This window comes from Gigantopelta aegis, chromosome 4 (genome assembly GCF_016097555.1).
Source record: "Gigantopelta aegis isolate Gae_Host chromosome 4, Gae_host_genome, whole genome shotgun sequence".
Classification (NCBI taxonomy): domain Eukaryota; kingdom Metazoa; phylum Mollusca; class Gastropoda; order Neomphalida; family Peltospiridae; genus Gigantopelta; species Gigantopelta aegis.
In genome coordinates, this window is record NC_054702.1 from 71,874,055 (window position 1) to 71,983,494 (window position 109,440).

The 109,440-nt window shown below is 37.1% G+C and overlaps 7 protein-coding genes and 1 long non-coding RNA gene across 9 annotated transcripts in view; 4 read left to right on the forward strand and 4 right to left on the reverse strand.

Annotated features, from left to right (window-relative positions):
* LOC121372245 (DUF21 domain-containing protein At4g14240-like) overlaps window positions 1–3,597 on the forward strand; it is a 15,919-nt gene extending 12,322 nt beyond the window's left edge. For both annotated transcript variants that reach the window (XM_041498535.1, XM_041498537.1), the window contains exons 8-9: window positions 797–934; window positions 1,678–3,597. In XM_041498535.1, coding sequence (XP_041354469.1) covers window positions 797–934; window positions 1,678–1,824 — 285 coding nt within the window. In that variant the 3' untranslated portion in view covers window positions 1,825–3,597. The remainder of the gene's footprint in view (window positions 1–796; window positions 935–1,677) is intronic.
* A 10,592-nt stretch (window positions 3,598–14,189) lies between these two features.
* On the reverse strand, window positions 14,190–14,753 carry LOC121369980 (globin-1-like). The gene has a single exon (XM_041495063.1). It carries the CDS (start codon window positions 14,751–14,753, stop codon window positions 14,190–14,192), a length of 564 nt encoding a protein of 187 aa, XP_041350997.1.
* Window positions 14,754–20,843: 6,090 nt separating this feature from the next.
* On the reverse strand, window positions 20,844–31,734 carry LOC121371044 (zinc finger C4H2 domain-containing protein-like). Its single transcript, XM_041496664.1, has 5 exons — window positions 31,675–31,734; window positions 29,056–29,227; window positions 27,976–28,148; window positions 25,338–25,494; window positions 20,844–23,411 (listed from the first exon to the last, which is right to left on the reverse strand). The coding sequence occupies exons 1-5, from the start codon at window positions 31,731–31,733 to the stop codon at window positions 23,298–23,300; spliced, it is 675 nt and encodes a 224-aa protein (XP_041352598.1). The 5' UTR covers window position 31,734; the 3' UTR covers window positions 20,844–23,297.
* A 261-nt stretch (window positions 31,735–31,995) lies between these two features.
* Window positions 31,996–65,824, forward strand: LOC121371045 (DNA mismatch repair protein Msh2-like). The gene is made up of 26 exons (XM_041496665.1): window positions 31,996–32,069; window positions 35,035–35,084; window positions 37,509–37,544; window positions 38,875–38,962; window positions 40,662–40,807; window positions 41,655–41,765; window positions 42,287–42,373; window positions 44,224–44,347; window positions 44,927–45,013; window positions 51,042–51,100; window positions 51,915–52,035; window positions 52,458–52,571; window positions 53,157–53,293; window positions 53,777–53,893; window positions 55,371–55,485; window positions 57,245–57,300; window positions 57,542–57,631; window positions 58,015–58,186; window positions 59,052–59,177; window positions 59,610–59,770; window positions 60,341–60,508; window positions 62,680–62,771; window positions 63,226–63,380; window positions 63,709–63,776; window positions 64,354–64,467; window positions 65,033–65,824. The coding sequence occupies exons 1-26, from the start codon at window positions 32,036–32,038 to the stop codon at window positions 65,198–65,200; spliced, it is 2,796 nt and encodes a 931-aa protein (XP_041352599.1). The 5' UTR covers window positions 31,996–32,035; the 3' UTR covers window positions 65,201–65,824.
* Window positions 65,825–68,465: 2,641 nt separating this feature from the next.
* LOC121371046 (protein jagunal-like) lies at window positions 68,466–74,754 on the reverse strand. The gene is made up of 2 exons (XM_041496666.1): window positions 74,573–74,754; window positions 68,466–71,786 (listed from the first exon to the last, which is right to left on the reverse strand). The coding sequence occupies exons 1-2, from the start codon at window positions 74,659–74,661 to the stop codon at window positions 71,306–71,308; spliced, it is 570 nt and encodes a 189-aa protein (XP_041352600.1). The 5' UTR covers window positions 74,662–74,754; the 3' UTR covers window positions 68,466–71,305.
* Window positions 74,755–80,161: 5,407 nt separating this feature from the next.
* On the forward strand, window positions 80,162–85,106 carry LOC121371048 (interleukin-1 receptor-associated kinase 1-binding protein 1-like). The gene is made up of 3 exons (XM_041496668.1): window positions 80,162–80,497; window positions 81,509–81,705; window positions 83,077–85,106. The coding sequence occupies exons 1-3, from the start codon at window positions 80,210–80,212 to the stop codon at window positions 83,333–83,335; spliced, it is 744 nt and encodes a 247-aa protein (XP_041352602.1). The 5' UTR covers window positions 80,162–80,209; the 3' UTR covers window positions 83,336–85,106.
* A 526-nt stretch (window positions 85,107–85,632) lies between these two features.
* Window positions 85,633–102,400, reverse strand: LOC121371047. The gene is made up of 5 exons (XM_041496667.1): window positions 101,964–102,400; window positions 92,439–92,720; window positions 89,720–89,854; window positions 87,520–87,613; window positions 85,633–86,874 (listed from the first exon to the last, which is right to left on the reverse strand). Exons 1-5 carry the CDS (start codon window positions 102,034–102,036, stop codon window positions 86,358–86,360), a joined length of 1,101 nt encoding a protein of 366 aa, XP_041352601.1. The 5' UTR covers window positions 102,037–102,400; the 3' UTR covers window positions 85,633–86,357.
* A 2,675-nt stretch (window positions 102,401–105,075) lies between these two features.
* Window positions 105,076–107,129, forward strand: LOC121372439. The gene is made up of 2 exons (XR_005957929.1): window positions 105,076–105,337; window positions 106,839–107,129. It is a non-coding gene; the product is annotated as an uncharacterized LOC121372439 (long non-coding RNA).
* Window positions 107,130–109,440: the final 2,311 nt, after the last annotated feature.

Consider the following 109,440-nt stretch of genomic DNA (forward strand, 5'->3'; position numbering starts at 1 on the left):
AAGAGCCAGTAGAGGTAAAATTTCGTCCAATCAGTGATAACGTTATTAATCTCCGTCTAAACATGTGCTAGCTCAGGTGGTCAAACGCTTCAACAGTGCGATCTTTTATTAATTTTCAGGACACAGTACTGAATACTCTTACTTTTTATACATATATGGGATTTAAATTCATAACTTTTATTCCTTTTTTATATTATTTATTCCATTATGTAAAATATATACAATTTGGGGGGGGGGGGGGGGGGGGTTTCACTGAAGTGATAAAAAAAAGTTATTTTTTTATTCCTTTCTTTTCTCCCCTCTCACCCCCCCCCCCCTCCCCATTAATGATGACATCAAGCGGGACCGATTGACAATTTAATTTTTCCCCACCCCTGTTGTATACCCTTTTTGATGTATATTAGTCCAAAATGTAGAGTCAATGTTAAAAATTGTTAATGTCATATAAATACTATTTATTGCTTAACACGGTAAATATACTGTGTATCCACTCAATGTTGTTTGTTTTTTTAATTCATGTATCTGTCCTTGTGCACTAGTTTATTCTAAAACATCTCGGTCTTCATTAAAAAAAACAAAGCATTATGAAACTGTTTATTAAAAATCCAATATTTAGATAGAATCCTGGTACGCTTATTATTTTAGCTACAAAAATAGTAAAAATATATGACATAATGTCAGATATGTTATTTTATTCAGTGAATGGATTCAGAAAGTAATTAGAAATACATCCTCTAATACGTTTGACCTTTCGAGTTAATGAGGTGTAAGAGCAGTGATATTACTTTGTGTTGAGGTTCTCGGAATCATAACACTTGAAGATGTGATCGAAGAACTCTTGCAGGAAGAAATCGTAGATGAGACTGATGTCTTTAGGGATATACAGAAGAGGATTCAGGTGGCACGGGCTAAGGTGGCTAGAACCGGAAATAAGGTATACAAAATATATGATGCCAATAAAATGCATACTATAGTTTCTGCTTAAACGTAATGACTATATTATGAAAAGACCAAAATGGCTTCTGCCTTTTAACTTGAATATGACACAAAACCATTGGGCCAAATATAAGAAAGATATTGACCTCTTTGTCGTATAACTTTACTCAACAGCCGTGTGTATTTAATCATCTACAATAAACACAGATGTTTGCCCATGTGCATACAACATATTTTGTTTGTGTCTAAGACTTGTATACATTTAAAACAAACATGCAATCATTACCTTTTGTAAACTTGGTTTATTATATATATTTAGACCTTAAAATTTTATTTTTACTATAACAAATACACACATCATAACTCAAATTTCAGTGTAAATTTATGAATAGTTCTGTTGCTGAAATTTCTTTAAACGTTCTAACTATTGCAAAACTCATTTAGTTAAATCATTCAAGCTAGAAGAACTAACTTTCTTCCCCCATCTTATTCAGGCCACTGAGATCATTTGCAACCGTGGCATATTCTTGGACAGCAAGTCTAAGTAATTAATTAATCAGTTAATTAATGTATTAATGTACAATCCATAGTTTTTTTTTCCTTTTTGCTTGGTCTTCACTTGCTATTAAATCATTGATTAAAGCAATTAACAAAAAAATTAAAAAAATATTTGTCTTTGTTCATTTTGTTGTTGTCATTATATTCATAATGGTGTGGATTGTTTTGTGTTTTTCCAATAAGAGTGCCTACCAGAGAAGTCAGTCGGACCCATCTTCCTCAAGACAACAGCGTTTATCATCTGATGATCCTCTTATCACAGATGTCGCCATTGCCAGTCCACATTCACAGTCAACTGACAAGCTTCTCAACCAGGAAGTCTTCACATAATGATTATGCATGAAATAAACAAAGGAACAGAGAATTACACATTTAATGTTCAACTACTGCAAATAAAAAAATATCTACAACAAAAAACATGCTGTGGAAAACAAAATTAAATATGGTCCATAGTTAAAAAAAAAAAAAAAGTCATGGAGAATTTTAAAACACTACAGCAATCTTCACAGCATTGCTGGTTACTGTGCCAGTGTGGGAAGTTGTGGGGATTGATATTTTAACAAAAACAAGTGAACAGATTTCATTTTATATAATACAACGAACAAAGAATTATATATTTTATGGTTTAAAAAAATAAGCGAACAAAAAATTATACATTTTTAAGTATTACTGGAATGGATGAAGAAGGAGTTATATATTAACTGCTCATTGAAATTCTTAATTTAAAGAGTTCATGAGAAATGGATTCATCAACAAATAAGTGGATGGAACAAATATTCAGTATTTATTAAGCATATGACTGAATATATAAAACGGTGACTAACTTGAAATGTATTGAATCACAAAAGACAAAAATGTGTGTATAGATACCGGTAATGTAAAATATTATTTACTGGTTGTAGTCTGTTTGCAATAGCTGCTGGTGGTTATATCAGTTATTACCCGAAAGTAAATCATGTACCTGATTCCACATTTTTGTAGAAATGAAGATTATTTTTTTATAAATTTGGTATATACAAATTCTGTTTTGATAGAGGTTTAGAAAAGCATAATAGAAATTGAAAAGACAGAAATTTTGGTTTAACAACAGACCTTCCTTTACTTTCAGTTATGGTTGCTTTTATAACTTTTTTCAAAATGGATCTCGTACAATATATAAATTGTATGTCCAATGTTTTGGTTTTTATGCATGCCTCTAGAATGTTCTATGTTAAATTCATTCTTATATCATGCTTCACCAATGAACATTAGAAATACAATTTGTATTTCAGTTATTAGGAAATTTATCATTTTTGCAGTTACTTTGTACATATTGATTTGTAAGATTAAAACAAATATTTAGGTTATCACAATAATCACACATACATGTATGCAACTATATATCTTATGGATCTTAAATGGTGGCAGTTCATTACAGTATATGAAGATCCATTTACCAAGTATGTTGTTAAAATGGTTATAAATATTGTTATAGTGTATAACCTGATATTAGATATTAGTGGTGCTTCTGTGATAGTTGATGTTTTTACATTTATAATATACTTTTCTTTTTTTTTTGTGTTACCTGTTTCTTTATTTTCTTGCCAAAATGTATCATTATATTGTATTCAATTGAGTTTGACTTGGACCAGTTGAAACTGGTGCTGTGGTTTTGTAAATTCTGTATACTACAATTACCTATGAATGCACAAACAGCTTTTAACATAGTTTAAACATGATTTTTTTTTAGCAAACATTTATTTTTGATTTACTTTACATTCCAGATATCTTTACAAATTTGATTAAAGTGATATACATTTTATCAATAATCATGTATTTACCCTAATAGACAGCTATTATAGGTTACTACAATTTCACTTCAGGTATTAAGAACAATTTTATTTAATAATCATTACTTTTTTCATGATGTGCTTCAAGATTCCTAAGATGACCTTATTACTTCGGTTATTTAGGTTGACACAATTTCATTTAGCACTTGGATACAGACCGGCCTCGGTGGCGTTGTGGTAGGCCATCGGTCTACAGGCTGGTAGGTACTGGATTCGGATCCCAGTCGAGGCATGGGATTTTTAATCCAGATACCGACTCCAAACCCTGAGTGAGTGCTCCGCAAGGCTCAATGGGTAGGTGTAAACCACTTGCACCGACCAGTGATCCATAACTGGTTCAACAAAGGCCATGGTTTGTGCTATCCTGCCTGTGAAAACACAAATAAAAGATCCCTTGCTGCTAATCGGAAGAGTAGCCCATATAATGGCGACAGCGGGTTTCCTCTCAAAATCTGTGTGGTCCTTAACCATATGTCTGACGCCATATAACCGTAAATACAAATGTGTTGAGTGTGTCGTTAAATAAAACATTTCTTTCTTTCTTTCTTGATGGATACAGCTAATGGAGCATAACAAAATTAATTTGCAGCCAACAAGACAAGTTTATTTTGCTGGGGTGGAGAGAGGATAAACATTTTCTCAATTCCAATTTTATATTGCCAAAATACTTGGGGGTTTTCCAGTGATAATTTGCCACATCCATCAGAATAACCATTAAAAAGATTACATGAGCATTGGTCATATTTACTAGAGGTTTAACAATACAAAGATTATATCATGATACGAGGTCCATAAAGCAGCTGTATATGTCTCAAAGTCACTAACATTCTTGAGGTACATATCTTTTCTGTCATGCATAAAATAATTTTTGAGCTATTACAAACACTAGAATGATTGGAAGTAATGGATTTGCTAAAATTGATAACTTAATAATCCGTCCCATCCTTCTATAAAAGTGTTTTTTGTAATAATTTCAGTTTGGTATGACGTAAGAAAAAAAGTAAAAGTGTTTTGGAAATAACAAGCAAATACTATTTGTGTGTGCAAGTTGTAAAACAATCAGCTCGGAAATAAATAACTTTAGCAAATTCCATAGTATCAAAAAAGGCATTCCCTGTGGGACAGACTATAAGCTCAAACTTTATAATTAATATTTAATTTAATGGTAAAAAAAAAAGCTGTAATTATCAGAATATTTTACAATGTCTAATAGTCATTGTCTTTTAAGTATCGTGATATGTATCGTATCGCAGCCCACATATTGGGATATGTATTTTATCACAACCTGTCACTACACTTCTAATATTTACACTTTGACAATGATTTATTGCCTGTTCTAAAGCAGTTCTGTATACATTTCAGCCCTATCAAGATTATCATCATCACATTTGTCGTTTTGGTCCTGTTTACCTCCTGATTAAATACCTTTAATCACTGTATGTTTTATTATTTATCATTTTTATTATATAATGCATATTTTTGTTATTTCTTTTTGTAAATGTTTTTTGTTATTTTTAAAGATAATTTTTTAATTTTTTGCAGTGTCTCTCAGATGTTGAACTGTTAATAATTGTGTTTTGATGCAAAAGTGGATTAAATGAATAACACAGTACCATGATTGTTTTATACATAGGCCAAGTTGTCCTTTTCATTGATTTACATACCATATCATGTCATGTATATTTATCCCAAAGATTGCACCAGTTTTGTGTTTTAATGAAATGGAGGGGTTCTGATATGAGATGAAATCATTGTCTTGTTGGCTTCCTGTTCATTTTGTTACGCTCCATAACTCATTCCAAAGAGTATTGTTAGTGTGTTTCTCAGTTGGACTTTTAAAACATTTATAGGAAAGTGGAGCCTGCTTTCAAGATGCCCACCTCTGAACTGACCTATTGACCTATGTATTATATAAATTATTTCACTGGAATTATAATTAATGCCCAATATAAACATGTTGAGCAGCGTTGTCATTGTTCATTACAAAAATTAATTTGTTTGTTTCTTTAAATTGTAAAACATTGATAAGGACCAACAATATTTTTATATGTATATATATGCTCATATCTTTAAGACAAATTTATTAAGAGACTAATTTCTACCTTAAATACATTATTCATGTCATTATCAACATTAAATTTTGTGTTGATATTTATTTGTATATTGTTGATGATTTCAGATATTGATCAGATTTTTACAAATATTAGCTAAGAAAGGTGTATCATCAATTTTTCAGCAATAACAGGGCAAGCTTAGGGTGAGCAGAAAAGTTTGTCAGATTATTTATTAAACTTCAAAAACAGCAGAAACACAGTTATTTTGGAACAAAATATCAATTATTAAATTATTTTGCCAAATTAAAATAAAATTTGCCAGTTATTTTTTAAATTCACAATTGGTGAATTTGGCAAGTACCAAAGCTATCCCTGAATAAACCGACAATGAATGCTTACAAAACCAACTATAGAAGGAGATAAATTCTGTGTTAGTTATCCTCAATCATGTTATGAACCTGGAGGGCATGAGCGTTTCTCTAGTGTTATGGAATGATAAAGTGAAGCCCCTCTAATTTTGGACTATGAAAACTGGATTTGAGGGAATTCCAGTTTACCAAAGATCTTTTTTTGAACGCTTTCACTGTATTAGATATTAATTGTTATAATCCAATAGCCGATGATTAATTAATCAATGTGCTCTTGTGGTGTCGTTAAAGAAAACAAACTTCAATTGTAAAGTATTCGGATTCCCTGATGGCCAAACAAGGTCTCACCTCAGTGCTTGACTGTACACGCAGAGGTTACAATTTAAAGTCTGGACATTGTAATTTGGAAAGTAAAGAAAATAGTCTCTTTTTTTTACAGCACATTTTAAACTATCTGCTGTCTAACATTTGGTTTTGACAGTTGGTGTAAACAGTGAGGGAAGAAACCAGCAGCTGGCACATAAGCTACTCCTACAACATACCATGGTTTATTAATGTCAAACATTTAATCATTTTCTCATTCAGTCTTGGAATTCTGTCCCGGGTCAGAACACTGGTTATCCAGAGACCGGACTCGGGATGGACATGTCTGAAACCTTAGTGGTATAGGGGCATGTAAAAATACTTGATCAAAAGTCAGTCTTGGAGGAAACCTAAATATTTCATTAACGGCAAGGGATGTTTTATGTGTACTTCCCTCATACAGGACAGCACATACCACAGCCTATTATGTATCAGTCGTGGATCACTGGTTGGAATGGGAAAACTCAAATTACAGAATGGGTTCACCAAGAGTGTTGGATCCTACAAACGAAATACCTCGAGCAAGCGCTCCACCGACAGCTCAATCATGCATCTTTGATGGACCTTTCTAGGCATTGTTGTCATGGACTACAGGCTGGTAGGTACTGGGTTCGGATCCCAGTCGAGGCATGGGATTTTTAATCCAGATACCGACTCCAAACCCTGAGTGAGTGCTCCGCAAGGCTCAATGGGTAGGTGTAAACCACTTGCACCGACCAGTGATCCATAACTGGTTCAACAAAGGCCATGGTTTGTGCTATCCTGCCTGTGGGAAGTGCAAATAAAAGATCCCTTGTTGCTAATCGGAAAGAGTAGCCCATGTAGTGGCGACAGCGGGTTTCCTCTCCAAATCTGTGTGGTCCTTTACTATATGTCTGACGCAATATAACCGTAAATAAAATGTGTTGAGTGCGTCGTTAAATAAAACATTTCTTTCTTTGTTGTGATGGACTTGTCTATAGTCCGTCCCATCATCTACAAAAATGTTGGGGGTTTTCGTAAATAATTTCAGTTTGGTTTGACGTAACAAGAAACGTAACATTGTTTTGAAAAGAACAAAAAAAAATACTGTTTTTGTGACCAATTTAAATAACAATCGTCTCAGACTTAAACAGCTTGTAGTAAATTCCATAGCATGAAAAAATGCGTTCCCTATGGGACGGAGTATAGGCATTGTTGTGATGGACTGTCTTTGGCTATTCTTCATGGTCAAAATGAGATTTGTAACTAATCTAACGAATGGTGTGGTATTTGAATACCAGAACAGATTGAATCAAGTATGTAATCATTACCGGACGTGCATGTAATTATAAATCAATGGACACATAGATCTGTGTTTTGATTCCTTTTGTACTGTATTTTATTAACAGATAAAAGTACTAATATTGTTCAGTATATTGTTGAAAGGTCTTTCCCTTCATTTTGTTTTCCTTTTTCTTTTTTCTTTTTTCTTTCCTTTTTTTTTTTTCTTTTTTTCTTTTTTCGTGTTAAGTCTGTGGACGTGACATTCATCATAGCACACCCTATCTGGTTTGCTTTCGTATTGATTCACATCAGACGCTTGGTGTCAACTACGTAAATAACCATTATAGTCCTATTTTATATTAATTACACTTCTAATTACTACTTGAGTGTACCATTACCATCGTACAAATAGTACTGTGGTCGTACCGTGTACAATAACAGTAGTAAATAGTATATAGTTATACGGTACTGATTAACATTGTTTTTGAAGATTAAAATCGCATAAGCTATATCATAATGAATTCATATGTTCTAGTTAATATAGTAATTTAAAATCATATCTGTGTAAGAATGAGCCCAGGAGATAATCAAGAAACCAGTGGCATGGCACCCGTATCGGTGGACATCGTATGCTGCAATATTTATGGTATAGGAAAATAATTGGGAGCATGTCAATTCGTCCCAGTGTTTGGTCAACTCGCCCTCGAAAGGTTACCATGATCTCGCCCCATTGTTTCGTCAACCCGGACCAATCCCACTACTGTATTAAAAGTTTAATATATTAGATTAACTGATAGACGCAAAACTGATTGTGGCGTACGTTGTACAGCGAAACTGCGCTGTCAGACCATCAGCGTCATGACTTATTTAAATTGATTATAGTAGTGGGGTGGTCTTATTGAATTACCAATATTAACAGTGGTGTTTCTTTAGTACTTATTGATCGCGTATATTACCATATATTATATGGTCGAGTTGACCAATCACTGAAGCGATTTGGTTTTGGGGCGAGTTAACCAGCATTCATATAACTAAATCGTGCTTGTCAAATTGAAAAATCTGTTTAGGTGTAAGATATGCAAGGTCTCTGGGGGATTCATCATTTTTGTTTTTGTTCTGGAATTTAGAGGGCGGGGTGCTTTTTTGCTTCTGCTTTTTTTTTTTTGGTGGGGTGGGGGTGTTGTTTTGGGGTTTTTTTTCAACATAGCCTATCGTTTCTGGGCTCATTCTCCTCCTACAATGCTTATGGAAAGAAAGAAGGCAGCACACACAAATAGTAATAGTAAATATGGACTGTAACCAAAACCCTCATCCACAGTTACAGTATCAGGAAGCTATCCACGTTAACCTTTTAGGACACCTAATAGCCGATGGTATTTGTGATGGGGTGTCGTTAAAGGGACATACCCTAGTTTTTAAACACTAAGGTATATTTTTTACTATTATAGCTATTTTTGATAACTTAAATCATACTTTACTCAGATTTTATTGTTTAGATTATCCATTTCCCTACAATGGAAGTGTTTTTAGTCATCCTGGTGTTTTTAATATCACAAAATGCATTTCTCATATTTTTAAAACCGCACATGCGTCTGAGAAGTAACACTTATGAAGTCGAGGTTTAGTATATTTTTAGAGGGTTTTTCACCATTTCAAAGTCACAGATTCGTGTTTCACTCAATTGTAACTTTATCCAAATGTGTTACAGGTTTATAGATTAACTAAACTTAGTGTTAATGTTCACGGGTAGAAATTAGGGTTAGTCCCTTTAAACATTCATTTAGTCATTTATTCATTCTATCCACGTTACTGACATTCAACCCCATATTAGTAACATTCAGTCTGACATTAGATCGATATCCGTCGGTGGGCCTATTGGGCTATTTCTCATTCCAGCCAGTGCACCACGACTGGTATATCAAAGGCCGTGGTATGTGTTACCCAGTCTGTAGGATGGTGCATATAAAAGATCCCTTGCTGCTTATCGAAAAGAGTAGCCTATGAAGTGGCGACAGCGGGTTTCCTCTCTCAATATCTGTGTAGTCCATAACCATATGTCTGACGCCATATAACCGTAAATAAAATGTGTTGAGTGCGTCGTTAAATAAAACATTTCCTTCCTTATATCTTTGTTTTATACAGACCTAACTATTATACGCTAGTAATAAATCAAATTTGGCCTAAAATTACATATATTCCCTTACTTCTTTCCATCAGTACCGTATATAAAAGATCGCCTTTAATTTTGATACATGTTCGACTCCTACATAAAGGAGGGGGGGGGGGGGGGGGGGATTTAGCTCAGTATGGTTGAGTGCTCGTCTGAGGTGTTTCCGTCGCGTGATCGAACCACCTCAGTGGATCCATTCAACTGCTTGGGGTTTTCTCGTTCCAACCAGTGCATCACAATTGGTCAAAGGCCGTGGTATGTGCTTTCCTGTATGTGGGGAAAGTGCATATAAAAGACCCCTTGCTGTATTAGGGGAAAATGTAGCGGGATTCCTGTTATAACTACGAGTGAGCATTACCAAATGTTTGACATCCAATAGTCGATAATTATTTAATCAATGTGCTCCAGTGGTGTCGTTAAACAACACAAACAAACTTAGGGCGACGCCACATGCACGATACGAGCGTCTCGTACAAGAATAGTTGATTGCATAGCAACCTGTAGATGAAATCGTAACGTTGTCTTGTAACAATCGACCATTCTCGTACGAGACACTGAGACTCATCGTCGTGTTTATAGTACAGTAAAACCTCTCAAAAACGGACCCTCTGTAAATCGGAATTCCCTCAAAACCGAACTTAAATCATACTTTACTCAGATTTTATTGTTTAAATTATCCATTTCCCTACATTGGAAGTGTTTTTGGTCATCCTGGTGTTTTTAATATCACAAAATACATTTCTCATATTTTTAAAACCGCACGTGCGTCTGAGAAGTATTGTATATTTTTTTCTAGTTTTAGTATATTTTTTGAGGGTTTTTCACCATTTCAAAGTCACAGACTCATGTTTCACTCAATTGTAATTTTATCCAAATGTGTTACAGTTTTGTAGATTAACTAAACTTAGTGTTAATGTTCACGGGTGGAAATTAGGGTTAGTCCCTTTAAACATTCATTTAGTCATTTATTCATTCTATCCACGTTACTGACATTCAACCCCATATTAGTGACATTCAGTCTGACATTAGATCGATATCCGTCGGTGGGCTTATTGGGCTATTTCTCATTCCAGCCAACTGGTGCACCACGACTGGTATATCAAAGGTCGTGGTATGTGCTACCTTGTCTGTAGGATGGTGCATATACAAGATTCCTTGCTGCTTATCGAAAAGAGTAGGCCATGAAGTGGCGACAGCGGGTTTCTTCTCTCAATATCTGTGTGGTTCTTAACCATATGTCTGACGCCATATAACCGTAAATAAAATGTGTTGAGTGCGTCGTTAAATAAAACATTTCCTTCCTTATATCTTTGTGTTTTATACAGACCTAACTATTATACGCTAGTAATAAATTAAATTTGACCTAAAATTACATATATTCCCTTACTACTTTCCATCAGTACCGTATATAAAAGATGGCCTTTAATTTTGATACATGTTCGACTCCAGCATAAGGGGAGGGGGGGGGGGGGGGGGGCGGGATTTAGCTCAGTATGGTCGAGTGCTCGCCTGAGGTGTTTCCGTCGCATGATCGAACCACCTCAGTGGATCCATTCAACTGCTTGGGTTTTTCTTGTTCCAACCAGTGCACCACAATTGGTCAAAGGCTGTGGTATGTGCTTTCCTGTTTGTGGGGAAAGTGCATATAAAAGACCCCTTGCTGTATTAGGAAAAATGTAGCGGGATTCCTGTTATAACTACGAGTCAGCATTACCAAATGTTTGACATCCAATAGTCGATAATTATTTAATCAATGTGCTCCAGTGGTGTCGTTAAACAACACAAACAAACTTAGGGCGACGCCACATGCACGATACGAGCGTCTCGTACAAGAATAGCTGATTGCATAGCAACCTGTAGATGAAATCGTAATGTTGTCTTGTAGCAATCGACTATTCTCGTACGAGACACTGAGACTCATATCGTCGTGTTTATAGTACAGTGAAACCTCTCAAAACCGGACCCTCTATAAATCGGAATTCCCTCAAAACCGGACGTTTTTCGTGGTCCCTTTTTAAACTTGAAAACTCGCGTTCACGTGAGTACCGTAACCCTACCCCGCCGCTGGCGATGTTAGAGTTTGGGTCCTGGACAGACTATCTGGAATTCGAGTGAAAATTGGAATTGGAATGAAAACTCGCTCAATTTGCCTCATAAAAGTGATTATTTGTTTTTGTTTTTTTGTCTTTTGGGTTGTTTTTTTTTACTATTAAATAGAAAACATGCTCACAATATGTGGCATGGATATGCAATGCCTTTCAGCAGGACTCGTGTTTCTGTCGTGGTTAACACTTCATCGCGACATACATCTCATATGATTCGACAATAAATACTGTGAAACCCCTCAAAACCAAACCCTTTGTTAACCAGACTTTTCTTAAAAGTGGACAATACATATTTAAATATCAGTATAGCAAGAACCTCTCTAAACTGGATACCTCTTAAAACCAGACTTTTACTTGGTCCCAAATAGTGGGGGTCGTAGCCCAGAGATAAAGCGCTCGCCTGATGAGCTTTCGGTCTGGGATCGATCCGTTCCGGTGGCCCATTGTGCTATTTTTCGTTCCAGCTCGTGCACTACGACTGGTATATCAAAGGCCGTGGATTGTGCTTTCCTGTCTGTGGGATGGTGTATATAAAAGATCCCTTGCTACTAATGGAAAAATGTAGCGGGTTTCCTCTCTAAGATCATATGTAAAAATTACCAAATGTTTTGACATCCAATAGCCGTTGATTAATACTCGTATATCAGTGTGCTCCAGTGGTGTCGTTAAACAAAACAAACGTTGGTCTCAGGCTTGGGTGTCCGGTTTAGAAGGGTTTTACTGTATAAACAAAGACACATGTAAAACACCACACCACACCCACACCCACACCCACACCCACACCCACACCCACACCCACACCACCACCACACCACACCACACTACACCACACCACACCACACATATTACGAGTTAATTTCTTCTTCATGTAAACTAATAGTCTGTTCTCAAATGACACTACAATTAACCAAAATTATTAATTATTAATTAAACAGTTTGTCGAAATTGATACAAAAACCTGTAGCCAAATTCTAGTTTAAATTAGCCAAACAACCAAACTAGAGATATATATCTACGAAGGGCACGCAATTTTATTTAGCTTTTTAGCGAATTAATAGGCGCATTTTGGTGATTTGGAGAACAATAGGTTAATGCCTGAATTAACTATAGGTATGTCAAACCTTTGATTCGTCTATCATATGCATTATACTGTACCTGTCTTATTAACACACAACAACATAGTACACTTTTATATGATTATATTCTCTTGTGTAATGGTCATCTGTCAAATTGAGGTATAAGTAGGTGCAAAATCAAACAAATAATAACATGTAAAGTCACAAAACCTTGAGTATATCTACAGACCGGGTTAGCAGCTCGAACGTCCATCTAAAGATGATGCCAAAAGCAGAGGAATGGGGAGGACCAGTGGACTCATCTTCTCCTGAACATATTCAACCATTTTGCTTTTTTAATTTGTCTTTTCACTGGTATGCCATTTTGACGACTTGGTTCATGTGACTTTTTCCCGCAAAATATTTCCTGGATCCGCCCCTGCAAATTATTACTGTTAATCATTTGAATCAAGCCTGCAGATGTTGTTAGAACTCTAAACATCAAGCTTTCTGTCCAGCGCTGTGGCAAACACTGCTATTAATATTTCTGGCGTAATACAATATTTAATCCTTGTAAACGTTATACAAAAGTACTCGTATCCCTGGATTTGCTTCTTACGACCTGATCTGACATATTTCAGTGGGTTGAGGTCGTGGCTAATCTCAACCAAATGAATGAGTCGCTTCATAATTACCTGAAGGCCGCAAGTGTTTTCGAGAGTGTATGATTTTAACCATATTTTTTTAATTTTTTTTTTTTTTTTGCATGTTGCTGCCTATTTCAAACATCCATAAGATTAACTAATAAGCCTTGGGCCTTTCACGTTATACATATTATTATTGTCACTGGATTTCGTTCCTGATTTCATCACAAATATATATATTTCTTTCTTGTTAACGAGGTATTTTTTCCTTTTTATTCAAATCCAGTTCATTAGTGAATTAGGATTTATCCCCGTGGACACAATCCATCCCACACGAAAGTCGCTCAGTGATGTTTGTTTTCGTTTCCTGAACGTATAATTTTCTGTTGTTTACCATTATTTCCAGTTGATTAGTTGCTTAGCCAGTGTTTGTTTTGGCTTTCTAATATAATAACATGTATGACATTTAAAACTATTTGTGTAATCACATTTTTTGTTCTCTGCATTAGTAAGAACATTATCAAAGTTAGTGTTGAGAGTGCCAACCAAGAAAAGTAACACATATACTGTTCTTTAAACCACCATGGAACGGCTCCTATTCAAGTTTGCGTTTTGGTTTCAAACGTACCGGAATCGGATATTTATGCATATGTACTGAAATCATCATAACAATGTAAGTTTATCGTTTCTGAAACCGGCTTCCATTCGGTACTGACAATTTAAAGTTATATCCTATTAGTTTATTCATTATGAAAGTGGCTTCCCTTCAAAAATGACAGCCATACACCTCGTCCAGTGTGAACATTTTGAAACCGGCTTTTGTACGGTAATAACAGGGTTATAGCCATTTGCATTTTATCATTTATGAAATCAGTTTCTGTTCTGCTACGGCTAGGTTATATCCTTCCTTCAGTTTGTCCATTATAAAGTCGAACACAATGTCCCAAGCCTCTTCTGTATTGCCATTGTACTTTTCCCCCAGATCGTCCTTCCAAGTGTATGCCATACCGTCCTTAAAGGCATCAAAGTAAGATGGTTTAAAGTCACTGAAATGAATGTGTTGGCGCCCAAGACCGATAAGAATGGGACATACAGCATCATCTAGGTTGTCTATGTTGTCTACGACAGCACCAACTATCTGCATGAATCGGGTGGCGTGACCTTGAAAACTGGTATCGTTGCTCAGGTGTTCTCCCTCCTTATCTACCAGGTTAGGAAACAACGCTTTTACGTGTGGACTTACCTCGAAAATACGCAGGAATGTCTTCGTCCCTCGTCCTAGTATATTCTGAGATAGGTATCTCCATGTTTTTTTCACCAGATGTTTTTGTTCCAAGCTGAGGCAAGAATCGGCAGGCTTTTTTTCATTGCAAGTGTTTTTGATGGTAGACTCCGGGCGAGATGAATTCGACGTGGTGCACCCCATAATACTCAAATAATTAGGATTGTTCAGATTCCTCGTAACTATGTCTATGACAATGTTATACAATATCACTACTCATTGTCATGGATACAAGTGCTTGTTGTCGACTGAAATCCAACTTTGGAACTCTTCTGAGACAATTACCCACGACTGCAAACAAAATATAATAATAATAATAATAATAATAAACGTTAAGCAATGTAAATACATATATTATAAGATACCTTATTTAAAAGTACCGTTATTGGAATTTTGTTTTGTTTTGCATTTACCAATAAGGAAAGATCAGTGCAAACACTTACGAATTACTGTCCCGATATGTGAAAATATATGTTATCGATAGGTTACAATACCTGCTATTGACTGATACATTCATTGCTTTCAAAAGCTGAAACTGTAATTCTTGAAACAGAACATTAATATAGACGTAAACTCACCGTAAACAAATCGAAAGTTCATCAAACTCCAATGTCTCCGGAAGCTTGACGGAGAAGAAAAAAACTACCTAGACGATAAGACTTGATTTACAAATATTAGCTAAACGTACTTCTCGATGAATATGTGGCGTGTGAGCTTCAATAAAACTTTGAATAGTTAATGTCAGGGATTACACTTATGGTCCACGTTGTCATTGAATTAAGTGATGGCCATTAGCAGAGATCAATGCTTCCTAATACGGCAGTTGATTTTAGCAACGCAGAGTAAATGAAGATGAAACCGACTCGATGGCGCCCAGTTGTCGCATCATCGGACTTCGGGTTTATCGCGGTACCGACTCCACCCCCAAAGTCAGTTATATCTCTGTGTGTGTCTCTCTGTCGGTCTGTCTCTCTGTCTCTGTGTATTCTCTCTCTCTCTCTCTCTCTCTCTCTCTCTCTCTGTGTGTACTCTCTCTCTCTCTCTCTCTCTCTCTCTCTTCTCACACACACACAAATCAACGTTAAAACACGATGATGCAACATATTACACAAACATGTAGATTTTGTAAATGGTTGTTCTTAAATCTTATTTCCAAAAAATGTACGTTATGTGTTTTTTCTTTTTCTTTTGTTGCTTATGTTTTTTGTTTTGTTTTATTTTTTGGTGGGTTTTTTTTGGTTTTGTTTTATTTTGGGGGGGGGGGGGGTGAAGGGGGATTTTTTTCCCTTCTTCTTCTTCTTTTCTTTACAAGTACAAATGTCAACCATATTCCATCCGACACAAAATGTGCAAAGAGAATCTGCAATGATTGCATTCATGAATACCAATCAATCTAGTTCTTTTGCAGTTTTTGGGAAATCAGAATAACAGATATATATATATATATATATATATATATATATATATATATGTATGTACGTACTTTTATTGGAGTTCACCATGTCATTAATAGGTGGAAGACACCCGGGTGTTTACATTTGCGTCTGTGACGTATTGCCATTCAAAACATAATTCTTGATTTGACAATAAATGACTTGGGCCTAATTGTCTTTGAAACTGATTCGTGCTGTTAATACGCGTACAGAGCTTTTAATACTTACAAATTGTCCAACAGTACATGACATTACACTGAAGCAGACATACAATGGAAAAGCTTAATTGCTTAAAAACCTTTATCAAATGGAATTTCGTTCTCCAGATAGACGCGAATGTTGTTTTCTTCTGGAATATAATAACATCCTGCTGCTCAACAATGTGAAGGACACGGGTGTTTTACAATATCTGTTTTCCTTCTCTAACGAACTACAAATATGATAACAATTTTCCATTGATTATCTTCGTGATAGTTTCCTAAGTGTTTAGAAAAGCTATTAGTTAATGAAAAGAAGTAATGGTTCGGGCGGGGCAAATCCACATTTCCGGAACACTATCGAGTTAAAGAAAATTCGATTCCGGCTATGGCAAGTGAATTGCACTAAATATGCATTAAAGTTTATCGCAGTAACAGATCTAGGGCAGTTTCAAAGGGATGCAAACTCGATTCCAGGGAGGATCTTCTTCATACTTTGCTAGGAAAGGCGAGTGATCACTCCCGCTCACTTCACACTCTCCTATAAAATATGTAATATATTTTATGCCAAACTCCATGTGATTACTCGCCTAACACCATTTCAGGAGTGTGATCTTAAGCTCGCCTTGATTTTAAACATGGCGAAGACTGCGTGAAAAAGAAACCTTCGAAAGGTCATTTTTCTTACACACTCGTTGGTGAGAACACCATGCGTTATTGTTTACACACGTGTGTTAACAATTTCAAGACATACGACTGGCTGCTCCTGGGTGATGACCAGGAGTCTAATTCACAAAGTTCTCTTAGGCTCTGCTAGACAACAAAGTATCCTCTTTGCAAGTGGTTTAGCACTGCACAGCGAGATCGCAAAGCTGCGAAAGTTTAGTGAATTAGACCCCTGGTCACCAATGCCATACGTCAAATAAAAAAATAGCACGGCAGAAATCGATTACACTGTGACGTATAGTTAACTTGGCAATCAAGTGTCTGTGACGCGTAAGACAGCTACACGTGCAAAGGGTTCTAAATATCTTTTAGTCGATAAAGATATTAAAATTTGCTTAACACCTGGTTTTTGAGAATATGTAAGAAATAGAATAATACATTCGTGTCCGTTAGATACCAATTATCTTACAACTCGTTGTTTAAAAACGTATCAAACTCGCTTTCACTCGTTAGATAGATTTTCAAACAACTCGTTGTGAGATAAATGGTATCTAACGGCTACTCATGTATTATTCTCTATTTATTATATACCTGTGAGAGATAACGGAGTTTAATAACAAAATCGTACGTCACATTGTGAGATACCGGTACAGTTTTCCTTAACAAAGCTGAGATATAAACGCTAACGCGATTGGCCCACAGCACAATAAGGGAGAATGAGATCAACACAATGTGACGTACGATTTTATACACCATGTACGATTTTGTACATTTCTTATTGAAAACAGGGCCCGAGTTGGGCGCGCATACACAGAATAATGTGTAAGTTTAAAGCCACTGACCCTAATTTCAGATGTATATTACATCTAGTCAAAAACTAGGGTCAGCGGCTTTAACGGAATGAAATGGGGGCGAGAGTATGGCGGCCTACCTGAATCTACCACTGAACAGAAAAACCTTGCTTGGCTTCTATTCGTCGATAATATTTGTTTTACTATACTGTATAATTATTTTGGATTTCTTTTCATCTGCTAACTATATTGCGTGGGTAGGCAAAACAAAATAATGGGTGGGCATTAAGATATATTAAGTGGATATAAGGAAGAAAATGAATTGAAAATGAAAGAACCGTCTTCTGGCCTTGAAATGCATCAATTGTACAACACTGTTGAGTGGAATAAAGGGTCTATTAAAAAGGATCGATTTAATCATTACAGACACCGTACATTTGTGTAGGCCTATCTACATTTAGTCGCTCACTATAGTTATTGACCAAAATTATAAACAGGCCTACATAGTAATTGCTTTATATAGTATAAAGATTTGTGTCAGTTCGTAAAAAAAAAAAAAAAAGAAGTGTTTTATTTAACGACGCACTCAACACATTTTATTTACGGTTATATGGCATCAGACATATGGTTAAGGACCACACAGATTTTTTTAGAGGAAACCCGCTGTCGCCACATAGGCTACTCTTTTACGACAGGCAGCGAGGGATCTTTTATTTGCGCTTCCCACAGGCAGGATAGCACAAACCATGGCCTTTGTTGAACCAGTTATAGATCACTGGTTGGTGCAAGTGGTTTACACCTACCCATTGAGCCTTGCGGAGCACTCACTCAGGGTTTGGAGTCGGTATCTGGATTTAAAAATCCATGCCTCGACTGGGATCCGAACCCAGTACCTACCAGCCCAGTTCGTAAAGAGACAACCTGAATAGTCTTCAAAATCATCCCGTGTAAGCAAACATTTATCTGTAGTAAAAACAGTTGTATGAAGTTAAGGCGTGTTTATCACGTGTCAAGTTAAAGTACCGTAGAGGTGCTTAAAACTGTCCATTGTCAGAACCCTCTACTTGGCTGCGTTTCACGATCAGCAACTTAAAAGAACAAACTGGGGGATCGTTTATAAAGGCACTTAGCCCTCTTATAACAATAAGATGTGGTATGGCATTCCCTGCAGTTTCTTGCTCGAGTGATTAAATTTTTACATTCAGGCATGCGCCTTTTAAGCGTAAGAGACGGAGGGCGGGAGATCGGAGGGGATCAACTCCCCCACCCCACCCCAGAAACAATCGAGACATCTGTGCTATATAAGTTGGCCTGAAACCTTTTTATGGCCATTTATCAGAATATTGAATGGCAATTAGATATCATTTATCGTAAGTCAACGTGGGTTTGGTTTGTTTTGTTTGGGGTTTTTTTTTATAAAGTCTAATGAACAAAAGCGAATTGAATATGTTTTAAATGAGCTATATGATAAATGGTATCCAACTGACACGAATGTAGAATTCTATTTGTTACACATCATCTTTAAAATCCGAATATCTAGTAAAAATAATAATTTTAAATTGCAACTAAAACTTGGCTTATTCGTCACAATGCAATCAGTTTTAGGTTAATTTATACCAACAGAACAATAATTTTCATCCTGCTCATTTCACTGGATGGCATCATGGTGCGTGGTGAACGGGTAATCACCTAGGAACAGTCAATCGCATATCTGTAAATCGCTAACACACGTTACTGTCGCGTTAGATCATAATTAATGTAGTGTTCTCACCAGTGGGTGCATACTAAAGTCAGTTACAATAATATATATGAAGTTATGAACTGAAACTATTTAAACTAGGACTCTGCACTTACTGGTAAACAAGGATAGACTACGCATTTTTCAGTTTTACCCCAAATCTTTATCAATATGTTCCCATACACATTAAAATAAAATAAAACCTGCAGCTTTTGTATAGAATTCATCATTAAAAATGTCTGAAATAAAAAAAAATAATAATCACACATCAACCACATTTCTTTTGGACTGTAATTCCACATGCAACCATCCACCTCCAATAAATACAAAAAAGTGCCCCTGATATGATTTAGGTGGAGTATATCTTATTCAAATGGCAAATATTGTTGTTTTTCTTTTTTTACTTGGCAAAGATTAGAGATTTGGAGAAAGGCAAAATAGAAAATTAAACTGATTAAAAAAAAAAAAAAAATGTTTTATTTAACGACGCACTCAACACATTTCATTTACGGTTATATGGCGTCAGACATATGGTTAAGGACCACACAGATTTTGAGAGGAAACCCACTGTCGCCACTACATGGGCTACTCTTCCGATTAGCAGCAAGGGATCTTTTATTTGCGCTTCCCACAGGCAGGATAGCACAAACCATGGCCTTTGTTGAACCAGTTATGGATCACTGGTCGGTGCAAGTGGTTTACACCTACCCATTGAGCCTTGCGGAGCACTCACTCAGGGTTTGGAGTCAGTATCTGGATTAAAAATCCCATGCCTTAACTGGGATCCGAACCCAGTACCTACCAGCCTGTAGACCGATAGCCTACCATGACGCCACCGAAGCCAGTTTAAACTGATAAAAAGTTTTAATTTTTAATAAATTTTAAAATTCACTGCAGGTTTAATCAAACCTATTTACATTAACCGGCCTCGGTGGCGTCGTGGTTAGCTATCGGTCTACAGGCTGGTAGGTACTGGGTTCGGATCCCAGTCGAGGCATGGGATTTTTAATCCAGATACCGACTCCAAACCCTGAGTGAGTGCTCCGCAAGGCTCAATGGGTAGGTGTAAACCACTTACACCGACCAGTGATCCATAACTGGTTCAACAAAGGCCATGGTTTGTGCTATCCTGCCTATGGGAAGTGCAAATAAAAGATTCCTTGCTGCCTGTCGTAAAAAGAGTAGCATATGTGGCGACAGCGGGTTTCCTCTAAAAAACAGTGTCAGAATGACCATATGTTTGACGTCCAATAGCCGATGATAAGATAAAAAATCAATGTGCTCTAGTGGCGTCGTTAAATAAAAGAAACTTTACTTTTTTTATTTACATTAATAGTAGTGTAATCGACAAATAAACATCCTTTTTAATGTGTTTAAATAGACATATATCTACAACAAACACATTGTAGTTCCTAATAAATTAGTAAACTTTTATTTAAAAAGAATGATATGACATAAATCAAAATGATATTTCACAAATACATTTCTTCATGAACACAGATATGAAAATAGTCCCGTAAAACTATTTAAATTGTAAATTATTTCAAAACTAAAGAGTTAATACTGACAAAAATACACACCTATATAAATGCAATTATATATACACCATGAGATCAGTTTATTATATGAATTATACATCCTGGAAGACATGACAAAAAAAAAAAAGCTCACTAAATATCGAAACTAATAATATAGCGCCAAATTTACAAAGCCTGTTTTTATTAAACGCAGGTGTTTAAACATTGTAAATGTATGTAATTACACTCGTGTAAGACATAAACAGGCTTTGTAAATTCGGCTCTAAATGTTTAATTCCAAAGCAAACCAGAGAAACCAGCTATTTAATGTCTTGCACCAGAGTATGTGCAATTGCATGATTTGAACATTTTACAATGCATCACAAATGCATTGTGTAACTGATGCAGACAAACATGTAAAAAAAAAACCCATCTGTTTTACAAAATATGGTAACAAACATGGAAGTTCAAAAGCAAAAACATTTACAAAACAAATTCATTGTTGTTTGTTTGTTTGTGTCTACAAAATGTCCATTATTCAATGTACTAGTTATCTTCTCTGTATGTGTTTAATGGTACATTTTCAACTCTTTCAATATTCTTTTCGCCAACTTAGAATTATCAAATGCCTGTAATTTAAAATTCTAAAGCATTGACAATAGCAGCAGTTTCTCACAGGAACTTGTCACAAACACACCATAATGTTAATACTTGGTTGGATATGTTTCCATGTTGAACCATGAGATTGCAGACTGTGAAACGTTCAAATCAGTGTAATAGGTTTGAATCCAAACAATATACCCTTTGTTTTTATTAATCCCAAAAGATGTTTAGTGAAGCGATGAATGGATAATATATCACAAAAACCTGATGTCAAAATTATTTTTTAATTATCAAAGGATTTTAAAACAAAACCTGACATTCTGAGATTCAGACATGAGATAGCAGCCAAACCCCAGAAACATCCATTTTAAAAACATTTGTGGAATTGGTACCATTTGTGACACCCAATAGCCGATGTGTATTTTTGTGCTGGGGTGTCGTTAAACATTTATTCATTCATTCATTCATTCATTCATTCGTTCATTCATTCATGGTACCCAAATAATAGGTAAAAAAAAATGCCATCAAGGTCAAAATGCATTTTGTAAGTAGTAACTTTAATTAAATTAAATGAACCACATAGCAGTGGTTGGTGTGCTTTTTTTAAAAGCCACTAGCCCATTGGGCTACTGGTTTTGCATTTGTCGCTAGCCCTGTGTTAAAAAGAACTAGCCCCGGGCATAGGGCTATCGGATTTGTCGAACTCTGCCATACCTTAATAAAGAGAATTTTTCAGCATTTCAGATCAAATGCAATCTACTTTGTCAAAAATTAATTTTACACAAAAACAAATTGCTGAAAAAGCACAACCTTGCAATGTAATGTAAAAAAAACCTATTGCTATGCTGTAGTTATGTGTAGACATCCGTAACACTGGTGGTTAACAATGTTACTGAAGCAACATGATCAAAGATATGTCACAAGCAACAATCACTGAAAGGTACATGTATTTACAGCAATGGACATCCTTACATTTTAACATCAGGGTTCGTAAACATATACCGGTAGAACTAGCCTTGAAGAAATTAACACTGATGGGTTACCACTGTTTTTTTGCATGTAAGTTTTACATTTTGTGGAGAGAAGTCAATTGTGACTAACATAAAGATTTACAAATTAGTTTTTGTTACAATGCCTTTATAACACTCGGATTCAAGGGACTGACCAATATACTGAAATATTAATCTTTTTTAAACAATACACTTTTGTTGCTTGTTAGTCATGTGGCCGTACACTATATACAGACATATTAAAATGATTTTTTAAACATACTTGCATATACTTTTGTTATATTATAATTAAATGAAGAGTCAAAAATGTTACAACAAACCTTTATATTCCTGAATGTGGTAACTTCCATTCGTACAAACAAAGCTCACATATAAAATAATAGATCAATACAGATTTATCATACAACCATACTAACACATATAACTAAAATCTGTCCATCATTTTACTGTTATCGATTATTTAATTGTCCTAAAATGTAAAAAAATAATTTAAATGATCCAATAATTTATCACAGGTCAGGTGTGCTCTCTACTACTAAGCTTCAAACCCATTTTCAAATGCTTCAATGTTGCAAAATCTGCACATTAATTTTTGGAGGAGGGGGGCCTGTTTTTCAAAACTCAAAATCTGTTACACCAATCTATATAGAACATGCAGGAAAATTTTAACATAGTAAACTGATGGACAGAAAATAAGATTTGCGTGAATCAGGTACAAAATACTGCAGTTGAATTATTCATCCAGCTTTCGTTTGGGTTTCTTGGGATTCCGTGACCTACTTTTGGCCTTACAGAGTGGACATATTGGAGCATTGCGGTGAATCTGCTGATGGCAGGAGAGGCAAGCCTGAAAACAACAACAGCAGTTACAGAAAAATCAATTGATGTCACAAGTAAAGACTAATAGAGATCAGACACTACTATAGATGTGACTGAAAGAAAGAAAGAAATGTTTTATTTAACGACGCACTCAACACATTTTATTTACGGTTATATGGCGTCAGACATATGGTTAAGGACCACACAGAGTTTGAGAGGAAACCCGCTGTTGCCACTACATGGGCTACTCTTTCCGATTAGCAGCAAGGGATCTTTTATTTGTGCTTCCCACAGGCAGGATAGCACAAACCATGGCCTTTGTTGAACCAGTTATGGATCACTGGTCGGTGCAAGTGGTTTACCCCTACCCATTGAGCCTTGCGGAGATGTGACGGATGTCACAAGCATAGACTAATAGAGATCAGACAATACCATAGATGTGACTGATGTCACAAGCATAGACTAATAGAGATCAGACAATACCACAGATGTGACTGATGTCACAAGCATAGACTAATAGAGATCAGACAATACCATAGATGTGACTGATGTCACAAGCATAGACTAGTAGAGATCAGACAATACCATAGATGTGACTGACGTAACAACTATAGACTAATAGAGATCAGACATTACCATAGATGTGACTGATGTCACAAGCATAGACTAATAGAGATCAGACAATACCACAGATGTGACTGACATAACAACTATAGACTAATAGAGATCAGACATTACCATAGATGTGACTGATGTCACAAGCATAGACCAATAGAGATCAGACAATTCCATAGATGTGACTGATGTCACAAGCAGACTAGTAGAGATCAGACAATACCACAGATGTGACTGACGTAACAACTATAGACTAATAGAGATCAGACAATACCATAGATGTGACTGACGTAACAACTATAGACTAATAGAGATCAGACAATACCATAGATGTGACTGATGTCACAAGCATAGACCAATAGAGATCAGACAATACCATAGATGTGACTGATGTCACAAGTATAGACTAATAGATCAGACAATACCATAGATGTGACTGATGTCACAAGCATAGACTAATAGAGATCAGACAATACCATAGATGTGACTGATGTCACAAGCATAGACTAGTAGAGATCAGACAATACCACAGATGTGACTGACGTAACAATTATAGACTAATAGAGATCAGACAATACCATAGATGTGACTGATGTCACAAGCATAGACTAGTAGAGATCAGACAATACCACAGATGTGACTGACGTAACAACTATAGACTAATAGAGATCAGACAATACCATAGATGTGACTGATGTCACAAGCATAGACCAATAGAGATCAGACAATACCATAGATGTGACTGATGTCACAAGTATAGACTAATAGATCAGACAATACCATAGATGTGACTGATGTCACAAGCATAGACTAATAGAGATCAGACAATACCATAGATGTGACTGATGTCACAAGTTTAGACCAATAGAGATCAGACAATACCACAGATGTGACTGACGTTTTTAGCATGGTGCAGCACCATGCCTCAATAGTCTAGCACCATTTTGCCTTAATCAGCACTATGCTGCCCTGAGATTAAACAAACCTTTTTCAGAATTAGTTTTAAATGACTTTTCTCAGTTACCACTAACTCCAACCCAACCAATTCTAGATAGACAGTCCAGTTAAATGAGATGAGATGAGGGAATCTTATTATAAGTATGAAAATAAATTAAAAATGAAACACAATTTTTGCATTTGTTGCACCCGTCAGCTATATTAAAAAAATACATTATTCATCTTTTTATACGGCCACATCATTTGTTATAATAGAATAGAATGCAATTAAAAAAACTAATCTTTAATTAATGCCTGTAGAATATATAATATATGAGAAAAATTAAATATATAGATCTATCTGTTTAATAACAAGCCCCCAAAATACGAATATTATTAATACCTTCATTGGTGGAGGTTGCTGTCGGAATGCTTGACGCTCATTCTTTGGCCGCGAGACTTGAATCTGCTGAGCAGCTGCTGCAGCCACAGCAAGGGTTTGTGGGATAGGTGCTTCTGGGGGATCTGTCTGCCATTCTGTGTTTGGCTTTTCAAAAAATCTAAAAATAAAAATAATTAAAATTACCACACCGTAAGGAATTAATCTAATTCACATAAAGGTTAAAACTGTAATGGATGTTCTTTTTATATTTATTATCAACACATCTTTTTTCTTTTTATTTCACATTTTAATTTCTACAATTTGTCAACTATACTGTATTTACCTTTTATATGTGACCAACTGCTTATTTTCTACATTTCAACCTTATGTACATTCATGCTTGAGCTGTTACATGTAAATTACAAACTTATCCCTTAATCTAATTGTTTAGCCACAGTTTTTCAAATATATTCAAATCACAAAATAAATTACATATTAAAGTGATTTAAAAGAGAGAATAATAGATATATACTCTTCAAAAAAAGTAGGGGAACCTGAAATATTAATGTTAATATCAACTATTAGACCGAAGATACGTTTTGACCACAGACATCCTAGTAAAGAACGTTCAGGTCTGTTTATCAACACACCGAAACACATTCTATAGTTTGCACGTGCATCAAGCAATTACCCCATACACGTGTGTGAGGTGTCATTCTCGATTTTGACAATTTTCAGGAAGGTCAATTAATCACTGTGGAACATTATTTTTTTCAATCTTTTTCATTCTGTTGATCATACAGTTGTTATTGTTTTGTTTTTAGTCATTTTTATTGTTTGAATTTGTGATGCGGCGTATGCAACGCGATGAGCATCTACGGTCTATTGGCATGCTGCAAACGGGCAGAAGTCGGCGAGAAGTGGCCAACACCTTTAATGTTTCAAAGTCAGTGATTAGCAGACTATGGAACAGGTACCAACAAACCCAAAATGTTGACGATCGACCCCATTCAGGTCGTCCCAGGGCAACAACAGGAGTACAGCATTGATTCATCCGTAACCAGGCTCCAAGAAATCGAGCTCAAACAGTAAATCAAATTGTTGTTTATCAGCCTACTGGTGTCCGAGTTAGGGGTCAGATGATTAGAAATCGTCTTCATGCTCGACGGCCCCGGATTGTGCCTACCTGACAAAAGTGTCACATTGCCCACAGATGTGAATGGTGAAGGGAGCATCAGAACTGGGGTATTCATCGCTGGTCACGTGTCATGTTTTCAGATGAGTCCCTATTCACTTTGGACTTCCTTGACAGGTGTGGTCAGGTGTGGTCAGGTCTGGCAACGACGAAATTAACAGCACACCAACGTCACAATGCGATTTCATGACAGATTTGGTGACGGATCAGTTATGGTGTGGTATCACTATGACTGACAGAACCCCCCTCCATATTGTGCATGCAAGGGTCACTGGGCAGTACTACCGGGACAACATACTGACACCCTTTGTCGGCCCATTTGCTAGGCGTGTGGCTCAACGTTTTGTTTTTCAGGACGACAATGCCCGTGCTCAATGTGCACGAATCGTCAATGCTCACCTCCAGCAGAATAACATTTATCGAATGTCATGGCCAGCAATGAGCCCAGACCTTTCCCCCATTGAACACGTCTGGGACATGATAGGGAAATGTGTGCATCAACGTCAAAGACCGCTGACCATGTTAGCGGAACTTGGCCAAGAGGAGTGGAACAGACTCCCTCAAATGGCCATTGGGAGACTCATACACAGTATGCTTCATCGACTGAACGAATGTCTGACACATCTTGGCGGTATCACCCACTACCGATAAAAAAAAAAATCAACTTTCAAATTTCACTTCTGACCCCAATCGTCCTTCAAGATTTTGGTGGTCATAAAACCTACTGTAATATTGAACTACCGGTTGTCACATTTGCCCAATTAATTCACTAATATCATATAACCATTCCCCACAGGTAATATACCTTACAATTTTGGCAATTGTAAATTCTTATGAGAGTTCCCCTACTTTTTTTGAAGAGTATATAATGTCTCCCTTACTTCACATATTATACAAAATCACCTCTTAACAAGGGCCACTTACATCCAGTGTATTCTACACTGGTTTAGCCTGGCACTAAATGTTGTCAAGACACAACCTTGGGAATAATTCCTATGTGTATGTCATGCAGACAATACAGCACTCGAAATAGAAAATAAAATATGGCCTGTTGTTATTTTTCAATAGTAGCAGACCAAAAGAAATATGTTCTGCTACAAATAATACAATACCGGGTGAGGGGAGGGTTTGGGACAGTGAGTGGTAAGTTAAGACATCTGAGATATATTTTAGTGCATTATTGAATTAACATATAACAGATTTACGAGATAAATAGCAGATGAGATAATCATACATACATCTCTGTCTTCAAACATTTGATATTTTACAATTTTTGGCAGCTTTAGCCGGTGAATTCCTATTTCAAATGCTAGGTCTAAAAAAAATGGACTGCTGCTTTTCGCAGATCGCTATTTTGAGCTCTACAATACAGTTAACAATGAAATGCATAAAACAGTAGTGTGGTCATATCCATGTAACTGTTGTGTGTGATTTAATCCGTATCAGTAGTAATGAAATACAGACTCTGGTTTCAGTTTGTCTTCCTCATCCTGCAATTCCGGCAGCTTGTCCAGCCCAATCACTGACCGCAGCGAGTCGATGTCATTCTTCATTGGGAGATACTCATCATACAACTTCTTGGCAAACTCTAGAGCGTGATTACGGTCCTCCTCAGCCTGCTTAATAGTCGCCTCCATCTGAAACATCAACAACAAATGAAGATCAGTGTTTATCGAAAAAGATAACATTTTATTCTTCCAATTTTATATATATTTACATAAACATCTGCTTGGATCGAATACAGGTTAATATAAATATATATACTAGGTGCTAGGTCAACAGAGATGAAAATAATGATGGATCCAGCAAACTTCACATGGTTTTGCAAAATCAGGAATTACTACGAGCTTTTTAGCAAATAAAATTAACAAGAATTAAAGAACAGTTCCCAGCCTTTGGTAAACCAATTGAGAACTAGTTGGTGCATGTGGCTAACACCATCCCAGAACAATGAACAAGGCTAGGTTATAAGTGAATGACAAACCAGATTGATGTCAGCATGTATCATCAAGGCCAGTTTATAAGTGAATGACAAACCAGATTGATGTCAGCATGTATCATCAAGGCCAGTTTATAAGTGAATGACAAACCAGATTGATGTCAGCACGTAATGACAAACCAGATTGATGTCAGCACGTATCGTCAAGGCTAGTTTATAAGTGAATGACAAACCAGATTGATGTCAGCGTGTATCATCGAGGCCAGTTTATAAGTGAATGACAAACCAGATTGATGTCAGCGTGTATCATCAAGGCCAGTTTATAAGTGAATGACAAACCAGATTGATGTCAGCGTGTATCATCAAGGCCAGGTTATAAGTGAATGACAAACCAGATTGATGTCAGCGTGTATCATCAAGGCCAGGTTATAAGTGAATGACAAACCAGATTGATGTCAGCGTGTATCATCAAGGCCAGGTTTATAAGTGAATGACAAACCAGATTGATGTCAGCGTGTATCATCAAGGCCAGTTTATAAGTGAATGACAAACCAGATTGATGTCAACGTGTATCATCAAGGCTAGGTTATAAGTGAATGACAAACCAGATTGATGTCAGCATGTATGAGGCGCAGTTCCTCTACGTGAGCCATCTTCTCCTGTAGAAGGAGTTCCATTTCCTGTCTGTATTCCTCTAAACATCGCTCTTCATTCTCTGTTACATCCACTTCCTGTTTTAACCGGGATTTCATCTTTTCTAGCTGAAGTGTCCGTGACCTGTAAGAGAGATGCTAGAAATTAATTTAAGCACAATAACAGACTGGTCAACATGTTAAAAAACAACCTATACATCATACCTGTATTTTACCTATCTTTTTTTTTAAGGCTCTCTTTTTGGTCAACTGAGACCAAAAATTTCATAAAGATTTTGTTCACCAAGTGTGGCTTTGAAGCAACTCTCGAGACAGAGAAACTATTGTGTCACATATTCAAGTTATGTCAGTCACAGCATTTGTATTCTGGAGTAATAAATAAATAATAAGGACAAACAGTAAAGTTTGTTTTGTTTAATGACACTGGCTAGGGCACAATGATTTATTAATCATTGGCTTGTAGATATAAAACATTTGGTAATTTTGACATATACATATGTAGTCTTAAAGGAACCCAGTTACATCTTTCCATTAGTAGCAAGGTATTTTATATATATGCACCATCCCATAGACAGGATAGCACATACCACGGCCTTTGATATATCAGTTGTAGTGCACTGGCTGGAACAAGAAATAGCCCAATGGGGATCGATTCCAGACCGAACGTGCATCAAGCAAACACTTTACCACTGGGTGAGTCTGACAAATAGTAAAGTAGTAAAATAAATACTATTTACTAGTTGGACACAATATTTCAAAATCTCAGGTAACAGGAAGTCAGTTCATGTGAGTTTTACTTAGGTAACTGATTGTTTGGTTACGTGAATATAGTTCTCGTAACCGATGAGTTAGGTCTACCTAATCCTAAAACACTTGAACTATGGTTCTGTGCTACACTGGTGGTTCAAATTTAATGTAAACATAAACTGATTTTCACTTTCATTACTGATATATGGTACTTTTAATTTTAGAATGTAATTGTTCACCACATAACCGATTGGCGGTTCTCGTGATTTTAAAGTTGCGTAACCGACACAGGAACAGAACAACGGTTCTCGTGAAATATTGTACCCTGTGTGTATAGCATATTATTTGTTATTAATTATTATTTGAATTAATTTGCCATAGCAAGGTTTTAAATAGAACCTACTGTTGACATACTACGTAAAACGTAATGAATAGTCGCGCACTCTATTCTACTTATAAAGTTATATGTTCGGCAATTTCCATTTCGGGATCCTTGTATTTGGTATTAGAGAAAATAGACTTTTCATTGATTAAAAAACAAATGATGTAAATCTGATAATCTGATAACGGAACAGGAAGGGTTAGTTTTTCATTTGTTGGTAAATGTGACGTCATTGGTTCGAATTTAGATAAATTATTACGTGCATGACTATTGATTACTCCACGATACTGGTTACCATGTAATTTTAATGTCACGATTTACCGTACTAAGGTCGATGACAGTGATTTTTCGCACCTTTGTTTTGGCTTCGTCCACTTGAAATCCTTATTTCAGAATCATATATGGTACATTTTTTAATTACAAGTTTTGTTATATTTTTGGTATATTTTTATTTTTCATAATTCTGGACAAAATATTACATTCAATAAAGTTTGTTTTGTTTTATGACACCATTAGAGCACATTGATCGGCTATTGGATATCAAACATTTGGTAATTTCGACAGAGTCTTAGAGAGGAAACCCGCTACCGGTACATTTTTCTATTTGTACCAAGGGATCTTTTATATGCACCATCCCACTGACAGGACTGCACATACCACGGCCTTTGGTATGTCAGTCGTGGTGCACTGGCTTGGATGAGCAATAGCCCAATGGGCCCACAACTTTTAAAAGATGAAACAGGGCTTCTAGATTATGGTAGTCCCACTCCGATGGTTAGTGATATTCAAATGTTGGACTAGTAACTGCCATGCCCGATAGCTAGTGAATTTTTGTTGGTCAAATGTTGCAGTTAAATCAATTTTGTAAATATGAATATCCTGCCCCAACCCCCCAATTTTAGTGTTTTTAAGCTATATCTCCCTCTTTATATCTGATTATTACTAATATTTGGTAAACTTTTATTAACTTAAACGTTAAAGAAAAGTAGGGCTAGTGAATTTTTAATCATGGCTAGTAAAAAATAAAAAAATCACTGACAAAATGGCTAGTGGATTTTATAAATATAAAAAGTACCTTTTGTCAAATATATCATAATCATATTAAAAAATTACGGTACCATTGGCATTGAATATGTTATATTGGAAGGACTTTTCATTGGTACTGTCACTAACCCTAACTCTATTTATGATAAGTATTTATAATGTTCTTTATACGTGACACGGTCAAAGGAAAGTCCTACCAAACAAACAAATGGGAGTATAAAATAAATCATTTAATCATTATGACATTAAATGTCAATAAATCTGCCGAGATTGTGAATTAGTGCATCTATTTTCAGGCACTGGTGTGTACCTATGCTACTTTGTTTAATTAAGAAGTAACTTGCCATCGCATATTTTAGCAAATAACTTAATTTTCATATTAAGCGTAGTGACGTTACCTGATATCTTTTAGTTTTTCTAGCTTATTCAGCAACTCAATTTCTTTTTCGTCCGCCATATTTTTGGTCATGTGACTAGCTCAGATTTTATAAAATAATATCGTAAATATATTACGATTTCGAATTTGATAAAATATCACTAAAAGAAAATAATTGAATAAATAAAATAAAATCGTACTACTAATAATAATATCTAAAATGCAAATTTACTGGAAAATAATTTGTTTATCATTTCTTTTCAATGGACTGTTTGGAGTAATTGATTAGTTTCCATTTTTATTTTTCGTCTATTATATTTTCTAGATTACTGACGTCACTACGCGCGAAGTACTCGCGGTTTTCCTCGTTTTGTGTATTCATTATGGCTGTTCAACCAAAACAAGAATTGCAACTTGGTACGATTAGTTTGTCAGTGAAATGTAAAATGGTGGCATGAAAGGTGTAAGGTTTATTCCATAGTATCAAATTAGCAAGGGCGGATCTGTAAGTTTTTTTTTAAGACTAAGGAGATGACATCTCTGATCACTGACCAGGCAAATTCGTGCACTTGCCAACTTCGATGACTTGCTGTGCAGTCACTGTCAGTGTTACATTAAATATGACGAATGCTGGTCAATTCGCCTCAAAACCAACTCGCCCCAACGTTTGGACAACTTGCCCCAAAGTTTACTGTCCTAAATAATTGTGAGAAAAGTGAAACTCCGCAATTACGACCACTTATTAAATGGTGTTATGTTGTGGAGAGCCTAATATCGGATAAATAATCTATTATAATGAACTGTCAAGCCTATACAGGCAAGGCTTTTGGACTTTGGTGTGCATATTCAACAACATTTAATGCACACTATTGCTTAAAATATTGGTATATTAATTCATAAAACGGTAATAATACGAGTTGACTAAACTGGCCGTTACTGGGGTGAGTTGTCCTGGTCCTAATATGACACTGACAGTGACGGCATATTTCACTTTAGTAAATTGGCAGGTGCAGGGTTGGGATTGGGGTTGGAGTTCAAAACCCACCCTAATTCAAGCGATTATAATTTTTTTGAATGTATTATTTGAACATTTGATCCAGCTCATGTGTTCTCTAGCTCTGCGCTATTTAAATATGTTGTCAGGGCTGGAGATGAGTGTAATAGGACAACCAAATGGTTGCCAGCTTCTTGGTAAAAATTTTTTTTTTTTATCCTAAATCTGATGGGCACCACAGACCTTTAGTTTGATTATTCTTCAGTCAAATCATGACATTAAATCAGACCGCTGAATATTGTGAGAGCGATAGTTTAGTTTGCGCATCACTCGCACAAGTATACTTTTGCGTAACCCATCTTTCATTCGTTCGTTGAATTTTTGACATTTACATGGTCATGACGGGTTTAAGTAAATCTTCAATTCTCAGAGGCCTGTAAATGTACATGTTGTTAACCAGTGCTACACGAAGAAACCTGATGCCCCTATTTAAAACAAAGACAAACTATATGTTCTTGTGGTGACGTAGAGGAAATTGTGGACATGATTAACACTGATCAGCTTCTTGTTGCACCAGTTGAGATCGCCATGTGGCAATATGTGATATATTCAACATTTTCAATCAGTCTGGTCTTGCAAAATCGTAAAAAAAAACCCCACAAAAAACATTTATTCCGCATACACTAAACTAGATAACGCCATTCGAGACAGTCGCATAGTTATTTTATACCTACCGTATTGTTCCTATTTGTAGCGCCCCCTCTAATATAAGTGCCCCCCTATGATCACGAGAAATGTATCATGAAACGGTACCCGTAAAATAGTAAAACTGGCTTACCTGACTGCCGACTTGCAATGATTATAATCGGTAAACAAATAAAATCCAAACAGGTGAAGCGCTACGACACTAGTATGGGCGAACAGTATGTCACACATGTCGTTTATCAAATGTATGTCGCTGTTATCTCCACGCAGAATGAACGCACGACACCCCGTTAACGCTGTTCAAAACCGGAAGTACAAACATACCGGTAGGTATTTACACCGATGCCGTAACACCGTTTAAAAAACGGGTAAATGATAACTTTAACTAAACTGGAGTCAAATGTTAACAATTTAACTTTAACTAAACTTAAAACTGGTGGAGTGACTCTGCGGCAAAGCTTTTGATGTCTCAGCGAGCCAGACGCATTGACAGTTTGATACGAGAATTTTTCACTCGTATTACGAAACGTGTTCTAGTACTCTAATTAGCACGCCCCCTTTGTGTTTTGCATCGCGCCCGGGCGCTACAAATAGGAACAATACGGTAGTTTGGTACCATTATAAAAAGTAATTTTGTACCATGATGTAAAAATTAATATGTCAGATGTGATACTTTTGGACAGACACTGCCAGTATTAAATTTGAGAGTCTAATTAGTTTAAGTTTAACTAAAACCACCCCACCCCATTTTTATTTTAAAAACTTGATTACAAACTTGTGAAAACTTGTGGCAAATGATGTAACAGTGTTTTATATAGTATGGGACAAAGTATGTCTACGATTAAAAATTGAACCCCAGACATGTATGTCTTGCTGTACATTGTACAATTTACATATATACCAGATTTATAAACAGGTGGATCTTGTTTTTGTTTTAATACTTTTATGTGTATCAGCCTACATTTAAGTTATTAAACCCGCGACCAGGGTCCAGGTGTTAAGAGCATAGTTAAATTAACTCTGGGTTAGTCTAATATTTTCCTTTTAATTATTTTTTACAAATACAAAATAAACTTTAGATTTTATTATGTAAGGATACCTTTGATTGTTCTAAATCATGTCTCAACGTTATGTCTTCAGTTATTATTTGTATTGATTCAGTCCTTGGTTTTGAAACTGTCTGTTAACCACTGGTTAAATCAACCAACGTTTGAACAACTGGCTCTAGATCTTTAACTGTCGTCATTTGAACTTGTTATCAGGCGGGACGTAGCTCAGTGGTACAGCACTAGCCCGATACATAATCGATCTAGGATCGATTCCCATTGGTGGGCCCATTGGGCTATTTCTTGTTCCATCCAGTGCTCCACAACTGGTATAACAAAGGCTGTGGTATGTACTATCCTGTCTGGGATGGTGCATATAAAAGATCCCTTGCTGCTGATAGAAAATAATAGCCTATGAAGTGGTGACAGCGGGTTTCCTCTCTCCATATCTGTGTGGTCCTTAACCATATGTCAGACGCCATATATAACCATAAAATAAAAATATGTTGAGTATGTCATTAAATAAAATATTTTCTTCATTCCTTTAACTTGTTATCTACCATGGAAGTAGCTGTTTGTTATTTTATGTGACTAATCATTAAAACTAATTATCACCTTTTAAAATTTTATTCAACAGACAATGTACAAGAACAGGGCTTTTTGGCATTTTACAAGTCACTTCCTGAGGTTTGTATAGCAAGCTGTTGTGTCTAAGTTTTGGTTTGTACATGTATTTAAATTTACTTTTTGCTGCATGGCATAGATTATGGAAAAAAAGTCTGATACACAGTATAAATTTTAATAATTAAAAATATTTGATTTACAAAATGTTCAAGCAGACACTATTCAAGCTACATGTAAAACTTTTCTCTGGCAAGTAGAAATTGCTAGACATTAGTACTGTTTATTTAAATTACTCTAGTCATAAATCTAGTTTCTTAATTAAAACTCACTAATAGCCAACTAACTGATTGATAATAGTTTCTTAATTAAAATGAAAATTGCCAGAACTTTGTAACCTGAAAATCTGGATGCAATGGATATTTGAATAAACCAGGTATTAACATATACTTTTCTATGCGTCGGGGACCAATTTCACCAAATATGATATTATCATAAACCTCATTTTGTGTGTGTGCATAAATCTATAACTAAATCACAATGTGTAGGCCTATTACTACTAACAGTTTAACAGTACAAGTTATATATTTATTTCATTTTCTTATGTTCTTACAATTTTTTCATAATATGTTTTCTGGATGAAATGGGTGTCAAACACATGACAGGTATCTCTGTTTGCAAATGTAAACTTATGTTTTGTGAAATAAGCTCCAAACCTATGTAGATACACAGGGTATCTAGAATTTTTATAAAATCCACTAGTCATGGGATCAGTGATTTAAAAAATATACTAGCCACAATTAAAATTTCACAAGCCCTACTTTAAGTTAATACAGTTTTACTAACAGTAAATATAATAAGATATGTCACCTAAAGAGGGATATAAAAACACTAAGTTTGGGGGTGAGAGTAAGGACAGGATATTAATATTTACAACATAGACTTAAATGCAACATTTGACCAAAAAAAATTCACTAACGGTTGGGCATGGCAATAGTGGATATTTCCTAGCCCAACATTGAATATCACTAGCCATGGGAGTGGGGCTACCATAATCTAGAAGCCCTGAGATACAGATTTAAATCAGTGAACTGTTATGAAGTTTTAGGCAGTGCTTCTATAGTTAGTAATTTTATAAACATTTAATTCTAATGTGCCTATATCTGTGAAGTGTCAAACAAAATGGCAAAATAGGCACTTTCAGGGCTAGCTCAGGGTAAACACAAAGTTTTGCCAAATTATCTATTAAACTTCAAAAATGGCTGAAAACCAGTTATTTTACAATAAAGTGTACCAAATTTTTTTTCGCCAACTCAAAATAAAATTCGCCAGTTTTCAAAATTCACAATTGGCGAATTCAGCGACTGTCAGAGCTAGCCCTGACTTCATAAAGGCAAGGTATATTTTTTCACATGATATATATATATTGTCATTTGATGATGGTCGTGTGTGCGTGTTACACTGCACTTATTTTTGGTTGTGACCCCTAGTATCACTGCTTACTGTTCAAATAAGACCTAATTATTTTTGAATAATCAGCTACATTGTGGTCTTCACATATTTGTAATACATAGATTTTATATTTGAAGAGGTGAGCTGTTGTTTATTATTGATGATGATCAATATTTTATCGCCATGTTGCTTAATCAATTTAGTATATATGGATTTTGATGAAGCCATCTGTTTGCATTGTGTCAAAACAAACTTACCTTGAAACGGCATGTTGTCATAGTAAATAATACAGTATTGGCTAATTACAAGGAGCTGTCCATCTGCTATTTACAGGTAATTGCTAAATCAATACTTATCTATATTTTTGTGTATATGTTCTGTGTTGCTGACATCTTTGAAAAAAACAAAAACATATTAGGTGGTGGAAATTATAATTAATGGTGCAGTTTGGTAATTATTGTTTGATGATTCATGTATGTAGACAAATTCAAAATGAAGCAGAATAAAATTTGCTAAATTGTAAACTAGTTTGTTGATTCTCAAAATAGGTTTTAGAGATATTTAACTTTGAGTTTGTGAACAATAGTTTACACCCTGGATGTTTAGAAAGTCTTTGTTGTCTAGTTAAAATAACAACAAGTGAATGTCTAGTTTTACATAACTTAGTTTTTGTTTGCATGTTAATTTTTGGACATTATCTAGGGTAATCTGAATCAAATCAGCTCACTAGACCATTGTGCAAATTAAATGAAATGGGTTACCTGAATTGTGATTGCATATTTTCAATTATCTAAGCTCTGCATGTTACCTAAGTGTACGTCTTAGGTTAAACTTTGTGGTAACTGTTTATCAGCTTATAACTGTTACATACAAAATATTAACAAGTTTAAATCTTGAAGCAGAAAGGTTAATTATAAAAAGGTAGTATAGCTTAAAATCTTTGTAATCACATGTATTTGTATGGGACAACCTTAAATTGATCATATATTTTTTAATTGCATGTATATTAACTATATCAATTTGTTTTTACATTTTCAGAAGCCGAACACAACATGTAGATTTTTTGACAGAAATGTAAGTCCTGGTTTTATATACATATTCAGTTGTTTTAAATTCCTATATTATGTGGCTTTAATACAATTTTCTTTCCATTTGTATATTTCATTGCATTCCAATCAGCTGAACAGTGATTTTTTTCTTCTTCTTTTTCCCCCAGTCATATCTACATTTCTGCAAATTCAAGGAAATTCGCATTTATGAGTAGAGTTTAAAAAAATTTTTTAAAAAAAATACCAGAAATGATAAATAACGAAATTATCAATGATATGTACCCAAATAATTCAAACATTCAAAACTAAAGAAAATATTAAAAATGTATTTGTGTTAAATTATGCAACCAGCTGTTATTTGGAGTTTTTATTATTATTATTATTGTTGTTGTTTGGGTTCTTTCTGTTTCAGTCCCCTAATGGTCCAACTAGGGTGGATTATAAGTTCCGTCTCTGTCCTTCTGTCACACATAGTTTTCCTGACATATTTTTTCACAATGCCTCAATATACTGAGCTGAAATTGGAAGCAGGGGGCAAGTGGTGCATGTGCTGCCCCCCCCCCCCCCCACACACACACACCTTTCAGATATTTGCTTTATAATAGTGTAAAAGTGTGTAAATATAAAAGTGTACCCCCCACTTTTGGCAATTTCCTACGCCACTGGTTATGGCCCTTGAACCAAGGAGATATAAAAAGTTATTTTCCTGACTTTTTCCAATGACTGAAGATGGAATTTTGTAAAGAAAATGTATCTTTATCATGTGTTGTTAAAATTTTAACTTTTATGGTGATTTACCCATATTTCACAGAGTTATAGCCCTTGAACCTAGGAGATACAAACATTTGTTGGGCCCAGTACAGGAAATGTATTGCTTTAGCGGTACTCTCAGAATATTCGGGTTTTTATTCGTTTATTTTAAATTATGATATTTGTTGCATGTTGGCTAAATCATTATTACATAATATTTAGGACAAACAAAGTCATTGGTTAATAATTGCAAAATTGCCTAATAACATGGTGTATTAAATCAGTGAGTGATACTTCCTCGGTGAAAAAAAGAAGAGACAAATATATTCTCCATTATGAGTGATTGCTGGAATAATAAGCATAAGAATATTACATGCCTGGGCTCATACTGGAACACATTTTGGTTTAGCCAACTTTGAGATGTGTAGAGTATTTCCGTAAACAGTTTTAACAAAATATATGGTTAATTTAAAGAAAATTTTATTAGCCAAAGCCACTTGGTGTAAAACTAATTACTAGTTGGCTAATTTGGCAATGGACAGGGTAAGCCCTGACATGCAGATGCTGTATGGTACATGTAATTGTACCAATAATTTGTGTTTCAGGAATACTACACGGCTCATGGGCAAGATGCTGTGTTTGTGGCTAAAGAAGTCTTTAAAACGTCGGGAGTCATTAAGTACTTGGGTTCAGGTAACAACTTTTGATTCTGCTCATATAAGTTAAACACTTGCCTCTAGTTGTGACTGTGGATTGATTGTAGACACTGACTAAAACAAGGCGCTGAAATGCACGACTCAAACATAAACAGGTCTTCTAGAATTGTTAATAAAATCCACTAGCCATGGGATCAGTGATTTAAACAAATTACTAGCCATGATTAAAAATTCACTTGCCTTACTTTAAGTAAATATAATTTTATTGATAAGAATAAATCAGATATGTCATCCAAAGAAGGAGCTCTAAAACCTTTAGATTTGAGGGGATAGGGCAGGATATTCATATTTACAAAATAAGACTTAAATGATATATTTGACAGCTTTATATTCACTAGCCGTTGGGCAAGGTAATAGTAGTTATTTACTAGCCCAACATTGAATATCAATAGCCATGGGAGTGGGGCTACCATAATCTAGAAGTCCTGTTAAGAATTTGTTAGCAACAGCAGGGAACATTTAGAGATCGCTACACAATTTTAAAACATCAAACAGTAATTATTAATCAATTTTTAATTGACTAGAAATGTCACCAATCAAGATTTTGAAAACAAAATGTTCCCTGAACAGTAATTTTGAAAGGCTTTGCCATGGGCATATTGCTCACCTACATAATTTTTAACCAGTAATGACATAACCAAATGGTAAAGCGCTCTCTTGGTGCACAGTTGGTTTAGGATCAATCCCCATCGGTGGCCCCATTGGGCTATTTCTCATTCCAGCCAGTGCTCCACGACTGGTGTAACAAAGGCCATGGTATGTACTATCCTGTCGGTGGGATGGTGCATATAAAAGATCCCTTGCTGTTGATCGAAAAGAGTAGCCCATGAAGTTGCGACAGCGGGTTTCCTCTCTATATATATCTGTGTGGTCCTTAACCATATGTCTGACACCATATAACAGTAAATAAAATGTGTTGAGTTAAATAAAACATTTCCTTCCTTCGGTGCCACCATTAAGTTCAGCCCAGGGAATTTTGTACCTTTCTTAAGGTTGGTAGGTACTGGGTTCGCAGCCTGGTACTGGCTTCCAGCCAGAGCAAGTTTTAATGACTCGATGGGTAGGTGTAAGACCATTACGCCCAGGGAAGTTTGTACCTTCCTTTCAATTAGTTCATATTTCTGTTCTTGAATCAGAGTAGAGTGCCTCAGGTGTTTGTGTCGTAGCGTTCATTCAGTGGACCCATTCTCCTGTCCTAACCAGTGCGCCACAACTGGTATGCGTTGTCCTGTCTGTGGGAAAGTGCATCTAAAATATCTGTTGTTGCTAATGGGGAAAAACAGCCTCAGTGGTATCATGGTTAAGTCATCGGACATACGGTTGGTAGGTACTGGGTTCACAGCCTGGTACTGGCTTCCACCCAGAGCAAATTTTAACGACTCGGTAGGTAGGTGTAGGACAACCACACCCTCTTTTCTCTCATTGACCACTAACAACTAACCCACTATCCTGGACAAACAGCCCTGATAGCTGAAGTGTGTGTCCAGGATACTCTGCTTGAATCTTAATTGGATATAAGCACGGAAAGAAACTGAAATGAATTAATGAATGAATGGGAAAATGTATCAGGGTTTCCTCAAAGGCTTTGTCAAAAACTACCAAGTTAATAAATTAATGTACTCTAGTGGTGTGATTGAACAAAACAAACTGTTTGAATTTGATTTGACATTTTTCAGGCAGTCACAAACTGGAATCTGTTGTCCTCAGTAAGATGAACTTCGAGTCACTTGTTCGTGATCTGCTGTTGGTGAAACAGTACCGAGTGGAGGTCTATAAAAACAAGGGCGGTGTCAAAAACAATGACTGGACTGTGGCATACAGGGTACTACATTCTTACTGAAACCATTCTGTTTTAAACATTTTATAGGTGCTAGGTCTGGCCAGTCATACATGTAGACCTGATTTCTGATTGGTGGTTCAATTACAACTTCAGGGCTCCTAGAATTTTTACAAAATCCACTAGCCATGGGATCAGTGATTTAAAACATTTACTAGCCACGATTAAAAATTCACTAGCCCTACTTTACTTTAAATTAATACAATTTTACTAAATTATAGTAATAATAAGATGTCACCTAAATAGGGAGATAGAGCTTAAAAACACTAATACTGGGAGTTTGGGGTGAGGGGCAGGATATTCATATTTACAAAATACACTTGACTGCAACATTTGACCAAAAAAATTCACTAGCCATTGGGCATGGCAATAGTAGTTATTTACTAGCCCAACATTGAATATCACTAGCCATGGGAGTGAGGCAACCATAATCTAGAAGCCCTGGACTTACATTTTCAAATTTGTTTGAGAAAGATGTAACTGAACTTGACATTTTGTGTTAATGATTCACATACATGCAATTGTTAATGACGGATCATTATAAACCAAGTTTATCTAAGATAGTTTAAGGTTTAAATGTCTCTTGTATAAACCCGATATAAGAAAACGGGCTGTAATGTTTTAACCTGTATTTTATTTTAGAACTTTGGTTTAAATGTTGTATATTACCACAATATATGGTAAAGAATCAGTTGACATATATATATAAACCTCTCCATATACAACATGTAGTAATAAAAGTAAAACATCTAAATATTGCTAAAACATGTAAAATAATAAAAACAAGTTATGTGGTTCAAATTGTTTGAGGTGGGGGTTTTTTCTTTTTCAGGCATCGCCAGGAAATTTGACCCAGTTTGAAGAAATTCTCTTTGGTAACAATGACATGGCTGCGTCTGTGGGTGTTATTGCCGTCAAACTGGGATCTGATGGTGGACAGAGGGTAAGAGTGCAGAATTTGAGAGTTTACAAGGAGTAATCTCCCCTTCAGTGTTCCACATTAAAATTTTAACTCACCTGCTCAGAATTGGAATATTTTTATCCTTGTGAAAGCAGCACTCTTCTTAAATATGTCATGACTTACATTGTAAAACATGACATGACTTACATTGTCAAACATGACATGACTTACATTGTAGGTAGGTGTAAAATGTGGGGATTTTTCATTCAGGTTTTTGACATGCAAATAAATTTAACATTTTGAATGTTATGTGTATTTGATCGAGATTAATGTCTGACCAACTTATTTGTATTTCTACAACTTAAAAACAGTACATCAAAAAGGTATAATCTACTGTGCCTTTTATTTTTTATATCATATTTGTTAGGCATGTACAGGTATTATTAGATAGTATTCTTAACTTCTTTTATGTTTAAAATTTATAAACTTTTTGAATTGCTTGTTTAAAATTATTTTTCTCCTCAAAATAATGATTATGATCTACATACATGTTTTGCTTTCAGTTAGTTGGAGTCGCTTATGCAGATGCCACATTGAGAAAGTTCATGATCAGTGAATTTACAGATAATGACCAATTTTCAAACCTGGAGGTAAATATTTTTGTAATTTGTTATAAAATTATATATACACTACAGTCTAGTGTTGGGGAATCAGTTGGAATTTCATAATCAGTTTACACCAATTGTCACGGGGATCCTATAATACCTGTAACTGAATAAAACACGATTATCCAAATCTCTCTCCAAACTGTATATCTATTAGATCTCTCTGTAACAGGCAGTTATACCCGCTGGCTCGTCTAGGTATGATCAGAGATAAGATCTTATATAAAGTATATATTATTATAGCACGTTTAGTTCACTAGAAAACACAACAAATACACAATACACTTTGGAATCTGTATTAACCTACGCTAACAAATGTACTGCCGCAGTAGTTAATTAACAACAACAATATAATAACAACCCAGAACTGATCACTTAATTAGTTAATCTCTAGGTGTCTAGTTTACACAATATTCTAATCACTTCACGGTAATACAACCCACACACGTGTGATANAACTCTATTGAGAAACGCTGCCAGGGGAACTTAATTAATAAAGGAATTACAACTCTATTCCTAACTGGTTAATTTTTAATTAACCCTAACTACTCCTTCAATAACCTTGTAAAACAGACTTAATACTGGTACCTATCACAATAAAGACAATAACCTACAGTTTACCTAGGTCCTCTAGGATGACTGGATAATCTTTTTATAATTATTTAGGACAGTGAGCCTACAGATTACTGCGTCAGATGACCGGCAGCACCGTCTAAATAATATTGGTATAATACAGTATTAAAATATTTAAAGTCACATCAATCACATCAAGGTTATACAACAGAGCAGAAATAATATATAATTACCACGTCCGGGCTGAACTCATATATTTCGTTCAGTGGACGACGTCCGTTTCCCCTGCAGCCTTCCTATGTTTCTCCCCGATATCTCTAAAACCCTAGCTATTTATCATAAACCCGAATATTGCCTGGGGGTACAACGCGGTCCTCCCCCTATCAAGTGGTATTTCCACAGCGACCACGCCGGCATTTTTTTCTTAGATCGTCAGACTTACTGGCGCCTAGTCGCCAAAATCACGGTCGTCGAAACCGCACTCGCAGAGGTATTACGTAACTACTGGCCACATGACCTCCACAACTGGACTAAGTGCATATTGGGATGCACGGTCGCGCGAAGGTATTATATAACAAGGTGCCCACCTGGACTAAGTGCATATTGGAACTGCACACGGCCCTCTAAAACAATTAATATCGCCACAGGCGAAAACAAAATTAAGAGCATGTTCCGTCACACCAATCGATCGACTTTCGATTACACAATCGGTTAGAATTTCATAATCAGTTTACACCAGTCGATCGACTTTCTATTACACAATCGGTTAGAATTAAATGAAAATAAGAAGGGTTTGAATTATAAAAAAAATAAACATTACAAATTATTTTACCTTTAATAATAATTTCATATTTTTTTTGTTTATGTGCACACATAAAAACAAACACTAACCTCTACATATTTACATCAATTTCATTATTTTAACTGGAGGGACAATTACAGTAGACATTTTCTCAAACATTTTTATAATTGATCATCATATTTGATAGGCTAAAAAGTTGATTGACTTTTTGTGGGAGATGGAAATTTTCAGGATTTTGTTTTTTAATTCCATATTTCGGCACTATTTTTGCCCTTATACTGTGATATAGAAAGCTCCCAGGAACACTAGACTAAAGTTTTTGTATGGTTTTGTTTTGTCCCATGTTATTTTCATCCTCCTTATAACAATAACTTGTCTTTAAAAGCCACATGTTCTGGTTTGACTACTCAGTAAATATAAATGAGAGTGACTGTACAGCTAAGATCTGCAATCTTTACAGGCATTAATTGTCCAGCTTGGTCCCAAAGAATGTGTTTTGATGGCTGGTGATCTGACAGGTGACGCTGGAAAACTAAAACAAGTTATAGAACGAAGTGGTCTCTTGGTCTCGGAAAAGAAACGAAGTAAGTATTGTTTTCGCTGTTTGTGTGTGTCTACTTAGGTTTTTCTTTTGACTAAACCATTGTTTTTATAACTCTTAATGTTACAAGAATGTGACAGCAGAAAGAAAAGTTAATTTTGTGCACACCAGTTTCAGAACAAATGTGTTTTCTTAAAAGAATTGATGAATATATAATTTATTCACATACCATTTTGAAATGTTTGATGTAAATCATGAAATATCAGCTACCTAATTTGATTTATTTCTGATCAAAGATCTATTAGCAAACTATACATTTGATGAAGCCGGCTAAGTTATTATGTTAGATACTGTTTCTTGTGTATGGATTGTTATGAAATATCAACATTTGGTGTAGTCTTGCTATTCCTGATTTACAGTATGTATTTAACAGATGTATGAGTTTTGGGAAGTGTCATTTACATGTCATATTAAGTGATACTAAACATCTAAAAATGGTCATGTAACAAACCTCTAACCAGACAATGAAATATGTTTATTCTGATTTAGTATATACCTCTTATTTTCTCTTTGTTTAGCTGTACATTTTTGCCATTGATCATGTCTTGTTTAATTTATGCAGATGACTTCTCCAATAAGGATAATGTTCAGGATTTGAACCGATTACTCAAGTTTAAGAAAGGAGACCAGCCAAACTGTGCAACAATGCGTAAGACTTTTAGGGTTTCTGTTTATACACAGTTTTTTACATCTGCTCCATGTATACTAAAAACAAATTGTATTGGGGCTACTAGTCATATGGGAAAATTGTCCTCAAATCATTTGTTTTCTATAGCCATTACCTGTCCTCAAACAAGTGCACCTCCCCCCACGCAAGTGGTCTGGTCCAAACATCCCAACAGCCAATGGGATGGCCTAAATTCTTCTACTGCATACTTCTCTCTAGTTCCGGTCACATGACTATAACTTCCATCTTTTTCTCTTCGCTAAAGGGTCTGGACGTCCTTTTGCTTGGCTCTGTTTGGAGTCGACTTTTATAAGACCTTTGGTTTTGTATTCGTGTTTGGGTGAAATGTTTTTCACCTTCGTTTTCATTAGCTTTCGTATGTTCTTTTCGCGTATTTCGCTTGACTTTCCAAGCGCTTAATTACATGAAATGTTGTTTATATTGCCGGTTGTCGTGTCGGACGCCATTTGAAAAATGGTGTCTGTGTTGACTGGCTTTGTGTTTGGGTGAAATGTTTTTCACCTTAATTTTCGTTAGCTTTCGTATGTATTTCGCGTATTTCGCTTGACTTGCCAAGTGTTAATTACATGAAATGTTGTTATATCGCCGGTTGTCGTGTCGGACGCCATTTGCAAAATGGCGTCTTTATTACCGGCTTTGTATTTGTGTTATGGTTGGTTTTTCTTTCTTTTCACAGATTGAAAAATTACTATTATCATATCTGATAATGTTCAGGCGACTAGTTCGAGCGTGTTACGCTGCAAGAAGTTAGTGCCGGCGGCGACCCACACGACTTATGTCCAGGTTGTCGTGTTCGTGTGGCCTCACTTCTAGATGCGACCTTTGTGCGGGCTTGTCTGATGTCGAGTTCGCGGCTTACCTGAAGGTGGTGTCAGCGAGGACCAAGAAGGTGGAATCTTCGAGGACCAAGAAGGTGGAATCTTCGCCTTCGATTGCTGACTCCGTGGCAGAAGTGTTACGTTCAATTCTACCGACCATGCTGGAAGAAACAATGGCGTCAATGGCGACCTTACCCAAACCGGCGGGTTCGGGATCAGGTCCGGTTCCAGTCCCCTCTTCAGGGGGTGCGGCTTCTTCAGCTCCACCGATACCTAAGACTTCGGATGACAGGCCTGCGGTCTCTACGCAGCCCTCTAAGAAGCCGGCTCATTCAGATAGACGCTCCACGGATTCCAAGGCTCACCGATCTTCGGCGGGGAAGTCCTCTTCGGCGTATCGGAGCCAGGACCGTAGCCGTTCCACATGACCTGTATGGCTCCCTACGGGTTCCACAGATCGTCAGCGCCAACCTTCAGTTGATGTGGCTTCCAAGGCCTCCGAGGGCTAGACGGGACCATCCACGGTCCGGTTAACCGGCGGCTTCCAGTATGGTACATCGATTGACCTGTGCTCGAGTTCTACGAGACTTGGTGATGAAGCGCCTGCGGCATCTGTCATTGAAGAGCCCGACTCTACGGACCATATGACTATGAGGGATTGCTTGGCGGCCGTCTACGACATGTTGCCGTCCTTGCCACATCCAACGACGATGTGGTCATCCGTTCCTTGGTATCCACACGGAACCGCCCACGGTCCGGTTCTCCGGTATCTCCATCGGGCCATGACCAGAGCGACTGGCTTGTTCACGGGTGCTACGTGACTTTCTGATGATGTATCGGTTCTTGCGGTGCTGGAAGATCTGGATGCGGCGGACCACCTGTCACTGAGGGATTGTCTGGCTGTCATATCTGATATGCTACCGCCGCTGGCTCATCCACCTGTTTCAGCCAAGAAGGGTCCGGTTTCGATGATCGCCACGTAGGTTCCACCGGCAGATGTCACAATTCGATCGTTGGCTGCCACAGGCCCCTGTCGGTTTACACGGCTACCAGTAACCGGCCCGTGCGGATCGTTGTTCCAGCAAGCAGACGGAGCCCTGTAACGAACTGGAAGATTGCTGCGTCATCGGCTCACCGTTCGGTACCGTCGTCCTGTGATCGATCGAAGTGGTCCCGTGATCGATCGAAGTGGTGCAGCGTCCAGGGTTACACCGGCTCCTGACGGGACCGTCCACGGTCCGTGTTTCCGATTGCAGCCAGTACATTGGATTGAAGTGCTTGTGCCAGGTTACTGACTGATTTTCCAAATGATGCGTCAGCACCTTCCGTTACAGAAAATCCGGACGCAGTGACCCACATGGCTGTGACTGATTGTCTCCCGTCTTCAACCTATCCTTCAACGGTGTGGCGCCGGCTTTGGATGACACTGTTTCCGGCGGGACCAGACGTCTTCCTAGAACTTACAGATTGGCACGTCCTGTCGATGGCTTCAGTTCAGCGTACATGTACATGGAGACCATAACTCCTCATGTGCAGGATGCCAGAGGATATGCCTTGTTCCAGCCGTCGACTTTGATGTTGGTCTACCTTATATCTTCCGTGACGTAGATGTGCACTACGATTGCACACTATCGTCAACCGACTTGCCTGAAGCGATCCATTCTCGACTTTCAGCACAAGCCGGTAATCTTGGCAGACCTATGGTCTACATACGGCTCTTTGCCGTGAAGGGGTTCGACATTACAAGCGTTCCGGGTTAGTGACGAAGACAGTCTACTGGTCCGGTCACTTGTGTTGAGATCCCGTGCACCGATGTTCGAGGAAGGTTCAGCGACATTCGGCAGATCTTTCTCTATATCCGGTGGCGATGCAAGACAGTCGCTACTTCCGCTGGTTCCGGAAGATATCCAGTTGCCATCGCATGGTACGGGGATCATTGCGGCTTATCAACTCACTGACGTTCACTGTTGTTACCGCCAGAGTTCGTGACCGATGCTGTCTAGATGGTCTCTGCTGCTGTTTCGCACCGGGTGGTGTGACGACCGTGGATTTTAGCCAGTTGCTGTTTTGCGTTGCTTCACTTCCAGGTATATCGGGCATGTAGCGTAGCGAGTTGCTACGCTGTCTTGGCTCTTGCCTGTATCACGGGGTGGCTGTTTCCGATGTCTTGATTCCTGAATCACTCTATTACTGTTTCATGAAGTATCATTGCAAGAGTAATTTTGACGTCGGCGCAACATTTGACTCTTAGAGGTCGCAGTATCCAGTTTGTTTCTGAATCCATGCATTCAGTACAATAACGCAGATTTGCTGATCCGGTTACCAGTCGCCTTGCCGTCCAGTCCCTGTTGGTGGCTGTGGTTTCCAGATGAAGCCGATCTACCCATCAGCCTGTTGGAGATGTTGGCAGTTACGTCATCCTTCATTGGCGAGAGATGCCGTTAGGCGCCTCTCTCATGGTAGCCACAGACTACCACCGCAGTGGCTTATATCAACTGTCGGGGCGGAACCCACTCCAGCAGTCTGCTGCAGTTGACTTATCGTCCCTACAAGCTGGTTGACGAGATTCCGTTGCAACTTCGGGCTCGCCATATTCCAGGGGTTTCCAATGTACTAGTCAACACACTGTCTCGGCCGTTGTCTCCACATCCGACGGAATGGATGCTCCATCCCGAAGCATTTCGATGGGTGTGCGACAGACTTTGCACACCAAACATCGATCCTTTCGCCACACGATTCAACCATCAGCTGAGGGTTTACGTGTCTCCGGTGCCGGATCCCGAAGCTCTGGATCTCGACGCATTGGCCATCAGCTGGGAACAGATGGACGCATACGCTTTTCCTCCAGCAATCCTCCTTCCATGGGTGCTTCAGAGGTTTCAGCTGTACCATTGTCGCCTGTTACTCATTGCTCCGATGTGGCCATCCAGGATGTGGTATTCAGATCTAATACGTCTTGCCGATCCACATCCTTTATCGCTGCCAGACTGGGATCATCTGTTGCTGCATCCCACGTCAAGACTATACCATCCACATCCGCAGTTGTTCCAACTGCACGCGTGGACTGTATCTCCAAGAGTTTGAGGAAGAAAGGTTTTTCTTCACAGTCTACGGCGGCCATTTTGAAAGCGCACAGATCATCTACTACTGCGGCTTACAACGTCAGATGGCTTTGTCTTCACCGATGGTGTGTCCGGCAAAAACTCAACCCTCAGACGATTCAAATACCTCTTCTTGCTGATTTTTTGCTGTATCTGCGGACCACTTTACGATTGAAGGGGTCTACCAACGCTGGGTACGTTTCGGTCATCGCTACTGTTCGTGATGTCACTACTGGAACGAAGTTATCAGGTATTCCTGAGATCCATAAGATGATCAAAGGGTTTCGCCTTGAAGATCAAGTACACCGGTTTCGGCCACCAAGATGTTACGTGTTACGAGCGTTATTGACCGCACCTTATGAGCCGATCGAATCCTCTTCCCTGCAAGACTTGACGCGGAAGACGGTGTTTTTACTCGGTTTCGCCACAGATGCCCGTGTCTCAGAACTCCATGCTCTTGATGTAGACTTGGTACGTTTTCACCGAGATCGGCGTGCAGTCAACTTGGGGTTACTCATGAACTTTGTTGCAAAGAATCAGTTACCAGACCAAGCGCCTCGTTCGTATGTTGTGCAGGCCCTCTCCTCTATCGTTGGTCCAGCGGACGTTGAGGACTTGGCGTTGTGCCCTGTTAGAGCCCTGCACCAGTACATCGAGAGGACCAGATCTTTTCGACAACATCGCAAAAGACTTTTCCTCTCCTGTAACCAGAGTCGGTTGAGGGATCTTACCAAGAACACGGTGGCCACCTGGATCCGGTCTTCTATCCTGACCGCCTAACAGAAGGAGGGTTTACCTGCTCCGTCTGCTTCTAATCCGCATGAACTCCGTGCCTTGGCTGCCACGATGTCCCTGCACTGCAACACACCCATTCAGCACATTATCACTGGTTGGTTCTGGGCTACGGACTCCATCTTTGCCAACTATTATCTGAGGGATGTCTCCACAGAAGACGTTGAGGGGTTCCATCATCTGGGTCCGGTTGTTGCTGCACAGACTCTGTTGAATACAAGCCGTCCTCGTCGCCGTTGATGTCTGTCTGATTCTGGGCTGCATACCGAGATGTCCATCGAATCGACAGATGAGGATTGCTTAGACTTTTGTTCTTTTGCACAGTTCACGTACTGGTGCCGGAACTTTTGTCTCGATAACCTTTACCCTGCACTGCATGTGGTTATTGGTTGTCATTATTGAACTAACAGATCTTTGGTGTACTAGACAGAAAACACTCGGGGGTCTTGTTTTGTTCAATGTTCTGACGGATGCACCTCATTAGGTTGTCGCTTGTTATTGAAAAACTATAACACTTCAATACGTGAGGGTTACCTAACACCTGCATCCCTGGTGGCTACGTTTTCCCACCCTGTCAGAACCAGCATGAGATGTGGCTTCCGCCTCCTGGTCCATGTGTTCTAGGAGCCGTACCTGCCACTGCTGACGGATGCCACCATTCTGGTTGTTGTTACTAACATCACCTGCATTGGTCTGTGACGGGCATCCCTAGGAGGAGAGCTTACCAAGGTTGGCCTTATTCTTCCACTAGTCAGCCTCTTTCCGGTTGGGGAGTTATCACAAGCATCTACGGATTTCAGCACCCACCACCATCTGTTGAATGCTGCACTTGTTTGAGGACAGGTAATGGCTATAGAAATGGAGAAAACTTGGAGTGTTTTCTCTTTTATAGATACATTACCTGTCCTCAAGATTTCATCCCGCCCGGGCCTCCCAGCTTCCTGTTCTCCGTGCGATGCGCTCAGGGAAAAAGAAGGAAGTTAGTCATGTGACCGGAACTAGAGAGCAGTATGCAGTAGAAGAATTTAGGCCATCCCATTGGCTGTTGGGATGTTCGGACCAGACCACTTGCGTGGGGGGAGGTGCACTTGTTTGAGGACAGGTAATGTATCTATAAAAGAGAAAACACTCCAAGTTTTCTCCAGTTTATAACCAGTGAAATGTTTTGAATCAAATTGGTGCCAAGTTCTATTTGAAATTTGTTATGAAAAAGAGTTACATGTATGTCTTTAAAACCGTAGATTTCTTAATCATGTGACATTTGTTTTTAATTTTCAGCTGAGCTGGATAAAACACAGGCAACGTGTGCACTGACGGCTGTCATCAAATATTTAGAGGTGATCTATATTATTATTGCCTCATTCAACAGATTCAATGTTAAACGAACATTATAAATTATTTTATTTGTTGTTGAGTTTATTCATATTGAAATCTGTTGGGAGGGGAGGGGGGGTGTCTCTGTCTTTTTCTTTTATTTTGTGTTAGCATGAAGATTCTTTTTTTAATTTCTGTGTTAGGTGCAACAGTCACAAAGTGTATTAAAATCCCCCCCATGTTATGTCTTTCAATTGCTGTAATTAGCATGCTGATTTTTTTATCAATCTGTGGTGTGTTCAGTCAGAGAAGTTGGCTAAGTACAAAACTAGTGCATTGTAAACATGACTTTGATTACTTCATTATGTAATGATGACATTCATTATTTATTTTAATCAACTGTCTCTCAAAGAAATTGAGGGCGAGTTGTTGCCCAGTGGTAAAGCGTTCGCTTGATGCTCGGTTGGTCTCGAATCGATCCCCAATGGTGGATCCATTGGGTTATTTCTCATTACAGCCAGTGCTCAATAACCTGTGTAACAAAGGCCATGGTATGTACTAGCCTGTCTGTGGGATAGTGCATATAAAATATCCCTGGCTGCTAATCAAAAAAAGTAGCCCATGAAGTGGTGACAGCGGGTTTCCACTCAATATCTGTGTGGTCCTTAACCATAAATCCGATGCCAAATAACCACAAATAAAAAGTGTTCAGTGCATCATTAAATAAAAACATTTCCTTCCTTCCTCAAAGAACTTGAATACACCAAAAAAATTTAATTTTAAAATATTGTTTCTGATTTTTAAAAATTATTATTATCATTATTATTATTATTACAGCTTCTGTCAGATGAAGGGAACTTTGGCCAGTTTTCACTGACTACGTTCGATCTGAGTCAGTACATGAAGCTGGATGCTGCTGCCGTGAGAGCTCTCAATTTACTGCCGAGTCCAAATGAAGGTGTGGATTATCTCCCCTGCATTTAACAGCAGATTGACTTACAAATTATTTTTTATATTCTTATTTGCCCTTTTAAAGTTGAATTTTGTTCATAAGCAAATAGTTGTTGCCTATATTAATTCAGAATGTAAATTTCCACCGTCTTTTTTCGAAATGAGTTGTAATTACTTCAGCAGATAAAAACTTACTTGAGGTGCTGTAACTTATGCTTGAGTTTTATTGAGTGGAGGCACTAGGTTGTCTCTCCGGCACTAACCTTAGTACTGGGAAGACTGATGTCTTGTATTCCAAAGCCAGCATTTTTTTTTTTTTTTTTTTTTTTTTTTACTTTTTTTTGTGGGGGGTGGGGTGTAAGCACTCTTTTAATTATTATTATTTGTTGAATGTTTTGCAAATTAATGTTGATTGTTACTTTTGTTCAGGTGGAAACAAAAACCAGAGTGTTCTGGGTTTACTTAATAAGTGCAGAACTGCTCAGGGCCAGAGACTTATGGGACAGTGGGTGAAACAACCCTTAATAGACAAGAACAAAATAGGTAAGAATACAAGATATATTTAGAACATAAACAAAGATACAGTCAAAATCTAAAGGAATAGGGGCGGGACATAGTCCTGTGGTAAAGTGCTCGTGTGATGCTTTTTGGTCTAGGATCGATCCAGTTTGTAGCATCCATTTGAGCTATTTCTCGTTCTAGCCAGTGCATCACAACTGGCATATAAAAGATCCTTTGCTACTAATAGAAAAATATAGTAAATTTCCTCTCCAAGACTGTTAAAATTACCAAATGTTTGACATCCAATATCCGATGATTAATAAATCAATATGCTCTAGTGGTTTCACTAAACAAAATAAACTTTAAAAATGAAACATGTTTCTTTTTGTTTATAGTAGCATGAAATATATTTTATGGGGAACAAAAAAGGTACATACCTTTGAAACTAGGGATAGCGGCTTTGAACAAAATATCTTTCGGGCTTTTTTGGTGCTAAAATCAAACTGAATTTTTTTTTAATGTATGTATGTGTATATATATATATATATACATGTTTATGCTGGAATATATTGTTACATTTTTTAATTAAAAGCAATTTAGTATTTAAAGATGAGTTGTGTGTTACAGAGGAGCGGCTGAACATCGTGGAAGCCATGATGGAGGATGCAGAACTTCGTCAGACTCTTCAGGACGAACAGCTCCGCAAGATTCCCGATTTCCAAAGACTTGCCAAAAAATTCCAGAGGAAAAAAGCCACATTACAAGTAAGTTATTAGTCCCCTACCAGTCTAACCAGAGGGAACTGTTGGTTTAGTCTTCTGTCTGGCCATCCATCTCTCCCACATAGTTTTCAAGATGTTTTTTTCACAGTGCCTTGACATTCTGAGCTGAAATTTTATGTATAGCTTTATCATGTTCTGTTAAAGATTATGCTTGACTTTCATGGCAATTTAATCATTTTTCACAGCGTTATGGCCCTTAAACTTAGGAGATGGGAAACAAAATGTGTTGGACCTGGTATGGGACATGTAAGGATAGCTACAGATATATAAATGCATTGATGCATGACAACAGTTAATACAGCAACTGATAGGCTGTCATATTTATTTTTGAATATTAAAAGCATACATTGTGATGTGTTAAACAAATTTTAACTGGTTAGGCATTGAGTTAGACATAGATGAAAATTGTTACTTTTATTTCTAAAGTTTGTTTAATTATTCAAGTTTGTTTTATTGTATGTTCAGGATTGTTACCGTGTGTACCAGGCTATAGACAAAATGCCGTATCTACTGGAAACCCTGGAAAAACATGGTGGAACTCATTTGTCTTTAATCATGGAGATTTTTACAAATCCTTTGAAGGTACCTTACATACAAATTTGATAGCATTTGATCTTGGTAATGGTAGTGAAAATTAATCTTAAGTAGAATTGTGTAGTAACCATGTTGGATAGAAGTCGAGAGTATGGTTTAAATATTTCAAGAAAGCAAATTTTGCTGATTTTGCATTTCATTTCATTGTAAACAAACAAGACAATTCTCTAATGTAAATGGCTCATTGACCACGTATTGTTGTAAGAAAATATTATCTACACGGTTGAATGTTTTGTTTTAAGAGTTCTTGTTGGGCTTTAAAAATGAATTATTTTTCGTTATTGTAAATGTCACTTCTCTCTCATATTTAGAGAGGGCGGAGTTTTTAAAAGCAGGGAGACTTGATTGTTTTTTCATTAAAAACAATAATAAAATACAAATAATTTCGCCATTTTTATTTGAATGTTGCCTTTATTTATTATGAGAAAATATATGTAACAACAAATAACGTATAATCAATGAAAGCGTAATACGCATTAAAAATTTAAATAATTAATACCCAAATGAATAGGCACTATAGAAAATGTTTTTGTCTACCGTTCGAATGATCGAGCCAAAGGCTTATAGTTTGATGAACAGGTCAGTCTACAAATATCTTGGTCACAGAATATAAGTATATTTTAATAACAATTTCAACATTCTTATATTTCTGATAGGGATGCCTTAATGTGAGATAGTATTACTCTGTTCTTTTTGTTTGTCATCCTTGTGTGAAACAGACAAATCACCCCTTCTGATGGTCGATAATGATTTCCATTGTCCAACAGAGTTAAAGTTGTTTTGGTTTAATGTTGAGAAAAACGGTTCTCTAAGAAAGGTGACAATCATAACAAAATGAACCACTGGTATTTACCCGGTATAATACTTATTAATAACAAAACAAAAAACTAGCATTAATAAAATAACACTAATAAATAAAACTTTAACTGAAACAAAAAAATCAAAGCTTGTAACCAGTTATTTATAATGTAGCTATTGGTCACGAAGACTGTACTCATGATCAAAGTACAGTATTAAAATTATTAGTGCGAAATAGGCGGTTTATGATTAAGTTTTCACTGAGCAAATTAAATTTTAATTAAAAAAAGATGGATAAACCATTATACAAAATTAAACAATAGTTACTAGACGTTATATACGCTTCAAGTCAGTAGCGCATTTTACCGTTAGATACATAACACTTAAACAGTATCTATAATATATATTCCTCAAGTCCTTCACCATTCATACGCAACTGTGTACAACGTCAATGGTAACTGTTTTTACACAGTGACACTGATGTCGCTTTAAAGGTAATGTCAGGGTGAAGTCGATCAAGGCGAAATTATGGCTCACTTTTGCCCACTGGAGTGAGACCTGAAGTAAGCCTTATTTGCTTAAGCTCTGTATGTTTAGCCGGCTTGCTTTAGCTGTTTAATTATTTAAATGTATTTTGATAAAATATTTTTTTTTTTAAACACATTAGGAGTTGCTGATGGATTTTGCAAAGTTTCAAGAAATGGTGGAATCCACAATGGACTTGAATCAAGTGGAGAACCACGAGTTTGTCATAAAACCGGACTTTGATGAGGCTCTGGCAGGTGAGAACTGAACCACGAGTTTGTCATCAAACCAGACTTTGATGAGGCTCTGGCAGGTGAGAACTGAACCACGAGTTTGTCATAAAACCGGACTTTGATGAGGCTCTGGCAGGTGAGAACTGAATCACGAGTTTGTCATCAAACCAGACTTTGATGAGGCTCTGGCAGGTGAGAACTGAACCAGGAGTTTGTCATAAAATCAGACTTTGATGAGGCTCTTGCAGGTGAGAACTGAACCACGAATTTGTCATAAAACCGGACTTTGATGAGGCTCTGGCAGGTGAGAACTGAATCACGAGTTTGTCATCAAACCAGACTTTGATGAGGCGCTGGCAGGTGAGAACTGAATCACGAGTTTGTCATAAAACCGGACTTTGATGAGGCTCTGGCAGGTGAGAACTGAACCACGAGTTTGTCATAAAACCGGACTTTGATGAGGCTCTGGCAGGTGAGAACTGAATCACGAGTTTGTCATAAAACCGGACTTTGATGAGGCTCTGGCAGGTGAGAACTGAACCACGAGTTTGTCATAAAACCGGACTTTGATGAGGCTCTTGCAGGTGAGAACTGAACCATGAATTTGTCATAAAACCGGACTTTGATGAGGCTCTGGCAGGTGAGAACTGAACCACGAGTTTGTCATAAAACCGGACTTTGATGAGGCTCTTGCAGGTGAGAACTGAATCACGAGTTTGTCATAAAACCGGACTTTGATGAGGCTCTGGCAGGTGAGAACTGAACCAGGAGTTTGTCATAAAATCAGACTTTGATGAGGCTCTTGCAGGTGAGAACTGAACCACGAATTTGTCATAAAACCGGACTTTGATGAGGCTCTGGCAGGTGAGAACTGAACCACGAGTTTGTCATAAAACCGGACTTTGATGAGGCTCTTGCAGGTGAGAACTGAATCACGAGTTTGTCATAAAACCGGACTTTGATGAGGCTCTGGCAGGTGAGAACTGAACCACGAGTTTGTCATAAAACCGGACTTTGATGAGGCTCTTGCAGGTGAGAACTGAATCACGAGTTTGTCATAAAACCGGACTTTGATGAGGCTCTTGCAGGTGAGAACTGAACCACGAGTTTGTCATAAAACTGGACTTTGATGAGGCTCTTGCAGGTGAGAACTGAATCACGAGTTTGTCATAAAACCGGACTTTGATGAGGCTCTTGCAGGTGAGAACTGAATCACGAGTTTGTCATAAAACCGGACTTTGATGAGGCTCTGGCAGGTGAGAACTGAACCACGAGTTTGTCATAAAACCGGACTTTGATGAGGCTCTTGCAGGTGAGAACTGAACCACGAATTTGTCATAAAACCTGACTGATGAGGCTCTGGCAGGTGAGAACAGACTTACTACGGAGATGATTTCATCAGCATCAACTACCTCAAAATGTCTATAATTTGGTAATTGAGTAAAATTAGAGCAAGTTGGTTATCATTTTGGAATAATTTCTTTAAATCTCTAATTAATAAATCATGCATCCATGATATCATACCTAATTTTATAATTATGTTACAATTATTATTGTGGACTCATTATTTTGACTTTGTCAACTCAGTTCTCATAGGTGTTAAAGAGTATTAAACAAAGTAACAAAGTGCCTAAACATATCTACATATATACTCCCTGTAAATCTTGCAGGTTGATTGATGGTCATCCAGGATGATATTTAATTCTAATTTGATTACGTACATATAAAAATCAGCTATGTAATCTTTTTGCATTTTATCAATTTCATTATATTTTGATTATAGCATTGAGGGAAAAGATGGATGATGTTGAAGCTGGAATCAAAGGCCAATTAAACAGGGTATGCAAGTATTCATATGGATAGAAAAAAATAATGAATTTTGGAGAGTTCTTTTCTTTTCTTTTAAATTTACAATAAAGAAATTCCAACATGGTTAACAGACTGTATATTAAATTATTAAAGTTTACTGTTCATAATTCGTCAGTTGTTCCATGTAGAGAGGTCTTTCTGTATCTACCATTAAAGCTTGGTGGGTTATTGTCATTATTTGTTCTTGATATGTTTACTTATTTTGTTATAGGTTGCTAGAGACCTTGGTCTGGAAGCCAACAAGACACTCAAACTAGAAAACAATAACCAGCTAGGCTATTTCTTTCGGGTAACGAGAAAGGTATGTTGATTCATTACATTTAGATGCTGTCTGGGGTAAAATGGTTTGTTCTAATTCAGTACAAAGATATTCTGAATATTTCTTCTTGCATAACTTTCATCCACAATAAATCCAAAACAATAATTCTTATATGGCTGTACTTGTCTTGTAATCTTATGTGATCTTTTTGTGCAGGGAGGCTTTGAATAGCAGAAATATTATTTGTGTGGAAAAAAGTCATTAAAAGTACATGTTAAGATATGACAGTAGAACGTGTTCAGCTATACTTTGTCAGTGTGGTTAGATGTAAAAGTTCTACATCCTGGTAAAACTGTCACTGACTTCAGTCAAATGCATTGTGGGTTTTTGATAAAAAATTATTGTGAAGTTTGAATTTCTTACAGGATGAGAAGTGTTTGAGGAACAACAAGAACTACATAACAATAGACACGAAGAACAATGGCGTTCGGTTCCACAACAATGCTCTGAGAAAGATGAATGAGGAATACATGCAAGCCAAGGAGGATTACAATGAACAGCAGAAAAGTGTTGTAGCAGAGATCATCTCTATTGCAGGTTATTATCGGATACCTAGTAAACATAATACAAATAACTTAATTTGTTTATATAGTTAGTGTTTGAGAGTATGAAGTTATGAATTATGTTTCCAGCTTCAAAATGTTCAACAGAGCTTATTGTTGTTCCAGATAGAGTGTTCATTCCAGTTATTTACTCTGATGTTCAGTTGTTTTGTTTAAACATTGGAAACGGTTCATTCAGACCTTGACATGTCTTTGAATTAATTTTAGATGATGCTCGAAACGTGTTTGCATTTTGTAAATGTGGATGCTTTAAATGTGCTAGAATTTTCTGGAAACTTTGAGAAAAGAATATAAAAGTTTATTACATTTGGCATATTTCTATATTTTTTTAAAAACTTCAAAAGAAAATTCCCTTTTTTATCATTTTTAATAACGTGTTTAAAAAAATCGCAGAACTCAAGGTTTGCTACTCATTAATATGTAACATAATCTGCCATTACCATGATTATCCAAAATGTATTTCCCATAAAAAATATAATCTTGGGGCCTTTATAGCCCATGGCACATAATGTAATAGTTTAAAAATGTCCTTGAATACATCAGAAATGTGCTTAAAATGTTTGGGTTGGGGGGGGTGGTCAAATAAAGATTTATTGTCCCCAGTCCATAGGCAGTGAATAGGTTGGGGAGCCATATTCACTGCCCTACAACATATACACCTCCCAGCAAAGAAACCTATAATGTATACAGTTAAATAATGACATTAATACGGTATAATGTTGTGTATAATATATGATGATAACGAGCACATAAAACAAAGTATATATGTGTCTGAGAGAAAATAGAAGAAAAACGAGATAGGAGCATAAAACATTCTTATGAATTTGTTTTATTTGCAGCTGGCTATGTGGAGCCCATGCTTCTCATCAATGATATAATCGCCCAGCTCGATGTGCTCGTCAGCTTCGCCCACGTGTCATCAAGTGCACCGGAGCCATATGTCCGACCAAAACTCCTGGAAATGGGTTTGTCTACATTTCACATTCATTTTATATTGCAGATACTGTAGACCTGCTGTCAGGTTTACTCAGGCTAAGAACTCTTCCCCCCCCACACACACACACACACACACACATACCCAGTGTTTCTGTAGTATAAGAACAAATAGCATCAACCCCTTACTAGTTACATTGTGTGGTGATGTTATCAGTTTGATCAAACACAGGCAATAGAGTTTCAAAGCAATCTTTGCACTACAATATCGTAAAACCATCTTAGGCTGTGACGTCACTACAACATAAACCATAGCCTATGATGGTTTTACAATATTGTAGCACTGAGAGGGCTTCATAAATATGGGCCTGATTGTTAGAATGCCAAAATTTGTTGGCATGAAAAGTAATTGGAATGTAATATTGTTTAGTTTCTGTATTAAAGCCAGCATTTGTTTGATGTAGGTAGTGGGAGTTTGATGTTAAAGGAGGCACGGCATCCGTGCTTGGAGATGCAAGATGATGTTTCGTTCATTCCAAATTCGGTTTCTTTCGACAAGAATGGTAAACTCTTTCACATTATAACAGGACCAAATATGGGAGGCAAGTCAACATTCATTCGTTCGGTGAGTATTTTGCTTTTGCATTTTTCTGATCTATTTGTTTTTAAAAATTGTAACGCTATTGAAAATCATTTTCATATAATAAAAATATTAGAGAATGGCAGTTTTATTTTTTGGGGTGTTAATGAAATAACGCATGTTGCAAGATTCCCAATTGACAACAAAAAGCTGAAAGGCATTTCCTTCTTATTGAAACAAAAATTATTAAAATTGCATTTTCAAAAGGTAAGTTGTGATTTAAATGAGTATACAATTAAATATTTACTAGTTTTCACTGATCCTAAATTTCTGCTTTTTTTTTTTTTTAAAAGCCATTAGTTAATAAAAAATAAACATCCAATCAACACAGAATTCAAGTCATCTGAGCAATTTTTACACCAACAAGTACTTGCATGTGATGTCATTAAATACGTTTTTAAGGCCGAATCTGGCATATTTTTAGTGGACAATGTGGGTCAAATTGATACAGTTTGTTTATGTCCTACAGTGTTTAGCTACATACATTTACATCTGTGTTTAAGAAAAACAGACTTTAGCCCTATACTTTTAATAATTATGTCCTATGTATTTCAGATTGGGGTGGTTGTCTTGATGACCCAGCTTGGGTGTTTTGTTCCCTGCTCGGAAGCAGAAGTAACCATTGTCGACTGTATCCTGGCTAGGGTTGGAGCTGGGGACAGCCAACTCAAGGGGGTGTCTACCTTTATGGCGGAAATGTTGGAAACCGCATCCATTTTGAGGGTAGGAGTTAAATAAACACTTATAAACATATAGGGCACACTCATTTGGCCATTCTAAAAATTGGAATAATCAGAATCCTAAATTCAGTTCCAATTAGATAGTTCCAATGTAGAATTCAGTTCCAACTAGATTTTAACATTTCTCAGCCTTGAGGCGGTGTGAGAAAAATTGGAATTCAGTTCCAACTAGATTTTGACATTTCTCAGCCTGGAGGCGGTGTGAGAAAAATCAACGATGGCAGACATGTGTATAAGCACATGTAATCATTGCCATTGCAGGGGCGTTGGAAGCAAATTAATATTGGGGAGGCGGATGTTGACCAAGTGAAGCAAGGGATTGCTGGGGGGGGGGGGGGGGTCTGCGGGCATGCTCCCCCGAAACAAATTTGAATTCTAGATGCCATTTCCTGCATTCTACTGCATTTAAGATACAACTTTAGTAGGTATCTCATACATATTTTTGTAGCAAAAGTACTGGTAAAAAAGCATATTTCACCGATAATTTTATGACAATGAAAAAGTTTGTCTGATTTGTATGAGGTCTCACCATCTGTACCCTTTTCTTTGACATATTTGGAAGTGTGCAAAATGCAAATACCATTTTACATGTGTGTAAACTGTTTTAGAATGTATTACAAAATAATAAACAAACAACACAGTACAGTCAGTTGTTGCTATTATATGAAGCCAGGGTATTGAATCACCTTATAAAGTGATGAAAACATGGGCCAAGTGACATAACTCAATTTAGCTTTTAAATTATAACTGTCCTCCTACACATCAATACACATTACTAAATGATAGCCTATATCATTTAGTAGCTTGGCCTGGGCTTTGACTCGTAAAAAGATAGAGTTATGACCCTTGATCCATGTGATTGATTGCAGAACCTGGAATCTATCCCTTTGTATTTTCAGCCTGGATTTTGATCCACACTATGTCATTTGGTTAGGATCTACATTCTTCACACTACAATTGACAGGGAAACAAATAAGACTTGTATCCAAGGTTATAAAACATCCTAATCTCAGAATCATTGATATCAATTGGCTGATATACTTATCAACCCATTAAGTAATAAATATCAGTGAGTCTGACATTGAAATTTTACGTACACAGATAGCCACTGTATCGCCTCCTGCCTATTACATGTACACCTAGAATTTGCCGAAATTTGCCAGTCGAGATACTTTACAACTTGTAGACGTGTTTGCAACCTGACATAAATCCATATTGTCAGTGGCGTCTCTGTGTACATGAAGCAACATCACATGGTTTAATCGTTCTTGCGTCATGCTGGAACGGAGGTAGGTTTTGACCCTGCGCAAAGCAGAAAATGATCTTTCGCTTGTGGCGTTTGTTGCTGGCATTACTAAAAGTAACTTCAGCACAGTCACAATATCACAGAACATGGTACGGGATGCTGGCTTCATCTCACGGATGACGTCCACAATCTGCGATATTGTCAGTGTTAACATTGTCTACCGATTGCTTTATGAGGACCTTAAAAGAGTCCAGTTGAGTGAGAAGAGTTGTCTTGTCAATGTCATCTTTGTAGAAGTCAACTACACAACCTTTTTTTTCCTCCAAATTATGGGGCGGCGGCCACCACCCCTGCCACCCCAGTTCCGACGCCACTGCATTGGTACGCAATTTATGCAGTGCACTAAAAACAATGCTGGAAATATTATCACCAACCATCATAAGGCTTCTGTTCCAATTTTGATCGATAGATAAAATTTTAAGAATAGTTGTCATTAAATTCCAACCAATCTTATAAAAACCAAGTAAAATGCAATTTATTATATGTAATTTCTGCTTTGTCCATGTATGTCTTAAAATTAAAAATAATTAAGTTAATGTCTGAAACATTAAATGATTTTGCATTAAACTAGGTCATATTTTATCCTGCATTTGTACAGACCCTTAGGATGTTTAATCCAGTCTGTGACTTTAAAAAGTCAGTTTAAAGCCACAGGTCTAAGAGATTTCTATTGTTTACAACAATATGTCACTGTACTTTTAGAGTTTTTTCATGTCCTTTCAGTTGTTAGTAGTTTTAGAATGAATGAATGAATGTTTATTGACACCCCAGCAGAAAAATACACATTAGCTATTGCTTGTTAAATAAGTATTTTCAGAAGGAATTATATGTCTATTTCATTAATGCAGACAGCAACAAGAAATTCTCTGATAATTATTGATGAGCTTGGCAGAGGAACTTCAACCTACGATGGTTTTGGTCTGGCTTGGGCAATATCCGAGTAAGTTATTGTTTTTGCTGTCATCTTCTGCTCTAAAACATTGAGTTCATGGTCTGGAGATGTTTGACTTTTTAGATTTAAAAACCCCCAACTTAAATCAATTGCATGGTTTTGAAAAATCAGATAATTTTAGTAAACTGCGAAAATGGAAACTTAAATGGTTTGCCCTGAAGGTAATAGGAATTTGTTTTTTTTAAACTGAACTTTTGGTGTTTATCGAGGAATGTTTCTACTCTGGAAGATTAATAGAGAATACATGGAAATGTAAAATAAAATAGATTTTTAGATATTTGGAAGAAAACACTGTAGGTAGAATAACTGCACTTGTGTGGGAAGCTTTCTATTTGGTATAGGAACCATGAAAATTAGGGAAATATCAGCACTATTATGTCCTTTGATGAAAATTATTTTATATAGTCAAATTATTGTTTGACTTAATGTCCCTTTTTTTTAGGTATATTGCTACAAAAATACAATCTTTCTGCCTGTTTGCAACCCATTTTCATGAGCTGACATCACTGGCTGATGTGGTTCCATCTGTAAATAATCTACACGTGACGGCATTAACAACTAACAACACACTCACTCTTCTGTACAGAGTAAAACCAGGTGAGTTGATAAAGCACCCTTACAGCACAGTACAGGTTGGGGTCAATAAAAAAAACTGGAAAAAAACAAGAGGGTTTATTTTTTTAATACACATCTATGAGGATGGATAATTAAAAATATGGAAGGGTAAAAAAAAAAGTTTATCCAGCTATATTTCTCAGCAATCTGAAGATTTTGTTCAATAATATGTTTAAGTATTATGTTTATTATGTTGCACAGTGAAATAGTGTTCTATCCCATTCAAAGTAAGACTGTCATTTCATTTACATGGACCTATACCTCTGTGACAAGCCTACAAAATATACTCTTATATTGTTTTTCTTTACAGGAGTTTGTGATCAGAGTTTTGGTATTCATGTGGCAGAATTGGCTCATTTTCCAAAACATGTTATCGAGGTAATTTGTTGTTAGTGGTAGTGGGAGGTTTTGAATAAATACTATTGGTATCTTTTTGGTGTTGTATTTAAAATTGCACTCCAAACAGACATACCTTGTGGAAATTTGGGAGTAATTATTTGGAGCTATCTAAGATTTCTGCACAGTAACCTTTCATATTCTAGAATGAGTATCTAGAACTAATATTTGATATTTCGGATTCTTATTATCTGGTACTTTTGGAAATAAGATTTTAAAACTAACCTGGTAATTTTGTTTTATGTATGAATTAAAGGAAGAAAATGTTTTGTTTAATGACGCAATCAACACATTTTATTGACAGTTATATGGCGTCAGACATATCGTTAAGGACCACACAGATACTGAGAGGAAACACACTGTCGCCACTTCATGGGCTACTCTCTTGGATTAGCAGCAAGGGATCTTTTATATGCACCATCCCACAGACAGGGTAGTACATACCACGGCCTTTGTTACACCAGTTGTGGAGCACTGGCTGGAACGAGAAATAGCTCAATGGGTCCACAGACGGGGTTATGTATGAATTGTTCCAAGTTTTGTGTTTTATAATTTTCAGTTTGCCAAACAGAAAGCCAGTGAGCTTGAGGACTATCAGAGCCTCAGCTTGGCAGGAACTGATCTGGAGGGTGAAGGGGAACCGGCAGTTAAAAAACGCAAGCTTGCCAAACAGGTATTGATAAACAGTCTCTCAATGTTTCATACAAACAATTCAAATAAGTCTGGTAAATTAGCAACATTAAAAGTGGAGAATTTAAAATTAATTTTGCACACAATTTTAGATGTAGTAGGCACACATTTACTAATTATAGCAGTCCAAAAAATATGTGCCAGCACACATCAGCCAATAAGACATCCTGTTGGGGTTATGACGGTTCTAATCAGGGCAGAACTGCAGATTAGAAGTGACCTTTGTTTTTGCTTAGCACATACATACTAATTATTGCTAATACAACAGTTTTGTCCATTAGGTGTGTACCGTGCATAACTGGTGTGACAGGAAAGTTACCCCTCTGGAAATCTATTTCCTCTCCCCCTACCCCCAGGGGTATATTTCCTACGAAAAATACCCCCACCCTGAAAATCCCACATTAGACATTGAAATACATAATTATTTTTGGACAATAGTTTGCTAATTTAAAAGGGAATGTAACCATTTCGTAAATTGTAAAAGTGTTTAATTTTTATTGTTATTATTACACAAAGATGTATCTCATGAGGGGAATAATAATTTTCAGGAAGGTGAAGAGATTATTCAAGATTTTCTAAACAAGGTGAAGGCCATTCCCATATCAACAATGACCGAAGCAGAGATTCTGGCTGAAGTTGAAATGCTGAAGTCTGAAGTTGAAGTCAAAAACAACCCCTATGTGATGGACATATTAGCTAGAAAGTCAAACACGTAGCAAGTTTTACCTAGCGTTGTGTCACAAGGGTTTTGAAACCACCTTGTAGTAATGTCAAAGATGATCTAGATGACTAAATTTCTTCAATCTAGATTAAAAAAAAAAGTATAGAAATTTCAAGAAGGTAGATGTGTTGGTTAAAAGAACAAGCTTGATTTTGCCTTTTTTTACACATCAAGTAATTAATATCTTTGGAAAAAAAAGGAGTGCAGGGAACATATTCTTTTAAACATTTTGATTAGTGACATTGCTAGTTGACTGAAAATTGATCAGCAAGTACAGATTGTTTTAAAATTATGCGCCATCTCTGAAACTTGTGTATCGAATTGCAATGCGATATTGAACAAACTGTCTGGAATGGGCATAACATGTTTGGCATGTATGTTGTTTAAAGGTGTACATGAGTTAAATAGCTAAATTGTCCAGTGACAATCATTCTGGTGTACCTATTGACCGCAAGGATTTTGTCCTTTGTTTTACCTCACAATTGTAGGTTTTCATATGGACTTTGTCATCTATCATTCTGCTATAACCAAATGACTGGACTGCGATTTCTGTAAACTGTCATTCAAAGGGTTTTTTTGAGTGTATAAATTGAAATCATTAAAAGTATTCACATCGAAATCACTTTGTTATAATTGAACATTGATATAGCTTGATACAGTGAAACCTGTTTAAATCAGGTTACGTCAGGGAACTAACATTTATCCGATTTAGACAGGATGAAGTTTTAAGGTCACATTTTAGAATTTAGAAAATTCGGAACCATGAAACTTCATCAGTTTTGACAGCACTTCAGTTTGTTCAGGTTTCACTGTATATACTAAACAACAACTAAAATGCTCATGTCTTTTTAATTTTGATATATAAATTACGACAGCCACTTTGTGAGTGGGAGCTTGTTGCACACTGCAACTTCATTTAAACATCTTAAGACCATAAAAGACAGAAGCTGGGTTTGGCGAGTCTAGCATTGTCAAAGTATAGCACATGTTCTAGGTCATCTGCTGCCAGATCTGAAGTTTGTGCCAGCACAAACTGTGTGTGTTTTGTCACGTTCTGTTCAATTGGTACCATTTGCCACACCAAGCCCAGTCTTCTGGGCAATGTGATGTTTAGTAGCATGTATAAAGAGGGCGGAACCAAATTCCTCCTAGGCCAACAACAGATGCTCCACTGCAGCAGACTATTCCCCAGTCTTGGGGCATCATACCTCTGGCAGCAGTTGACCAGCTATTGTCCAAACCAAATTGTTAACAACTACGAAAAATTACTCTCCTACCTTTAATTGCCGTTAGATTTCCTTCAAAGTTTGTCCAGACAGAAATCACACAAAAAAACACTACAAATATACAGATTCCCCACACGAGACTGCAATGATGTCGCCGATATCGTCTTTGCCGAGATTGCATAGGGAAAAATACATGCAGTTTTCTGCCGTCTGCCATGTTTGTTTTTTATGGAATGCTTTTAAAGAGGGGTGAAAGCCTCCAAAGTATGTGACACAATTAATATGAAATCAATGATCTCTAGTGGTATCATAAAAAATAATAATAATAATATGACGTCATCGCGTTTGCTTTTATATCACAACATGTTATGACGTTTTTAGATTAAATCCTATCCTTTCACCCCTCTTGAAGAATATTCCATAAAAAGTCAAAATGGCAGCTGATACAAAATTACATGCTTTTTTCCCTATGCGCTCTCAGCGAAGTCGATATAGGTGACCTAGTTATCATCTGGTATGTGGAATCTGTGTCATTGTAATGGTTTTTTCAAGATTTCTGTCTGGACAGACTTTGGAGGAAACCTAACGGCAATTAAAGGTAGGAGAGTAATTTTTCGTAGTTGTTAACAATTTGGTTCAGACAATAGGCTACCATCACCACTACCGGGGTCCTACAGCATACTGACCATGCAAATGATGACCGTTGCCATTTCAAATCGTACATGCCAAACATCATTTAATTTGAAACCTTGTCCAAGAGGAATTTTTTAACATATAATTAAACTAGAACTGAGAAAATATGTTTTCATGCTCAGTATACATAGAGAATAATACACGAGTGGCCGTTAGATACTATTTATCTCACAATGAGTCATTTTAAAATGTATCTTAATGAGCAAACGCAAGTTTGATACATTTTTAAACGAGTTGTGAGATAAATGGTATCTTAACGGACACAAATGTATTATTCTATTTCTTACATATCCTCAAAAACCAGGTTTGCAGCAAATTTTAACATCTTTATCAACTAAAAGATATTTACAACCCTTTGCACTTGTAGCTGACTTACATGTCACAGATAAATGATTGCCAGGTTAACTATACATCACAGTAATCAATTTCCACTGTGCTGTTTTTTTTATTAGAGGTATGGCATTGGTGACCTGGTCATCACCTAGGAGCAGCCAGTCATGTCTTGAAATTGTTAACTGTGTTACCATGGTGTTCTCACCAGTGCGTGTGTAAAAAAATAAAATTATACTAGCTGTAACCTGTTCTAGGCACGGGATTAAATGATGTGTGGTGGCCTTACACTGTGCTTGCCACGAAAAATATTACCCTTCAATAGCTACAGCTATATATACGGCCACCATGTATAAGCCAATTCTGTATTTAGTAACAAAGATGACAACATATATTACTGTTGTATTTATGGAATTCATGTGTGTAAGCAAAATATTTAACTCAATGTGTGCACAGTAGTTGATTGAGCTTGAGTGCTAAAAGATTCTTGCCAAATGCAGCATCGGCTAAGTACAAAGAAGGTGGTCGACAGAAGCAATCGGAATGAATAGAAATGTAAACAGAGTACCAGTGTTCTTATGATATGCCTGTCAAAAGTAGATTGCTGTAAACTAGTTAAGATACGTGATACCACCATGTCAAGTTGTACTTTCATGCAAGGTTTGTTAATTGATTATCCTATATGAATTAATAAGAAAGATATAATCCGGAAATAAAACGTTTACGGATGGATAACACTACAATATATTACACCCGTAAAAGACTAGTGTATAAAAAGGCCTTGCATATTATATAACAGATATTGTAATTGTCACCTGTAACCATGAACACTTCTTTTAGGAGTGGGAAACATGTATGTTCATAATAAACAAAAACAAATTTGACTGGGAATCATGGTAAGTATAAATTAATAGTAATAAACGAGTCCGAGGAATAAAAAATAAGGACTAGATCTTTGTAATGAAAAATTTAATTTTTTTGTTTTTTTTATAAATAAAAACTTTTCAAAAATGCAGCAAGGAAAGTTTATTTTCATGCATGACAAATTCAAAACTCTACTTTCCATCAAATTGTTCTCAACAAACTGTTTCACTCTAGGAAAAAGGAACTCACACCAAGTTACATCCTGCAATTTTACTCACAATAACCAGGAAGGATATTTTGTTAGAAAACTGCTAAAACACCGAACTCAATCATATACTGGAAGAGCTATAGATAAACTTGCAATAAATTTTAAATATTTTGAAACATGTATACACCAAAAACATATTTGGTTAATGCTATTCAAAGTATTTTATTAGGAAGGAGGCAATTTACAAAACCACAACATACCATTATCAGATTCAAAATCAAATAGCCATTCCATATTTGAAACATATTTTTTTAAGACTGTACCAAAGTCAAAGTGATAAAACTCTGCCCAAATTAAGTACAAAAATTCTGATCTTAAAACCACTGAAATGTTGAGCTTTCATTAGATTTAAATAACTTGCTATGTGTTTCCTAATTTCTACAATCCTTCGACAGCTGTTAATAACATTATTGTGCTACAAATGACCTAAGGTAGCCGTGCTCAGAACAGAAGAAAAAAAACACTTAACAGTCGTTCCCAAATTAGTGAGATTTAAAGCCCTGATAATTTTTCATTGAAATTACAATTTGGCACCCTCATAATTCCATCATTCACATGCTATAGGTTTTTTGTATTTTATTACTGGTACATGTAATTCAAAAAGTCCTAATCAAATTTTTAGAACACAAATATAATTATAAAATAAAAATTAATGGGACATAACTGATAAAATAGGTTAAGATGTACATAGTGAAATAGTTCAATTCTTATTGTGGGTGATTAATATATCAAACTATTGATTTTTTTAAACAGCAAACATAGTTTTTAAAATCAATTTGATGAACATACACAGATCATAGAAGCACCATATTTAAACAACCCCACTGATTTTTAATTGCCATCTTCCAGCATGCAACTTGCTACATGGTTTGGATAATTTCTCATGTTTGTACTATAAAATAATGACTTCAAGCATATTGCACAAGTAATGTAAATATGTATAATATTTACTAAAAACAATAACAAAATATAAATATTAAATGCAGACAACCATGTCAAATGAACATATTACAAGTGTTCGTTTTTGGTGAAGAGTGTGTATGATATAAATTTTAGTTAATTAGTTTCTAGAGTAGTCTAGCCTAGGACACTGTTCCTTATAGATATATTTATCTATGTGATATCATTATCAAAGAAATGGAATTCTTCCTCCCACCTCCCACTCTAGATACAACATGAATTGAGTATACTTTTCAAATTACATTTCACAGAGCACCACTGCTTGCATACAGATTTATTATTACCGATAATCTGAATGTGCATAAAGTAGAAATAAAATACTGTTTTTAACTGAACATATTATCCTTCAAACATATCTAATACAAAGATCAGTCTTTTCAAGTTGTAATAACCATGTTGGATGTAAAATATTTATTATATGTTCAATGCATACAATTACAGTGCCATCTATTTCTATAGGGATAAATAATAATTCACTCTAGTAACCTTATGCTAAATAAAAACTACATCACATAATGAATGTATGGATATTTAACAATATTCCAGCAGGGACAACACATCTGCTATAGGTATATCACAAATGACCAAGACTACAGGAAATTGTATAGGCACACACATATAACTGGATAAAAGTAGCTGAAAGCATATGACTAGCTGACAAATGTAAAAGTGATCTGTTGTAGATTGTAGAATTGTGTGAAAACCTAGTCTTACAGTATTAATTAAGCTCATTAAAATTATTTAACTACCTGGTTTGAACTTTAGTTTCATGTATGTCAAAATACATTGCCATACATAGTATTGCCAAATTTTAATGTTATACTTGGATGCCATACTTCACGACAAGACACAAATTACATTCTAAAAAATTGAGTTGTTTCCCCTTGTATCAAAATATTCCATACCATGTTTGATCCATGATAACAAATTAGATATTATTAGTAAATGTTAGGAATCTTTGGAATGTCGACTGCCTATAACAGAAATAACCTTTCAAATACATGTAGGTTATAAAATTAATGTTTCACTTCATGATTAAATGTGAAGACAGTATAACAATGTGACCATGGATCACTTATACTTAAGCCGCAAGTTAAGGCAATGGGAGACTGAACTCTTAAAAACATACACACAACCATAGTTTAGCAAACTAACCACCTTAGTTTAAAATGTTTACAGGGAGTGGTTAAAACTGCTGGAAATATGTCAGTGAAATAAAGCCACAGTTGTGGTTATTTCTGAACATCATTTCAGTCATCTGTGTTGGAAATTGGCAGTGTTAAGCAATTTAACATAACAGATTAAAGAAGAAATGTTATTAATGTATCATTTTAAAACAAAGTACATTATGTATAAGACATCCTATATAAAATTGACATATTTTCCATGCCCAGTAGCTATTATAATGGACTTCAAACATTTGGTTTTATTATTTATTTTTTGGAAAACTGGCTCTTAGAAAGATAGTGAATTATAAAAGCTCTAAAACAGAGTCCAGTTTTTCAAAATGAAATGTGCGATTATGTTAACATTCTGGTCAAATCCCTCTTGACATATCTCAAACAAACATGTTTAGTTTGCTTAACTACGCACAGCAGCATTAAATTAATTAACTATCCAGTACACAATATCCAAGTGTAATGAAAATTATTTAAATATACATGTAGTCAAGAGCAACAAATCCATGCAATTTTGTTTTGTGCATTAATAACAAACAAATGCCTTATATAAAAAAAAAGGATTCATTTAAATATTAAGGTTAATTCATTTTCTTCACACCACGGGGCTTCCAAGCTCTGAGCAAAACAATTGCAAAATATAATGCAAAAACATGAAGCTGAACTGCAGCTGCAAGAAAAAGTGACCATACAACAACTGCAGGATAACCAAACAAAACATAAGTGAATTTCTTTTCATAAACGTAAGCCTTTAAATGGTCACTTAAGTCATAGAATCCATACAGAACAGGAAGAATTCCAAATACAACTGTTCCGAGCATGAATTGTTTCAGCAAGAATGAGTTATTCTGAGGTGTTGATTTCCAGCCCATCAAAGCCACTACCAAGGTGACGAACCAGGCATATTCCCATGGACGCGGAGCAGGCAGATCCCAGCGTCTCAGACTCTGAATGGAAAACCCTAAGAGTGCAGTTAAGCCAGGCAGCAGACGAATAAACATCATGAAGATCATCAAAAAATGAAGAAAAATGTCCCATCTTAGTCTGTACTTGTTCTCTGAACTGAAATTAAAACCATAATGATAAGAAAATTATCATATTGAATAATGAAACATTGGACATACACTCCCATTCCTTTAAGTTTAAAAATAGGATGCAGGCAACTGATTTGGGGGTTTAACGATACTTGTGGAACATAAATGTAAATAGTTCCAACGTATATTGTAATATAATAATAATTTAAGAAGTATCAACTACTGGCACTGGCTGGGGTTAAACCAGCGTAATGAGGGAGCCTGGCGATCTCGCCCCGTGTCGATCTCGCCCTGGTGAACTCGCCCGGGGCGACTTCGCCAGACTTATTTTCATCGTTAGGCGAAGTTATCATACATATTAGACTTGCTAGAAGACATATATTACAACATATATTATAGTATATATCTACTGTCATTATCAGCATGTTTTTGTGCCAAAACTACAGGGTTATACCACTTATACTACTAGTTTTGTGTTGGGACACGCTGTGGCGAGATCGCCATATTTACTTCCGTGTTGCATGTCTGTTTAGCGAAGTCGCCAGTACATTATAACTCAACAATATTCAAGTTACAAGCTGTTTTATGTTTACTTCATTAAGTAAATACATGTGCAGTAGTCATGTTTTGATTTTCTTGTTGTAAAATGTAATACATTGGTAGTTTACATTTCTGACGATTTCACTTGCAAGCCGGGGCGAGATCGCCAGGATTTTCCAACATGTGCAGAGCCTGGCGATCTCGCCCCGTGTCGAGCCTGGCGATTTTGTTTTTTTTGTTTAAGTTTACAGTTTACAGTTTATTATAATAAATACACGTAAAGTACACATTTATGGTTTGTTTCATCATGTAATGTAACATTTCTTATTATTTCACTTTTTCAGGCTGTGGCGAATTATACCAAATTGAACATCAAAGTGTGCACTTATGACAAATAGTTGCGTAGTAACGTGTGACAACTTCACCAACATAAATGTTTTATGTTTACTTCATTAAGTAAATACATGTGCAGTAGTCATGTTTTGATTTTCTTGTTGTAAAATGTAATACATTGGTAGTTTACATTTCTGACGATTTCACTTGCAAGCCGGGGCGAGATCGCCAGGATTTTCCAACGGAGCCTGGCGATCTCGCCCCGTGTCGATTTTGTTTTTTCTTGTTTAAGTTTACAGTTTACAGTTTATTATAATAAATACACGTAAAGTACACATTTATGGTTTGTTTCATCATGTAATGTAACATTTCTTATTATTTCACTTTTTCAGGCTGTGGCGAATTATACCAAATTGAACATCAAAGTGTGCACTTATGACAAATAGTTGCGTAGTAACGTGTGACAACTTCACCAACATAAATGTTTTATGTTTACTTCATTAAGTAAATACATGTGCAGTAGTCATGTTTTGATTTTCTTGTTGTAAAATGTAATACATTGGTAGTTTACATTTCTGACGATTTCACTTGCAAGCCGGGGCGAGATCGCCAGGATTTTCCAACGGAGCCTGGCGATCTCGCCCCGTGTCGATTTTGTTTTTTCTTGTTTAAGTTTACAGTTTACAGTTTATTATAATAAATACACGTAAAGTACACATTTATGGTTTGTTTCATCATGTAATGTAACATTTCTTATTATTTCACTTTTTCAGGCTGTGGCGAATTATACCAAATTGAACATCAAAGTGTGCACTTATGACAAATAGTTGCGTAGTAACGTGTGACAACTTCACCAACATAAAAATGCTACACTGAGAAAATCCTGGCGATCTCGCCACAGCCTGAAAAAGTGAAATAATAAGAAATGTTACATTACATGATGAAACAAACCATAAATGTGTACTTTACGTGTATTTATTATAATAAACTGTAAACTGTAAACTTAAACAAGAAAAAACAAAATCGACACGGGGCGAGATCGCCAGGCTCCGTTGGAAAATCCTGGCGATCTCGCCCCGGCTTGCAAGTGAAATCGTCAGAAATGTAAACTACCAATGTATTACATTTTACAACAAGAAAATCAAAACATGACTACTGCACATGTATTTACTTAATGAAGTAAACATAAAACAGCTTGTAACTTGAATATTGTTGAGTTATAATGTACTGGCGACTTCGCTAAAGAGACATGCAACACGGAAGTAAATATGGCGATCTCGCCACAGCGTGTCCCAACACAAAACTAGTAGTATAAGTGGTATAACCCTGTAGTTTTGGCACAAAAACATGCTGATAATGACAGTAGATATATACTATAATATATGTTGTAATATATGTCTTCTAGCAAGTCTAATATGTATGATAACTTCGCCTAACGATGAAAATAAGTCCTGGCGAACTCGCCCGGGGCGACTTCACCAGGGCGAGATCGCCATACTCCGTAATGAGCACTGTTACCATATTTTTGGTGGAGGTTATAAAATGCTACTAAAATAAAATCAAGATGCGACGGCACACAAGCACGATCGTGAACCTTTGATATTCAGGGCGCCACTAAGCTATCTTAGCGCTAAAATCGCCTTGAGTGCATTGCTACCGTAACTTAAAGCCTTAAGGTGATCTTTGGGCTAAGATTGGTTTGGGAAGCGGGGCCCAGGACAGAGGACTGCAAATTTGTGAAAATCCTCAAACTGGGAGTCATCCAGTAGAAGTCTAGTTAGGAATCTACTGGGACTAATTTATTACATGTACTACATTTAATAGTTAATGAAGTATGATGCTTTGATTGAATTCCGAACAGGCTGGTGCCCCCGGTGGTATGGCGAACGCGGCAATGTGGCGAATGCCATGGCGATGATGGCGAGACAGGCGCCGATTTACCTGACTTTATATTGCCACGCAATGCTTTCTCTGTGCCAGTGGTCACTGCCGTCTGATCCTACTGGTCTGCTTCCAAACTTAGAAGCCATTGCTATACGAAATTCCTTGTAATTAACTTATCAAGGCTATAAAAAACTTGAACATTCCCAAAATCTGTTGGAAGGTAGTTGTAGGACAAGGCACGCGACCTGCAAAAAGCATATCCGGTTTGCTATAACTTGTATTAAAAATTAATGTGGCACTGATTTTATTGCTAATGCCGATACATATAATATATGTTATTATAAATATTAGTTTAATTTGTTGTCCTATTTTATTGGATTGGAAAAAATAGGTATTTTAATGATGTAAGCGGTTAGAAACAACGGTTGATAGAAATGTATATCAGCATTATTGAACGAATGGAGAATGCGATTTCATTTTATTTTGTTAATAATTTTTATTTGCACAATCAAAACTTTATTTAATAATGCTTCTAATTTTATATTAACTAATAAAATTTATGCATTGTTTTTGTTGGTTTTTAATATTTTAAACAGAATCTCTAGTATTTGATGCTAACTGCTGGTTTTATTACTTTACCAATCACTTTAACATACTATGTGATGCAGTTAAAATGTAGGCCTACCTGTTATCAAAAATTGTATGACGAAACTGGTTTTATTCCACATAATGCTGATAGGTACAGGGTTTGCAGCCAGGTACCGCCTCCCACCCAGAGCGGGTTTTAACGACTCAATGGGTAGGTGTAAGACCACTACACCCTCTTCTCTCTCACTAAAAACTACCAATTAACCCACTGTCCTGGACAGAGCCCAGATAACTGAGGTGTGTGCCCAGGACAGAGTGCTTGAACCTTAATGGGAAAATACGAAAATAAGTATAAATAAATAAATGCTATGCTACTAATAGAAAAATGTAGCGGGTTTCATCTTTAAAACTACATTGTATATATTAAAATTACTACATGTTTGAAATCCAATAGCTGATTGCTAAATAGCTATAGTGGTCTCGTTAAACAAAACAAACTTTGATTTTATTGAGAATTCAGACTAATGAACAAGAAAATGAAGAAATTCTTAAAACTACTTTGAAATTCATTACTGCTACTATACGTTGTTGGTAAAGTTAACACATAAATTTTATGCTAGACATTACACAATGCAATCTAAAAGTTCTGCAGTTTTCTACTCGCTATACCAACCCTCACCCCCATCCTTTTTTCCAACCCCTTCTCTTTTTCTTCCTCTTTATTCAAGTCTGTGTGTGTATGTTGTATGTTAATATGTATCCCCTTCAAAAATGTAAGGAGATGTTTTAATATAGGCTAAGCATGTCGACCAATCCCATTTTGTTTTGACAAATAAAGCAACCAAAAAAAAAGGAACCTCAAACATAAATGATTCATTATAGTAAGGGTTGAGTGTGCATTTCTTTATGGTAGTTTTCTTCTTGATGCGTTTGCCATTTAACATCAATGAGATCTTAACATAAGTATCTAGAAAAAAGTGAAAAAGGCAAGAAAAAAAATAACATAAAAAATTGTGTGTTCCACACGTAAGCCATAAACGATGATCAAAAACACATTCAACAAATGGCGTACACCATGCCAGAATGAACTGCGAACACAAAAAAGAAAATCGAAACTTTTCAGTTACGGTAATGTGTTTATTGTAGTTAGATGAGTCAGCATATACATGGCCGGCTAAGTGAACGGGATTGAGTAGGAAACCACCACCACCCCGGTGAATGTTTGTTTTAATTGTTTTTGTTGCTGTTGTTTGTCTGTATGTTGTCGGGGTTTTGTTTTTGTTTTGTTTGGGGGGGGGGGGGGGGGTGTTGTTGTTGTGTTGTTGTTTTTTTGGGGGGTAGTGTGGGGTTTGTTTTGAGGTTGGGGGTTTCTTTGTATGTGCTATCTTGTCTATGGGATGGTGCATATAAAAGATCCCTTGCTACTAATGAATAAATGTAGCGGGTTTCCTCTCTAAGACTATTATGTAAAAATTATCAAATGTTTGACATCCAATAGCCGATGATTAATAATGTGCTCTTGTGGTGTCGTTAAACAAAACAAACTTTTGATCAAGCCTGGAAAAGCTCTTTAAAAATCACCCATATAGCATATCTAGGCTTAGACCATTTCAACATTCACCGTTAGATAGGCGTACTATATATTTACCTTAAAACCAGCTTTAAAACACATTGAATTCAAACGTCTTTTCCTAGTAAAGTGTAATTAGGTCGCTTCATAAGCGTATGAGACAAGGTGCGGGCGTGGGTTTGGAACAACTGTCCTCCTAGTGCTGGAGCAGAACCTCAAATTCGTGCAAAAATTATAGATATAGGGATACAATGTGTTAATAACCTTGTTACCGTGTATTTTCATCATTATATCCTCAAAATTAGTTGTAATTCATATAAAAATACGTGGTGGTTCGTTTGCAACCCTATATACTATAGCTGAATTAAGTGGTAGTAATGCTAATATGAATATCTGTATAAAAGTATTTAATTTTAAAGTATGTATTTTGATTTAGTCTAATAGATCTGTTTTAATCTTACTTAGATTTTAATTTAATTTCCCTAGATCTGTTTGTTAACTTAAAGTTACAACTAACCCTGGCATTTTTTCTACAAACTGCTGATTGAATGGCAATTCAGTGTTTGAGGACTGGAATGGAGTATATATACTCAAAGGCAAAAGTTATTGTGACATGGATTGTTTGGAGTAATACATTTGTGAATGGATTTATGGATGTCAACCAGAGAAAATGTGCATGAAACAGCTCAAAGAAATGCAACCAAGCAATTGTTGCAGCGATTGCATGCTTTGTGCAAGAAACATGGAATATTCGGAAGAAATCCTGTCCAATGTTCACCATAAAAGGCCAGACATTCAGTCGCAAATCATTGCCACTCTGTGCAGCCTTCAGAAATCCAGAAGTCAGAAAAACACCATTAGTGCTGTTTGATGCAATTTCGTCATGTCACGCCTCAGTAAAAATGACAGGTGGCGAGTCGTATGGATGCTTGAATCCGGGACCTCGCAGCGTGACGTTGCACGTCAATTCAACTTCCACAAAAACACCATATGGCACTTATGGCAACGATATCAACAACACAACCAGGTCAGGGACCGTCCACCCATGACAACCCCTCGCCAAGACACATGGATCCAAACCACGCATCTGCGAAACAGGTTCCAGCCAGCAACCTCAGATCAGGAATGGCATTCCCAGGAACTTTCTCCAGTGTTCAGTGGCCTCAATGAGACGACGGTGTCAGGCCTGTATCAATGCTCAAGGTGGACACACTTGCTACGGATTGTGTGAACTTCGCTCTGGACCTCCTCTAGTGATGTGGCTCATCCCTTTGCATATGGCAGGTGCGCCCTTTTCATGGACTATAGGTCGTTTTCATACCTTCAGACATTTTTCTTTCCATGTTATAACGTTTCGTACACGGCAGTAAAAACTTATCATCAATTATCTTTCTTTTGTGTGTCACAATAACTTTTGCCTTTGAGTATATATATATATACCGATTCTTTGTTACCTACACTTTTCGTATAATAAAACCGTTTGCCCACATATATATTGGAGGTTTCGTTATTGATTTTTTGTTCATAAATATTGTTTCGATGTGACAAGTAGAAAGTCGAGATATAGGCCTAGACCTATATAATTTAACTTTTCAACGGCATCAACGTTCACGTTTAGCTCCATTGTTATTATGTTTTCGCGTTTTAATAGGTCAATTTTTCACGAACTATACTGTTAAAAATAAGTAGCGGATATTCCATTTCATAAATCAATAATTATAGAATGAAATGAGATATAAAACTAAAAATAAGTGCACAATATGCGTTAATGTTCCCACTCTAAAGAGTATGAAAAAACGCACCGATTGTTTTGATCGCGAAGCACGTGACGTTATGTTGCACGTGTGAAGGGTGTGATTTGAAATTGAACTTACTTTGTGTACAACTTTTACACATACGTTGTGTGCACACTGTGGTAATATTCTTTTGTTTGTTACTGGAACACTATTGCATAACCTTGCTGTCACATTCTTCACAACATTGTGTAACTTTTCAACAATGCGACGCCTCCAACGTCAGAAACGTCTCAGGGCTGTAGGCATGCTCCAAGTCGGCACCACCCAGCGAATTGTGGCCTGTAGACTTAATGTGTCACTATCAGTCATTAGCCGATTGTGGGCCCGATATCGACAAACCAGAAATGTCGATGATCGTCCCCGTTTAGGACGGCCAAGGGCCACAACTCCGGTTTAGGACAGCTTCATTAGGACTTACACGTTGAGGAATCGAGGTCAATCAGCCAATCAAATCACAAGATAACTCCGTATTTCACCTGGCGTTACAGTGTCTGGTCAGTCTATTCGTAGCAGACTGCATAGAAGTAACATCCACGCATGTCTACCCAACGTTACCCCACATTTGACTGCGAGACACATTGCTACCAGACGTCAATGGTGTACACATCGTAGATCTTCTATATTGGGCTAACAGGCGATGAGTTCGGGTAATGTTTTCAGACGAGTCCAGATTCAGACTAGACTTCCATGATCGACGACAGCGTGTCTGGCGACGTCTCAGTGAACGCTACGCCAACGTCAACGTTCATCCTCGTGACAGATTTGGAGGAGGGTCCGTTATGCTGTGGGATGGCATCACCATGACTGCCAGAACCCAGCTGCATATTGTCCATGTCAGGGTCACTGGGCACTTCTACCGTGACAATATCCTTGCACCGATCGTTGTGCCTTCGCACGTCAAGCTGGACGCCATTTTGTTTTTTAGGACAACAACGCCCGTGCTCACCGGAGTCTACTGGTCATTGCGTAGCTGCAGCAACAGAACATCACCACACTACCGTGGCCAGTCCTAAGCCAGGACCTTTCACCCATTGAGCACATGTGGGACATCATCGGACGACATCTCCGAGAACGCCAACGTTAGCCAACCAACTTGGCTGAATTAGGTGCCGCTCTCCAAGAGAAATGGGACAGGATCCCCTAAAATGTTATTGGACGTTTAATCAGGAGCATGCCACGTCGGGATCAATAAAACATGGTTTATAGTTGTTTGGGTTTTTTTGGAGTGGGTTCCTTTCTTTTATTTTACCCTTTATAAGTAAACCATTAAATATGTTGTTAAGAACTGTAGACCATCCCATAGAGAACGCATTTTATCATACTATGGAATTTACTACAATATATTTATTTCGAAGCCGATTGGTTTCTAATTGGTACACAAAAATTGTTATTGTTCATTTATTTATTTTTGGTTGCTGTTGTTATTTCCAAAATACTTTTACTTTTCTTCATACGTAAAACCCAACTGATCGAAAGTATTTACAAAAACATGTTGGACTATTGATTCATCTTGAATATTATTTATTCACTAAAATAATTTAAGGTAGACAAGACATTTAAATACATGGAATTCTTGAAAGAGTAAATCCTTCTAACAGCTATAGTTACTTTAAAATAATAATAATAATAATAAAATCATATTTCGTGTTTATTCAAAGTTATGTTTTTATATAAATCTACCGTGTACAAACTTGACAACGTGGAATGGCGGTTTGTTTATGTTTTGCCAAGTTGATCTAAATGGCTTCATATCAAACGACACGGGTTTTTACAGAGCTCAAAAACCGACAGCGAACAATTTCGCCTAGGAAAACAGAATATGACAATGAAAGAGGACAGAGTGACCCCTTGTCTCCAACTGACCGAGACATTCGTGTGACGGCGGTCGGCGAAGTGTCTCTACCCCCAGATCGCTGCCGAATTACCATCCAAGTAACAAGCAAGAAAGAAAGCCCTCAAGATGCAAAGAACAGTGTATCCAGGCGGCTAGATTATATTATTCAATCACTCCAAAATCATTCAGTAAAGGTTTGTGGGCTACTCTCGCTCCTCTCGAGTCCCAGACCTCAGTGATCGACTCTTTCTGAGTTTCTCTACTTCCCTCTGAGCCTCTCTCTCACTCTTTCTCTCTGTCTCTCACTCTTTCTCTCTGTCTCTCTATCTATCACTTCCCATGTCTTACTGACTTAAGGTTGTAGCTATGTAGAAGATCTCTCTCTCTCTCTCTCTCTCTCTCTCTCTCTCTCTCTCTCTCTCTCTCTCTCTCTCTCTCTCTCTCTCTCTCTCTCTCTCTCTCTCATGTGAATGAGTGTACAGTTTGCCTCTTGTTTTTTGTGGGATTTGTTCATTATTTTTTTATCTTCCATTACCTAAAGTGAAAACCATGTTTTAGAATTTATCTGTCGGACATGTCTGATAAAATGTTTATTTTGCCTTTTAACATACATGTACATGTATTTTACCTGCAATGTTTTTTATTATGATAATTTTTGTTCATGTATAACAATTTGGGTTTTCTGTAACTTGATATTTAATTAACTGCTCTATCAACCCATTTTAAGCAAGCCAAGGCATATAACAAAATAAAGAAAATATATATTGAAGTTTTATTTTAAAACATGAAATAGATTATGGATCAATCCAGTGTACTAAAGCATATTTAAGATTATAAATAATGTTAGACCTATTATTTAATCCAAAAAAAATTAACAGTTAAGAAAATGAGTTGAATCCAAGAGATATTAGGAGTTTGAACATAGTAGGAACATGAATTACGAAAATTGTAAAATGTATCGGTACAGGTAGGGTGTATCATACATAACAGATATATTCACAATTTAAATCTTAATGTTTTGGTATACCTATAATACTGCATATTCCTAGTGTCTTCATGATCAGTGCTTTATGCTTTCATAACAAGACCCCTGATGGTTTCAAACAATGCATTTACATGTAGAAGATTGGCTGAAGTATTTATATGTGGTATGAGTTCCAGTATGCATATTTGAAGTAATACAGTTGCTAATGTTTGTGTTTCAGGATAGTGACATTCAGACCTACAAACACATGACACGAGTGGATTGCTTGTATCATATGTGTGTTGAACTACGGGTACAGTTTGCTGATCTTCACAAGTGCCAAACAGTGAGCAATCTGTTGGTTGAAAAACTGGACGAGACTGTACATGTTTCTGTTCCAGAAATGTTTCATGCCAACACTAGCCTAGAGAGTCTGAGGTACATTCAGCCTTTAATATATACATGTATACAGTATGTTAATCATAGCAAGTTAATGCTGTGTATGCACCAGCTGTTTTGGTGGAGGAGGATTTAAAAAATTGTTTAATATAAGATAGATGTGGATTGGGGTTTTGGGGGGGTGGATTGGGCATTAGACTTTCTTTTCATAAATTTTACTGTTTAAACCTGGTGCATTATTAAGAAATTGGTGGAAACTGAGTTAAAAAAATGAGTGTGTGTTACCATATGCCAGCTATATGACAATGTATGTCATTTGTAATTGGTGGGGGGGGGGGGGGGGTGTAGCCCAGTGGTAAAGCGCACGCCTGATGCGTGGTCAGTCTAGGATCGATCCTTGTCGGTGGACCCATTGAGGTATTTCTCGTTCCAGCCAGTGCACCACGACTGGTATATCAAAGGCCATGATATGTGCTATCCTGTCTGTGGGATGTACATATAAAAGATCCCTTGCTACTAATGGAAAAATATAGTGTGTTTCCTCTCTATGTCTGTGTCAAAATGATCATATGTTTGACATCCAGTAGCCAATGATTAATAAATCAATGTGCTCTAGTGGTGTTGTTAAACAAACTTAACGTGTAACTGGGGACAGTGTGTCAAAATTTGAGGTAACCAGAAGGTGATTCACCTGATTTATAATCAGGTAATGGACTGTTTGGTTACGTTAATTATATTTGTGTAACCAGTGAATTATCTATTCTTAACATAATTATATAGCAGGGCCCTGTTCATGAAGTGATCTTAAGTAATGCTAAGATCACCTTAGGTGCATACGGTAGTTATGCATTTAAGGTGATCTTAGTGCTAAGATCGCTTCATGGAACGGAGCTCAGGTCTGTACTACAATGATGTTTCAAATTCTTTTGGGTTTAAGAGTATTTTTTCTGGTTAACTATTGATGTGCTAAGTATCATGTGTTCAAAAACTTGTCTAGAACTGGTTGCAACTTTTAATTTTAGAATGTGGTAGTTTACATTATAACTTTTTGGTGGGGGTGCATGATTTTAAAGTTGCATGAACAGAACAGCGGTTGTGCCATGTGTCATCATCATCAATGCAGTCAGGCAAACTGCCATATATTAAAGTTTAGTTCCAGCAATCAACAGGGATATTCCAGTGCCATGGTTTATGAATTGGAAAGTTTATGTGATATATACTGCATTGATTGTGAATGTTGCTTCAAAAGCTTAAAATTCAGCTTTGTTAACATAATAAAAACACATTTTTTAAACTCAGATTATAGAGTTGTTAATCTGTGATGTTGTCTCAAAATTTCATATCATTATATTTCTATGAATTTATAGTCAAAACTGCTTTTGTTTCATATTACATTGTGCTGTCTTTCAGAAAGCAAGCCAGTTTGGTTGCTATTCACAATGCCAAGCAAAAGGCTCAGGAGATGGCTCGGTTTGTTCACATGTCTGTGGGACGAGCCGTGTACATTGAGGAACAGGAGTCAAGGGAGTGGGATGGCAGTCAGGAGAACACAGAACCAGAGAAATCGTCGTCCATCCAGCAGCAGATTGCAGACGCCACTGTCACTGTTAGCAGTCGGGTGTTGGCCGCTTTTGAACTCAAACCAAAGATTAAAAAACTCATGAAGTAGTCCATGGAAGCTGGTTGTGTTGGATAATTCCGTCCTTTTCAGATATCTGACGCTGCTAAACATCAGTCTTCTCACAGTGTGGCTGGCATTATGTTCACAGTTGTACCGTGTGATTATGAAGTGTTCTTGAACAGGTGTAACAGTTATAAAGCTATTCAGATGTGATATTTAGTAAAGATTGGCAGCCTAAAATACAGAGTGCAAAACTAATGACATTATGTTTTACCATTAAACATGCTCTAATGACATGATAAAGTTTTGGGGATTTTTTAATCTGTCATTGAAAAATAAGTTTTAACTGAAGTTAGTTTGCTGTTTACTTTTAAAGTATTTCACTGTGAAAAAAAATCCATTAAGGATTATCCTTTAATAGATTACAGTCATTAGTATGTGATGATGTTCTAGTTTTGAGAGATGTGGAGAGTTAAAAAAGTTATTTTTATTTTTTAACAACACTACTAGAGAACATTGATTTATTAATAGTCAGCTATTGGATGTCAAACATTTGGTCTTAGAGAGGAAACCCACTACATTTTCCCATTAGTATCAAGGGATTTTTTTATATGCATCAGCTCACAGACAGGATATCACATACCACGGCATTTGATATACCAGTCATGGTGCACTGACTGGATTGAGAAATAGTCCAGTGGGCTTATGAACTTAGGAAATACTTGTTTCTCAGACATTCTTTTCGAAAAGCCTCAAGATATTGATTTGAAATTTTGAGTATAGCTTTATCATGTATTGTTACAGATCAAGTTTGACTTTCGTGGCGATTTACCCATTTGTATAGAGTTGTGGCCCTTCAACGTAGGAGACACAAAATGTGCTAAACCTGGTAGGTGACATGTATTGTCTTAGCACTGCAGTCCTCTCAGAATGCTTGTTCCAAAATGCACATAAATCATCACTAACCCTGGAAACCATATTTGTTCATCTAATTATGTCATATTAATAATAACTTTAAAAGCCCCACAATGTTTAGCTTTCAGACTGGTATTTGCATATTTGGTAATAAACATTTTATTTAAGTTAAAAATTAGTAGGGGTTTGTTTATGCAGAGATGTAAAAACCTTTAGCTATTATGAGATTTTAGTCCCTCCTGAACACAGTTTAAGTACTTGTTCTTTGAAGCCACATTTACAGGAACTCTTAGCCTAGTTTCCAAAAATCTAATGGATGCAGATCACTGCAGCTGACCCATGCACTCTGGCACATCTGCAAGTTGAACAGGTTTTAATTACCCCAATCTGTCGCAGACCAGCTGCAACCAGTTTTGTTCTCAGTATAATGTTCCTTTGGTCTGCCTCAGTCTGAACAGGTTACCGGTTTTTAGGAAACTTAGTTTTTAATAATTTTGGTCCAGAATCATTTTCATCTCATCTCTGATTTATAAATACTGTTGACGAGAAAGCACTGAGCAGTCACTGTCTTCTGTGTAATCTTTCACTGGTTTGAAGCACCCACAATATTCATGGATGTGTTCTTACAACATGGTATTTGTTTGGTCTGGATATTTTACACTTCATGGTATTATGAACTATTCTGTGTGTTAACTACAGTTAAATATTCAATAATGATGAGTATGTATAAATACATTAACATGCTGAATTCATGTTACTATGTATTCTAGTGATAATTATGTGATATTTTAGATCTGAATTTAAGGTACATTTGTAAAGAGAAATATATCCAGATGAGGTGGGCTAACTTCATCATGGAGTTAACATATTGTGTATTATTAAAAACAATTTTTAGTTATTTGTACAAGCTGTGTTGTTATCTGTTAACCAGTATGTAGCAATGTTATTTACTTAGACATTAATGTTTCTAGGTTGGTTCTGACAAAAGAAATTAAGCCACCTGCTTACTAGACATTAACTGACTGTCACAGAGCAGCATTTTGTTGAATTGTAGAAGCAGAGACATTTCACCAACTGCTATTTTATGAGCAACAGGTGAATTAATTTCATGTAATAATTTATGTGTTTTAAAGAAAATAACTGGGTTTCTGCCATTTTTTAAATACACATGTATAGATCATTTGGTAAAATGTTTTCTTTGCCCAGAGCTAGCCATGATAGATCAGCAGTTGGTTAATTAGTAATGTATAGTGTAAGCTATTAAAGATTATTTCATTTGTGTGAATATATTTATTATAAAGATATTCTCCCTTGATTTGATTAAATTGACATGTCACAGGACAATTAATTGTGGTCTGTGGTATTAAATAACCTTTAAAAATGACAAACATACAAGTCCAATACAAAGTTATTATTACAGACTCCACCTCCATAAAATAAATCATTTATTCTGTAACATAAAGTACAATACACTGTCACACATTGGATAATTGCAAAAAATAACAAATAGGTTCATGTCCATCCAAGTGATCCTCAGTATTTTGAGAATTGGTTAGCACTAGTAAAAGTTCTATTTCCCTTTACTGTAATATATAGTACAACTCAAAAACTGAAGCAAATGTTCTGTTTGAATTATAATCTGGCTGAATGATCAAGAAATGAATATTTTTGCTTTCAGACATCCTAATATAAGATTACAGTAATGATTGTCAAATAACAGTCATGCAGCGCTCTCTCTCTCTCTCTCTCTCTCTCTCTCTCTCTCTCTCTCTCTCTCTCTCTCTCTCTCTCTCTCTCTCTCTCTGGGGCCTGTGTGTTTAAAAGTTTTGAAAGTAAATGTACAAAAGGGCATCAACTTCAAAAAGCAAATGTATAAAAGGACACCTGGAATCTGTCAATATAGTCTCAATGAAAAATGAAAGTATTTGTTTCCTTTGTCTTTGACACGTCAAGTATGAGTACACTAGGGTGCAAGTGATGTGAGTATTCCAGTGCCATACAAACTGCATGCTGTCTTGGTGCAGACTATGTTATGTTTAAATCTACGCTAATGCATGGCTCAATGCACTGGATTACTAATTTCACTATAATTATGTCTGTGAATTAATTATGCACGTATTTATTATGTGAAGAGATAAATCCAGAAGACATTGAGCTAGCACAATGTGGAAAGTTCTGTGTTTGGTACTGCGACAGCATCCATTCTGAGTCCAGATGACGAGCGATGTTCTTCCTGATTCACAGACTGCGAACTCTCATCTGGTTCTGCCCCTGAACTCTGCATATTAATATTCGTACCATTGGTCATTTCTTCGTTGTGTGAAGAACGAGAGTTTATTTCCGTGTTTTGGGACACGATATCTGTCTCATTTTCGATAGTCACTGAAACGTCCGTCTGTACCACAGAGCTTGTTCCTTCAGGTGTGGTAGTTTGAGTGGCGTCTGCTCCAGATGTCTGTCTGTCACTTTCAAACACTTCCTCCGCAGAATCGGCTCCTACAGGAGCCACACGGAGTTCACTTTCTCCATCCTCGGTGCCTGCAGGAGAAGGTGCTTCAACAACTGTTGACGGGGGATGTCTCTCTTTTACGAACTTGGCACATCCCAGCTTGGTACATATGAAAAACGATAGCCTGCCCTGGGGCTTATTTTGTGTAGATTCGGTATTTGATCTGTGGATGAACAACAACAAAATGAGACATCATCGACTACGTAGGCCTAATGTGATATCTATCTATCTATCTATATATATATATATATATATATACACACACATGGATATTTTGTTTGCTTTCTTACATATTCAGATGCCATTTTCTCGGACTGGCGTAAGATTGTGATGTTACTTGAAAATGCAAATGATTATCGAGGGCAGGTTTCTTAGTCATTGATCTTACAGATGTATGTACCTTTTCTTTTTGGTATAAAATGACTTTTGAGATACTATATACAATAGGACGACCAAAAACATGTATTTGTAAAAGAAAAAGAGGACAACTTCAAAAAGTTTAAATAATAAGTAAAACCTTTTAATAATGTGTAATTTAACAGTATAAAATCTGTAATATCCGAAAATAGTATCTGTTTACATGGTCTAAAAACTAGGTCCGGCACCTTTAACAATTTATACAAGTAACAAAAATACGCACTTCACAAATTGCTCCACAATCGACTGTAAATTGGTGTATGTGTAATGCGTATTGAATCCTAACGGTTGTGAACAAAATATATACCAGTATATTTGTATCTTTCAAACAAAGTCAGTTTGATCATTTGAAACTAAAATAATTCCACATTGCACCAGAGTGTATTCTTACCCAACAAGTCGTCTGACAACAAGAACAATGGCGATAATGAGGACGATTGTGGTCACCACGACAGCGGCTGCACAGCCAGCGATTAGAGCGACGTCTGCAACAAGAAAAACGATGTAGGTCTTCCATGTTATTTTCTTTTATACATATATACATAATCAATTCTTTTATTTACATTATGTTGTTGTTATGGTAACAAATAGCAGTTAAAAAAGTCAATCAGATTGCTGATGTGTTTAAAAACTACAACAAACAAAGCTACATTCTACCTTCTGTTTGAATTTCAACACCTTAACTTTTTTGTGTATATCAGATAGAAAGTTACTTTAATATAATACTTGCATATTTTTCAGTTCATCGTGTCGGTGAGTTGGTTACAGGCCAGGACAATGAGTACCAGAACCAGACATGTTACACAGGTCTTGTGTAATTGTTATGACACTATTGTAAAACATTACATGACCTCAAATTACCATTAGTATTACAATTCTTTTCTTCTTTTTTTCTCTTTTTTTTACACCACTTAGCAGAACTGCCAACCCGTAAATGTTTCCAAGGCGTGAGATTCACACTAAAGCTGATGTTAGCATTACGTTTTACAAATGACAAACATTTCTTACATGTTTTGACACAAGTACCCATGTACTTTCGTTTCACAATGTAACAAAACCACTATTCAGACCGTCCTATTGTTATATGTGTTAATAATGTTAGACGACAGCGTTCAGAATGTACTAATTAAAGTCCCGACATTTCGCTAATATTTTTTGTATAGAAATAATTTTTTACGGAAAAGAGATTTATCTTCTTGGACATGAGAGCGTGATATTAAAACCCCCACCAAAAACCAGAGTCGCGTCAAAAACGTGAGAGCTTACAGATCTGACTTAATACGTAATTGCGACCTTTGCTATAGTGTAAAATAAATTCGCCATTATACAAAGGCAAGGCAGCAAACGGTCTTTTTATATAAACTTTCAGCCTAGAACAACACATACCATGGCATTTATAATTTCACGCGACATAAACATTTGTCAGGTAGCCTGAGACAAAAAGAAAAGGAATAATATTTGTTTAAGCATTGTATTTTGATACTAGAGAGAAACAGTTAAAGTTTGTTTTGTTTAACGACACCACTGGAAGACATGGATTAATTAATCATCGGCTATTGGATGTCAAACGTTTGGTAATTCTGACACGTAGTCATCAGAGGAAACCCACTACATTTTTCCAAATGCAGCAAGGAATCTTTTATATGCACCATCCCACAGACAGGAAAGCACATACCACGGCCTTTGATATACCAGTCTTGGTGCACTGGCTGGAACAGGAAATAGCTCAAATGGGCTCACCGACGGGGATCGATCCCAAACCGACCGCGCATCAAGCGAGCACATAGGGAGAAACAGAGACACAGAGATAGAACAATTTATACCACGGATATTAATGTATCATTCATGAGGCACGGGGCGATGGGAACCAAAGTCCACCGAGGGCGATCGATCCTTCGACCCATCTCGGCTCAGGCTAGGCTCGACCATTGAACTAAATCTAAGACAAGCTGGAGTAAGAATTGAAAAGATACGTGTTAATAGTTGGAACTGTGTTCTTTACCATCATAGCGAGACGGGATCTAACACTACTAGAACACATGGATTAATTAACCATCGGCTATTGAATGTCAAACATTTGGTAATTTTAACATGTAACCTGAGAGAGGATTGATCCCCTTGGTGGATCATTTATTCTCTGACTCACGACTGGTATATCAAAGGCCATTGTATGTACTATCCTGTCTGATGGATGGTGCATATAAAAGATCGTTTGCTATTAATGAAAAATGTAGCGGGTTTCCTCTGTATGACTGTCAAAAATGGCCATATTTGTTTACATCCAGTAGCCGATGATTAATAAATCAATGTGCTCTAGTGGTGTCGTTAAACAAAACAAACTTCTTATTGTTATTCTCTGACTGGTTTGTTTCCCTGATCGAGTAGTAGTGCTCATACGACTGGTATGTACTGACCTGTCTGTGGGATGGTTTATATTAAATATCCCTTGCTACTGGTGAATGAATGTAGCGGGTTTTCTCTGAAGACTATATGTATCAGACTTAACATATTTTGACATCCAATCGCCGATGATTAATTAATCAATGTGCTGTAGTGGTGTCTTTAAACAAATAAACTTCTTTATTGTTTACCATCATCGCCTGTGGAGGTGATGGCTGGATCTTGGAGGTATCCGCCTTTTGTCGGGACTTTTTGTTGTGTACCTCCAACATCGTGCAGAATAGATTCCACTGTGGAGACTTCTTCGCCAACAGGTATTGTGCTTTCTGAGGGGGGAAATATGAGCTGATTATTTAAAATATACAGGACTAGCTTTAGGCGTGCACAGAATTTCGCCAACGTATCTATTAAATTAAAAAAAACCCTGCAGAAACCAGTTATCAATCATTAAATGAAATGATTTCGCCATATAAAAATAAAATTCGCCAATTCTGCTATTGAGAACCAACGTTTTCAACAACAAAACACACAAACGCGCGCGCGCGCACACAGAGGCGGATCTAGGCCCCCCCCCCCCCCTAAATTTTGCGACAGTTATAAGTTTATTATATATTAATTTTAATTTTTTTTACGATCCCCTCGAAACCTCCCCCAATGTTCCATTGGCATTCCGCCTCATGTCACTGGGACCCCCCTAAATGGATTTTCTGGATCCGCCACTGACATATACACACACACACACACACACACATATTTCTATAAACACTATACTAGCTACCCTTACTATTATACCATAATTGACGTATAGTTATTACACCTTTGAACCTTCCGTTTGATAACCACGTGTATAAATTGGGCGTGTATTTATTGGGCACTCAAAAGTGGTGCACAAATAACAATATGGCTCTTAATCTTCAGAAAACAACTTGTATGTTAGTAAGTATAACATACAAAATAGCCAGGCAGCACTCAATACAAATTACACTGAACAATGAAAAACTTAATGCAGTAAAATCGCAAAAGGTACTTGGTGTTTATATAGATGAGTCACTGACCTGGACAGTACACATTAGAAAAGTGATTTCAAAATTGGCCTCGATTATCTCACTTCTCAGGAAGCTTAATATATACTTAAATCAAGCTGCCAAAACAGTTTTCTATAATGCATACGTTGTTCCAATTCTCGACTTTGCTGCTACTGTTTGGGGACACTGTGCTAAGGAACAAGTGGTTCAAATTCTAAAAATGCAAAAACGTGCAATGAGAATATTTTTAAACAAACCATTAATAACTCCATCTAAAGACATGTTCAGGGAACTAAATATTTTACCTTTCCCTGACAGAATAAAATACCACATCGGCATAATGGTATATAAAGCACTAAATGGTTTCTCCCCAGAATACATTACATCTCTCCTTATCCCAATATCTGAAACCTGTAATTATAACCTAAGATCCTCTAACAAAAACAAACTTCAGTTACCAAGGCCTCATACTGAACTATATAAAAAATCCTTCAGTTACTCAGGTGTTCAGATATGGAATACAATACCCCTTGATATTAGACACCAGAAGTCAGTTGCGAACTTTAAATCCAGCCTGAAACAATATCTCATGGATGATTATTTGGCTGATTAATTTTTATTCTATATAATAATTATGTTTTGAGACTTTAGTGTCAGTATTACACAACTAACAGATGTCTGTTAAATGTAAGATTTCTCTAGTCAATATGTATGCATGCATTATTATAATAGTATAGTACTTAGTATATATGTATTTTCTTTTCCAGTATTTCAATGTATTGTTGAGGGCCAAGTGGAAAATTAGCTTGTGCTAAACCTGTCACCCTCATTAAATAAAGTTATTATTATTATTATTATATTATTATTATTATTATTATAAAGAAGTACATTCCATGATTTGCCGTATTGAGTTAAATCTGACATGTGGGACTGACATCCGGTCAGTAACTGGTTTACCACTTTCCATGTTAATGACTAGGCCTAGCTGGCCTGCACATCTGGTTTTTAACCTGTACATCTGCCAAACGTCAGATACGATGGACATGACTCAACGCACATACTCTAGCGACACCAATGGCCAGAAAAAGTTGAAAAAAAGTAGTGAACGGTAGAAGGATCATTGAGTGATCAAGTTGAAATTGGTTGAAATTGGAAGTAAGAGTGTTATCCTTGCAATATTGTTGATAAAGGATTAAGTTACAGGCTGTGCAAAAAGCAGATGACTTGAAAGCATTATTTCTTGTGAAATTGTACTTTATATTCTTTTAATTGAATAGTTTTTGGGATACAATAAAATCACGAACGCCAAGAATGGATTACAATAGTTGTGTTAATTGTGACATAGCTTTGTCAGTCTTAGAACTGTGGGTAACATTTGCGTATAAAGATTTAACTGGGTTTTTTTTATAAAGGATTAAGTTATAGGCTATGCAAAACAGTTAACATCGTCTGCGATTACCTTAAACTATGTTTACCGGCCTCGGTGGCGCAGTGGTTAACTCATCGGACTACAGGCTGGTAAATACAGGGTTCGCAGCCCAGTACTGGCTCCAACCTAAAAGCTCAATGCGTAAGTGTAAGGTCACTACACCCTTTTCTCTCTCACTAACCATTAACAACTAACCAACTATCATGGACAGATAGCTGAGGTGGGTGCCCAGTACAGCGTGCTTGAACCTTAATTGGATATAAGCACGAAAATAAGTTGAAATGAAATGAAAAGATGTTTTGTAAAATAGTTTACCTGTCTAGCCATAGAATTAACTTTTGTGCCTGCTAAAAAATATACAAAATCTGTATTTATGGATGAGATTGTTGAAGTAAACATATGCTCAGTTGTTCTAAACCCTTGTCTGAATCGAGCCTGGTACAATATAATACTTGCCATCGACACAATCATAGTAGACTCTGAGGACGGTAGCGTATGCTGCACACGTCGGGATGAAGATGCCGCTGAAAAACACCGTGCAGTTGCTTTTCCACTGACACGTCGAGAAGAGATTCACTTTTTCAGTACAGTCGTCCAGGGTGAGTGAGCAGGCACCCCAGTCATTCCTCCCGAAAAACGCCTCGCCCACACTGATCACCAGGCCCGCGGGGCACGACAGCGACACCTTGTGGCTTCGGTCCTCCTTTTGACCGCTCAAGCATTCTTTAACATTGTTATCTAAAACAAAGAGAGTTATTTATGTCTTAATACATAAAACAATATAATAAAATAAGTCTTTGTTTAAAACTACAAAGTAAAAGTCTCAATGTTTCCTCAACTAACTTGAACTGCTTTTAATTTTAGAACCCTTATACACAACACTGAAACCATAGGCGTACGGTCTTCCGTGTTTGCAGTGGAGCAGGCTGGCTTTTGCCCGAATTAAATGAAAATGTCACAGTCTGGAAAACAACATTTATTCATATTAGTATTACTACCAAACAACTATATAGGGCTGCAAACGAATCATTGCATATGTTTTACATGGATTACAACTAATTTTGAGGGTAGAATGATGGAAACACATGGTAAAAAGGTCTCAGGTTAGCACATTTTCCCCGAATATCTATATAATTTATGCCCGAATTTGAGGTTTTGCTACAGCACTAGGGAGGGGGCAGTTGCTCTCCCCCTGCCCCCCCCCCCGTCACGTCTCGTACGTTTACGACAGAAACCCATAAATCCTTTGTGGATGGCTTTCATATTTAACCTGCATACCAGGGCCGTACCCTCCGGGGGGGCAGCTGCCCCCCCCCCCCCCCGAGAATCTTGTCCTTTTTTTTATTTTTATATATCTCCAGTAATAGCATAGAAATGTATAATCTTTATAGTATGTTAAAAATTATTTATAAAATTTAGTGCCCCCCCATGGATTTTGGTCAGGGTACGGCCCTGCATACCACATGGTAAACATTTGGTTAGAAACGGGAATGTCGTCCAGCGATTATGAAATATGCACCACAGTGAGCTGGGTCATGCGTGCGGTCTTAGTATTTCCCACGGCAGTTTTTAGGATCTGGTTTTTTTCACTGTGAATCAATCCTTACGAATAACACGTAACAAATGACAGCTCATTACTCTCGGTAAACGACGGAGTAATTTATTACATATGCAAGCAATTGCTCACAGGTATATGCACATGACGTTCAGCCCTGTGACCATACGTTGTGGCGACAACACCTTGAATTGACGGAGCAGTACGTGAACCAGACAATACAACCAGGTGTATTTTATCAATGTATAAAATATTTTGAAGAAAAAAAGAGTTAAATGTTCTACATTTTTAATACAAATACTTGCATATTTACCCTACGTGACGGTTGTTGTTTTTTTGTAGGGTTTTTTTTTTTTTTTTTTTGGGGGGGGGGGTGTTTAACGACACCACTAGAACAGCACATTGATTTATTAATGATCGGATATTGGAAGTCAAACATTTTGTAAATTTGACATATAGTCTTAGAGACGAAACCCGCTACATTTTGTCATTAGTAGCAGGGATCTTTTAAATGCGCCATTCCACAGATAGGATAGCACATACCATGACCTTTGATATATCAGTCGTGGTGCACTGGTTGGAATGAGAAATAGCCCAATGGGCCCACCGACAGGGATCCATCTCAGACCGAATGCGCATTAGGCGAGCGCTTTACCACGGGACTACGTCCCCCCCCCCCCCCCCCACGTGATGAAAAAAATAAGAGCATGTGAAAAGTGGCCATTTAATTACAATTATAGTAAGCGTCATGTTATAACTGGAATTCAGAGAAGAAACCCTTTTCTTCCACAGAGGCTATTCCTTACTATTAACAACAAGCGATCTATTACATACATGCGCACTTTCCAAAAGACAGGATAACACATGCCGTGCAGACTTTGATTTAACACTTATAGTTGGAACGGGAAATAACCTGACAAGTTTTCTGTAAAAAGGGGGGTGGGGGTGGAGGTGAGGATGGCGATCTTGCAAACACAAAATACTGTGTGAAGTAAGGTACTTTCAGTCATAATATTCGATAGTATATAGTATATTCAAAGTATTTTGAATACAGTACATATTTGGTTTTCCACCAGCAAGCATAAATGTCCACTTCGTTGGAACTGAACAATTAATGAAAATCCTGGACTATCCACAATCTAATTAAAATTAGCTCCACTATTACATGTGGATCTAACAGCAGCCCGTTGGAGCTCATGTCATGTTGACCTTTCATTCGACCAATCAAAACCTTACTTGCAAAATCATGCCAGTGATTTGAAAAGAATTTGAAAACATTCGGGATTATGCCGAGGGTATACGAAATAATTCGGGTGAATTACGAAGTATGCCGTAAACTAATTGCAATATAAAATTTTATATAAAATTCGTTTCAAGACGAAAAAAAAAACCGTGATGGTATAGCCATAAAATCTGTTTATACTAGTATACAATCCAAAGTTTATTACTGCACTTTTCCCTCTGTTTTTTTAATGTTGAAATAGACCAACAAGTTCGCATATTGCCTAAGTAGTCTCGCCCGATATTTTTAGATTTGTATGCTCCCGAATATCGCTATAAAAGGCGAAGTGTAATTGGTCGATATTTAAATTGGTATTTATAGATGAAATGTCACCTGGACATGGGAGTCCACGCAATGCTGTTAGATCTACTGGCTAGACCCAGTAGAGCTAATTTTAATCAAATTGGACTATCCATACCGACACAACATAAACAATTTGCATCAGAGGACGGATGCATGAATGAATGGAAGGATGCATGCATGCAAGGATGGTTGGATGGATGGATGGATGGATGGATGGATGGATGGATGAAATGAATGATGGATGGATAGATGAATGAATGGATGGGTGGGTGGATGGAAGGATGGAAGGATGGAAGGATGAAGGGATGGATGGATGGATGAATGAATGAATTGATAGATGAATGGATGGATGGATAGGAGCCATAAACATAAAGGCCAATATCCGTGTCATATATATCTTGTTCTTGTTTTTGCTTCTACGAAAATATCCTTTTGTCTGGCATCATAACGGAACTCAATACCCCACACACCCTTCTTGTCACTGACCCAGATCACGACCCTGAAGCAGCCAGGAGCCTGGAGTCCGGTATCTTGCTACCCAGCTGTCATGTGGCCGAGTCTCCTATTGTTACCGCCAGAAAGTACGTGTGTGACAGAAGCAACATGTGGCAAGGCCGCACACTCCAGCCACCGTCAATACAGGACAATGGCTCGCTCGATATCCGGTGTTTGTTTCTCCATTCGATACGGTCATTACTGGCAATGCCTATTCACACAAATTGAAAAGGAATATTTTTCCGGAGAAATGCATCGAGGTTACTTTTTCCTTAGGGGCAAGAGTTGACAGAAGTCCAGCAGTGCTTGCTTTTCAGACAGGAATGTCCATCATTTAAAGAATGTTTTTCCCCTCTGATTTCTGTGTCACAACAACCTACGCAAATATGTTTGATTTTGTATCATATTCAGTCTAGATTAGGAAAGAGATAAAAAAAAAAAAAAAATTAAACTGATTTTCTTAGCCTCACAAATAAATCAATCAATCAATCAAAATGTACTTTTTAGATCTACCAATATACTCATTCATTATTATGTATGAAATATATAGTAGTTGCTATACATATTGTACATGTAAATGCACTGACAGGACATCACATACCCAGGGGCGGATCAAAATGTTTGTAAAAGGGGGTCACATAATGTTTAAAAGGCTAATTTGAGCACTTCAAACAGACGGGGGAGTCACGGGACTCATGTGATCACCCACGGCCGCCTCACCCCCCCCCCCCCCCCCCCCACACACACACCTCCTGATCAGCCAATGCATACCATAATCTTTGCTATACTACAAGTCGTGCAGACTTGTTTGGAAAGATAATCCTAACGTTCTCTAGGGTGGATTGAGCCTGTATTCTCTTAGTTTCGAATGCATGCCCTGTGATAATAAACCATGTATCTCAGCTCCATTACAAATCATCTTCAAAGGCCGTGGTATGTACTACCCTGTCTGTGGGATGAAGCATATAAAAGATCCCTTGCTGCTAATCGAAAAGAGTAGCCCATGAAGTGGCGACAGAGGGTTTCCTCTCTCAATATCTGTGTGGTGCTTAACCATTTGTCTGACGCCATATAACCGTAAATAAAATGTGTTGAGTGCGTCGTTAAATAAAACATTTTTTTTTTTTTTTTCCCATTACAAATCGAGTCATTATTAAATAGCATACACCACGAAGGACATCGCTGCGCGGAGTATAAAACACCTGTCGATGGAACGTAGAACGGGGTCGTGTGAAAATGTCTTTCGGTCAAACACAAAAACCCAGCATGTCATCACCACGTGTATTTTACAATCTTCCTTTCTTATAAAGATTCGCAGACGTTGATGCTTTGTTCAGCTGATTTAAAGGTGTTCAGCTGATTTCACTGTGTTCAGCTGATTTCACAGTGTTCAACTGAATTCACAGTGTTCAGCTGATTTCACAGTGTCCAGCTGATTTCACGGTGTTCAGCTGATTTCACTGTGTTCAACTTATTTCACGGTGTTCAGCTGTTTTCACAGTGTTCCGCTTATTTCACGGTGTTCAGCTGATTTCACGGTGTTCAGCTGATTTCACTGTGTTCAACTGATTTCACAGTGTTCAGCTGATTTCATAGTGTTCAGCTGATTCCACGGCGTTCACCTGATTCCACGGCGTTCAACTGATTCCACAGTGTTCAGCTGATTTCACGATGTTCAGCTGATTTCACGGTGTTCAGCCGATTCCACAGTGTTCAGCTGATTTCACGGTGTTCAGCTGATTTCACGGTGTTTAGCTGATTTCACGGTGTTTAGCTGATTTCGCAGTGTTTAGCTGATATCACAGTGTTTAGCTGATTTCGCACACATTTATGCCTGGTTTATGGAAGTTGTGAAACAGTAAAATGTGAGGACTTGTATTTCCGTACTTTTTCAAGGTCGGTAGACCAAACATGTTTTAATGTTCATAACCTTCAGATGACATTCCGAGGTCATAAACAGTGAAAGTGGTTCGCTGTGTTTAAGAAGTTTTAAATTCTGTATGTAAAATATTGATTTAACGTAGGCGTTGGAGGCCGGGAGGGGCATGAAGATATTCCCCTATACCTGAAGATTGTGCATCCCTTTACATTGCTGCCATCTTCCGGCGCCGATGTTTAACGTTTGGGAGTGTCTAACATTTGCAATAAGTGCATCGTCTGCATTGTTAATCTGTCTTTCTTCGAAGCACGACATTGTTTCTAAAGTCATTGTCACAATCTTCAATAGCAAATGTCTCTTAGAGTTTTCAATATAGACAACTTATAATAATGGAATATGTTAAAGGCTACTAGTGTTTTCATTTGACCTTTTGGACGATTGTCCTTGTGCCAAATGTCAGCGAAGGCCACGTAGTGTCATTAAAGAAAGTGGACATGGTGCCAGGAAACGGACGTCAATTTTAGGGTCAATACCGTGAATATGTTGATTAGCAGTTGTTTCTGACTTGAACCTAAATTTAAAGTGCTTGGTTCTTTTCCACTCCTTAATAGTCCCAGAACCCTTTATTAACTTCAAAGAATTTGTTGTAATTGACTTAATTATAACCTGTGCAATAGTGGACCCCGAATTACCTTCAAGGGAGGCCGCACACCCAGAACTAACCTATATGATTATGTGTGTAGCAGTGTATTGTTCGAAGACGATGGCGATATTACGCCAAAGGCGCGAGATCTCATCGGTCTTTGGGGTCATTTGTTCCTTTACATTGATAACATCGCGAAACATATTATAGCCTTCTTGTATCCTTCTCTTTTGAATCCTTCATCATGTTCATGTCTGGGAAAATATTCGATAAATAGGAAATTTTCAGAGATTAAATCAAATTAAGCTCAAACTGTCCATGGTTGATCTTACATAGTATTCATGTAAGAACAGATAGTGCTAGATGTATTGATAATATCACCAAAGGAGTTAATGAGTACTTTATAATATATATATATATATATATATATATATATATATATATATATATATATATATATATAAACCCTTATAGATAATTAACCCAACTCAATAAAACGATGTTGTACTTTTTGTTTGTTGGTTGACGAAATATATATTATAAAACAATATAATTATTGCAGTAAAATGATTTTATAATTCGTTTCCGTGTCTACGAGGACACGTTAAAAGTATGGCTTCAGGGTCTTTGTTGTGAAACCTGATTTTACCATAACACCCAAGACACGGGATATGCGTGGCAAACATAATCTTTCCGGCAGCTAAATGCAATTGCAAGACCTCCGTCCCCGTGTTGGGGAAGACAGCTGTAGAAGACAGTGTTACTGTAACCCACACCGCCATCACGGGAACTGCAGTTCAGCTTGCATCTGGAATGCAGTCCTTCCGTTCCAAAAATAACTTTGATGAAATAGCCCCATTCATTCCCACGAAGGAGATCCACTTTGACATGTGCTATCCTGTATATGGAGAAAGTGCTGATAAATGGTTAGAGTACCCTTTGTAGTGGCAACGCGTTTTCTCTCTCATTCTCTACACGCCTAAAAGCCTAATGTACTGAGGTGAAATTAAACATTAATCCCTTCTCACGGAACGGAAGCTAATGTCTGATGCTATACCCTATTTTGATCGTGTACATGTTTAGGGGTTTCATTTTTTTTTAATAAAAATCATATTCATGTCGTTCATCGGTTAGCTGAAAACAATGGACTTGACAAACTATTGGCTGTGCTCATGATGGGTACCACCAGTGAATCAGGATATGCTTACCTTTCGTGAACACCTGATACCATCATTGTTTGGACACAGTGATTCATTGGTGCATGTCAACGCAACTGTTTAGATTTCCAGTGAGATCGGTCTTGTGCAGATTTAGATTTGCCTTGAAAGTGGCAATGTTTCTATGTGTGATGTAGGAAGGATGTAGGATCGTCCTCGAAAGTGACATTTATTGTTATGTCGAAAAACCTAACAGTGACTCGTGGTGGCAGTCACGGTATCGATCAAACATCCTTTTGACTCTGCCTTGTGTATAGATACATTTTTGGTTGTGTCGTTCAGATTTATCTAAGATCAGTTCTCATTAGCAAATCTATATCAATATTCGCCCTGAGCAAAATCAAGGCGAGCTCAAGATCAGTTCTGATATGGTTCTAGGCGAGCAATCGCATGAGTGTGCCACATAAAATGTATTAAACATTTTATTGCAAGGCGTTCAATTTGCAGATCCAATAAAACTTTCCAGGTAAATGTGGAGGGCAGCGGGAGTGATCACTCCGTGACTCGCCTTTCCTGGCAAAGACTTAATATGGGGTCTAAGATTGGGTTTTTTAATGTCCGCTGTGACGTGTGTTATCGCGTGTTAGGGAAAACTGTATATATACTTTTCTCAGGGCTAAACCGTGCCACATCACCAATCAATCAAATACCTAGAAAAGCGTATTATAGGACATACATTATATATGTACATATACAAATGTCTATATTATGACTGACACTTAATATCCAGTTACTTTTCAATGATTTTAGGTGTCTTTAATCAAACGGGTTTGTTTTGGGGGTTTTACTTTCTCATGAAGGACTGAACGCAGACAGAAAGACAGACATAAATAAATAAATAAATAAATAAACATATAAATAAATAAATAAATAATGGATTGTTTCAAATATGTTGACAAACGTTAAAGTCAACAGCGTGAAATAAAAGTTACAAAGGTCAAATGTTAAAGTACTAAAAGAAAATAAAAGTTCTTTCTGCCCGTCATTTCAAGTGTTCCATGTATAACTTTCACACTTCCTTTCAGATTTGATCTGAGCGATTTCTAGTGTAGACGGGTACAAACGTATTTGGTTTCAAAACGTCAAACGTGCCGTGTCAAATGAAGCAACACAAATTGAAGTTTCTCACGAGAAATGATGTATGGTAGTATAATGGAGACACATTATACGTGTCATGCATGACGTGTGTGAAGTAATGTCACAATAGACAGGTTTTGGTTATTACTAGTGTAAACTAGATGTCTTACTTACGGCCATTAGCGTAGTTATACCGTTATGAGATGACTGAAAGCTAAATTTGTATGTATGTATGTATGTATGTATCTCTCTCTCTCTCTCTCTCTCTCTCTCTCTCTCTCTCTCTCTCTGTGTGTGTGTGTGAGAGAGAGAGAGAGAGAGAGAGAGAGAGAGAGAGAGAGAGAGAGAGAGAGAGAGAGAGAGAGAGAATCCGGATTTTTGGTAAGTGTTTTTTTTTAATATCAGACATTAAACATGTAAAAGCAAAAAAGATAAAACCACAAAGTTGTTTAGTACTAGTATTACGGACATCTAGTCTAAATCTGATGTTGAAAAGGGATTAAATCACACCATGCCCGTGTGTAGTAACCCCCTCTTATACCAGTCCATCCGATTGATTCAAATGATAGAAAAGCAACATTTAATAATTTCAGAATCTACTTAGAAATATTATGCCATATATTAACCAGCCTTAATATGGCAACATGACCCAGGCCCTGCTAAGTAGTTTGAGACTTCTATCTCCAGTTTTAATGGTTATTTTACATTGATGCGACCCACACTCCACCCTCGTACCCCAGACCAAGATTCTTTCTTCTGGAAATGCACTAGTTCTGAACATCTAAAAAAAAACACATCATCATTTATACTGGACACTCGTTAATTTTAACCACCCCAGCCTTTCAATACCTAGTTCCAATATGTCTGCTGTCAAGTTGGATTCAGATTGACGGCAGATGTATCAGACTAGCCAAATACCTGTATGATGGAATTTCCCCCACCCTTTTTCAGTTACAAGTATTTGATTCTAAATGTAGGCCTATACAACTTCATTTCAGCTGACAAGCACAGGCACGAGTATATAAATAGACGAGAATTGTAAAACGTAAAGATTTATCAAACATAAGATATATATATATAGCTGGGGGGGGGGGGTTAAAATGTACATACAAGGATGTACCTTCTGTTAGTTCAAATGTTTAATATGCTCTCTATAACTGATTCTCAAGAATAAAACAAACTTTTAAGTTTGGAATTTATGACCTGCTGTCAGCAGGTGACATTTTTTATATCTGAAATGTCAGATATGTACATATGTGTAACATGTGAATACTGTTTGGACTTTTCAATTACAATTTTCTATTATTTATGTTTGAGAAATTACTATATGTCAGTTACTAAATAAAAATAAATTATGTTATATTATTATGACTACAGCGCATAAGCAATGATGTAGTTAAAGCAATATTTATCAACATGAAACATCATTAGATGAACCACGTGAACCAAAACAAATATACTCAAACAGGTTTATGGGTGCGTTTAATCAAATTAATGTAAACATAGGCTACATATAATATTATATCCTACCTTGAGAGAGAGCCAGGCCAAAAACAAAGGTAACAACCACAAGACAACAGGAAAATGTAGCATGAAACAGCATTTCAGCCCAAACCGTCCTTTTCCGCGAAGTTTGTACGGCCAGGGAATGATATTATCGTAATTCGCCGCATCCGTCACAGCCTTGCCCCGGTGTCGGGAGCGTGAGAAAAGTTCTACGTACCATAAACAACTACTTATGCGCGCTTGTGTCAAAACATACACCAGTACGCTGTAACGTAACCTCCGGCTATCGTCTGGTCCCAAATCCAGTGGCGGGAAATAAGACTTCGCAATAAAGAAAGGGACAAAATGATGATGATTAATGAAATATACCCTGGTTGATATAAAAAGCGACTCGCGTAAGGGCTCTAGGGATATGCTAAGATACGAGTTTCTGAGAGACACTGGCGGGGAGCATCTGTCGTTGAAAGAAAATGTTTTATCAGATTAATGGGGCAGTAGCCGCTTGGCTGGTCCCTTCTTGTTGCAGCGGCCAATCACTGACAACGGTTTGTGCAGCTGTCTCGACTGTTCGAACAAAGACGACTACTTTCATGTCTTCGGGGTGAGAATGGGAAGTTAAAACCGTATTATGTTGTTTTCTTCTTTTCTTATCTGGATGGGTGACTTTTATAACTTATTTTATTTCTTACTTGTCATGTGGTTTGGCATTCAGTGTAAAACCATCATGTTCAGGACATTTAATTTAAAACGACAAGAATGAAATAAACACAGGCGATTCCAAGCAGATTTTGGAGCGATGCTGAAGATGTATATATACAGTAGCTGAGGTGTGTGTGCCCAGGACAGCGTGCTTTAACATTAATTGGCTATAAGCCCGAAAATAAGCTGAATTAATGAATAATTAAAAGAGAAAAAACTACAACAGGTGCTAACTAGGACGCCAATAAAATTGTATAGCTAGTAAGTTACTGGTGTGATTCACATTAACTTGTCTAAGGTCTAGGCGGGATGCGGGAACGTTTTGGCGTGCCCCTATCCAACTTAGGTTCACTGACATAGCCAGTGAGCAACTCCGGGGCGGGAAGGGGTGGGGGTGGGGTAAGTTAAGAATGAGGGGGAGTTTTCGTAAAAAGAATTTAGATGGTATGACCAGTGTCCTAAATAAAACGGAGGGGGGGGGGGGGGTGTAATTAATAAATTAGCCTTTAAATGCACCATAGAAAAAAATAAAATAAGTATGATTATGGCTTTAAATTTAACCTTAGTTGGTGCGTTGGAGCCGAAAAGTGTGGATGGCAAGTAAAAATATATGTATGCCTAAAACAGCTCATAAACGGATACTCTTGAGAGCTGTTTATAAAGCAGGGCCGTAGCTAGGATTTTTTGTTTGGGGGAAGGGGCAACTGAGTTAATATAGTCTAAAACTCCATAAACGGTTAAGAAGAGAATTTTCTATAAATTTCTATAATTTTTTCCGGAATTTCTGCCCCCCCCCCCCCCTCGATAACTACGGCCCTGTAAAGGCCATTTCAATGCGTCGTTTTAAGAAATACATTGTTACCATCCTTAGGTAACCAGAATTTAGTTTATGTAATTTTTACCTACACAACCGATTTTTCGTTTACGTGAATAATGTTTGGTTCTATCTGCACAAACATTTCAAAATTGTTTTAAACAAATTGATATGCAACAAGGCAGTACGTTTCTGTTTTTTTAGCCTACTGATGAGCTGCACATTGAAGGAAGGAAGGAAATGTTTTATTTAACGACCCATTCAGCACAATTATTTACGGTTATATGGCATCAGACATATGGTTAAGGACCACACAGATATTGAGAGAGGAAACCCGCTGTCGACACTTCATGGGCTACTCTTTTCGATTAGCAGCAAGGGATATTTTATATGCACCATCCCACAAACAGGATAGTACGTTCCACGACCTTTGTTACACCAGTTGTGGAGCACTGACTGGAAGCTGCACATCGTGTCAGAATACATAGATTTTTGTAATCCATGAATAAATTAAAGGTACGAAAAGAGTACAGCTTTTAATTTTAGAATGCAGCGTAACCGATTTGCAGTTCGCGTGAATTTAAAGTCGTGAAACCGACACGCGAACAGAATGACGGTTCGCGTGAAATATTGTGAACTGCTAGTGGTTTAGTCATAATGTTAAACACTGTCCTGGATAGGCAGCCCAAATAGTGTGGTGTGCCCAGGAGAGCGTGCCTGGACGTTGATGGGATATAAACATGGAAATGAATTAAAATTTAATGAAACACTTGGTCAATGCCAAAACGGTTTTCTTATCATAAGTTATGTACTGTATTCTTTTTTTATATATATATAAGCCAACCATCGGCTACAAGTGTGCATGAAACGTTTTAGCTTTAGATATGACAAGAGTGTTTATTATATTATTACCGGGTATTCTTAAAGTAGCAATGTCTCAACGTTGACATCTTTCAGTTAGGCATTACATTTTATTAGTCTATGTCAAAAATTGTATAAAGAGGCCTATGCTAAATAAAATCTGAAGCGTCAAAACTAAGTAATGACCCAGAATTGACCCTTGGGCTACTCCGATTACTGAAGTTAGTCTTAATTTTTTAAAAGGAGGGAAGGGAGGAAGTTCACATGTTAATCAACTTTTGGGTTATATGACGTCAGGCATATGGATATGGACAACACAGATGATGAGAGAGGAAACCAGCTGTCGCCAAGCAGTGTCTACTCTTTTCGATTAGCAGCAAGGGAAAACCTAGTGCCTCCACTTAAGAAATAAGTTAAAGTTTGTTTTATTTAAAGATACCACTAGAGCACATTGATTTATTAATAATCGGCTATTGGTTGTCAAACAGTTGGTAATTCTGACATATAGAGAGGAAACCCGCCACATTTTTCCATTAGCAGCAAAGGAACATTTATATGCAGCATTCGCCAGACAGGATAGTACATACCACGGCCTTTGTTACACCAGTTGTGGAGTACTGGCTGGAACGAGAAACAACGGGGATCGATCCTAGACCGATGCGTATCAAGCGAGCGCCTTTACCAATGAGTTACGTCCCGCCCGTTATAACAAGAATGTTCGTATAAGAACTATATTAACTGATTAGATAACAAACGGATGTAACAGTACATCGCGGGTCACTATAGTGTCCAAAGTTCAATTGATGCACACATCGGCAACTCTATCACCGGGGCACATTTTACAAACGTGGCAGTCTACTTATTCGAAACGGCTCTAAAATGAAAGGTCTTTCAATGGGAAGCGGAGTTTCTCGTAAGGGTGTGGTCGTGATTGCTGTCATCTCTGTCGTGGCTGGCATCTATATCATATATAGGATGAAGAGCAATTCCGGAAAGCGTCCGAAAGCCTAACACGCCATGTAATGTAAGTTTCACACGTTAAAATACATGTTCATTATTTTCGATATTAGATACTGTATTCTCTTGTTGGTCAGCTTTAATTAAAAACTGCGAAATGCTAAAATACCAGACATCCGCAAGACCATGCAAAAATTCACTTTAGTAGGTATTCGGTTTAGAGAGGTTATATTCTGTAGTGAATTTCAAAAAGGGAATTCCGGTTTTCAGAGGGTCCGGTTTTGAGGGATTTTATACACACACATACACACACACGCACACACACACACACGCACGTACACGTGTAATATAGTCTACCTTGATAAGAACGACATCTCAATAGTTATATAACATCCACGTGTCTATAACAAAAATCTGCAGATGCGGCATGTGACTTTATAGTTTAAAATGTATGCAGATTCGGCACCATGGTTATCTATATCGCTAGAGGGTACGAGGTGGGTGGAGGTGTAGTATTATGGGTGAATGCGGCGATCCGTTTATTCCATGAATTAGTCCAGTGAATGAAGCTTTGCTATCAGTTATTTTGCAAAAAAATTTATATATTTTATAGCCATCACCCCATTGATGTCCTACCCTATACGCCGATCCACCTTACTTTCATGGCGTATTAACCAGTGGCGTAGCGAGGGGGTGGGGATTGTATTAAATTTTATAAAATAATACATACATACATACATACATACATAGAGTGGGTTGGCACACACACACACACACACACACACACACACACGCACACCAAATAGTGGGTTGCCCTCCCCCACCCCACCCAATATAAAATCCTGGCTACGCCAGTGGTAGTAACTTCCCTGTCATGGACAGAACTCTCTGGCGAAGTCAAGGTTGTGCCCACGACAGGCGTGCTTGACCAGTTCTCTGACGGAAGCATGCCAAAAATTACCCACATCCACACAGTGGTGGTAACTAATAAATCTACACGTGCCATACTCGACGAATGAGGAGTGGATTGTCTCACTTGATACGGATTTCGCGTAACCCAGTTATAATACACGTGGTTGTCGTGACCACACACCTTGGTTATCTGGGTTTTGTGCCCAGGTTAAGGGTTAATGGTTTGTGAGATAAAACTCGTTGTAGGAAACGATTTTAATACTTCCACAAGTCACTACGATACGAACCTAAAAAAAAATCTACCAGTATGGTGCTTCGGTGGTATAGAGGTTAAGCCATCGGACTTAAGGCTAGTAGGTACTGGCTTCGCACCCTGATACCGGCTCCCACCCAGAGCGAGTTTTAACGGGTAGGTATATGGTCATTACACAGACTTCTCTCTCACTAACCAGAACCAACTCACCCATTGGACAGACAGCCCAGATAGCCGAGGCGTGTGACCAGAGCAGCGTACTTGAAACTTGATTGGATATAAACACAAAAATATATTGAAATGAAATGGTTTTTACTATATTCATTTTGTTTTAATTTTTAATTTAGTTATGTAAATCTAATATATGTAGTTTGTTTCATATCTTTTTTCTTTTCGTTTTCAGGCTCATTAAACAGAGAAGAACTACTGGAAAAGAAAAACACGCGGGGGAATATGGATTTCTTTATTGTTTGTCAGACTGTAAACTTTGACTTAAGGTGGCTGTTATCTGTGTCCTATGGACTGTGATATCGGTGAACGATTAACTAAGTGCGCTCAACAGGTTGTTCTATGCACACACGTATACGTGGATATATGCATTTACGCGTGAAACAAGGCAGTATATACACGGTGTTATTTCCCCAAAAACAATAAATTTCAGTTACATATGTTTTATAAAAAGGTTGTTTTATGACTACGTTGTTGTTTTGTTATTGCTGTTCTCCTTTTTAAGGATAACCTATGATGTTAGTTTTCTTAGAACATTTTGGTACAGGTGGATGGGTTATACAGACGTCGATATAGGGAAATGATGATGTGTGTCCGAATCACTCCCCCGAACATCAAAGGTCTCCAAAAATCGAGTGCTGAACTTATTATAATGGATTTCTTTCTTTTTAATGGAAACGACTTAATATTTGGTTAGCTAGGCGTGACCTTTTTATGGACGTGCCCCCCCCCCCTCCAACACACACACCCCTAGAAAGATGAAAGTTTATTTTGTTTAACGACACCACTAGAGCATTGATTTATTTATCATCAGCTATTGGTTGTCAAACATTTTGTAATTTCGACATAGTCTTAGAGAGGAAACACGTTACATTTTTTAATTAGTAGCAAGGGATCTTTTGTATGCACTATTCCACAGACATGACAGCACACATCATTGCTTTTAATATACTTGGGATCGATCCCCGTCGGTGGGCCCATTGGGCTATTTCTCGTTCCAGCCAATCCTCCACAGCTGGTGTAATCGAAAAGAGTAGCCCATGGCGTGGCGGCAGCGGGTTTCCTATCTCATTATGCGTGTGGTCCTTAACCAGTCCGACGCCATATAACCGTAAATAAAAATGTGTTGAATACGTCGTTAAATAAAACATTTCCTTCCTTCCTTTTGGTGCACTAGACCGACCGCGCATCAAGGGCTCAATTTATTACTGGGCTACACCCCCCCCCCCCCCTCCCTTCACCCCCAACCTTTGGAAAAACATTACGGCGGTCCCAAGTAATAGGCCTCTGTACATGAGTAAATTCAGAATTTTTTATTTGTGTAGGAGACATAGTTATATTTTTGTTTTTACTGTGCAGAATAAAGCAAATGCAACCGACCCTAAAATCTGCATTAAATGAAACACAATAAGGATGACGTGTGTGCGTGTGTGTGTGTGTGTGTGTGTCTGTGTGTGTGTGTGTGTGTGTGTGTTCGTGTTAGTTTGTGTGTGTGCATGTTCGTGTTCGTGTATGTGCGTGTTCGTCTCTCTCTGTGTGTGTGTGTATGTGTGTGTGTGTCTGTGTGTGTTCATGTTAGTTTGTGTGTGTGCATGTTCGTGTTCGTGTATGTGCGTGTTCGTCTCTCTCTCTGTGTGTGTGTGTGTGTGTGTGTGTGTTTATGTTTGTGAGCGTGTGCGTATTTGTGTGTATGCATGTCCGTATGTGTGTTCGTGTGTGTGCATGTTATTAATTGCATCAAAAGAATTACAAGTGTCAGCATCATGTTATCACCAAAAAGAAGAATTGGATAAGCACTCTGTATGCACACAAGCACGAAAACTGGACAATGCAGTGACGGATGTAAGTGGAATAGGGTTTAAACACATACACACACACACACACACACACACACACACACACACACACACACACACACACACACACACACACACACACCTTTAGCTAACAAGTAAAAAACACCCAGTCTACCCTCCTCAGAATATGCACTCCCCAGTCATTATTATACGTATAATTTACACTCTTCCAGTTATTATTATATGTAGGCTTTCCAGACGGTTCGTCCACTGGACAATTCGTCCACCGGACGATTCGTCCACTCACCTCGGACAATTCGTCCACTCGACTGCATTTTTTTCAAACATATTAATAGTTATTTCTTTGACATGGTAATCGTTTCTTAACATTATTTTGTGGTATAAAATAGAGTTAGAATTCAACATTACTATCCAGTTTTTATTAACTGTTTGTATTCATTATCATGCGGATGATTCGTCCACGGACGATTCGTCCACTCGCTCGTACACGATGTGGTAAATAGGTAATGCAAGCCTTCGCGTCGGAAGACTTTATTACCCCCCGCCCCCCCCCCCTCCCGTCATGTTCTCCTTCAATGGCGTAAATTCTATCCACTGTACCCTCCCTCGTCACGTTATCCCCATATGCCTAATAACCTCGAAATAAAATTAAAACTTGTTGTTTTCTATTCCAATTTAATTAAATGTACATTAAAAAACAATTCAACAAAACAACAAATGTCATTCAAAGTTAACATATTTGACAGTAGTAGAAATGCACAAGCGAATGTTTTTGGTCAATTAAATCAGTGTAGAATCGATGAATGGTATTTCGTCGTTGTTAACTGCACAAATCACTGTAGGAGATTATCCATTCAGATATCACTGGAAGAGAAACGTCCAACAGTCAGCCGACTAATGAATGGATAATCTCGTAACAGCACGAATCAATTCTTTGGCAGTAATTTCGTCATTGGTATA

Coding starts and splice junctions, on each gene's coding strand:
- LOC121369980 (XM_041495063.1), bottom strand. CDS start 14,753: ATGGGGTGCACCACGTCGAATTCATCTCGCCCGGAGTCTACCATCAAA.
- LOC121371044 (XM_041496664.1), bottom strand. CDS start 31,733: ATGGCGGACGAAAAAGAAATTGAGTTGCTGAATAAGCTAGAAAAACTA. Junction 29,228..31,674: donor GAAAAACTAAAAGATATCAG/GTAACGTCACTA, acceptor TCTCTCTTACAG/GTCACGGACACTTCAGCTAG. Junction 23,412..25,337: donor AGCAACCTCCACCAATGAAG/GTATTAATAATA, acceptor TGTTGTTTTCAG/GCTTGCCTCTCCTGCCATCA.
- LOC121371045 (XM_041496665.1), top strand. CDS start 32,036: ATGGCTGTTCAACCAAAACAAGAATTGCAACTTG. Junction 45,014..51,041: donor GCCAAACTGTGCAACAATGC/GTAAGACTTTTA, acceptor TTTAATTTTCAG/CTGAGCTGGATAAAACACAG. Junction 63,381..63,708: donor TCTGTACAGAGTAAAACCAG/GTGAGTTGATAA, acceptor TTTTCTTTACAG/GAGTTTGTGATCAGAGTTTT.
- LOC121371046 (XM_041496666.1), bottom strand. CDS start 74,661: ATGGCTTCTAAGTTTGGAAGCAGACCAGTAGGATCAGACGGCAGTGAC. Junction 71,787..74,572: donor GCGTGGCAATATAAAGTCAG/GTAAATCGGCGC, acceptor TTTTAATTTCAG/TTCAGAGAACAAGTACAGAC.
- LOC121371048 (XM_041496668.1), top strand. CDS start 80,210: ATGGCTTCATATCAAACGACACGGGTTTTTACAGAGCTCAAAAACCGA. Junction 80,498..81,508: donor TCCAAAATCATTCAGTAAAG/GTTTGTGGGCTA, acceptor TTTGTGTTTCAG/GATAGTGACATTCAGACCTA. Junction 81,706..83,076: donor ACTAGCCTAGAGAGTCTGAG/GTACATTCAGCC, acceptor GCTGTCTTTCAG/AAAGCAAGCCAGTTTGGTTG.
- LOC121371047 (XM_041496667.1), bottom strand. CDS start 102,036: ATGCTGTTTCATGCTACATTTTCCTGTTGTCTTGTGGTTGTTACCTTT. Junction 89,855..92,438: donor CTACTATGATTGTGTCGATG/GCAAGTATTATA, acceptor TTCCCCCCTCAG/AAAGCACAATACCTGTTGGC. Junction 86,875..87,519: donor GTTGTCAGACGACTTGTTGG/GTAAGAATACAC, acceptor GTTCATCCACAG/ATCAAATACCGAATCTACAC.